A 119,801-nucleotide genomic window follows, 5' to 3' on the forward strand; every position below is an offset into this window, starting at 1 on the left:
GCTTTCCAAACTGTAAATGTTTTCCTCCAATGTACTGTATTTAGAAATGTGCAAGCACTATTGGCACTGGCAAAAAGTAGTGCTCTATATAGGGATGCCATTTGGGACACAGACATAGTTCGACAATATACAATCCATAATGATCACTGAGAGAAGTCCGTTTTGAGTGGATGCCAATGACATATAAGCAAGACAAGAAGTGTAATATGAGAACAATACAAAAAAAGTGTTCTTTCTCATTTAATAATCCAGATAATAATTGTTGTTATTTATCTTTCATATCTGATTGTTCTTCAAATACAGTTACACCGTTTAACACCCTGAATAGACCCTTGTTTTCCGAGGTAAAAAGACACACCCTTGTAGCACTACTAGAACAAAAACATAGATATTATTTCTCAGTTACTACACCACAACTCCCCCTGGCATTGCTTTACAATTTCACGGATTATAATATTCTAAAAACTATTTGTCTAACTTGTGCCACCATTGAAATAAAAAAGAGACAGTGAAAAACCTATTCAATGTCACATATCTTCATCCACACAAAATTACAGTTCAAGTATATAACTACTGTCCCTCCCGATTCAATCATACAGTCCCTTGCACTGTAGGTGTCAAACGTAATAGTATCTGTCAATTTGAGTCAGTGGGTTTCTGTGTTCACAGTATCAATGCAGTTATTCACAAGCCATGTGCCTCAGTGCTGCATATCTGTCTGTCTGTTTGTCTGTCTGTCTAAAACCTGACTCACAGTGACAGCATTCACCACAAAACCAGTCATGGTTATTTGTTTTGTGTAACCCTTTCCTGCCTCCCGTGTGTGTGTGTGTGCGTGTGTGCATGTGAATGTTTTTCTTTAAAGGGCGTGCCATACAGTCCAAGGGGGAAATGTTTTCCAGCCATGATGATACACCTAAACGGACCTGACAAGAGAAATGCTTCATTAGCATTACCACATTAAAGCTGAACACACACACACACATGCACACACACACGCACACACACACACACAGCCAAGCAGGGAGGGCAGAGTATTTTTTTATTTCACCTTTATTTAACCAGGTAAGCCAGTTGACAACAAGTTCTCATTTACAACTGCGACCTGGCCAAGATAAAGCAAAGCAGTGCGATAAAAACAACACAGAGTTACATATGGGGTAAAACAAAACATAAAGTCAAAAAATACAACAGAAAATATATATACAGTGTGTGCAAATGTAGCAAGTTATGGAGGTAAGGGCAATAAATAGGCTATAGTGCAAAAATAATTACAATTAGTATTAACACTGGAATGATAGATGTGCAAGAGATGATGTGCAAATAGAGATACTGGGGGTGCAAATGAGCAAAATAAATAACAATATGGGGATGAGGTAGTTGGGTGGGCTAATTTCAGATGGGCTGTGTACAGGTGCAGTGATCAGTAAGGTGCCCTGACAACTGACGCTTAAAGTTAGTGAGGGAGATAAGAGTCTCCAGCTTCAGAGATTTTTGCAATTTGTTCCAGTCATTGGCAGCAGAGAACTGGAAGGAATGGCGTCAAAGGAGGTGTTGGCTTTGGGGATGACCAGTGAGATATACCTGCTGGAGCGCATACTACGGGTGGGTGTTGCTATGGTGACCAATGAGCTAAGATAAGGCAGGGATTTGCCTAGCAGTGATTTATAGATGGCCTGGAGCCAGTGGGTTTGGCGACGAATATGTAGTGAGGACCAGCCAACAAGAGCGTACAGGTCACAGTGGTGGGTAGTATATGGGGCTTTGGTGACAAAACGGATGGCACTGTGATAGACTACATCCAATTTGCTGAGTAGAGTGTTGGAGGCTATTTTGTAAATGACATCGCCGAAGTCAAGGATCGGTAGGATAGTCAGTTTTACATGCATGTTTGGCAGCATGAGTGAAGGAGGCTTTGTTGCGAAATAGGAAGCTGATTCTAGATTTAACTTTGGATTGGAGATTCTTAATGTGAGTCTGGAAGGAGAGTTTACAGTCTAACCAGACACCTAGGTATTTGTAGTTGTCCACATACTCTAGGTCAGACCCGTCGAGAGTAGTGATTCTAGTCGGGTGGGCGGGTGCCAGCAGCGTTCGATTGAAGAGCATGCATTTAGTTTTACTAGTGTTTAAGAGCATTTGGAGGCTACTGAAGAAGTGTTGTATGGCATTGAAGCTCGTTTGGAGGTTTGTTAACACAGTGTCCAATGAAGGGCCAGATGTATACAAAATGGTGATGTCTGCGTAGAGGTGGATCTGAGAGTCAACAGCAGCAAGAGCGACATCATTGATATACACGGAGAAAAGAGTCGGCCCAAGAATTGAACCCTGTGGCACCCCCGTAGAGACTGCCATAGGTCCAGACAACAGGCCCTCCGATTTTACACATTAAACTCTATCTGAGAAGTAGTTGGTGAACCAGGCGAGGCAGTCATTTGAGAAACCAAGGCTATTTAGTCTGCCAATACAAATGCTGTGGTTGACAGAGTCGAAAGCCTTGGCCAGGTCGATGAAGACGGCTGCACAGTACTGTCTATTATCGATCGCGGTTATAATATCATTTAGGACCGTGAGCGTGGCTGAGGTGCACCCATGACCAGCTCGGAAACCGGATTGCATAGCGGAGAAGGTACGGTGGATTCGAAATGGTCGGTGATCTGTTTGTTAACTTGGCTTTCAAAAACTTTCGAAAGTCAGGGCAGGATGGATATAGGTCTGTAACAGTTTGGATCTAGAGTGTCACCCCCTTTGAAGAGGGGGATGACCGCGGCAGCTTTCCAATCTCTGGGAATCTCAGACGTTACGAAGAGAGGTTGAACAGGCTGGTAATAGGGGTTGCGACAATTTCGGCAGCTAGTTTTAGAAAAGAAAGGGTCCAGATTGTCTAGCCCAGATGATTTGTAGGGGGTCCAGATTTTGCAGCTCTTTCAGAACATCAACTGTCTGAATTTGTGTGAAGGAGAAGCGGGGGGGCATGGGCAAGTTGCAGCGGAGGGTGGCAGAGCTGGTGGCCGGGGTAGTGGTAGCCAGGTGGAAAGCATGGCCAGCCGTAGCAAAATGCTTTGAAATTCTCAATTATTGTAGATTTATCGGTGGTGATAGTGTTTCCTAGCCTCAGTGCAGTGGGAAGCTGGGAGGAGGTGCTCTTATTCTCCATGGACTTTACAGTGTCCCAAAACTTTTTGGAGTTAGTGCACAGGATGCAAATTTCTGTTTGAAAAAGCTAGCCTTTGCTTTCCTAACTGCTTGTGTATATTGGTTCCTAACTTCCCTGAAAGTTGCATATCGTGGGGGCTATTTGATGCTAATGCAGTACGCCACAGGATGTTTTTGTGCTGGTCAAGGGCAGTCAAGTCTGAGGAGAACCAGGGGCTATATCTGTTCTTAGTTCTGTATTTTTTGAATGGGGCATGTTTATTTAAGATTGAGAGGAAATTACTTTTAAAGAACAACCAGGCATCCTCTACTGACGGAATGAGATCTATATCCATCCAGGATACCTGGGCCAGGTCAATTAGGAAGGCCTGCTCGCTAAAGTGTTTTAGGGAGCGTTTGACAGTGAAGGGTGGTCGCTTTGACCGCGGACCCGTTACGAGACGGAGGCAATAAGGCAGTGATCGCTGAGATCCTGGTTGAAGACAGCGGAGGTGTATTTAGAGGGTAGGTTAGTCAGGATGATATCTATGAGGGTACCATGTTTACGGATTTAGGGTTGTACCTGGTAGGTTCGTTTATAATTTGTGTGAGATTGAGGGCATCTAGTTTGGATTGTAGGATGGCCGGGGTGTTAAGCATGTCCCAATTTAGGTCACCAAGCAGTACGAACTCTGAGGAGAAATGGGGGGCAATCAATTCACATATGGTGTCCAGGGTACAGCTGGGGGCTGAGGGGGGTCTGTAGCAAGCGGCAACAGTGAGAGACTTATTTCTGGAAAGGTGGATTTTTAGAAGTAGAAGCTCAAACTGTTTGGGCACAGACCTGAATATTATGATAGAGCTCTGCAGGCTATCTCTACAGTAGATTGCAACTCCACCCCCTTTGGCAGTTCTATCTAGACGGAAAATGTTGTAGTTGGGGATGGACATTTCAGAATTTTTGGTGGCCTTCGTAAGCCAGGATTCAGACACTGCTAGAACATCAGGGTTGGCGGAGTGTGCTAACGCAGTGAATAACTCAAACTTAGGAAGGAGGCTTCTGATGTTAACGTGCAGAAAACCAAGGCTTTTACGGTTACAGAAGTCAACAAATGATAGCTCCTGGGGAGTAGGAGTGATACTGGGGGCTGCAGGGCCTGGGTTAGCCTCTACATCACCAGAGGAACAGAGGAGGACTAGAATAAGGATACGGCTAAAGGCTTTAAGAACTGGTCTTCTAGTGCGTTGGGTACAGAGAATAAAGGGGGCAGATTTCCGGGCGTTGTAGAAAAGATTCAGGGCATTATGTACAGACAAGGATATGGAAGGATATTAGTACAGTGGAGGTAAACCTAAGCATTGGGTAACAATGAAAGAGATAGCATCACTGGAGGCACCGATTGAGCCGGTCTCGGCGTGTATGATAACACTGACTAACTGAAGTTCATTACAGGAACACAAGCACAAAGCCCTAGGCCCTTACGCATCAGAAATCAAATGATGCATCCAGTAATGTTCTAGGTGTGTTCACTAACTAGGCAATTGGTTCCAAAATAAATATAAATACTAGTGTCCCATTTAGAATGACTGAAGCTGTGTATTAGAGAATGTATAATCCAATGACTCTAGGGGGCAGTATTAATACAATTATACTGTAGGTTTGACCATATATCACACCTAGTTATTGATGCAGTCACTATCAATACAATTATTCTGCGTATAGACTGTATATACACTATATCTGTGTTTGTCAGTGCTGGTTCCTCAATACCCTCTTGTTAATGTCCTAATATGAGTACCCCATCCTCAATCCATCACCCCCCTCCTTTCTTCCACTTCCTTAATCCCTCCTCTCCTTTCTTCCACTTCCTTAATCCCCCCTCTCCTTTCCGCCACTTCCTTAATCCCCCTCTCCTTTCCTCCACTTCCTTAATCCCTCCTCTCCTTTCTTCCACTTCCTTAATTTCCCCCTCTCCTTTCCTCCACTTCCTTAATCCCCCCTCTCCTTTCTTCCACTTCCTTAATTTCCCCCCTCTCCTTTCCTCCACTTTCTTAAATCCCCCTCTCCTTTCTTCCACTTCCTTAATTTCCCCTCTCCTTTCCTCCACTTCCTTAATCCCCCCTCTCCTTTCCTCCACTTTCTTAAATCCCCCTCTCCTTTCTTCCACTTCCTTAATTTCCCCTCTCCTTTCTTCCTCTTCCTTAATTCCCCCTCTCCTTTCCTCCACTTCCTTAATTTCCCCTCTCCTTTCCTCCACTTCCTTAATCCCCCCTCTCCTTTCCTCCACTTCCTTAATCCCTCCTCTCCTTTGTTCCACTTCCTTAATCCCTCCTCTCCTTTGTTCCACTTCCTTAATCCCTCCTCTCCTTTCCTCCACTTCCTTAATCCCCCCCTCCTTTCTTCCACTTCTTTAATCCCTCCTCTCCTTTCTTCCACTTCCTTAATCCCCCTCTCCTTTCTGCCATTTCCTTAATCCCCCTGTCTCCTTTCGTCCACTTCCTTAATTCCCCCTCCCCTTTCCTCCACGTCCTTAATCCCCCCTCTCCTTTCCTCCACTTCCTTAATTCCCCTCTCCTTTCCTCCACTTCCTTAATCCCTCCTCTCCTTTCCTCCACTTCCTTAATACCCCCTCTCCTTTGTTCCACTTCCTGAATCACCCCTTTCCTTTCCTCCACTTCCTTAATCCCCCCCTCCTTTCTTCCACTTCTTTAATCCCTCCTCTCCTTTCTTCCACTTCCTTAATCCCCCTTTCCTTTCCCGCCACTTCCTTAATCCCCCCTCTCCTTTCCTCCACTTCTTTAATCCCTCCTCTCCTTTGTTCCACTTCCTTAATCCCCCTCTCCTTTCCTCCACTTCCTTAATCCCCCCTCTCCTTTCCTCTACTTCCTTAATCCCCCCCCCCTCTAATTTTCTCCTCTTCTTCTTCATTCTATCTCTTTCATTCTCCTTCAGCCCCTCTGGCACATAATGGTTCTGCTTCTATCTGTGATGATTTCATAGTTTGGGCCTGATGCACTTTGACCTCTCATCGGCTCATCCTCAGTCTCGGGGAAGGACAGTGGAAAGTGTAGGATGAAGATGCCTATATACAGTTGAAGTCAGAAGTTTACATACACTTAGGTTGGAGTCATTAAAACTCGTTGTTCAACCACTCCACACATTTCTTGTTAACAAACTATAGTTTTGGCAAGTTGGTTAGGATATCTACTTTGTGCATGACACAAGTAATTTTTCCAACAATTGTTTACAGACAGATTATTTCACTTATAATTCACTGTATCACAATTCCAGTGGGTTTGAAGTTTACATACACTAAATTGACTGTGCCTTTAAACAGCTTGGAAAATTCCAGAAAATGATGTCATGGCTTTAGAAGCTTCTGATAGGCTAATTGACATAAATTGAGTCAATTGGAGGTGTACCTGTGGATGTATTTCAAGGCCTACCTTCAAACACAGTGCCTCTTTGCTTGACATCATGGGAAAATCAAAAGAAACCAGCCAAGACCAGACCTCAGAAAAACAATTGTAGACCTCCACAAATCTGGTTCATCCTTGGGAGCAATTTCAAAATGACTGAAGTTACCACGTCCACCTGTACAAACAATAGTATAAACACCATGGGACCACGCAGCCGTCATACCGCTCAGGAAGGACGTGTTCTGTCTCCTAGAGATGAACATACTTTGGTTTGAAAAGTGCAAATCAATCCCAGAACAACAGCAAAGGACCTTGTGAAGATGCTGGAGGAAACAGGTACAAAAGTATCTATAGCCACAGTGGGTCTTCCAAATGGACAATGACCCCAAGCATACTTCCAAAGTTGTGGCAAAATGGCTTAAGGACAACAAAGTCAAGGTATTGGAGTGGCCATCACAAAGCCCTGACCTCAATCCTATAGAAAATGTGTGGGCAGAACGGAAAAAGCTTGTGCAAGCAAGGAGGCCTACAAACCTGACTCAGTTACACCAGCTCTGTCAGGAGGAATGGACCAAAATTCACCCAACTTATTGTGTGAAGCTTGTGGAAGGCTACCCGAAACATTTGACCCAAGTTAAACAATTTAAAGGCAATGCTACCAAATACTAATTGAGTTGATGTAAACTTCTGACCCACTGAGAATGTGATGAAATAAATAAAAGCTTAAATAAATCATTCTCTCTACTATTATTCTGACATTTCACATTCTTCAAATAAAGTGGTGATCCTAACTGACCTAAGACAGGGCATCTTTACTATGATTAAATGTCAGGAATTGTGAAAACTGTATTTGGCTAAGGTGTATGTAAACTTCCGACTTCAACCCTGGGTCAGTTTAGTATTTTCTCCACTAATTGTTAAGGTAAGCTGATACTATATTTTACATTTTAGTCATTTAGCAGACGCTTTTATCCAGAGCGACTTACAGTTAGTGAGTGTATACATTTTTCATACTGGCCCCCCGTGGGAATCGAACCCACAACCCTGGCGATGCAAACGCCATGCTCTACCAACTGAGCTACACGGGACCTGATACTAGATATGTACCTAGGGGAAACTTCACCCTGGAGCACAGTGCTGATGTTTTTCAGTCATCAATCAACACCCCATGTTGGCAGCCTAATACCTAAACTATGGGCTTTAGCTTAGAGGGCTAACACAGTCTTCTGGCGAACACAGGTCACCCAGCTCACCTTGGTAGCCGTGTTCATCACTGGACACTGGTATTTGATAGGCTAATATGGGAGTGCCTATTACCATGGTAAGCAAGTCTATTAGCATGGTGAGCGAGGCTAGGGAAATGACCGGTCATTAGGAATCTCTGATGGATGACTTGGAATCACGGCAGCAGTGGCCATTTTGTTTCACTTGTGGAAGTGGAAAGATACTGTAATGCGTCGTTTGGAGGGTTACTTTGCATCTCAGTCCTCTAAAGGACCACTGCATAGAGGAGAGGCAACCACTGACCGAGACGACACCAGACACACACACCAAGTGGGAGACATCAGTCCTAAGACCAGACCCACTCAACAGGTTCATATCTTTGAATTTGAATTTCATTTTCTGAATCCAAACTGAATTATCAATAAGAATGGGGGGGGTATTGTTATTGAACGTTTTCCTTGAACTTTAATGTTGTTGTTTTTACTGATTTCTATGTGTAAATATAGACCAATGAAAATATACAAAATGTTTTAATAGATTCATAAAATATTTTAACTCTATTTGCAGTGAATGACTTGAACCAAAATGTTACCCCAATCTTATTAATTGTTATGAGTCTTACTCAGTGCTTCAAGTGGACTCAAATCGGTTCCGGAGACAGGAGACAGGTGGTTGAATGAAGCCTCCGACACTAACCATTCACTGGAGCCTATCTCTCTGCTCCTTCATAGGTAAATATCTTCTGAGTAACTTCAGTATGCAGACATACAACACTGTGCATATGAATATTGTCGCTTCATGTATTATTATTATTATTATTATTATTATTATTATGATGCTGATGCATGATTATGATTAAACTGGAATCCTTTTGTATTTGTTGGGGTTCATTATTTTAAACCGGTTCTTCCGTCAAGGAAAATTAACATGCAAATTCCTGTGAGATGGTAAGGCCTAGGAGGGTGCAACTTGGCATGATAGAAAAGGCCTATAGTCCACATGGTCTCATGCAACACCATGCCAATTAGCAACATGGTGGCACTATAACAAGCGATTGAAGATTCAAACTTTGAAAGGTCACGCCCCTCACCCCATTTGAGCTAGAGTCCTGAAACTTGGTGTATAGGTCCCGCTCCTCACAATAAACACATTTTCCTCAAAGACCCATAATGTCCGCCATGATGGATTTAGAATTTTGCTAAAAACACTTAAAACGCTACTCCTTTGGCATCGAATGACCGATCTACACGTTTTGAGTTCTGATATTTGGCAAGTGTGGTAAGGAGTGCAGAAGTAGCTAATCCTAGGAAGGATGTGTCCAATTTGTCCTAATGGTGGCGCTGTGTGGCAATAGCTTGAACCCCAGCATGGCTGCTTGACGTTCACTAGTTTGCAAACCTGAAGTAGCATTCTATCACAGATGCATATGAGAATCTAAAACAAAATATTCCAAAACATGCATCCTGTTTGCAACAAGGCACTAAAGTAATACTGCAAAAAATGTGGCAAAGAAATTAACTTTTTGCCCTGAATACAAAGTGGTATGTTTGGGCATATCCAATACAACACATTACTGTGTACCTCTCTCCATATTTTCAATCATAGTGGTGGCTGTATCATGTTATAGGTATTCTTGTAATCATTAAGGACTGGGGGGGGTTTCAGGAGAAAAAAATAACTAAATGGAGCTAAGCACAGGCAAAATCCTAGAGGAAACCTAGTTTAGTCTGGTTTCCACCAGACACTGGGAGATTAATTCACCTTTCAGCAGGACAGTAACATAAAACAGAAGGCCATATCTACACTTGACTTGCTTACCAAGAAGACAGTGAATGTTCCTGAGTGGCCGAGTTACAGTTTTGACTTAAATCTGCTTGAAAACCTATGGCAAGACCAGAAAATGGTTGTCTAATGATCAACAACCAATTAGAAAGAGTTTGACCAATTTTGAAAAGAATGATGGGCAAATGTTACACAATCTAGGTGTGGAAAGCTCTTAGAGACTTAGCAAGAAAGACTCACAGCTGTAATCACTGCCAGAGGTGATTCTAGCATGTTATGACTCAGGGAGTTGAATACTTATCTAATCAAGATACAGTATGTTAGTGTTTTATTTTCCATAATCTTTTACAAATGTTTAAAAAATGTCATCCACTTTGACATTACAGAGTATTTTGTGTAGATCGTTGACAAAAAAATGACAATTAAATCCATTTTAATCTCACTTTGCAACACAACAAAATGTGGACAAAGTTAATGTAACTTACTGGCAGCCAGTTACCTGTAAATTACTGTAGAAAAGGTACAGTGAATTCCAACTATTGTTTAACAGTACATTACTATAAAAAAAAGGTTTTAACAGTATATTGCTGTCAAATTGTAATGTACTGTTAAACCAAAGTTCCTTTGGAATTTACGGTAACATACTGTACTTTTTTATAGAAACGTACAGGTTGGTAACTTTCTCAATACTCACTTTAGATATAATCTGACATCATGTGAACTGTGTAATTTTAGTTTGTATTAATAATGTGTGTTAAGGCATACCTTTTTGGGGGAGGAGGGGGAATTATTCATTTGAGTTGATTTATTTGACCATTTAAAAACACAATACAACCACTCATGTGGACACAATGCGTTTAAAATCATTGAGGATAACACAAAAAGTTAAAAAATGTATTATTATTATTATTATTATCACTGTGGTCCAAAAAGTATCAAACAAGTCAAATCAAATGTTATTTGTCACATGCGCCGAATACAACAGGTGTAGACCTTACCGTGAAATGCTTACTTACAAGACCTTAACCAACAATGCAGTTTTATGAAAATAGAGTTAAGAAAATATTTACTAAATAAACTAAAGTAAAAAATAAAATAACAATAATGAGGCTATATACAGAGGGTACCGGTACCGAGTCAACGTACAGATTAGTGGAGGTAATTTGTACATGTAGGTAGGGGTAAAGTGTAAAAACAAAGGAGGGAGGGGGGGTCAATGCAAATGGTCTGGGTGGCCATTTGATTAATTGTTCAGCAGTCTTATGGGTTGGGGGTAAAAGCTGTTAAAGAGCCTTTTGGACCTAGACTTGGCGCTCTGGTACTGCTTGCCAATGCGGTAGCAGAGAGAACAGTCTATGACTTGGGTGACTGGAGTCTTTGACAATTTTTTGGGCCTTCCTCTGACACCGCCTAGTATATAGGTCCTGGATGGCAGGAAGCTTGGCTCCAGTGATGTACTGAGCCGTACGCACTACCCTCTGTAGCGCCTTATGGTCGGATGCCGAGCAGTTGTCATACCAGGCGGTGATGCAACTGATTCGAATGCTCTCGATGGTGCAGCTGTATAACTTTTTGAGGATGTGGGGACCCAATGCCACATTTTTTCTGTCTTCTGAGGGGGAAAGGCATTGTCGTGCCCTCTTCACGACTTTCTTGGTGTGTTTGGACCATGATAGTTTGTTGGTGATGTGGACACCAAGGAACTTGAAACTCTCGACCCGCTCCACTACAGCCCGTCGACGTCGACGATCATCTCCTTTGTCTTGCTCACGTTGAGGGAGAGGTTGTTGTCCTGGCACCACACTTCCAGGTCTCTGACCTCCTCCCTATAGGCTGTCTCATCATTGTCAGTGATCAGGCCTACCACCGTTGTGTCTTCAGCAAACTTAATGATGGTGTTGGAGTCTTGCTTGGCCACTCAGTCGTGGGTGAACAGGGAGTACAGGTGGGGACTAAACACGCACCCCTGAGGGGCCTCCGTGTTGAGGATCAGCGTGGCAGATGTGTTGTTGCCTACCCTTACCACCTGGGGGCGGCCCATCAGGAAGTCCAGGATCCAGTTGCAGAGGGTGGTGTTTAGTCCCAGGGTCCTTAGCTTAGTGATGAGCTTTGTGGGCACTATGAATGAACAACATTCTCACATATGTGTTCCTTTTGTCTAGGTGGGAAAGGGCAGAGTGGAGTGCGATTGAGATTGCATCATCTGTGGATCTGTTGGGGCGGTATGCGAATTGGAGTGGGTCTAGGATTTCCGGGATGATGGTGTTGATGTGAGCCAAGACCAGCCTTTCAAAGCACTTCATGTCTTTGAAAGGCTGGCATTTAGCCCATCTGGTAGGCTCACATCACTGGATGGGCTCGCGGCAGGGTTTCCCTTTTTAGTCCGTAATAGTTTGCAAGCCCTGCCACATCCGAAGAGCGTCAGAGCAGGTGTAGTAGGATTCAATCTTAGTCCTGTATTGACGCTTTGCCTGTTTGATGGTTCGGCTGAGGGCATAGTGGGATCTCTTACAAGCATCCTGGTTAGAGTCCCGCTCCTTGAAAGCGGAAGCTCTACCCTGTAATCCATGGCTTCTGGTTGGGGTACGTACAGTCACTGTGGGGACAACGTCGTCGATGCACTTATTGATTAAGCCGGTGACTGAGGTGGCAAACTCCTCAATGCCATTGGATGGATCCCGGAACATATTCCTGTCTGTGCTAGCAAAACAGTCCTGTAGTGTAGCGTCCGCATCATCTGACCACTTCCGTATTGAGCGAGTCACTGGTACTTCTTGCTTTAGTTTTTGCTTGAAGCAGGAATCAGTAGGATAGAATTATGGTCAGATTTGCCAAATGGAGAGCGAGGGACAGCTTTGTATGTGTCTTTTTGTGTGGTAGCACATGCTGGTAGAAATTAGGGAAAACGGATTGAAGTTTTCCTGCATTAAAGTCCCCGGCCACTAGGAGCTCCGCTTCTGGATGAGCATTTTATTGTTTGCTTATGGCCTTATACAGCTCGTTGAGTGCAGTCTTAGTGCCAGTGTCTGTTTGTGGTGGTAAATAGACAGCTATGAAAAATATAGACGAAAACTCTCTTGGTAGATAGTGTGGTCTGCAGCTTATCATGAGGTACTCTACCTCAGGCGAGCAATACCTTGAGACTACCTTAATATTAGACATTGCGCACCAGCTGTTATTGACAAATAGACACACACCCCCGCCCCTCGTCTTACCAGATGTAGCGGTTCTGTCCTGCCGATGCGCGGAAAACCCAGCCAACTGGATATTATCTGTGTCGTCATTCAGCCACGACTCGGTGAAACATAAGATATTACAGTTTTGAATGTCCATTTGGTAGGATAGTCTCGAACGGAGCTCATCCGGTTTATTCTCCAGTGATTGCACGTTGGCCAATGGAACAGATGGAAGAGGTGGGTTACCCACTCGACGACGAATTCTCACAAGGCACCCTGATCTCCGCCCTCTTTATTTCCTTATTTTCTTAATGCGAATGACGGGGATTTGGGCCTTGTCTGGGAGCAACATTATATCCTGGAAACAGGAGACAAATGGCTGTGAGACATAGGTTTAATCCTAGACACATGAAAAGTGGGATGTATACGGAGAGTGCGGGGCAACAGAAGGCGAACAGCAGAGGGGCTACACTACACTACAGGACTGTTTTGCTAGCACAGACAGGAATATGTTCCGGGATTCATCCAATGGCATTGAGGAGTTTGCCACCTCAGTCACCGGCTTAATCAATAAGTGCATCGACGACGTTGTCCCCACAGTGACCGTACGTACCCCAACCAGAAGCCATGGATTACAGGGTAGAGCTTCCGCTTTCAAGGAGCGGGACTCTAACCAGGATGCTTGTAAGAGATCCCACTATGCCCTCAGCCGAACCATCAAACAGGCAAAGCGTCAATACAGGACTAAGATTGAATCCTACTACACCTGCTCTGACGCTCTTCGGATGTGGCAGGGCTTGCAAACTATTACGGACTAAAAAGGGAAACCCTGCCGCGAGCCCATCCAGTGATGTGAGCCTACCAGATGGGCTAAATGCCAGCCTTTCAAAGATATTCCAGGTTCTTAGAGACCTTAGAGATGGGGAAAGGTCTGATAAAATGGGACGAGGCAGCGTCTCCACCAATTATACTGGGGATGAAAACCAGAGGACATGCTGGCCGACGAACCAATGAGGGTGCAGAACGCCTTCCAGAACCAGGACGAGAACTGAGGACCTCGATCGGAGACCATGTCGACCGGCAGTCCATGGATCCGGAAGACGTGCTGCACCTTGAGCTGGGCCGTCTCCTTAGTCAACTTAGGAAGAGGAATAAAATGGGTGGCTTTGGAAAACCTTTCCACCACCGTAAGGATGGTGGTGTTGCCACCTGACAGAGGGAGGCCCGTGACGAAGTCCAAGGATATATGGGACCAAGGGCGGTGAGGGACAGGGAGTGGTTGAAGGAGGCCAGCCAGAGCTTGCCGCAGAGTCTTGTTCTGCGCACACACAGTACAGGCGGCAACGAACGCAGAGACGTCAGGAACCATGGTAGGCCACCAAAAACGTTGTCGGACGAAAGCCAAGGTCCAAGGGGAGCCAGGATGACAGGTGAGTCTCGAGTAATGTGCCCATTCCAGAACAGGAGCACGGGCAGAGTCCGGGACAAACATCCGGGGGGGGACCAGACTCTCGATTTCCCAGATGGTAGCAGCCGCTAGACAGGAAGTAGGGATCGGGGTCCGTGAGCAGGGCTGTACAGACGTGAGAGTGCGTCAGGCTCCACATTCTTGGACCCCGGGCGGTAGGAGATAGTGAAATGGAAACGAGTGAATAACAGGGCCCATCTCGCCTACCTAGAGTTGAGGCACTTGGCGGTGCGGCGATATTCCAGGTTCTTATGGTCCGTCCACTCCAAGAATGGCTATTCCGCCCCTTCTAACCAGTGCCTCCACTCCTCCAACGTCATCTTGACAGCGAGCAATTCTCGATTTCCCTCGATTTCCCATAGTTCCTCTCAGTGGGGTTAAGGCGATGGGAAAGGAAGGTGCAGGGTTGCAGCTTCTGGTCCTGGGCAGAACGCTGGGACAGGACAGCCCCCACTCTGACATCCGAGGCGTCGACCTCCACCACGAACTGACGGGACGGGTCCGGATTGATTAAGATGGGGGCTGTAGTGAATCGCTGTTTGAGGTCTGAGAACGCCCGTTCAGCTGCTGGAGACCATATGAATGGGACCTTGGGAGAGGTGAGTGCAGAGAGGGGGGAAGCAAGGGTGTGGCTCGGGCAGAGTTGAAAACCTCCCGAAAGTCCTGGTACTCCGCGGGAACGGCGGAGAGATCCAAGGTTTTTCCCAAGCCAGCAGGGAGACATCCCGGGGCAGGCTGCGCCGACTTCAGACAATGAGCATGACAACCCATGATGGACCCCGTAGCCCAGTCGATAAGGGGATTGTGCCTCTGGAGCCATGAAAACCCCAAAACCATGTGTACGTGAGGAGACCAGGAGCAGAAACTGCATGGATTCACTGTGGTTGCCTGACACTCGCAAGTGGATAGGAACCATACTGTGGTTGACTCTGCCAATAGAGCGCTCATCCAGAGCTCTGACGTCCATCGGAATGGAAAGGGGTTGAGTGAAGATGCCCAGCTCCGACACCAGGGTAGTGTCCATAAAGCTCTCGTCGGCCCCAGAGTCAATGAGCACCCGGATAGATTTGGACTGGCCTCCCCACAACAGGGTAGCATAGAGGGGGTTACGAGTAGTAAGGGATTGGAAACTCCCCGTATGGCTCACCAATGTGCTCGTACCTACTGATGAGCCTGGTCTTTTTAATGGGCAGGTAGATAAGAAATGTCCCGTAGCTCCACAATACAGACAGCTCTAAGTGTTTCGTCTGCGTAAGCGCTCAGCAGGAGACAATCTAGCCCTGCCCAGTTGCATGGGCTCCGCGAGGAGGCAAGTCGGCAGCCCTCAGTGATTCCCAAAAGAACTCAGGTGACATCGGATTCACTCGGAAATGTAGACTTTGGGGATTGCCGGGATTCCTCGGAGGCGAGGTGGGAATCGAGGACAAGCGAGGGCAACAGGGAACAGATTCCCTCTCCCTCCTACGTTCCCGTAGCCGCCCATCGATCCGGATAGTCAAGCCTACGAGGCAGCTCCTGGGCTGCGGGCTCGTCTTTAATCACCTCCGATAATCCTTGAAGGAACATATCGAACAATGCTTCCGGGTTCCAGGCACTCTCAGCTGCCAACGTGCGAAAATCCACTGCGTAGTCTGCCACACTACGGGAGTCTTGACGTAGCTGGAGCAGCTTACGAGCAGCCTCTCTCCCGGACAACGGGGAACCGAACACCTTACGTACCTCCGCCATGAACTCCTACAGACTGAGGCAAATGGCGGACTGTTGCTCCGACACCGCCGTAGCCCAGGTGAATGCCCTCCCGGACATCAGCATCATGAGGTACACTATCTTTGAGCGTTCCGAGGGGAACGAAGAAGGTTGCAGCTCGAAGATGAGGGAGCACTGGGAGAGAAAGGCCCGGCAGGTTCCAGAATCTCCAGCATAGCGCTCCGGAGGAGGTAAGCGAGGTTCTCGGGACACCGGGGTAGGCTGGGAAGAAGTGCCGCTGGTGGCAAGGTTGCTGAGAGTCTGGGGGATTACTGGTGTGGCTTGCTGCCTAGTAGGGAATCCATGGAATTGCTCCAGCAATGTATCGAACGCATGGTCATGGCATTCTGCCAGGGTATGGAGTCCCTCCATAAGGCATTGCAGTAACTCCTCGTGTCTTCCAATGGTGGCTCCTTGCTGGAAGACAGCATTGTGGAGCCGGTCTGAGTCTGCTGGGTCAGTCATGGCCAGTTTGTACTATCACAGATCAGGCTAAGACCCAGATGCAGACACAGGAGGCAGAAAGTACGAGTCTCAGAGTTTATTATAGTTCAAGGGGTAGGCAAAATGTAGGTCAAGACAGGCATAGGGTCGTAATCCAAATCAGAGTCAGGCAGATACAGGACGGCAGGCAATCGGTAGGTCAAGACAGGCATAGGGTCGTAATCCAAATCAGAGTCAGGCAGATACAGGACGGCGGGAAGGATCAGAGTCAGGACAGGCAGAAAGGTCAGAACTGGGAAGACTAAGAAAAACCAAAACTAGAGCACAGGAAACACGGGAACACGCTGGTAGAACTTGACGGGACAAGACGAATGGCAACAGACAAACAGAAAATGCAGGTATAAATACACAGGGGATAATGAGGGGAGATGGGAGACACCTGGTGGGTGTTGGAGACAAGCACAAAGACAGGTGAAACATCAGGGTGTGACAGTTGATCATTGTAATCTAGAAGCAAATTCTGATAAAGGATGACTACTTCACTTGTGAATGTTTTTATTTCTATATCAACACACATTTTAACTTTAACTCCCATCCAGAACAGTGACGGCAAATGTGGGTGGGGTTTAGAAGGTCACAGTTTCTAATTCTAATAAAGGATGACTATTTCACTTGTGATTGTCGTTTGCTTCTATAGCAATATATACATCAAAGACAGCTCCTACCCACAGCAGTGGTTTAGGTTTATTTGAATATCTTTATACATACAGTGTGCAGAAACATACATAAAATGTGATGTCATACAATATACAAAACACAGGTAAAAAGAGGGCAGATGTGGGCGGGGTTAAGGTGACCGTCTGGTCCCTGATTGGATAGGTGTGGTTGAATATCACCATGTCTCCACCTATAACAGGAAGAGATCACCTGTATCGCAACATACTGAACAGACGTGTTGAGTAGGACCGGACTAAACAAGTTTTTTTCTGCTTACCTGGTTCTGCTTACTCACAGGTGAGTCACATCAATGAAGACTATTGCATAATATAGAATATTATTATTCTATATATTATAGGATAATGACCATTATGTAAATAACTTTAATTATTTAGAATTCATTTTACCATAAAGTCTTGAAGCTTGAAGCTGATAACTTTTAGGCAATTTTACTCATTGCACAATTGTATCACCTCCTTGAACATGATACATTGAATCATATCTTCTTTGTGTAATACAATCCTCTATCTATCTAAAACAGATATGGTATAGAAATATATATATATGCTTTCTTCAAAGAGATTGACTTCTTAAGAAGCATGCTACACTTGCTGAAATTATACAAAACCCATACATTAGACTGTTTGTATTTCCTGCACCGTCATTCCTGCACCTGCTCAGCAGCATTCCATTGTTGGTAATTTGCAAATAAAATAAAAAAAACAAGAATAGAAGAACTGTTGTGCAATTTCACAGGGCGTGATCCAAAAACTGTTGAGTCACTATAGGAGAAAACTAGGGACAAGGACATTCCTGTCATGCGACAATGAGCAACTGGTTTGTTTTGTTTTGTTTTGTTAGAGTTTGTGTGCTGCCAAACCACTTTATGGTTTGACACTAGCCTTGTCGAGGACCAGGCTTCCCTAAACGGGCGTGACAACGACGTGATTTTGGAGGCGACGTGAGACTTTGATGACACAAATGTCAGCTGCAGTTTTTCAGTAAATGTTCCTGTCAGGTTCATTTGGTTGTTGTTTAGTAGTCCCAGAGGAACACATCTTATGCAAATAAAGAAACTGATTCAGGTCCAGGTTTATTTAACATAATTGTACATATGCAAAAAGATGCATAAAAGGTGATATAACAGAGTAAATGTTTTTTTTACTTGATTCCTGATTCCTGTAACTTCCTCCTAAGGCATGGCTTCCCTTTGTATAAAAGCATCTGCTTAGTTTTATAGTACACTCCCTTGACTTCTTCCTCTCTATCCTTTGAATAATCAAACACACTAAATGAAATTCCAAGCCTTTAGGATTCCTGTACTTAAAGGTACACTTCACTACTTTTAAACATTAATTCTCCAGCACCATACCAGTGTCTACCAGTGGTGGCACTTTAAATGGGGAGGACAGGCTCATAGTAATGGCTGGAATGCAATGAATGGAATGGTCTCAAACACATCACCTGGTTTCCATGTGTTTGATACCCTTCCATTCTCTCCATTCCAATCATTATTATGATCCCTCCTCCCTTCACCAGCCTCCTCTGGTGTCGATATATGTGAAAATATGTATGATAAAAAGTGGTAAAGTGCTCCCTTAAAAACAGTCCATTCTGTCTTGTTGAAGGCATGGCTTCCCTCCTGTCCGAGGAGCAGTTCCAGTGCTGCATCTGCCTGGACATCTTCACCAACCCCGTGTCCATCCCGTGCGGCCACAACTTCTGCCTGGCCTGCATCAAATGCTACTGGGACACCCGCGAGCACTTCGAGTGCCCCCTCTGCAAGGAGAGCTTCCGCCGTCGGCCAGAGCTACGCATCAATCGTGCTTTTAAGGACATCACTGAGCACTTCAAGAGGTCCCTAAAGGTGATATATGGCATATATTAAATGTATATATTATATTATTATATTATTATATTTATATTATTATTTATATTATATATATTATGAAGGTCAAAGCCCAGCAGGCGGATGAAGGAGTATTAGCGTCACAGTGTTCACCAGGGCTCAGTCCTGAGCCCAATGCAGTTTCCTGTGATGTCTGTACCGGGATGAACCAGAGAGCTGTTAAGTCCTGTCTGGTGTGTCAGGGGTCGTACTGCAAGAACCACCTGGGGCCTCACCAGAGAGAGCCGGCCCTCCAGAGGCACAGGCTGACTGACCCAGCAACCTTCGCCACGCCAGGCCTGTGCCGGAAGCACGAGAGGCCCCTGGAGCTGTTCTGCAGGAACGACCAGACACCGGTGTGTGTGAGATGCACCGAGACCGACCACAAGGGCCACAACACTATCTCTATGGAGAGAGAGAGCAAGAAGATGAGGGTAAGTTGAACATGTCCTACATAGGGAAAAATAACATTTAATAAGCCTTACATATTATATTTAATCAATAAGGCCCGAAGGGGTGTGTGGTATATGGCCAATATAGCACGGCTACAGACTGTTCATAAGCCTGGATACAGTCCTTAGCCGTGATATATTGGCCATATACCACAAACCCCCGAGGTGCCTTATTGCTATTATAAACTGCTTACCGATGTAATTAGAGCAGTGAAAATACATGTTTTGTCATACCCGTGGTATACGGTCTGATATACCACGGCTGTCAGCCAATCAGCATTCAGGGCTCGAACCACTCAGTTTATAATAAAACATAATGCCTGCAGGCTTTAAATATTGTGTTACCAAATTGTATCTTGTAAAAACATTCTCCAACACATGGGATTTTCAGTATTATCCAATGAATTTGCCAAAGTTTTGCAGACTAGTAATCCCACAGTTTTTTCTTCACAGACTCAGATGAAGAAGACTGAAGGAGATCTGTTGAAAATGGTTCAGGACAGACTGAGGAAGATGGATGAGATCAAACACTCAGTGGAGCTCAGCAGAGTGAGTTCTTAGGATAAGCATCCTGACTGTTGCGGTGTACCCCAGGGCTCAACTCTGGGTCCTCTGAAGTTGTAATATTTCAATCGGGTTTATTAACCTCTTAAGGATCACACCCTTCTTTTCAATTTCCGCCTAAAATGATATACCCAAATCTAACTGCCTGTAGCTGTGATGCGTGATTTGAAGGAGTCAGGCGCAGGAGAGTAAATCACAGTATCCAGAGTTTATTCCGTAATCCAGCGTAACCAGTCCAGTGCGCAAAACAGGTGCACTGGAACAAACATGCACACGGGGAAAATACCCCGGCAATACAAAATACTGAGCTCCACGAGCTACTAATCGTCACAATAAACAATCACCCACAAGGACAAGGGGGCAGAGGGAACACTTAAACACGTACTAATGAGGGGAATATGAACCAGGTGTGTGTAATTGACAAGACAGGACAAATGGAATAATGAGATATGGAGCGGCAGTGGCTAGTAGGCCGGTGATGAGGAACGCCGAAACCTGCCTGAACAAGGAGGGGAGGCAGCTTCGGAGGAAGTCGTGACAGTAGCTCAGGACCTGAAGCAAGGATATGCATATTCTTGATACTATTTGAAAGGAAACACTTTGAAGTTTGTGGAAATGTGAAATTAATGTAGGAGAACATAACACAATAGATCTGGTAAAAGATAAAACAAACAAAAAAACATTCGTTTTCTATTTTTATTTTTGTTGCATCATCTTTGACATAGATTCAGGGACTCAACCACCATGGTCCATGCTATCCTGACTTCTTGGGACGTCGGATAGCACTAACCTCTCCACTGGGTTGCGGGGAAATTGGATGCGGGGGAGGGGGAAGATTTGTTTATATCAAGCTTAAGTGTTGTTGCAATTCACTCTACAAGTAGCACCTTTAAATAATATATATTAAATATATTGTAGGCTCAGTAGAGGGAGTTCTTATAATAAGCATCCTGACTGTTATTGTTTTCATCTATGTGGGGTACCCCAGGGGTCAACTCTGGGTCCTCTGCTGTTGAATTAAAACAATATGTTTTTTTGATGAATATACAGTACATTAGCAAGAAACTTCATTCACAACCATTGCCTTTAATATTCAATTATTCTCTCCTTTGTTTGATCTTGTAGATAAGTGCTGAAAAAGAGATTGAGGGCAGTGTACTAGTCTTTAGAGAACTGGTGTGCTCCATCAAGAGAAGCCAGGCTGAGCTCATCGTGGTGATTGAGGAGAAGCAGAACGCAGCAAAGAGGCGTGCTGAAGGGCTCATCAATGAGCTGGAGCAAGAAATCATTGAGCTACAGAGAAGAAGCGCTGAGCTGGAGCAGCTCTCACACACTGAGGACCACCTACACCTCCTACAGGTCAGTGTTCCTCATCTTAATGCTGATACATTGATATAACATTTACTTTACTTATGCAGACGACTTACAGCAATTACTGCTCAAGGGCACTCGACAGATTTTTCACCTAGTTGCTTGCGACCTTTCTCTTAACCCCGTGATGTTGTACAATGACTTTTCTTATTTCTGCTCTGAGGGGATAAATACATTTGAATCGAAGTGAATTTATTTTAATGGCATGCTATACTCCATCTTAATTGATGTGTTTCTCTTTTGTAGTGTTTTCCGTCTCTCTCCACTCCTCCAACCACCAAGGACTGGTCTGAGATCAGTGTATACTCTGATCTATGTGTGGACACTATGAGGGCTGCTATATCTCAGCTTGTGGACACCTGCAGAGACTTCGAAAAGAGATTGTGTGAAGTTGGTTAGTATTTCTACTGCTGACCTTATATGCTATATTCACTCATGTTGTAACAAGGGCAACAAGGTTTCCATTTTTTTATTGTTAACACTTTTTCATCTCATTCCAGAGCTGAGGAGAACCCAGCAATATGCAGGTGAGTCTATGCTTTTGTGTGTAAATGAATGAATTAATAATTGAATCAGTCAATAAATTAACCAATCAATCAATTAATCAATTGATACATGATTGTGTAAATTAGGTTATGACTCAAGTACATACCATTGAAATATCATATTTCAAAACGTACATATCTTACATATAACTTACACAACTTACCATAACTTTGACCTTCCACAGTGGACGTCACTCTGGATCCAGTCACAGTCGCCTCGTGGCTCGTCCTGTCCTCCGATGGGAAGCAGGTGAGTCTGGGATACCAGCAGAACAGCTCCCTTCCTGCTGACCCTCGGAGGTTTGACTCTTGCGTCTGTGTGCTGGGAAAACAAGGCTTTGCCACCGGGAGGCGCTACTGGGTAGTCCAGGTAGGTAAACGATTTAAAAAGCAAACTAATCTAAACTAACCAACGTGAGCTTTGGTGCAACCAAAAATCCTATGAACATAATATGAGAATAAGCATGACTCTCCCTCTCAACATTTCAGTGCAGGGAGAGGAAACATTTTAAATTGAAGTGCTGTCTGTCTACCCCATCCCTTCAGGTGGGCGACAAGACGGACTGGGATGTGGGCGTGGCTAAAGAGTCTGTCAACAGGAAGGGGAGTGTCACGGTGAGGCCGGACCAAGGCTACTGGGCTGTGTGCCGGAGGAAAGGCAGCCATCTTAGCGCGTGCGCCGGGCCATCTGTCCCCCTTCACCTGAGAAAGAAGCCGCAGAAGGTTGGCGTATTTGTGGATTACGAGGAGGGATTGGTCTCCTTTTACAACGTGGAGGCGAAGGCTCATATTTATAGTTACAGGGGATGTGGCTTCATTGAGACACTGTATCCGTATTTTAACCCCTGTCTCCATGACGATGGGAAGAACACCGCCCCATTGGTTATCTGTTCCGTGGAAGGGGAGGCAGGACCTATACAGGAAGCTGTGAGGTCTAACGTCCCGCCCGCGGCCCTGTCGTTGGCTGGGAGGAGCCGTCAATCATCCGTTGGCTCTGTTTCGCATCACTTCTGAGACTGTTGTCTGACAGGGGATCTTCTCTCAGAGACTTGAGAGATACTTCTGAAAAATACTACCTTCATTGATCGACAGAACCAATAATGCATATCTGAGATCAATCAGAACTTGGCAATGACATGAGCATAAAAGTTAAATAATGATTTTCTATCCACATTTGGTAGAATTGCTTTTTTAATTTTTCAAAGCTTAATGTGCAACAGGTGTAACTAAAAATCCCCTTGAGATTGTTTTCTTACTAGCTTTCTATATATATATATATATATATATCATTTATATGAGAGGACAGAGAGAAAAGGGAGGAAAGGGAGGAGTTTGGAACAGGTAAGCGGTTGCGGGCAAAAGAAAACAGACGTTGTATGATGCTCGTGACACGATTAAACGTCTGTTTGAACACAGGGGTTCCCTGAGAGAGAGAAAGAGGGCAGGGTTAGAGAGCGGGAAATGAAAGAGAGGAAAGGAGGGAGAGAGACAGAGCGAGAGGGTGGGGGTAGAGAGCGAGAGAGTGCGAGAGACAGGGAGGGAAAAGTGAGAGAAAAGAAACAGTGAAAGGAGAATCTGACAGAGTAATTTCCTCGTCGCTACATGAAAATATATATCAGGAAATACAATTATTGCAAAAGGTAAGATTTAAGATTTAGATTTCAACTGCTGTAAAGTTTTAATTCCCAATGTTTTATCTTTAATTTGATCAAAATTGGTAATGTTTTTGAAGACATGTTTGAAATTATTGTTATTATCGTAATAGCATATTTCTGTCACTTTACTGCTCTGTTTGATTAACATCTTTCTGTAATAATCTCACTTTGTGAATAAAGAGACTTTTCCCCAAGGTGAAAGTAGCCTTATCTAAGAATGTAGATAGATTTGTACGTTTTTAAACATATGCTTTTTGACAATGTACTTCTATGGTGGAGTCAGATAAAGTCACCCAGCTATTATCTTTACAATCCATTAAGCTCCAAGGACATTACTTATATAGACCATTGGGTGTAGTTTATAGGTGTTTATAGGTGCAATGTCATATATGTATGAATATATGGAATTGCCTACATGCTTGAATACACACACAATTGTGTGTGCGTTCAAGTGTGTATGCAGCACTACACTGTGTGTGCGTGTGTGTTTGTGTAGGAATGTGAGGGGAGTGTGTATCCTACAGATGGTTGCTCAGTAGTGATGATGCATTCCTCCCCCCTCCTCTCCTCCCCCTCCTCTCCTCCCCTCTCCTCTCCCCTCCTGTCCTCCCCCCTCCTCTCCTCCCCCCTCCTCCTCCCCCTCCTCTCCTCTCCCCTCCTGTCCTCCCTCTCCTCCTCCCCCTCCTCTCCTTCCCCTTCCCTCCTCTCCTCCTGTGTCCAGATGGCTTTGATAGCCTCATTTCTTCTACCTCACCTCCTCCTTCTCTCCTCCTCATCCCTCACTTTTATCTCCATCTATACAACCTGTACAGCTACTCCTTAGAAGCTGCTTTAATATCATTACACAAACCTGACAACAAACTATAAATGACATCAATGCATTTCATTTCGGCCTGCTTCCAGAGTTAGTTTAGGATACCATGATTCTAAGACTAACAACACCCGTGCCAATATACTGTACACTCCAAACACCGGCTTCTAGGGCATTATCACTTTTATACCAGGGGTTACCAATATATTGAAATAATGATTGACATACACTACCGGTCAAAAGTTTTAGAATACCTACTCATTCAAGGGTTTTTCTTTATTTGTACTATTTTCTACATTGAAATAACACATATGGACATATGGAATCGTGTAGTAACCAAAAAAGTGTTAGAAAAATCAAAATATATTTTATATTTGAGAATCTTCAAATTGCCACCCTTTGCCTTGATGACAGCTTTGCACACTCTTGGCATTCTATCAACCAGCTTCAACTGGAATGCTTTTCCAACATCCTTGAAGGAGTTCCCACATATGCTGAGCACTTGTTTGTTGCTTTTCCTTCACTCTGCGGTCCGACTCATCCCAAACCATCTCAATTTGGTTGAGGTCGGGTGATTGTGGAGGCCAGGTCATCTGATGCAGCACTCCATCACTCTCCTCCTTGGTAAAATAGCCCTTACACAGCCTGGAGGTGTGTTGGGTCATTGTCCTGTTGAAAAACAAATGACAGTCCCACTAAGCCCAAACCAGATGGGATGGCGTATCGCTGCAGAATGCTGTGGTAGCCATGCTGGTTAAGTGTGCTTTAAATTCTAAACAAATCACAGACAGTGTCACCAGCAAAGCACCCCCACACCATAATACCTCCTCCTCCATGCTTTACGGTGAGAAATACACATGCGGAGATCATCCGTTCACCCACACCGCGTCTCACAAAGACACGGCGGTTGGAACCAAAAATCTCAAATTTGGACTCCAGACTAAACGACTAATTTCCACTGGTCTAATGTCCATTGCTCGTGTTTCTTTGCCTAAGCAAGTCTCTTCTTATTATTGGTGTCCTTTAGTAGTGGTTTCTTTGCAGAAATTCGACCATGAAGACCTGATTCACACAGTCTTCTCTGAACAGTTGATGTTGAGATGTGTCTGTTACTTGAACTTTATTTGAGCTGCAATTTCTGAGGCTGGTAACTCTAATGAACTTATCCTCTGCAGCAGAGGTAAGTCTGGGTCTTCCATTCCTGTGGCGGTCCTCATGAGAGCCAGTTTCATCATAGCGATTCCCACGGGGGGTCAGTATGAAAAATGTATGCACTCACTAATTGTAAGTCGCTCTGGATAAGAGCGTCTGCTAAATGACTAAAATGTCCAAAAAAAATAGCGCTTGATGGTTTTTGTGACTGCACTTGAAGAAACTGTCAAAGTTCTTAAAGTAATGATGGACTGTCGTTTCTCTTTGCTTATTTGAGCTGTTCTTGCCATAATATGGACTTGGTCTTTTACCAAATAGGGCTATCTTCTGTATACCCCCCTACCTTGTCAGAACACAACTGATTGGCTCAAACGCATTAAGAATGAAAGAAATTCCACAAATTAACTTTTAAGAAGGCACACCTGTTAATTGAAATGCATTCCAGGTGACTAACTCATGAAGCTGGTTGAGATAATACCAGGAGTGTGCAAAGCTGTCATCAAGGCAAAGGGTGGCTATTTGAAGAATCTCAAATATAAAATATATTTTGATTTGTTTAACACCTTTTTGGTTACTATATGATTCCATATGTGTTATTTCATAGTTTTGATGTCTTCAATATTATTCTACAATGTAGAAAATAGTAAAAATAAAGAAAAACCCTTGAATGAGTAGGTGTTCCAAAACTTTTGATCAGTAGTGTATTTTCATTAAAAACATTATTTTGATGAATTTATTCATACTATGTCATCCTTCCACGAGATATAGTCCTGACACAAAGCTAATGTTGTTACCCAAGCCGGCTGGTCGGTCGTTCTATCAGTTCGGTTGCCAGAGATGCGACCCAGTTGTTAAGTATTTTTGTTCTGTATCTATGGACGCGACCCAGTCGTTCGTTCTAAATGTTCCATTGCCATACTGGCTGGCAACGTTCTTATCCCTTGCTTGCTTGCTAGCTAGCCAACTACTGCTAATTTATAGTCACCTCAAACAGTGCCGCCAGAATAACAGCAAACTATCTGCATTTTGTTTCGTTTGACCTGTTTTCTATTTACATTTCTTTGTATATACAGTGCATTCGGAAAGTATTCAGACCCCTTCACTTTTTCCACATTTTGTTACGTTACAGCCTTATTCTAAAATGGATTCAATAAAAAAAATCCTCAGCAATCTACACACAATACCCCATAATGACAAAGCAAAAACAGGTTTTTAGTAACTTTAGGAAATGTATTTTAAAAAATAAAACAGAAAAACCTTATTTACATATGTATTTAGACCCTTTGCTATGAGACTTGAAATTGAGCTCAGGTGCATCCTGTTTCCATTGATCCACCTTTCTACAACTTGATTCGAGTCCACCTGTGGTAAAGTCAATTGATTGGACATGATTTGGAAAAGCACACATCTGTCTACATAAGGTCCCACAGTTCACAGTGCATGTCAGAGCAAAAACCAAGCCATGAGGTCGAAGGAATTGATCCGTAGAGCTCCGAGACAGGATTGTGTTGAGGCACAGACCTGGGGAAGGGTGCAAAAAAAATTCTGTAGCGTTGAAGGTCCCCAAGAACACAATGGCCTCCATCATTCTTAAATGGAAGAAGTTTGGAACCACCAAGAGTCTTCCTAGAGCTGGCCGCGCAGCCAAACTGAGCAATCGGGGGAGAAGGGCCTTGGTCAGGGAGGTGACCAAGAACCCGATGGTCACTCTGACAGAGCTCCAGAGTTCGTCTGTGGAAATGGGAGAAACTTCCAGAAGGACAACAATCTCTGCAGCAGTCCACCAATCAGGCATTTATGATAGAGTGGCCGGACGGAAGCCACTCCTCAGTAAATGGCACATGACAGCCCGCTTGGAGTTTGCCAAAAGGCACCTAAAGGACTCTCAGACCATGAGGAACATGATTCTCTGGTCTGATGAAACCAAGATTGAACTCTTTGGCCTGAATGCCAAGCGTCACATCTGGAGGAAACCAGGCACCTCTCATCACCTGGCCAATACCATTCCTATGGTGAAGCATGGTGGTGGCAGCATCATGCTGTGGGGATGTTTTTCAGCGGCAGGAACTGGGAGACTAGTCACGATCGAGGGAAAGATGAATGGAGCAAAGTACAGAGAGATCCTTGATGAAAACCTGCGCTCAGGACCTCAGACTGGGGTGAAGGATCACCTTCCAAGTCTCTGAATTTCCTTGAGTGGCCCAGCCAGAGCCCGGACTTGAACCCGATCGAACATCTCTGGAGAGACCTGAAAATAGCTGTGCAGCGACGCTTCCCATCCAACCTGACAGAGCTTGAGAGGATCTGCAGAGAAGAATGGAAGAAACTCCCCAAATACAGGTGTGCCAAGCTTGTAGCGTCATACCCAGGAAGACTCAAGGCTGTAATCGCTGCCAAAGGTGCTTCAACAAAGTTCTGAGTAAAGGGTCTGAATACTTATGTAAATTTGATATTTCCGTTTATTTTATTTTTTTGGCAAAAGTTCTAAAAACCTGTTTTTGCTTTGTCATTATGGGGTATTGTGTGTAGATTGATGAGTGGAAAAAACTATTTAACTATTTCATCCATTTTAGAATAAGGCTGTAACGCAACAAAATGTGGAAAAAGTGAAGTTGTCTGAATACTTTACGAATGCACTGTATCCATAAAAATGATGCCAGCTGATTCATGATTTCGACTGGCTGAGAAACACTGCCTGTCAGTCCATCTCGTCCTGACTCCCGACACGTTCATTACTATGGGACAGCTGGAGATCGAATTTTTATATTGAAACAATGTTGCAAATGTTGGAGAGACAGAAAGCAAGGTTTATACAAATCTCTGCTGTTGAAAACCAAATTCTAGTCTAAAAGAAATAGGAGATAATGTCTAGATGCTTTTTATAGTGGAGATCAAATTCATAAATTGCCTGGCTGGGCTGATGAGACAGTGGATTGCGCAGTGAGATGGAACAGAGTAAATAGGCATTTCAACGTCATAGCTTTAGCCGGTGGTAACTTGTGGAATAGACCACGGCTGGAATGTGGTTTAACCAATCAGCATCCACGATTAAACCCACCCGTTGTATAATCTAGGATACTGTTGTTCATAATGTATTAGATGACCACAGCGAATGCATATATTTATCTTCTACAGGGTCAAGGTTGGGGAGGACCACCTGACCACCTGACTCCACTGCTCCCAACTGACAGAGCGACAGAGAGAGATGCACACCTGTTCCTTTGGAACACTCAGACGTGTGTTACTAATCTGGTAACACAGGTTGGGGACCTGGACAAACTTGGCTGCAAGAGGGGTTGGGTCACAGCCACAGCCCAAAGGTGGGTTCCAAGGGATCGGCATCCACTATTCAGATTCAGTGGGTTTGGATCAATTGACCCTCTGAGATTCAACCTTCTCAGAGCAAACTGAAGATTCCGGAAGGATTTAAACTGTGATTTAGCTGATTACTGTGTTGTTGAGACAAGAAGACTGTAAAGACATTGATTTACTGGAATTTGTCATATCTTCACAAATGATATTTTTTTTTACTGAAACCGTGTGTGGAAACTAACATTTTCAACTGTCAAAACAGAAAAACCAACATCCCAAAAACACCCAAGAGTTCACAACCATTTCAGAAAATATGCCCTGCCTTCCGCTTCCTTGTTCATCTTTGCCCCGCCCCATAATGTCCGTAAACCCCACCTTGTTCCTTGGATTAATTCTGTTCCTCCAATGGGGTCCCCCAGGGGCCAGGGCTCAGAATGACACTGAGCCAATCGTGTTAGAGGGGAAGTGCCTGGTGGTTTGTGACTCCAGCCCCTCGTCGGAACCGTCGGGTAACGCTCTGGGGATGTCGGTGCGGTCGGGGACCGGTCGAGTGGCCTTCTCCACTGTCAGGAACACCAACCACGAACCCTCGGAGATGAGCAACCGTACTATGACCATATATTTTGACCAGGTTAGTGAGTGTGACCATAAACCATTACCATCCAGGAGACTGAATACCTATATTAGCCACAATTATAAAATCAACTTTTACCCGAGTGAGTGACGAATTTCACCACCAACTGTACATCAATGAGAGCTTAAGGTAAACTCTCTCTCTTTTTCTCTGCCTCCGCCCGCTCTCTTTCTCTCTCTTTCTCTCTCTTACTTCTTCTCCCCCCACCCCCTCTCCCTCTCTCTCTCTCTCTCTCTCTCTCTCTCTCTCTCTCTCTCTCTCTCTCTCTCTCTCTCGCTCTCTCTCTCTCTCTCTTCCTCCCTCCCCCTCTCTCTCTCCCTCTCTCTCTCTCTCTCCCTCTCTCTCTCAGATCCTTGTGAATGTGGGCAGCCATTTTGATCCAGCACGGAGCATCTTCGTGGCTCCTAGAAAAGGAGTGTATAGTTTCTGTTTCCACGTGGTCAAGGTCTATAACCGACAGACGATTCAGGTGAGACAAACATGAGGACACAAATACAAAGTTGATGCCCAAAACAACGTCAGGGCATAGGAAGGTAAGGTCATGCCAAAAGACCACGATTGATCTTGTTCCTTGTCTCCTGCACCGTCTATCTCTCTCTCTATTCTATATTGCTCTCTCTCCCTCTACCCCTCCACCTCCCTTTCCCCCGCCTCCCCCTCCCTCCATCCATCCCTTTCTTTCAGGTGAGTCTGGTTTTAAATGGACACCCGGTCATCTCAGCCTTTGCCGGGGACCAAGACGTGACCAGGGAAGCAGCCACCAACGCTGGCCTGGTCACCATGGAGAGAGGAGACAAGGCTTATCTCAAACTGGAGAGAGGGAACCTGATGGGGGGATGGAAATACTCCACCTTCTCAGGGTTTCTGGTGTTTCCTTTGTAAGGAGGGAGGGAGGGAGGGAGGGAGGGAGGGACGAGGAGGCATGTGGGGAGATAGGAGTGAGAGAATAAGAGAGGGGTAGGCAAGTGATGGGATAGATAGAGAGGACGTGAGAGAGAGAGAGAGAGAGAAGTGGGGGAGGATAGGAGAAAGATAAATGAAGTGAAAGCGAGAGAGCGCAAGACAGACTGAGGAGGAGTTTGTATCACAAAATCCTGAATGTTACCATTTTGCATTAACACTTTTTTTGTATACACTGCTCCAGCATATGAATGATACTGTATATTGTACAGTACGTTTCATGCTTGTGTAGTTATGTATTGTGTATTGTATTCAACTTCCTTTGAAGCATGAAATGCTAATAATTACATAATAATAATTGTTCTAAAGGTAATAAAAGACAGTGAAATCTTTGTAAGTAAAGTTCAATCGAGTACAGGCTTAACTGAATGAACAACAGAGACAGAATGCAATATTGCATTTTATTGAATAGTTTGGGGGTATGGCCTCGTCTCAGAGGAATGCTGATGACAGGTAGCCCTGATGACAGCTGGGCAGCTGGCATCGAACCCCCCCCACTCTGATATACTTCATGAATGCAGGCCCAGATCCCAAATGTAAACATAAGGGGTGAGTGACCCTGTAACTGTATTATAGAAGTTGACCTTAACCACAGATCTAGGATCAGTTTCTATGATTCTATGCTCCCTATCCTAACCTCAACCGTTAGGGAGATTACATCAAATCTGACCCTGAATCAGTAATTAAGGGAAACCTCTACCTTCTCAAAAGCTGTGCATCTGTTAGTCCTGTAAATAGCGCGGACACCTTCAACGCTTCGAGTGGAGGATTCTGGGTAAGCGCTCCTGCAGCTCGCCCTGGCGGATCCGGTGGCAGATGGTAGTTTTGGCGAGGGGTGTGTGTGTGTGTGTTGCCAGGAACCTATGGGTTTCACACCGTACACTGTCAAAACCAATTTCTCTCGCTGCTTGAATACCGAGTGGAGGCATGTAAGAATATATAGGAGGGGGTGTTTGTTCGTTCTTTAAAGATGTGTGTGTTTATAGAAGTGTTACTATAAGATTATAAGCTTAATACGTGCAGATATATGAACCATACACACTTCATATCAATGTCATTGGAACGCCAAACTATTCATATAAATTCTATTGAAACACAATAAACATTATAAAGGGAAAAATAGACTTGTTCTAGTGGTAAGACAGATGAAAACACTGATGGTCATTCTGTAAAGCTGAGCTTTTTATTGACTTCCCTGAAGCACAACAAATTGAGAACTTGTTTTAGTACAAAGATATAAAAGTGTCAGTACAGACCAGTCCCTCGTGGGCAAATTTAACAGAATGAAAAGGACAAAGATGGATCAATCCATGCTCTCTAGCTGCACAGGATTTCATCATTCAAAATGTTACAAAAAAGTAATAAAAAAAAGGAGAATTATCCTTTAAAATTTCATTTTTTTTAAGGAGAGTGAATCTCAATATTTTGTGTTTTTATTACAGATAGATTAGAAACAGAGGAGGTGACAGGTTAAGATGAGAGACAAAGTGTGAGAGGCGGTCGAGGATTGAACCCCGGTCTCCGGCAGGGATTCGTTCACGGGCATAGAGCTGGGAGTGTTACTGACTTCACCATGGCTCAGGAGCTTTAGGGTTCCTTGGCTGCGCTGCTGGGAAGTTAACTCTAGATGGGGCTGTGGGGTTTCTGTGGCGTTTACTTTGATGTTGCGACCCGATGAACATGCAGTTATTGTCACCCAACTGGAGTCCTGTCACATTGCTCATGTTGATGTAGATTCCATCTGGATGAGAAATGGGTTATGGGTGTATCTTAATAGTCTGTCCTTGATTCCTCACGTCATCCACAACAAGCATTGGAGGAGAAGGTCCCATGTCCCTCCCTTCAGACCTTCTCCTCCAATGCGTGCTTAGGAGGCAAGTAATCAAGGAAATACTTTTAAGATTCACCCAGCTCTATCTCAACAGTTCTCTCATTTCCTCCTTTTCAAAATGTCTTCAAGAAGAGGAAATGCTTCCTTCTGACACTTTGTAAAGGATGCATGGCAGCATGGAAAGACTTGAGAAAAAGCGTAGACATTTTAAACACCTCTTAAAAGGATAGTTCACCCAAATTACAAAATGGCGTATTGGTTTCCTTACCCTGGAAGCAGTTTATGGACAAGGTATGACAGCAATCCATGTTTTGGTTTCGTTTACCTGGCACTGTTTCCACATGCTAACATTTTAGCATTTGTGGCACAAATCCCATTCAAGTCATGGGACCGATATTATAATATCCTGCACATCATGTCCAAATCATACTGAAAGTATCTACAATGTATGGTGAAGCTCAAAACAGTAATTTATTGATGATTTGAACATAATCTGTGGAAAATGCTAATATCGTTCCCATGACTTGAATGGGATTTGTGCAACAAATGCTAAAATGTTACCACACGGAAACAGTGCCAGGGAAACTAAACCAAAGCATGGATTGCTGTCATACCGTGTCCATAGACTGGTTCCAGGGTAAGGAAACCAATATGTAACTTGGGTGGACTATACCTTTAACCAATAGACACATAGAAAGAAAATAGACTGAAAGTAATACCTGTGGAATAATTGGATGGGGTAACTGGAGTGGAATGCTGGCGCTGAAAGGAGAAATTAGAGAGTAAATATTATCATTTTTATTTTATTTATTTTATCAGGGAGTCATACAGAGACCAAGGTCTATTTTACAGATGAGCCCTGAATTACATAAATTATAGAAAATACACACATCAAAATGTAAGCAGAAAGAAAAAAATGATTTAAAAAAACAACACATTCATCAGTATTAAGGTCCTTCTTTAATCAGCTATCTGAATTTCCCTAGAGGCAACGAAAAATCAAATTTAAGAACATTTTGAAGATTGTTCCACTAATAAGGTGCAAGAAAACAAAAAGCTGATTTACTCAGTAGAGTTAGGCATCTCTGAGACCGGGTATGGTATTTCCTATGTCCAAAGTTTATAACTTGGTCACATTGTAGCCTACGACATGAGCTTTAGTCATGACTTTGGTTTCATTGATTCAGCAGAATAAAACATTTTAGTGTTCACTTTACTGTTCAATTATTATACAGTGGCTTGCAAAAGTATTCACCCTCCTTGGCATTTTTCCTATTTTCTTGCCTTACAACCTGGAATTAAAATTCATTTTTGGGGGGTTTGTATCATTTGATTTACACAACATGCCTACCACTTTGAAGATGCAAAATATTTGTTATTGTGAAACAAACAAGAAATAAGACAAAAAAACAGTGCATAACTATTCATCCCCCCAAAGTCAATACTTTGTAGAGCCACCTTTTGCAGCAATTACAGCTGCAAGTCTCTTGGGGTATGTCTCTATATGCTTGGCACATCTAGCCACTGGGAATTTTGCCCATTCTTCAAGGCAAAACTGCTCCAGCTCCTTCAAGTTGGATGGGTTCCGCTGGTGTACAGCAATCTTTAAATAATACCACAAATTCTCAATTGGATTGAGGTCTGGGCTTTGACAAGGCCATTCCAAGATATTTAAATGTTTCCCCTTAAACCACTCGAGTTGTCACACCCTGGCTCTGGGGACTCTATATGTTGAGCCAGGGTGTGTAGATTCTATGTGTTCTAGTTCTGTGTTATAGTTCTATGTGTTATATTTCTATGTTGGCCAGATTGGTTCCCAATCAGAGGCAACGAGTGTCAGCTGTTGCTGGTTGTCTCTGATTGGGAACCATATTTAAACAGTCTGTTTTCCCTTAGTGTTTGTGGGATCTTGTTTCCGTTTGGTTTGTTTCCGTGTTGGTTGTGTAAACCGTAGGACTGCACGTTTCGTTTGTTGTTTTGTTGTTTTTATTATCACTAAAGATAATAAAGTTCAAGTATGTTTGCAACTAACGCTGCACATTGGTCTACTCCGTCTAACGATCGTGACAGAAGATCCCACCATACCAGGACCAAGCAGCGTGTCCAGGAGCAGGCAGCCTGGACGTGGGAGCAGATAATGGACGGGCAGGGGTCCTGGACCTGGGAGGAAATCCAGGCCGGGATGGATCGCCGTCCATGGAGTGAGACGGTAGAGGCGCGACGGAGAGAGGAGCAACGGCGTCAACAGTGTCGTCGTCGGACGGACGAGAGGCAACCCCAAAAAATTTTTTAGGGGGGGGCATACGGCATGGGCGACGGGAAGCAGGAGGCAGCCACAGGGCGTAGTAGGAGGTTAGGTGAGGAGGCCACCAGGTTAAGGGGGGCTATTGGCGCAGGAGTTAGTGGTGCAGAGGGTGGAGCTATTGGAGGCGATAAGGAGAAGGTGAGAATTGAGGCACGGCGAGAGGAACTCGGTAGACAGCTGAGGGAGCGGAGGGTTATGGCGAAACCCCAGTCCCGCTCCTCACACCAAGCAAGTGGTGTGCGTCACCAGTCCGGTCCGGCCCGTTCCTGCTCCCCGCACTAAGTGGATGGTGCGCGTCGCCAGCCCGGCCCGGCCTGTTCCTGCCCCTCGCACCGAGCCTACGGTGTGCGTCGCCAGCCCGGCCCCGGCCTGTTCCTGCCCTCGCACCAAGCCTACGGTGCGCGTCGCCAGCCCAGCCCGGCCTGTTCCTGCTCCCGCACCAGCCTACGGTGCGCGCCGCCCGGCCCGGCCTGTTCCTGCTCCCCGCACCAAGCCTCACGGTGTGCGCCGCCAGCCTGGCCCGGCCTGTTCCTGCTCCTCGCACCAAGCCTACGGTGCGCGTCGCCAGCCCGGCCCGGCCTGTTCCTGCCACTCGCACCAAGCCTACGGTGCGCGTCGCCCCCGGCCCGGCCTGTTCCTGCCACTCGCACCAAGTCTACGGTGCGCGTCGCCAGCCCGGCCCGGCCTGTTCCTGCCGCTCGCTCACAAGTCTACGGTGCGGCGTCGCCAGCCCGGCCCGGCCTGTTCCTGCCACTCGCACCAAGCCTACGGTGCGCGTCGCCAGCCCGGCCCGGCCTGTTCCTGCCACTCGCACAAGCTACGGTGCGCGTCGCCAGCCCGGCCCGGCCTGTTCCTGCCACTCGCACCAAGCCAGGGGTGCGAGTCGTCAGCCCGGTCCAGCCCGTTCCTGCTCCACGCACCAAGCCAGGGGTGCGCATCGTCAGCCCGGTCCGGCCCGTTCCTGCTTCACGCACCAAGCCAGGGGTGCGCATCGTCAGCCCGGTCCGGCCCGTTCCTGCTCCACGCACCAAGCCAGGGGTGCGCATCGTCAGCCTGGTCCAGCCCGTTGCTGCTCCCACGCACCAAGCCAGGGTGCGCATCGTCAGCCCGGTCCGGCCCGTTCCTGCTCCACGCACCAGCCAGGGTGCGCATCGTCAGCCGGTCCGCCCGTTGCTGCTCCACGCACCAAGCCAGGGTGCGCATCGTCAGTCCGGTCCGCCCGTTCCTGCTCCACGCACCAAGCCAGGGTGTGCGTGCGTCAGTCCGGCACAACCCGTGCCTGGGTCACCGGTGCCTGGTCAGGTACTGGTCAGCTGCTCCACACCGGAGCTGAAGCAATCCGCTCCTACGATGTCCAGTCCAGCTCCAGCCAGCGGGGCCAGACCGGACCAGGGGCGCTACGGGGATTATTGGAGGGTGGTGGTCAAGCCCGGAGCCGGAACCGCCTCCGAGGAGGAATGCCCACCCAGCCCTCCCCCGGTTTGTCTATGTTGAGGCGGCGGTCGCAGTCCGCGCCTTTGGGGAGTACTGTCACACCCTGGCTCTGGGGACTCTATATGTTGAGCCAGGGTGTGTAGATTCTATGTGTTCTAGTTCTGTGTTATAGTTCTATGTGTTATATTTCTATGTTGGCTAGATTGGTTCCCAATCAGAGGCAACAAGTGTCAGCTGTTGCTGGTTGTCTCTGATTGGGAACCATATTTAAACAGTCTGTTTTCCCTTAGTGTTTGTGGGATCTTGTTTCCGTTTGGTTTGTTTCCGTGTTGGTTGTGTAAACCGTAGGACTGCACGTTTCGTTTGTTGTTTTGTTGTTTTTATTATCACTAAAGATAATAAAGTTCAAGTATGTTTGCAACTAACGCTGCACATTGGTCTACTCCGTCTAACGATCGTGACACGAGTGTTGCTTTAGCAGTATGCTTAGGTTCATTGTCCTGCTGGAAGGTGAACCTCCGTCCCAGTCTCAAATCTCTGGAAGACTGAAACAGGTTTCCCTCAATAATTTTCCTGTATTTAGCGCCATCCATCAATTCTGACCAGATTCCCAGTCCCTGCCGATGAAAAACATCCCCACAGCATGATGCTGCCACCACTATGCTTCACTGTGGGGATGGTGTTCTCGGGTGATGAGAGGTGTTGGGTTTGCGCCAGACTCAATTTTAGTCTCATCTGACCAGAGTACCTTCTTCCATATGTTTGGGGAGTCTCCCACATGCCTTTTGGCAAACACCAAACATGTTTGCTTATTTTTTTCTTTAAGCAATGGCTTTTCTCTGGCCACTCTTCCGTAAAGCCCAGCTCTGTGGAGTGTACGGCTTAAAGTGGTCCTATGGACAGATACTCCAATCTCCGCTGTGGAGCTTTGCAGCTCCTTCGGGGTTATCCTTGGTCTCTTTGTTGCCTCTCTGATTAATGCCCTCCTTGCCTGGTCCGTGAGTTTTGGTGGGCGGCCCTCTCTTGGCAGGTTTGTTGTGGTGCCATATTCTTTCCATTTTTTTATAATGGATTTAATAGTGCTCCGTGGGATGTTCAAAGTTTCTGATATTTTTTTGTAACCCAACCCTGATCTGTACTTCTCCACAACTTTGTCCCTGACCTGTTTGAGTGCTCCTTGGTCTTCATTGTGCCGCTTGCTTGGTGGTGCCCCTTGCTTAGTGGTGTTGCAGACTCTGGGGCCTTTCAGAACAGGTGTATATATACTGAGATCATGTGACAGATCATGTGACACTTAGATTGCACACAGGTGGACTTTATTTAACTAATTATGTGACTTCTGAAGGTAATTGGTTGCACCAGATGTTATTTAGGGGCTTCATAGCAAAGGGGGTGAATACATATGCACGCACCACTTTTCCGTTATTTATTTTTTAGAATTGTTGGAAACAACTTCTTTTTTTCATTTCACTTCACCAATTTCGACTATTTTGTGTATGTCCATTACGTGAAATCCAAATAAAAATCAATTTAAATTACAGGTTGTAATGCAACAAAATAGGAAAAACACCAAGGGGGCTGAATACTTTTGCAAGGCACTGTATAACGGTTATTTTGGGAACACGTTTCCATACAGAAACATGACTCTGTACCTGAAAATGTCCCGCTGGACTTTGATTAGACGCAGAGGGGAAAGCTGTTGGTTTGCAGTCATGATTGGGTACAGGTTTTGGTTTGAGATTGGTTGAAGAATGGACCGGATCTGCATTTGACCTTCTCACTGGCTGCGATGGGGGTTGAAGGGACGAATACTCTATGAGAGAAAAGAATAAACAAAGAATCTTGTGATGGGATAATACATTTTGTTATCAAACATTCAAACATTAAGGGCCAGAAAGGTTTCCCCTTTCAACCTCATTGATTACTAAGCAACCACCAACGACAACCTGTTCCCAAAATAACCGTTATACAGTGCCTTGCAAAAGTATTCATCCCCCTTGGTGTTTTTCCTATTTTGTTGCATTACAACCTGTACTTTAAATTGATTTTTATTTGGATTTCATGTAATGGACATACACAAAATAGTCCAAATTGGTGAAATGAAGAAAATAACTTGTTTCAAAAACTTCTAAACAATAAATAACAGAAAAGTGGTGCGTGCATATGTATTCATCCCATTTGTTATGAAGCCCCTAAATAAGATCTGGTGTAACCAATTACCTTCAGAAGTCACATAATTAGTTAAATAAAGTCCACCTGTGTGCAATCTAAGTGTCACATGATCTCAGTATATATACACACACCTGTTCTGAAAGGCCCCAGAGTCTGCAACACCACTAAGCAAGGGGCACCACCAAGCAAGCGGCACCATGAAGACCAAGTTATGCACGTTCTGTTTTTTTGTCTTATTTCTTGTTTTTTCACACACAAAATTATTTTGCATCTTCAAAGTGGTAGGCATGTCGTGTAAATTAAATGGTACAAACCCCCCAAAAATCTATTTTAATTCCAGGTTGTAAGGCAACAAAATAGGAAAAATGCTAAGGGGGGTGAATACTTTCGCAAGCCACTGTACCTTTATATTTCTGTTTCGAGGTCAAACCACCAGCCGTTTCCTGTAGCAAAACAAGAACAGGAAGTCAAGTTATATACCTTGGTCGATTATACTCATAACACCACCACTGTTATGTTACACGTTACACAAGTATGCAGACTCATGTTACTGTGTAGGCCCTTCTGTTTTCTCATAAACAAGATGCTTTTCCTTCAATATAGGAATAACAAAATAGGTCCTGTATAATGTTTGTATAATATTTATTTATTTATATTTATCAGAAACCAATTTTCCATTTTCCTATTTGAGCATCTGGTGCAAAATATATACACTTATTAACTTTAGATCCATACCTGGCTCAGGGGGGAAGTTTCCCCTAGGTACAGATCTAGGATCAGCTTCCTCTCCCCCAATCCTAACCTTAACCATTACTGAGGAAAATGCAAAACTGACCAGTGTCAAAGGCCAACTTCACCATACACCGCATACCTGTCTTCGGGGAGGTTCAGTCTTCACACGATCAGAGATTTCCACTTTGTGTTTTTGAATTCCTGTGAAAGATGAATGAATGAATGAATGAACAGATGAATGAATGAATGAATGAATGAATGAATGAATGAATGAATGAATGAATGAATGAATGAATGAATGAATGAATGAATGAGATGAACGAATTAACAAATGAATGAATGATAACTGCAGTGGTAATATAAGATTTTTGAGTTGTTTTAAAGGGTTGTACCTGATGGCTGTGAGATATGAAGGGCAGCGACAGTGGATGTTATACTCTGATCACTCTCTGAGTCCTAGAGGGAGAGAGAAAGAGAGAGACCGACAAACAGAGGTGGGAGTTAGAATGCGAGGTAGACGTAGTTGTTTAATAAAGGTGACTAGTACTGTTATGGTACTGAAAGCTTTGAACGACAGGGTCATCTTTAGTACCAGTTTCTTCTGCACTTCATGAACGGCATCATTTATCCCTTGTTTGTGTTTCTCGTAAATCATCTCTGTCACAGCAAGGCAGTCTGAACACCCAAAAAAATAGAGCCACAGGTCACAAGAAAATATGTGATATACTCCGGGATCATAAACACAACAAATTCATAACATATTGCAATTTTGATTTGTAACATATCCACCCCCCTCCAGGCTCTTGTCTTACCTAGGAATGAGGGTCTCAGGGTGGGCTTCGTATCCCAGCATCTCTTCATGAGGTCCACCAGTTCCACCAGCCCTTCGACCTGGTCCCTGTCCAAAGTGGCCAGAGAGGGTCTATCCCCCTGGGGGATCCGGAACCGCACCAAACTGGACTGGGCATCTAGGGGGGAGGGGAGGAGGAGGAGAGGGAGGGGGGTGAATTAGAGGAAAGAAAAAGTGGGTAGATCTTTGATGGGTAAATTTATTTATGTTTGTGTGTTAGGACTAGTCACTCACTAGGATATGGCTCTTCGCCAGTGATAATGGACCAGAGTAGTATGCCATAGCTGTTAGAAAGAGAACAATAATCATCATGATAGCCATGTACCGTATCTTTCTCCTACTACAGTGCCATCAGAAAGTATTTTCAACATTTTGTTGAGTTACAAAGTGGGATTAAAATTAATTCAAATTGTCATTTCTTGTCAACGATTTACACAAAATACTCTGTAATGTCAAAGTGGAAGAAAAATTCTTAAGATTTGTAAAAAATGTAATAATAATAATAATGATTTTTTTAAACGAATATATCTTGATTAGGTAAGTATTCAACACCCTGAGTCAATACATTTTAGAATCACCTTTGGCAGCGATTACAGCTGTGAGTCTTTCTGGGTAAGTCTCTAAGAGCTTTCCACAACTGGATTGTGTAACATGTACCCATTATTCTTTTCAAAATTCTTCAAGCTCTGTCAAATTGGTTGTTGATCATTGCTAGACAACTATTTTCAGGTCTTGCCATAGATGTTCAAGCAGATTTAAGTCAAAACTGTAACTAGGCCACTCAGGAATATTCCCTGTCTTCTTGGTAAGCAACTCCAGTGTATATTTGGCCTTGTGTTTTAGGTTATTGTCTTGCTGAAAGGTGAATTCATCTCCCAGTGTCGGGTGGAAAGCAGACTGAACCAGGTTTTCCTCTAGGATTATGCCTGTGCTTAGCTCCATTCCGTTTCTTTTTTTGTCCTTAAAAACTACCTAGTCCTTAACTGTAAGGGTTGGTGTGAGGTGTGACCCAGGTGCGGTGCAGGATAGACAGTAGGCAGTAGGCAGAGATGGCGAAACAAGGATCTTTACTGATGGTCCCGAAGCCAGAATACAAAATAACGGACTTTACACGAAAAAGAAAGGCGGAGCCAATAAGACTCCAAAAAACAGGCTGCCAGCCAAAATACGAAATACTAACTGTGACTGAAATAATAAATAAACAGGGAGAACACTTCTCACGTACCTGTCCATACATCCCGTGATCAGACACTGATTAGCACTGCTTGGCATAGTGAAACTAGCAGAGAAAACTGAGCAAGGGAACACAGGGAAGTGAGGGCATAAATACACAGGTGAACAGGTAGACACAGGTGACACCAATAGGACCATGATTAGTCCAGACTGTGAGTGAGGAGGTGCCTAAGGTTGTCGGAGGATTACACCTAGTGGGTCGCTCCGGAACTGCGACCCCCTCCTGTAACACTTAACGATTACAACCATACCCATAACATGATGCAGCCACCACTATGCTTGAAAATATGGAGAGTGGTACTCAGTAATGTGTTGTATTGTATTAGCCCCAAACATAACCCTTTCTATTCAGGACAAAAAGTTAATTGCTTAGCCAAATTTTTGCAGTATTACTTTAGTGCCTTGTTGCAAACAGGATCCATGTTTTGGAATATTGTACAGGCTTCCTTCTTTTCAGTCGGTCAATTAGGTTTGTATTGTGGAGTAACTACAATGTTGTTGATCCATCCTCAGTTTTCTCTTATCAGAGCCATTGAAGAGCGGCAGGTAGCACAGCAGTTAGAACGTTGGGATCGCAACCAAAAGGTTGCTTGTTCAAATCCCAGAGCCGGCAAGGTGGAAAGTTCTGCCCTTGAGCAAGGCAGTTAACTCCCACAACAACTGCTCCCTGGGCACCTATAACATGGATGTCAATTAAGGCAGCCCCCCGCACCTCTCTGATTCAGATGGGTTGGGTTGAATGCTTTCAGTTGTGCAACTGACTAGGTATCCCCATTAAACTCTGTAACTGTTTTATAATCACCATTGGCCTCATGGTGAAATCCCTGAGCAGTTTCCTTCCTCTCCGGCAACTGAGTTAGGAAGGATGCCTGTATCTTTGTAGTGACTGGGTGTATTCATACACCATCCAAAGTGTAATTAATAACTTCACCATGCTCAAAGGAATATTCAATTATTTGCGAGGGATTGGAAATGTACTGCTCGACTGAGGGACATTACATATAATTGTGTGTGGGGTACAGATATGAGGTGGTCATTCAAAAATCATGTTAAACACTATTATTGCATACAGTCCATGCAACTTATTATGTGACTTGTTAAGCACATTTTTACTCCTGCACTTATTTAGGCTTGCCACAACAAAGGGGTTGAATACTTATTGACTCAAGATATTTCAGCTTTTCCTTTTTAATGAATTTGTAAAAATGTCGATAAACATAATTCCACTTTGTATGTAGGCCAGTGACACAAAATGTCAATGTAATCTATTTTAAATTCAGGCTGTAACACAACATAATGTGGAAAACGTCAAGGGGTGTGAAAACTTTATGTATCCATTCAGTTCACAAGCATTTTGCTGCACGTTTTATACCTGCTGTAAACTGTTTTATTATTATTATCCTGAATGATGCCTCGAGAAATATCAATTGATTCAATGGTGTATAAATACCTGTAGATATCCGAGGCATGGGTGGGCTTGTATGTCATGTCAAAAGCCTCTGGTGGCATGTAAGTTAATGTACCGCCGTCCTCTCCCGTGTCCTTCCTGTTCGCTTTGGAAACGCTGTGGTAAACCCTGGCTAGGCCGAAATCTGTCAGCTGGAGAGAGAGAGAGAGAGAGAGAGAGAGAGAGAGAGAGAGAGAGAGAGAGAGAGAGAGAGAGAGAGAGAGAGAGAGAGAGAGAGAGAGAGAGAGAGAGAGAGAGAGAGAGAGAGAGAGAGAGAGAGAGAGAGAGAGAGAGAGAGAGAGAGAGAGAGAGAGAGAGAGAGAGAGAGAGAGAGAGAGAGAGAGAGAGAGAGAGAGAGAGAGAGAGAGAGAGAGAGAGAGAGAGAGAGAGAGAGAGAGAGAGAGAGAGAGAGAGAGAGAGAGAGAGAGAGAGAGAGAGAGAGAGAGAGAGAGAGAGAGAGAGAGAGAGAGAGAGAGAGAGAGAGAGAGAGAGAGAGAGAGAGAGAGAGAGAGAGAGAGAGAGAGAGAGAGAGAGAGAGAGAGAGAGAGAGAGAGAGAGAGAGAGAGATGAATACACATGATATACATGAATACACATTAGACATGGCAAAATGTATAGAATTGCAGAGGGGTGTGAACAGTTTGTGTCATTAACAGTGCTTGTGCCCATAGAAATAGACGTGGCGCTTCACGCAGCGGGAGGCGCGAGATGTTCCCCAATGCTGGAAGGGGGGTCCGGAGTGAAAACGCTTAGGAACCCCTGCTCTATATGATACAATTACAGGTCAATAATAAGATAATAAGTAAGCCTTATCCGAGACAGAATGGCCCATAGGGCAGGAGCCTATCGCCTGTTCCTGTAGCGTGAGGCAGCTTGATGGACAAGTACACACCCTGGACAGGACACTAGGCTGTCGCAAGGCCTTAATAGCCAATAATAGTGAAGATGTATCAAACCCAGGAGCCTGGGACTTGCCTTGGCGTGGAGGCTGTCATCCAGCAGCACGTTACTGGGCTTGAGATCCAGGTGCAGCAGGGGCGGATCGAGGTGGTGGAGGAAGTTCATTCCCAGAGCCACCTGGTGGACCAGGCGGAAGGACAGAGGCCAGGGTGGGGGGGCGGAGAGACGTTCCTGGAGGGCCGCCAGGGATCCCCTCTCCATAAACTGTCGAGTAAAGTATAGATGAAAAGAAGCTATTATTAATTAATTAATTACCAACCGTGTATATTTTGATCCAGAGGATCTGAGTCAGTAAGTCAGACTTATTCACAGTAGGTATTATTTACCTCCATGACCAGGCCCAGGTGGCTGGAGAGGCCGGAGCAGGGGGGACATCCCTGGTACACCCCTAGGATCCTGAGGACATACGAGCTCCCCCCCTGGCGCATGAGGTCTGCCTCTCTGAGCAGAGACGAGCTGGAGCTTGTGTGTATGTATGTGTTTGTGTGTGTGTGGGATGGGTAGGTAGGTAGAGGTGTGTGTGCATGTGTGGAGGGAGAAAATAATTGACAGAGATATAGGCAACATGTTATTGAGGCAAATTAGGGATTTGCCCGGGCCGGGACTCGAACCCGGTTCCAACGACTGTCAACCTAACAGTCGTTACGCCAAGAGATCCGAACCCCTTGACGAGATCAATAGGTGTTGAGTTAACTATGGTCGCTACAATATGAATATGCACTTAACTCAAGAATGTACTTTTTTGCAAAGTTGTGAAATAGGCAATAGTCCTACTTACCCATCATCATAATGCAGCAACTTGATGGCCACGTCCAACCCCCAATCTACATGTCTGGCCTTGTGGATCTGTCCAAACCCTCCTGAGCCAATCACACACCAGTTCTGCAGGCTGTCATCACCAATCAGCAACGGAGCCGGACAACTGGACAGTTCCATCTTTCACCAGGAGGCCAAGGAGATATACTGCAACTAGACCATAAGGGAAACAATGGATTGTTAAAGCATGTGTGATGATGTACAATAGAATGTACAGAACGTATGCTACAATACGCCACAAAGTAACTGATTTACTGTAGCTACTGAGCAAAATGCAAAGGTGAGAAGGACAGACAACCAGAAAGAATACCATTAAGCCAGAAATAGAAACAAAGACAGAGAAAGAAAGAGACAGCGAGAGAGAGAGAGAGAGAGCCCTTAAATTGAATTGAAATTGAGAGAGAGAGAGAGAGAGAGAGAGATAGAGAGAGAGAGAGAGAGAGAGAGAGAGAGAGAGAGAGAGAGAGAGAGAGAGAGAGAGAGAGAAAACAAATCCAATGTTGATAAACTCCCATATCTATTGGGTGAAATACCACAGTGTGCAATCACAGCAGAAAGATGTGTGAAAAGGGCAACCAGTGAAGAATGAAGAACAAACACCATTGTAAATACAACCCATATTTAAGTTCATTTATTTCCCCTTTTGTACTTTAACTATTTGCACATCCTTATAACACTAATATGACATTTGAAATGTCTTTATTCCTTTGAGACTTTTGTGAGTGTAATGTTTACTGTTAGATAGAGAGAGAGATAGAGAGAGATAGAGAGAGAGAGAGAGTAAAGACTCAATCTCTCAACTATAATGATATTTTCCTTCGTACTCTTTAACTTCCTCAATTGTAATCTACCATTCAAGAAAAATAAAACATCTGAACATTCCCTGTTCAGACAGACAACAGAACCTGGCTTACCTTTGTGGTTTTCATGTTCTTTACAACAACAGGTGTTATTAAAAACACTATTTTGCAATGAAATAGTAGCGAAAATGACCAAACCTGTTGTGTCAAAAATATATCAGTTCATTTTCTGCGAGATTTTTTTGTTAATGGCGGTGTGCTTCTCATAAACTTATTTCACTTCCCATCAAGAGTTCACAGACTCAGAGGGATGACGCGCTGATTGCGTGACACCTGATTAGTGGCAGTTGTAAAATGTGCATCTTTTCGTAGCCTTTTCTTGACAAGGACATGTTTTATTATTATTTTGAAAAATGTCCTAATGCAGTGTATTTTGAAAATAACGTTTATTTTCTAGAATAATCGTTTTCAATTCCAATACATAGTCTATTTTATGTATTGTTATGGATTTAGACTAAACTTTAGGGTAGTTTTATGTCGCACGTGACGTAAATGGAAGATCCCTTAATGCTCGGTTTATTCTGGTTTCCACTAGACAGCACAGCTACAAAGTCAAAATTGACTATATCGTAAAAATTCATGAAAACAAAAATCTGCTATTTGGTTTTAATTTAAGGTTTAGCCATACGATTAGCAGTGTGTTTAGAGTTAAGGTAAGGTTTAAAGTACACATTTAAGGAGATAAATTGTAGAAATAGGCGGGGTTCATGACTTTGTGGATGTGCTAACTAGTGACGACCGTTAACGCGCTCTGTTTTTATCGTACAGCTTAGTGTATCTGCGCATTTATGTTTATTTACAATCGCATGTTGTTATTATGTACAAGTGTGTAAAGTCACTTCGTATCTGATATTTATGTAGGCCTACAGTGCCTAATTCGAAAAGCACCAAATATATTTAATACATTATTAAAAGGTAAATTTTTACCGATAATAAGATTTTACCGATAATAACCAATTGAAATCGTGCGTGTTACTCTGGCTACACGATATAGAAGGTGAGTTGACTTTACGTATGTCGCAGATACTCCAGCCTTTATGTTGTTGTGTCTGTTTTAAAGCCCATAAAACTTCAGACATAACTTTCTACAGTAGCCTAACTCTGTCACTCAATTCACAAACTTTCTCGTATACTATTACCAACCGCTACTGTCACGTCGTTTTTTGTGTTCACGGTACTTGTGACTCATTGTTTTATGATCGCAGAAGGTAAAACCAAGTTATTCAAATACTAGAAATCGAAACTGAGAGAAGCGACAGTGAAGCAACTTCGGGAAAAGGATGAATGAGGTTAGTGAATTATTGTGTTGAGTTGGTTCATAATATTATTTAAATGTAGCCTATTGCCTACAATTAACTTTGTAAATGAAAGAAAACTATTATAGCTGTTGTTGTGGACGATATTGTGTTTAGAGAGTGTGTTAGTCAATGTACCTGTTATTATTCTGCGTTTATAACCAAGTGGTGGTAGGCCTAATTACTTAAGTCGTAAATAACAGATGCATTCACATGCTTTGAACTCGTTGAGAAACGGCGATTGGCTAATGGCCAACAACAAACTGCCTCAACCATAAACTAAAAGTACATAATCATGTTTGTAAACAAATTATAGTTTTCATAAACCGTGTTAATAGATTGCTTTTTATAAATAATGTTTTGTTGTTGTATTTAACTCCAGAAAATGCTGTTATCAAGGTATTTTCCTTAGTAGGTGACATCAGAAAAGTGTCCTCTAAGTCCGAGTACAAGTGGAAAACAAAATAGTGTTGTGACGTTTCACCACTGACCTTTGACCTTTTCAACCAAAAGATGACGACAAATCCGTTTTTGAAACTGCAACCTTATCAGTATGGATAATGTAGCTAGACCATATTGTCAATGTTAAGTAGCAACGTTAGCTAGCTTAACAAGCTACCTAAAATCTTATTGGTTGAAGAATTGTTCCGACTTCAAAAGCACTTGAACACAATCATGTTGGACTTCCCAGTTTCCCATTTCCCACATGAATGTGAAACCAGCAGGAGCTCAGGAATGATAGACGACTTTCCCACTTGTAATTACCAGTGGCGATTTTAGCATGTAAATCTTGGTGGGGCAAACACATTAATTTTTTTATTTTTTAGATGCATGCCAGCAAAGCCACTACACAACACAACACTAAACAATACATTATTTTCACTATAAAAGTGACAAACTTTTCACTATAAAAGGTTAGGGCCTACATAAAGCTGTCCCAACAGCAGATTCCCAACAGCAATCCCAACACCTTACCACTGCTACACCTGGCTATCAACAGAGCCTTGTTTGGCAGCGAAACAGTTTATTCAGCCTCATTTACTGCCTTTTAAAAAAACATAGCTGATATGGCTGACTTGTTTAAACAAATGTGGTTTCTACTGACAATTGAGATGTACAAACTATGGCATAAGGGGACGACAAGCAGATAAGAGGCAATCCGTAATTTCGATTAAGCCATTAATGAGCGAGCTAGGACGGACGTAGTCAATATAACCATTTGTTCAGCACTTTTGAAATGTACAGCGACAGAATTCAGAACACGGGCCGTTCTTACAGTGTTCTCCCTGTACACCAAGTCAGAACCGTAGGATAAATAAAGGGGGCATATAAGCAGACAATGAAAGCTCTTACAATATTCGATGATGACATTTCTCTAAAACAGGCTATAGGCTGCAATGCTTGCAGTTAGCCACTGATTCCTTCCAAACCACTCATTGTTGAATTTGCGATTTCCAACTTGTTGTCCAATGGCCGATGAGCACCGATACGTTTTATCTATAATTTCTCTTCATAATTTCTCTTCATATGACAAGGATTGAAAAATATTTGCCAGTAGATTGTCGACTTGATTCATGATGATGACTGCTTGCTTGCTAGCTAAGATTTTGAAAGTATGATGTTGACATGATCAGTCCAATCAAAGCTACTGTAGATATAACGTGATTTGACGTCATTTTATCTGTGGCCAATGACCTTGAGCCTTCTTGGATGGGCACTTCTAATGTAACTCTATGGTAGCACCCAAGGGGCTTGAATTTTCGAGCTCTCCCCGTAGATTTTGCGGTGACGTAGTGTCCCCATGAGTGACAGAATATTGAGCCAATCACGGCGCAACTAGAGAACATTACCAACCCCTACGCTCTGTATATTCTGCTGGCTGCCCCACCACCACAGAAAGCACTGAGCTAGGCTGAAACACCTGCATTTTGGAGCTGCCTTATATTCAAGAAACCAAAAAATAGACCATGTTTGTATGCAGCTTTATTAATTCAATGAATGTTTGTTTTTTTACATTGTTTGCACACTGATATGTGACATGTATTAATGCCAAAATAACATGCAAAACAGGCACAAAAAAATATATATTATTTTTTATTTGTCAAATAAATGACGTGTTGCCACTGGTAATTACCAGTTGGAGGGGCGTTCAAGTGGGGTTTTCCCAGTCATATGTGGTAAATACCACCATCCCACTTGGTTATGAATACAGCTTAATTACCTATAGATGAGTCCCGCGAGGCCATCCTTCCAAATCTCGTCTCGTCGACCTATAGATCTATGCTAATATGATTGTCATTGGGTGACATGGGCAAATCAAAGTTTATTGGTTGGGTACACAGATTTGTAGATGTTTTCACAGCGAAATGCTTGCGTTTCTAGCTCCAGCAATGCAGTTCACACAATCTATTAAATAATAATAAGTACATTTATATTAAGTTATTCATATTTTATTTTAAATAAACAGACATGGATCTTTCTCTCTCTGTCTTCTCTCTCTCAATTTTTAAATTCAATATCAAAATGCTTTATTGGCATGACGGAAATTCCATGTGTATTGTCTCTCTCTCTCTCTCTCACTCTCTCCCTCCCTCCCTCCCCACCGTGTCAGTGAGTTCTAACACCTTCACAGTCCCATGGCCTCTGCCCTAAGCCATCTCTCTCCAATGTCTGTAAGAGCAAGAGATGGATGGAGTGATGAAGGAAGAGGAGAGGAGCAGGTGGAGGATGAGTTTGCGTGTTCCGGGGCGCTACGCGGTGCCCTACAGTCCTTCCATCCCACAGTTGAGAGGATATTTGGGGTGACCTTTACGATCGGCAGAGAGGAGGCTGCTGTGTTACCCCATGATGGACAGATCTGGCTCAAACTAAAAGGCGAGAGGAAGGACGCTGTGGCTGCCAAAGTAAGAAATGTCTCTTATTATTGTTGTTATGTTAACATGTGTTGAGGTTGATATTAACCTTATGTGTTTTGCAGTAATGCAAGGTGGTAATTTCCTATGTGTCACAACTTGGGCCATGGGGTTTTTCTGATCACGTCATCTGACCAGGGAAAACTCCAAAACCTACTGTATGTTGTAACATAATATAGTATTAAATATCTCTCTTTCTCTCTCTTTCTCCCACCTCCCTCCCTCTCTCTCCTCCCCCTCTCCCTACTTCCTCCTCTCCCTCTCGCTCCTCTCTCTCTCTCACTCTCTTTCACTCTCTCTCCTCCAGTTGTTTGTGAAGGGAGTTGTGAACCAGGAGGCCCAGCAGGAGGTTCCGTATCCAGGGGTCCTTCACTGTGTGTTCTGTGGAGCCCGAGGGCTGTTCATGGAGTGCCTGATCAGAAACACCTCTGCTTATATACTGGTAAGAATAGACAAACACACAACACACACACACATACAGGCTGTACACACACAAACACACACACACATAGGCACGCACAAACACACACACAAAGATGATCAGATGGATGATGTGAAGGAAGGAAATGCACATTAGAAGAGAGGAAGGAGGTTGTGGGTTTGAGTCTCTTTAGAGAGATGGCAAGATTAAGACTAAAGTTAATCTTATCTCAATTTCTTCACATTTCCTTCCTCCAGGTGGGTTCACCAGGCTTCCTGCTAATCTCAGGGCTGGCAGAACCAGTGGTCAGGGCCTATTCTCTCATCACAGACCTGGTGGAACACTACAAGGGCACGCAGGGACGACGAACTGAGCCTGGCGACAGAGGATCAGGCGAGACCCTGGATTCCCGTCGGGCCTTCAAATCGCTGGTGGAGAGATGGGAGGACAGGCACACTCTGGATCTCCTGGTGCTACCAGGGGCGGTGAAGGAGACTCTACTGGATCTGATGAGGGAGTCTGGGCTGGGATCCAACCCCGGTCCTGGGGGCTTGAACACAGTTCCTGGGCTGGGCTCGAACCTCAGTCTTGGGGGGTCTAGAGACACAGTGGGTCTAATGGACACTGATAGCCAGAGACGATGGGACAGCCAATCAGACTTGGACAGACTAACACTTAAGGATACCAGAGTATTGAACAGAGCTGGAGAGGCTAGGGACATAGAGGGAATACAGGGGATTTCCACATCAACGACCAAACCTCCCGAACATTCCACCCACAACCAAGACCCTGGTCTACGGAATGTTGGGCAGCTTTCTCAACAAAAGACATTCACTACCTCACCTGTACAAGGAAGAGAGATGGGCAAAGATTGGACACAGGGAGGGATAGATAAAGACGCAGCACCCCGACTTCCCATCTTCCACTCTTTCCTCCAAACCGAGGAGGGGCAAGTACGTTCCCCACAGGAGGTAGAGGATGAGGAACAGGGGGAAGAAGAGGAAGAGATGGAGGTAGAAGAAGGAGAGGGGGAGATGTTGTTGTCAGTAGGGAGTAGGGAGGAGTTTGGGCTCTTGCTGAAGTTCTTCACGGCTATGGGCTATGCGGAAGATGTGGTACTGAGGGTCCTGGCCCGGACCGGACCCAGAGAAGCCTCCCAGATCCTTGACCTGGTCCAGCAAGAACATGACCAGACCGGACTGGCCATGAACCGCCCAGTGGAGATGGAGCACAGAGAGGTGGAGGAGAGGGAAGGTAAAGGAGTGAGAGGAAAGAGAAGAGGTATAGATGGAGGGATGGGAGTGGAGATGGAGGGAGGTGTGGAAGAAGGGGCGAGGAGTAGAGAGGAGGGGAGAAAAGGCAGGGAGAGTGGAGGGTCTACTGCAAACCTGGCTGAGGATTCACTGGAGGAAGGCAGGGAGAGGGGCGAGGGCGGCATGGAGGGAGGCAGGGAGAGGGGCGAGGGCGGCATGGAGGGAGGTGAGGGAGGGAACAAGGAGGATTTTGTCCTGGGAGTTCTGAAGAGGGCTGCAGCCAGTTGTGGATACACAGAGGAGAAGGTAGCAGAAGTGTACAGTATGTTACCTGAACTGTCCACACGCCAGCTACTCCTAGAGCTACAGAGGGAGGGCGCAAGAGAGACAGAAGCTGATTCCCAGAACCGGGTACGAGACGAACCAAGAGAGGTGGATGAGGTTGTCTCAGAGGTACAGAGAAAGGACAGAGCAGGAGGAAGGGAGGAGGAGAGCGGTAGAGAGATGGAGTCCACTGCTACTGAAAAGAGAGGAGGAGAAAGAAAGAGTGAAAGGAAGAGTGATGAGGTAGGAGGAGTGAAAGCGCCGAACAGAACCGTCAATGGTTCAGTTAGGGTTGAACCAGATCTGGCTCAATGGAATACCATGATGAACCAGGTTCCGTTTCCGACCCACAGTCACCAGAAGAACCCCACACAGACACACACCGCCCATCCAGCCAGCCCCCCTTTAGTCAGAGGGCCTCCTCAGCCCACCTACCCCAACACACTACCCCCACAACCCACCAACCCTCCCTTGTTTCCCCATCAACTCGTTTACCCTCCCACCCAGACAACCCAGACCACCTTACCCCCCACCCTTACTGTGATTAACTCCTCAGCAACCAGAGCGAAGGAGAAACGGGGTCTCTTTCCCCTAGCAGCACAGGGAAGGGATCTCCCAGCCCTAACAACAGTGGCTGTTGATAGACGGGGTCTCCCGACCATGGCAGCAGGGGCTGTGGTGACAGGGCAACAGCGCTTCCTGGAAGGCCTCCAGACGCCCTTTGACCTCAAGCTGACCGACCAAACAGGAGACCCGGGACTCAGGATGGTCATCATCGACGGGAGCAACATCGCCATGAGGTAAGTACGAGGGAATGAGAGAACGAGAGAGGTGAGGGGATGAAGGGATCCCCCCCAAAAAGTGGAAAATGTAACCACAGACAAGAACAGCAGGCAAAATGTGGAGGTTATTCATGCAATCATTAATTTAGTTATTTAGTGAACGCTTTCATTGAAAGCAGTGTAGAAACAACAGCGGCATAGATACCTACTTGAATCCACAACTGGATAAGTGGTAATGCTATGCTCTAACTGACAGTGCTATAGTTTACATGATTCAAAGCACATACAGTGCATTCAGAAAGTATTCAGACCCCTTGACTTTTTCCACATTTTGTTACGTTACAGCCTTGTTCTAAAATTGATTAAATTGTTTTTTCCCCCCCTCATCAATCTACACACAATACCCCATAATGACAAAGCAAAAACAGGTTTTTAGAAATGTTTGCAAATGTATTTAAAATAAAAACTTAAATATCACAGTTACATAAGTATTCAGACCCTTCACTCAGTACTTTCTTGAAGCACCTTTGGCAATGATAACAGCCTCAAGTCTTCTTGGGTATGAGGCTACAAGCTTGGCACACCTGTATTTGGGGAATTTCTCCCATTCTTCTCTGCAGATCCTCTCAAGCTCTGTCAGGTTGGATGTGGAGCATCGCTGCACAGCTATTTTCAAGTCTCTCCAGAGATGTACGATCGGGTTCAAGTCCGGGCTCTGGCTGGGCCATTCAAGGACATTCAGAAACTTGTCCCAAAGCCACTCCTGTGTTGTCTTGGCTGTGTGCTTAGGGTTGTTGTCCTGTTGGAAGGTGAACCTTCGTCCCAGTCTGAGGTCCTGAGCGCTCTGGAGCAGGTTTTCATCAGGGATCTCTCTGTACTTTGCTTCATTCATCTTTCCCTCAATCCTGACTAGTCTCCCAGTCCCTGCCGCTGAATAACATCCCCACAGCATGATGCTGCCACCACCATGCTTCACCGTAGGGATGGTGCCAGGTTTCCTCCAGACCTGACGCTTGGCATTCATGCCAAAGAGTTCAGTCTTGGTTTCATCAGACCAGAGAATCTTGTTTCTCATGGTCTGAGCGTCCTTCTGGCAAACTCCAAGCAGGCTGTCATGTGCCTTTTACTGAGGAGTGGCTTCCGTCTGGCCACTCTACCATAAAGGCCTGATTGGGGGAGTGCTGCAGAGATGGTTGTTCTTCTGGAAGTTTCTCCCATCCCCACAGAGGCACTCTGGAGCTCTGTCAGAATTACCATGGGGTTCTTGGTCACCTCCCTGACCAAGGCCCTTCTCCCCCGATTGTTCAGTTTGGCCGGGCGGCCAGCTCTAGGAAGAGTCTTGGTGGTTTCAAACTTCTTCTATTGAAGAATGATGGAGGCCACTGTGTTCAAGGGGACCTTCAATGTTGCAGACATTTTCTGGTACCCTTCCCCAGATCTGTGCCTCGACCCAATCCTGTCTCGGAGCTCTACGGACAATTCCTTCGACCTCATGGCTTGGTTTTTGCTCTGACATGCACTGTCAACTGTGGGACCTTATATAGACAGGTGTGTGCCTTTCCAAATCATGTCCAATCAATTGAATATACCACAGGTGGACTCCAATCAAGTTGTAGAAACATCCCAAGGATGATCAATGGAAACAGGATGCACCTGAGCTCAATTTCGAGTCTCATAGCAAAGGTTTTGAATTCTTATGTAATTAAGGTATTTCCGTTTTGTATTTTTTATAAATTTGCTAAAATTTCGAAAAACCTGTTTTCGCTTTGTCATTATGGGGTATTGTGTGTAGTTTGGTGAGCGGGGAAAAAACAATTTAATCCATTTTCAAATAAAATTAAAGGCCTGAATACTTTCCTAATGCACTGTACTATACAAACTATTAAACATTTATACAGTATTTAATTAGGTTTTCTCCCACTCCTTCTCTATAGTCACGGGCTGGGTCATTTCTTCTCGTGTCGAGGCATCGCCCTGGCCGTGCAACACTTCTGGAACCGCGGGCATCGCAGAATCAGTACCTTCCTGCCCCAGTGGAGGCAGAAGAGAGACCACCGGGGCAAAGGTAACACTATCTATCTGTCTGGAAGCCCAGACTTCACATCTATCCAGCTCTTTCATATCATCAGTTGTAACAATTCGGTTTTCCATTCAGTTACTTCAAAAAAACTGAATAGCCCCCCAACCCTGTTTAGCCCCCTAAGGCATTGATTAATGATGGTAAATGTGTGTGACTGTGTGTACTAGGTTTATAAAGGAGAGGTTGGTGTGTCTGTTGTTTTCAGAGCAGCACTACCTTAGTGAGCTCCAGAACCTGGGCCTGCTCTCCTACACCCCCTCCAGAGAAGTCCAGGGGAAGAGGATCAACTCATACGACGACAGGTTGTTCTAGTTGCTCTCCTCTGTCAAAACAATAGATCAGCTTGTAAACTGCTCTTAAACTATATATGTTGCTTATAAACTTTATCTGAATATCTGCTTATAAACTACTTATAAACTTTATCTGAATATCTGCTTATAAACCGCTTATAAACTTTATCTGAATATCTGCTTATAAACCGCTTATAAACTTTATCTGAATATCTGCTTATAAACCGCTTATAAACTTTATCTGAATATCTGCTTATAAACCGCTTATAAACTTTATCTGAATATCTGCTTATAAACCGCTTATAAACTTTATCTGAATATCTGCTTATAAACCGCTTATCAACTTTATCTGAATATCTGCTTATAAACCGCTTATAAACTTTATCTGAATATCTGCTTATAAACTGCTTATAAACTTTACATGACGATCTGCATATAAACTGCTTATAAACAGCTTATAAAAAAGTATTCTTATATTTTGTTTTTTTATTGTCACGTTCACCGGATAGCTGCAGTAAGTGACTTATAATAATTATTACAGTTTGTTACAGTTAGACATTTACAGTAGAAGGCTTGTGAATATTCTCTAAACGGATGAAGTCACCTCCCCTTTACACTCCTCCTTCATACCTCTTTTCCTTCATACCTCTCTTCTCTGTAGGTTCATGCTGCAGCTGGCCCAGAAGACGGATGGAGTGATCGTGACAAACGACAACCTCAGAGACCTGCTGGATGAGTCTCATGTATGGAGAGACATCATCAAGAAAAGGTGAAAGAAAGAAAGAAAGAAAGAAAGAAAGAAAGAAAGAAAGAAAGAAAGAAAGAAAGAAAGAAAGAAAGAAAGAAAGAAAGAAAGAGAGGATACAATGGAATATTTTTTGTCATTTAGTATGTTAGAAATTGTCTAAAGAAATCAGAAATATTTTCATAAATAGATTTTGGATAGATTTGTGCCTCGCGTAAGACTGCAACAATATCATTGTCATTCCCTTAGTGGGTTTGACCACTAAGGTAAACCTTGTGTATGAATCAAAACCCCTTTTGATTTGAAACTGATACAGCCAAATTGAGCTCATATCCATCCATAATCTCAGTTTCTGTTTATTACCCAGACTCCTCCAGTACACGTTTGTGGGGGATCACTTTATGGTACCGGATGATCCGCTGGGCCGAGGAGGACCCCACCTAGATGACTTCCTACGCTCCCAGCACAGGTAACAAACACACACATAGCCATACACACGCACACACACACATACACACACACACACACACACACACACATACAGCCATACACACACACACACACAAACACATACACACACACACAGCCATAAACACACACAGCCACACACACACACAGGCACACACACACACACCCTTCATTATACTGTACTCTCTTCATTTCTCCCACATTAAAGAGCGACTGCCCCTAAAAAGAAACTTCTCATTTTGAAATGTGCCTATTAGGCATCGATATGAGTCAGAAACATTCTAGTGTTAAAATGTCCTACAAAGTGTAAATAGGATCATTTTGGTCATAAAGCCAGTCTCGTCCAAAATTTTGATTTGCGAGATGATAGGAAAAAATAGTATGTCACGGAATGAAGGGTACCGGAACAGTTTTTCATGGGTTAGGTTTATTTCAATCCTGCCCACAGCTGGCACCACCCAAGTAATCATCAATTCGGAGCACAGCTGCATGCTACTCGATCGTAATGCCCGTGGTCAATTTGGTTTGACATTCGATATCCCTACCACTTTTGAGAAAATGGCCCGTGAATGTTTTGGTATGCTTACTGGAGAGTTCTTCTTTGTGTACACCCATTCAGCATCGTTCACACCCTCTTAAGCCCCACCCATCTCTTTAAGGATTCACGTGTGAGGCCATGTGCTAAACAGAGTGAGCAAGGTAGTGTAGTAAACAACCAAAGATTTCAAGACTAAAAGTTGTGAAAGTAGTAGTAAAAATACACTTTATCTAGTCCTTGGCCTATATACTAATCTTACTTTGGTGCATGTCATGATGTTCTTCACATTACCGTCTCTGGTAAACACACACTATATCAAATAAAATCTAAGTTTATTTGTCAAATGCACAGGATACAGAAGGTGGAAACGGTACAGTGAAATGGTTACTTGCATAGTGGAGTTTTTTGTTTAGACATGTAGATGGATAAACAATTAACCATAATCCAAACTCATACTACCATGCACTATGCATGAATCTGCAGACAACTAAACCTAACCAACTAAAAATAAAAAATAATAATTGAAAATAGCTAACCAACTATGTTCGATGTTAGCTAGCTAGCTAACATCAGGCTATAACTAGCAATGCAAATGGCTTTCTGAGATACAAATAATATTACCTCACAGATCACTGGCGCCAACGAAGATGGCGGCCTCGCGACAAGCTCTTAGGAAACTTTGCAGTATTTTGTTTTTTTATGTATACTTTTTTACATTATTAGCTCAGAAAGGGTTTTGTATCATTACATACAGCCGGGAAAAACTATTGGATATCAGCGCAGCGGTAACTCACCAGAGCTACCAGCATTACGACCAGGAATACGACTTTCCCGAAACAGATCCTTTGTTTGCTCTCCCCAGGGCAATTGAACTGATTCCAGCGGCTGACCCAAAACATTGCCGCCAGAGGAGAGGCACTCAGAGCAGCCTGCTGGTTCAACTTAGGAGGTGCGCACACCACCCACCGCTTCCAAGTATATTACTCGCTAATGTTCAGTCTTTGGATAACAAAGTCTACGAGCTCAAGGCAAGGATTTCTTTCCAGAGAGACATCAGGGCTTGTAACATACATTGTTTCATGAAAACATGACTCTTGGGATATTCTGTCGAAATCGGTCCAGCCAGATGGGTTCTCAGTTCATCGCACAAACAGAAATAAATATCTCTCCGGGAAGCAGAAGGGCGGAGGTGTGTGTTTCATGATTAACGACTCATGGTGTAATTGTAGTAACATACAGGAACTCAAGTCCTTTTGTTCACCCGACCTAGAATACCTCACAATCAAATGCCGACCGTAATATCTCCCAAGATAATTTTCTTCGGTTATAGTCACGGCCTTGTATATCTCCCCTCAAAGAACTTCACTGGACTTCATGCAAACTGGAAACCACATATCCTGAGGCTGCATTTATTGTAGCTGGGGATTTTAACAAAGCAAATTTGAGGACTAGGCTGCCGAAGTTATATCAACATATCGACTGTTGTACTCAGGCTGCTAAAATTCTCGACCATTGCTATTCAAACTTCCGGGGTGCATATAAGGCCCTCCCCTGCTCTCCTTTCAGCAAATCTGACCACGACTCCATTTTGCTCCTCCCTTCCAATAGGCAGAAACTCAAATAGGAAGTACCCGTGCTAAGGACTATTCAACGCTGGTCTGACCAATCGGAATCCACGCTACAAGATTGTTTTGATCACGCGGACTGGGATATGTTCTGGGTAGCTTGCGAAAATAATTTAGACGAATACACTGAAACGGTGACTGAGTTTATCAGGAAGTGTATAGGAGATGTTGTGCCCACTGTGACTATTAAAACCTACCCTAAACAGAAACCGTGGCTAGATTGCAGCATTCGAGCAAAACTGAAAGCGCGAACCACCGCATTTAACCATGGCAAGGTGACTGGGAATATGGCAGAATACAAACAGTGTAGCTATTCACTCCGCAAGGCAATTAAACAGGCAAAACATCAGTATAGAGACAAAGTGGAATCGCAAATCAACAGCTCAGACACGAGACGTATATGGCAGGGTCTACAGACAATCACGGACTACAAAAGGAAAACCAGCCACGTCGCCGACACCGATGTCTTGCTTCCGGACAAGCTAAACACCTTCTTCGCCCGCTTTGAGGATAACACAGTGCCACCGACGCGGCCCACTACCAAGGACTGTGGGCTCTCCTTCTCCGTGTCCGACGTGAGTAAGACATTTTAAGCATGTTAAACCTCGCAAGGCTGCCGGCCCAGACGGCATCCCTAGCCGCGTCCTCAGATCATGCGCAGACCAGCTGGCTGGTGTGTTTACGGACATATTCAATCTCTCCCTAGCCCAGTCTGCTGTCCCCACATTCTTCAAGATGGCCACCATTCTTCCTGTACCCAAGAAAGCAAAGTTAACTGAACTAAATGACTATCGCCCCTTAGCACTCACCTCTGTCATCATGAAGTGCTTTGAGAGACTAGTCAAGTATCATATCACCTCTACCTTACCTGTCACCCTAGACCCACTTCAATTTGCTTACTGCCCCAATAGATCCACAGACGATGCAATCGTCATCACACTGCACACTGCCCTATCCCATCTGGACAAGAGGAATACCTATGTAAGAATGCTGTTCATTGACTATAGCTCAGCATTCAACACCATAGTACTCTCGAAACTCATCATTAAGCTCGAGGCCCTGGGTCTGACCCCCGCCCTGTGCAACTGGGTTCTGGTCTTCCTGACGGGCCACCCCCAGGTGGTGAACCTCTCACTCAACGTCAACAAAGCAAAGGAGATGATCGTGGACTTCAGGAAACGGCAGAGGGTGCAGCCCCTATCCACATCGACGGGACCACGGTGGAGAAGGTGGAAAGCTTCAAGTTCCTTGGCTTACACATCACTGACAAACTGAAATGGTCCACCTACGCAGACAATGTGGTGAAGAAGGTGCAACAGAGCCTCTTCAACGTCAGGAGACTGAAGAAATTTGGCTTGGCACCTAAAACCCTCACAAACCTTTACAGATGCACAATTGAGAGCATCCTGTCGGGCTGTATGACCGCCTGGTACGGTAACTCTAATGAACTTATCCTCTGCAGCAGAGGTAACTCTGGGTCTTCCGTTCCTGTCGCGGTACTCATGAGAGCCAGTTTCATCATAGCACTTGATTGGTTTTGTGACTGCACTTGAGGAAAATAAACTTTCGAAGTTCTTGAAATGTTCCGTATTGACTGATCTTCATGTCTTAAAGTAATGAGAAATGACAATCCATCTTTGCTTATTTGAGCTGTTCTTGCCATAATATGGTCTTGGTCTTTTACCAAATAGGGATATCTTCTGTATACCCCCCCACCCTACCTTGTCACAACACAACTGATTGGCTCATATTCCTCAAATTAACTTTTAAGAAGGCACACCTGTTCAATGAAATGCAGGTGACTACCTCATGAAGCTGTTGAGAGAATGCCAAGAGTGTGCAAAGCTGTCATCAAGGCAAAAGGTGGCTATTTGAAGAATCGGGACGGGACAACTTTTGCAGAAAATATGTACAAACGCAGGCACCAAACACGCTTAAATCATGATTTTATGATATTTGTGGTAATAAATATCCCAGATTCCAAGGTCAATTAGCTACAGGACAATATTTCTACCTAATTAATTACACAAAAACAAATACACCCCCTCCAACACCCCTGTAGTAACAACACTTCACAATTTTACACACATGTACACACCAGCATACAATCCTTTCCCCAACTAAATATTCACAATGTTTGCAAGTTACATTACGCGGTACTAGGATGTTAGTCCATCCATAAAGTTGAGAAATTAAACAAAATGAAACTGTAGGCACAAACCTGTCTATGACTTGTCTACCTGTCTATGTCTTTCCCAAGCATGTTAGTATGTACAGTGCCTTCGGAAAGTATTCAGACCCCTTGACTTTTCCACATTTTGTTAGGTTACAGCCTTATTCTAAAATGTATTAAGTTGTTTCCCCCCCTCATCAATCTACAAACAATACCCCATAATGACAAAGCAAAACCAGGTTTTTAGAAATGTTTGCAAATGTATTAAAAATAATACACATTTACATAAGTATTCAGACCCTTTACTCAGTACTTTGTTGAAGCACCTTTGTCAGCGATTACAGCCTCAAGTCTTCTTGGTTATGACGCTACAAGCTTGGCACACCTGCATTTGGGGAGTTTCTCCCATTCTTCTCTGCAGAACCTCTTAAGCTCTGTCAGGTTGTATAGGGAGCGTTGCTGAACAGCTATTTTCAGGTCTCTCCAGAGATGTTCGATCGGGTTCAAGTCCGGGCTCTGGCTGGGCCACTCAAGGACATTCAGAGACTTGTCCCGAAGCCACTCCTGCGTTGTCTTGGCTGTGTGCTTAGGGTCGTTGTCCTGTTGGAAGGTGAACCTTTGCCCCAGTCTGAGCTCCTGAGCGCTCTGGAGCAGGTTTTCAGCAAGGATCTCTCTGTACTTTGCTCCATTCATCTTTGCCTCGATCCTGACTAGTCTCCCAGTCCCTGCCGCTGAAAAACATCCACACAGCATGATGCTGTTCCCACCATGCTTCACCGTAGGGATAGTGCCAGGTTTCCTCCAGAAGTGATGCTTGTCATTCAGGCCAAAGTGTTCAATCTTGGTTTCATCAGACCAGAGAATCTTGTTTCTTATGGTCTGAGAGTCTTTAGGTGCCTTTTGGCAAGCAGGCTTCCGTCTGGCCTCTCTATCATAAAGACCTGATTGGTGGAGTGCTGGAGAGATGGTTGTCCTTCTGGAAGGTTCTCTCATCTCCACAGAGGAACCTGAGCTCTGTCAGAGTGACCATCGGGTTCTTGGTCACCTCCCTGACCATGTCCCTTCTCCCCAGATTGCACAGTTTGGCCAGGTGGCCAGCTCTAGGAAGAGTCTTGGTGGTTCCATACTTCTTCTATTTAAGAATGATGGAGGCCACTGTGTTCTTGGGGACCTTCAATGCTGCAGAAATGTTTTGGTACCCTTCCCCAGATCTGTGCCTCGACACAATCCTGTCTCGGCACTCTACGGACAATTCGTTCCACATTTCCAAATCATGTCTAATCAATTGAATTTAACACAGGTGGACTCTAATCAAATTGTAGAAACATCTCAAGGATGATCAATGGTAACCGGATACACCTGACCTCAATGTTGTGTCTCGCAGCAAAAGGTCTGAATACTTATGTAAATAAAGTATTTATGTTTATTTTATTTTAATAAATGTGCAAAAATTTCGAATAACCTTTTTTCGCTTTGTCATTATGTGGTATTATGTGTAGTTTACAGAGGATTATTATTTTTTAAATCCATTTTAGAATTAGGTTGTAACATAGCAAAATGTGGAAAAAGTCAAGGGGTCTGAATACTTTCCGAAGGCACTGTATATCTTTGTCAATTGTCAAAATGCATTCTATCTTGGGTCATTGGGCTCCTAAATCAGGTATGTAGTCGTCTTAATGCACTAGTGGAAAGCTCTCTCACTGCTGCTGACTGGGATGGTCAGTGCTGCCTGTATGATTGCCTTTAGTGATTAGGAACATATCAGGGCCTAACAGTTTATATACGCACAGGACATGTCAGAAGTGGCATCTTTCTTTTCTTGAGAGGTAATGTTTAGCAAGAACTACTTCGTCTGGCTTGAGAGGAATATGCGATGTTTGTCTTGTGTGGGCCTCCCCTCTATGTTCTCCTGTATTCTCTCTCTGTTCTGTCTGCTCCCCTCTCTTCCTTGCTGTGTGAAGTTCTGCTTTCTTGGATCTCCTATATTATTACAGAGACTGCATAGTATCAGTGCCGTAGCAATATGGAGTATTCTGAACAGACAAACACACACAGAAGCAATATACGCACACACACACACACACACACACACACACACACACACACACACACACACACAGACACACACAATATAAACAACAGGCAAATAATGTTTACCTGAATTGAGCTAAAGGTCAAATCTGAGATAATTCTGTTCCTTAATGATATTAGCAGTTCACGCAATCTTAAACCTGATTTAACATTCAACTGTCATACCCTTCACTAACCACAATACCTGTCGCTTTAGCAACAAAATCGAAATGTGTGCAACCCTAGGGCAAAACAAATAAGGTTGGCTTAGATTGTTGACATGTAAGCTATATTTCGTCTCCAATGTTTATTGAAAACAAATACATTTGCACAATGACCACTTGTTGTTTCAAATACATCGTTACAGTTGTTGGTTAGCTAGCTAGCGAATTTTTGCCATATTTGCATTGACATGAAATCAGTCAAAACACCTCAAAACAAGACATGGTATCAAGAACATGATGAAATATGCTGAAGTAAGCCACTTACGATTCCCCACATGGCAGTGTCATTCTTGCTAGCAATCTGGCCATCCAGAATCACAACAGGCTGATTTATGCCCCATGGAAGCGCGCACATCGTTTTCATGACGTTGTCAGCTAACCCATCTATGTAGCTAGATGCTAAAGAATTGTATTGTAAACACACACATACACAGAATCTATTCACTTACTCCTGCAAATACAACAACCGTCTCTGTGTTTGCTGAGCTGCGTGTCTCGCCCTCTTTCTCAAGAAGAAATTCCGTATTTCCATCTTCTATAAATTGGAAAACATGTTAACTCAGCTATACAGCTTTTTTTTTCAACAGATAGCTAGCTAATTGCACTGCTGTTACCAAAAGTAGCTAACATCATGTTAGCCTTAAGTTAGCTAGCTATCTTTATTAGTCATTTTTAGCATATTTGGACAGTACCTGATTAGACTAATTGGTGAGTTAGTGATACTTTGTCAGGTGATGAACAGAGTTCCAGCAGTTGGATTAAGTGTCCAGATAGCTAATCAATAACTGTACTGTCAAAACCCTGCTCATAACATTTGCTAGGTTGCTAATGAAGCAGCACTGCTAGCTAGACTGGGTAGTCCCTCACGTTAATTAGTTAGCTTAATGTTATCTGTCAGTGCCGCTTTTGAGTCAACATGTTGAAATCTAAGTTACTCAAATCTGGCTTAGTGTCAGGTCAATAACTCTGAATAACATCATCATGGGCTAACAAAATGTGCATTAGTAATAGCAATCTAACAAAGTTTACCTCCGGTTCTCTTTCTCATCTTTGCCTCTCTCCCTCCTAGAATTTCTTTGGACGAATCAAAAATGGCTTTGGAAAATGACTTTGACTCCTCCTTCTAAAGTGTACACTGAAATGCTGGTTTTAGGCAGCACTAAAAAGGCTGGGCAGGCCGGGGCTCATGTTTGGAGTGTAGCCTAGCTAGTTTTACACCATCCCAGCAGGGCAAAAGACTCGGGCTAAAGCCCCGAATGCCCGGGTCTGGTGACGTCAATGGTTAGAAGATGTAATCCGGAGACAGGTGTTTTATACAACAGCCTCCTGTGTTCTTTTTTCGACTTTTTTCGACTCCACTGATTTCAAAACTCGGTCAACTTCTTCCGTGAAAAAAACACTGTTGATCGCCGTTTCTTCTGATGACAGCGATTGGGGAAGACTACAATGTCTGGTTCAATAAAGAATGTCTTAACTAAATCAGGGATTTCCTCATCGTCTGATTCATTTTCAGAGTCAGAGAGTGTCAGCATGGCACGATTGTCCTACAGAAAGTAGTCCATCACAACTTTTTCCCACTGATCTTTGTCGATAGCGCTATTAACTTCAGGGCGATAGCGCTGAATAGCGATAGCGCTATTAACTATCCCCACATACTGAGCAACTCATATTATAGACAGAAGCATGCTACAAGGCAGACCAATCCGAACTCATCTCTTGGCATGTCCAGCCCATCCATTATCTCAGCCAATCATGGCTAGCTGGAAGGTTCCTGTATTCTTCCGTGGCTAAACCAACTCGGCAACAATTGTATTTGTATTTACAGATGGCATACAAGTTTGTTATTAGGGCACATTAAAGTTCACTTGTTCCAGAAGGCATTTCTGCCAGAAAACACATTTTGATAAAAAATGTAAATATAACGTTCAAATGCCTCTCCTGTGTAGTAGTGACGTGCGACATATGCCTAGCTTCTTGAACCGGTCACAATTGTAGAAATTCATATACAAATGTTGAAGGCATTTAATGAGACAACTAAAAGATGTGCAACATGAAAATATTGGTCCATTTACATTGTGTTATTTGACGGTCAAACCGACTTTTCCACAGTAGCACACCAGCCGGCTGAATTGGCAAAATAATTTTGCAAACTCTTCCCACCTGCAAATACACACGAGACACCCACATCAAAGCACACCCCAAAACCAACTCACGTTTGAATTCAGTCATGGCCGCTAGCATTTCTTAATAAACCACATCTAAAACGAGGCCAAATCAGGATGTGCAGTTGCCCTTTAATAGGTAAACATCTCTCTCTCTCTCTTCTCTTCTCTTCTCTTCTCTTCTCTTCTCTTCTCTTCTCTTCTCTCAGGCCTCCTGTCCCGGGCATTCACTCGTTTTCAGGCGTGGCATCCTCCTTCCACTCTCCTCGAGCTCCCAGGGCCCAGACAGAGGTCCTTCAGTTCTGTGACTGGACACCAGGGGTTGTTGTGGAGCCAGATCCCATTCAGGCCAGGGGCAATGGGGAGGCTAGGGCTGGATGCGGTGGCCCAGGGATGGGCCTTGGTCTGGGGCCGGGGCAGGGGCTGGGGCTGGGGGTGGAGAGGAGCGCAGCAGAGACCTCCAGGCTTAGGGAGAGCCTATCCCAGGTGTTCCCAGGACAGGATAGCATGGTTACTCTGGTGCTGCAGTGTAATCCTACAGTGACTGACATCAATTCACTGTCACACTTTATACTGGAGGGCCAGACAGAGAGTGAGCAGGGGGGTGTAGACTGAGAGTAGTGTGTGTGTGTGTGTGTGTGTGTGTGTGTGTGTGTGTGTGTGTGTGTGTGTGTGTGTGTGTGTGTGTGTGTGTGTGTGTGTGTGTGTGTGTGTGTGTGTGTGTGTGTGTGTGTGTGTGTGTGTGTGTGTGTGTGTGTGTGTGTGTGTGTGTGTGTGTGTGTGTGTGTGTGTGTGTGTGTTCCAGAGAAAGAAGATGTATTAATGTATTTTATTTACATGTTTGATTGATACGTCTCAGTTCAAAGACCGATGGGTCTTAAAATTATGTTTCTTAATCTATTTTTATCGAATTTTGTAAACAGGACCAAAAATCAAAACAACTTAATCTTAAGGACAGGGGCACAACTTTAACTCGGGACAGGGGGGACATGACCCCCCCCACATTCTGAAATTGCATATTTGTTCCCCCTCCAGTTATGTCATTGCACTGTAACACAAAGCGGTTGGGTAGGCTGTTTTCCGGTTTCAGCCAGCTGGATTTAGGGCTGCACAGACCACCACAGAGCATGCAGACAGCATGTGTGAAGGGAAAGCTTCTGAAAGGCTGGCATATAGGACCAGCACGGGAGAGATGAACAGAGGCAGTTGCTGTCTGTGTTGCGCTTTTTCTCAGAGTTGTAAAAACAAGGAGAGCAGAAACTGGCTGTTCTTTAGTTGACTGATCTAGCTGGCAAGGTAACTTCTTTTTGACAGAAAATAATAATAATATTCCCAGTGCTGCTAGTAATATAACTGACATGTTACGTTAGCTAATGTTTCATCCCCTCTCAACTGAAGTGAATTAACTTCTAGCAGCTAGTTAGCTAGCTAGTAGCTACCACAGCCAATTCAGCTCTAGCTAGCCTCTAACAGTTGTTGGTGTATGGAAATGTTTTGTAGCCTTTGTTATGTCCCGTTTCAACAGAAGGACATTTGATGATGTACCATTAGCTAGCAGAGCTAGCTAAAAGTAGGCTAACGTTAGTGAGCTAGCTCACTAACTTTAGCTATTAGTTTTGCCTCAATCACACTAGACCTGAATCAAACAATGAAACCAGCTGCCAAACGATTGAAGACCGATATTCTGACGTTTTTTCAGCGCAATGTAAGTTTTTATTAGTCTGTATAGCAATGTAATGTTATTGATCTGTCAGTTTCCCTAGCTAATTCCCTACTTTTCACACTGACACAGTATAAACAGCTCTACAGGCTACACTGTCATGGTGCACAGTCAGTACACAACACTTTGCTCATCATGTCTTAGCAGGATAAGATGGTGACAGGTGTCCCTGCAGGGTCAGACAGCCAGGGAAGATTAGTCTACAGAGCTCAGGTAAATGTTGCAGTATATTATAACAATCAGTGAATAAATACAAAGTTCCATCTAGAGATGATGGGTAGGCTACAGTCTGCGATCTGGGAATAATGGTCATTTCAATTGTTTAACCATTGATTCTATTCATGGTAAATATAATGTATAAATGTACACCAATGTAATTATTTGTCAAGCCTCATCTGAGCACGATCAGATGGTGACAGGGGTTTCATCTGGGTCAGGTAGCCAGGGAAGACCAGTCTGTGATTTCCAAACTGTATCAAGGGTTGATCGAGGATTTTCCCAATGACACAAAACATGTAAAACAAAAATGTGAGGAAGTCTTGGGAGACGCTATTGAAGATGATGAAGAATGAATACAGATATGTTAGAATGCCCAGTCATGTTAATTTAATTTCAGACATAAATTACTGCAGTTTAAGACCATCCATAAAACGTGCTATATGCCAGTGAAACTGAATATCATACACTCAGTTATGTAATTATTCTGCTGGAGATGTAAAAAACAAAAGGGGACATGTTTGCATATGTTATGGTCTTGTGGAGGCTGGCTGAAATCTGGCAAAGAGTATGTTCTTTTATCTCAGCACATCTACATATTCTCCCTTCTCCCTGTTTTTGTTTGCTTGGAAATGTTGATACTAGCAACTGTTGTCAGAAGAAAATGTGTAACCTAGCATTTATAGTGGCTAATAAATGCATTGCCATTAATTGGAAGGTTGGTTATCCTCCCACAATGGATGGAAGAAATGTCAAGTTATGTATCGCTAGATTTGATTTATTACAAGATTAAGGGTATACTGTGCAACTTTCATAAGGTCTGGATGCCTTGTATGGAATACAGTACGACAAAAGGCGTCTATTGAAAACATGCCCATGTCAGGGGAGATACCTATTTAAGCAATCCCTAGCTGCTGGGCTGCTCAGTCCTGGCCCTGGGGGTCTGCCGTACTGTTGGTTGTCACTCCGGCCTTGGACTAACACACCTGAAATCAATAATGAATGTTTCATTGAGATCCTAAAGCTGAGTGGAGTGTGTTGGGTTGGGGCGCTGCAGGGTGGTGGACCCCTAGGGGCAGGACGGGGTGACCCAGCTATATTGTGTGCAAGTAAAAAGAGCTCTACAGTACTATTAGACCTATGAGATTAATTATATGGAGGATGTACTGTTTCTGTGTGTTAATGTGTAGGTGTATGTGTGTTTTCATAAAACTTTTGTTTTCCCAAACCTTTCCTTGAGAGATAAAAAAAAAAAAAAGATGGGAAGGAAGTTGTGTTGGGGAGAGAGTTGAGATATTGACTAGACTGGTGGGGGTCGGGCATGCAGGCAGCTCGGGTTAGTGTAGAGGATGTCTTAATAAAGACAATCAAAAGTCTGTAATTTATTTGTAAGAGTTGTTCATTTGTTAGGCTATTGGTTAAATGTGCAACACAATATTGATTATTTAATTATCATTGATCTAGTTCAATCTTATCAATCACTTAAACATATATTTAATAATGATCCTCTTACCTAGCTCGATGACTGGGCATTTTTGCTTACTTGATGTTGTTCTAAATAGAGACAGCTAGAAGGGCCATGGGTCATATTAGATTGTGTAGAAATGCAGGAAATGAGCTTTAGATGCCCCAGAAATGGGTGGACCCCCAGACCCCCCACCAAGTTATGTCCCCCTCCCCCCACTTCTAAAAACCAAAGTTGTGCCCCTGCCAAAGGATATTACTACAAAAATATTTTTAAAACATATTTCATACCCTGTTATTTTAACGCTTCTGGCACTGTTGTATTTTGTGGTTGTGATGACTAGTGTTGCTGAATTCAGTGTACTTTGTTTTTATTTATTAAACATGACATTACAGTATGGTATGATAAAGTTGCTGATGCTCAACTTCTAATCAACCATTTCAGACTGAAAATTGAAGTTCTCTCAACTTTCTAGAGTTTTCCCCATTAGTTAACACTATCAACGTTTCCCTTTACTGTGGGAATTGTGATCAAATCAACGCAATATTAGCAATTTTCAGTGCAACATAACGAAACTGTCAGCTTCCTGCTTCCCCTGTTTGTCTCCTGGCCTCTAGAGGTCAGCTGTGTTCCCCTTTTGCCTTAGTTTTTCCTCATGTGTCCTAATTAGCTTATCTATGTCACCTGTGCCTTGTTTCCCCTTGAGTATTTTAGCTGTGTGTTTTCCCCTTGTTTCTCACTTGGTTATTGCGTCCTGACTGTGTGTCTCCTGCTTTGTCTCACCGTGTCTGTCCTAGTAAGTTGTTGAAGTTATCTTTAGTTTGTTTTTCTCCCCTCGTGGAGTTGTTTTGTTTTGCCTCCTGTTTTGGAATATTAAATCTACTTGCCTGGAGTATTGCCTTGGGTGTTTCATTTGGGTCCTACAACATTTCCTCTGTGGCTAAGGGGTAGTACCCCCAGCTCTACACATCTGAGACCGGAGTTCTACCCGGCTTGTGACAGAATAACCAAGTCAATCATGGACCCAGAAACACTCAGTTCCCAGGACCTGTTGGCGGTGATCATTCGACATGAGGCTTCTTTCCAGCGCCATGAAGCCGTTCTCAGCCGACAAGAGGAGCTGATGGCTAGACATTCTCAACTCCTGGCCGAAATGATGAGTTCCCTTCACCAGCTCTTTGAACGCCTCCTTGGTTCTTCCCCTTCCCCCCGGTCACCTCCCAGTGACGACAGGCCTTCTCGGTTGGCGGAGCCCCGACTACCACCTCCCAAGCCCTTTTCTGGGGATCCAAGCTCTTGTCAGGGTTTCCTCACCCAATGCTCCCTCACCTTCGAGCTCCAACCCTCAAGTTTTCCCACAGACCGTTCCAAGATTGCCTACCTCATTACCCTTCTCTCAGACAAGGCGCTCGCCTGGGCCTCTGCGGTGTGGCAGTCCCAGGAGGCCTGTTGTGACTCCCACGCTGCATTTGTAGAAGAATTCAAGCGGGTGTTCGATCATCCTGTCAGTGGGCGGGAGGCTTCCAAGCGCCTACTGTCTCTCCGTCAGGGCCCCGAAGCACGGCAGATTTTGCCATTGAGTTCGAACCATAGCAGCAAGGAGCGGATGGAATGATGAAGCGCTGAGGGTCTGCTTTCAGGGAGGGTTATCTGAGCCCCTTCAAGATGAGTTAGCCACCCGTGAACCAGCTGAAGATCTCGAGTCCCTCATAGCCTTGGCCATCCGCCTGGACAATCGTCTAAGAGAGCGGAGAACGGCTCGCCGTCAGGTGTCTCAGTCCCAAGTTCCTCTGAGCAGCTCTGGTTCTCCTGTTTGGACTCCGTCATTCAGAGCTGCCCCGGCTCCTGAACTGCCCCAAGATTCCCCGGGAGAGCATGCAGTTAGGCCGTTCCAGGCTTTCTTCCAACGAAAGGGAACGTCGCATGAGGGAGCGTCGGTGCCTCTACTGCGGGGTTGCCGGCCACTTCCGCTCCACTTGCCCCGAGCTTTCGGGAAACGCCTGTCCCCGCCCAGCTACAGGAGGGTTGTGATGGGGAAAATTAGAGCTCCTCCTACTAACGCGGTCCCTAGCTATTCCAGCCACTCTGTCCTGGGAGGGCCACCAGCATCGGGTCCAGGCTATGATCGATTCCGGTGCCGCAGGTGATTTTATGGATGTAACCTTGGCTAAGGAACTTAAGATCCCTACCCAACTACTTCCTCAACCCCCAGGCAGTTACAGCCTTAGATGGCCGACCTCTGGAACCAGGAAAAGTTACTGAGGCGACTCAGTCCCTGCGACTTACCATCTCTCAACACCAGCAGGAGGAGACCTTCTATCTCATTGACTCTCCCGAGTATCCTATTATCCTGGGTCACCCTTGGCTATGCAGACATAATCCCCAGATCGACTGGCCTACTGGCACCATTCTTAGCTGGGGTCCCACTTGCCAACTCACCTGCATGCTTCAGAGTTCCTCAGCCCCTAGTACCCAGTTTCAAGAGTCTGTTGACGTCTCCCGAGTCCCCAGTGTTTACCATCGGTTCAAAACAGTGTTCAGCAAGGCCCGGGCCACTGCCTTACCGCCTCATCGCACTTATGACTGTGCCATTGATCTACTCCCTGGGTGCTGCCCTCCTAGAGGTCGGATCTTTTCCTTGTCCTCCCCCGAGCACGCAGCTATGGACACTTACATTAAGGAGTCCTTGGCAGCCGGCCTCATCTATGCCTCTACTTCCCCGGCTGGGGCGGGCTTCTTTTTTGTTGAAAAGAAAGACGGGGGTCTGAGGCCTTGTATTGATTACCGGGACTCAACAAGATCACGGTTCGGAATCGATACCCTCTTCCTCTCATGGCCACTGCTTTTGAGCTGCTTCAAGGGGCTTCCATTTTTACTAAGCTGGATCTCCGCAATGCTTACCATCTCGTGCGGATCCGGCCAGGAGACGAATGGAAGACGGCGTTCAACACGCCCACGGGACACTATGAATATCGGGTGATGCCGTTCGGGCTCACCAATGCCCCCGCAGTATTCCAAGCCCTGATTAATGATGTTCTCCGGGATATGCTTAATCTGTTCGTCTTCGTGTACCTGGACGATATCCTCATCTTCTCGAGGTCACTGAAGGAGCATGAGGGGCATGTTAGCCGGGTTCTCCAGAGGCTCCTTGACAATCACCTCTACGTTAAGCCTGAGAAGTGTGAATTTCATGTTTCTCAGACTCAGTTTCTCGGGTTTATTGTCACTCCCGGGCACCTAGAGATGGATCCCAAGAAGGTCAAGGCGGTCCACGATTGGCCCACACCTGCCACGGTCAAGGAGGTTCAACGGTTATTGGCTTTTCTAACTTCTATCGGAAGTTCATCAAGAATTTCAGCTCGGTGGTAGCCCCCTTGACGACGCTTACCAAGGAGGAGGGACCAAGATTCACTGGGGTCCGGAAGCAGCAGGGGCCTTCGAGGATCTCAAGCGCCGCTTCACTTCTGCTCCGATTCTGGTGACCCCTGACCCAGAGAGACCTTTCGTGGTGGAGGTGGACGCCTCAGAGGTGGGGGGTGGGAGCCGTCCTGTCACAGAGGGGTGCGGATGGGAGATTACACCCTTGTGCCTTCATGTCTCGCCGCCTGTCTGAGGCCGAGCGCAACTACCACGTGGGGGATCTAGAGTTGCTTGCGGTTAAACTGGCCTTGGAAGAGTGGCGCCATTGGCTTGAGGGGGCTCAGCACCCTTTCCAGGTTCTCACAGACCACAAGAACCTGGAATATCTCCAACAGGCTAAGCGGATGAACCCTCGGCAAGCACGATGGTCCCTTTTCTTTAATCGATTCCAGTTCATCCTGACTTACCGACCTGGCACCAAGAACGTCAAGCCGGATGCTCTGTCTCGAGTCTATTCTCCCGAGGTACAAGAGAAGCCCTTGGCATCGATTATTCCGAGGTCTAGGATCGTCGCACCTCTTCAGTGGGAACTAGAAAGAGGGGTACGAGAAGCTCTTGCCCATGAGCCCGATCCAGGCGGTGGTCCTGCCGGTCGCCTGTACGTTCCTCTCTCGGTTCGGGCCGCGTCTTGCAGTGGGGTCATGAGTCGCCCTTGACATGCCATCCTGGCAGTGCTCGCACACTGGAGTTCCTCCGACGGCGGTTTTGGTGGCCGTCCATCAAGAAGGACGTGCAGGTCTACGTTGAGGCCTGCCCTGTGTGCAACCAGGGAAAAGTCGACACGCCAGCGACCCCCAGGGACTGCTCCATCCCTTACCTGTTCCTCGAAGGCCATGGTCACACCTTTCGCTGGACTTTGTTACGGGACTTCCTCTATCCCAGGGCAACACCGTCATCCTTGTGGTGGTAGACCGTTTCTCTAAGGCTGCCCGGTTTATTCCCCTGCCCAAGCTGCCCTCGGCTAAGGAGACTGCTGAGCTCCTCATGAACCATGTCTTCCGGATATTTGGCATTCCCCTGGACGTGGTCTCTGACCGAGGTCCCCAATTCTCGTCCCGGTTTTGGGGGGCCTTCTGCAGGCTTATTGGGGCCACAGCCAGCCTATCGTCAGGATTCCATCCAGAGTCTAATGGCCAGACGGAACGGATTAATCAGGATCTGGAGACCACCCTGCGGTGTATGGCGGCCAATAATCCCACGTCTTGGGCCACCTATATCATTTGGGCTGAATATGCCCACAACACCCTCCAGTCCTCAGCCACCGGATTGTCCCCCTTCGAATGCCAGTTCGGTTACAACCCTCCTTTGTTTCCAGAGGAAGAGGCGCAAGTTGGTGTTCCCTCGGCCCAGCGCTTTGTCCAACGCTGTAGGCGGACCTGGAAGAAGGCCAGGTGTACCCTCCTTCGGACCTCCCAGAGATACCAAAGTCAGGCTAATCGCCACCGCCGGACGGCCCCTAGTTTCCGAGCTGGTCAGAGAGTTTGGTTGGCCACTAAGAACTTGCCCCTCCGGGTCGAATCCAAGAAGCTTTCCCAGAGATACATCGGCCCTTTCCGCATTTCTAGAAAGGTTAACCCTGTGTCGTATCGTTTAGTTCTGCCTCGCTCCCTTAGAGTTAACCCCACTTTCCATGTGTCACTCCTTAAACCTGTCTTGTCTTCTCCTTTTGCCCCCCCCACAGACCCCCGCCACCTCCCAGGATCATAGACGGCCAGCCAGCCTACACAGTCCGCCGGATACTGGACTCCCGGAGGGTCCAGAACTCTCTGCAGTATCTGGTGGACTGGGAGGGCTACGGGCCAGAGGAGCGCTCCTGGGTTCCAGCCAGGGACATCCTGGACCCAGGGTTGATCCGAGATTTTCGCACCCTGGGGCCAGGGTGTTCTGGAAGGAACGTCAGGAGTCGTTCCTAGAGGAGGGGGTCCTGTCAGCTTCCTGCTTCCCCTGTTTGTCTCCTGGCCTCTAGAGGTCAGCTGTGTTCCCCTTTTGCCTTAGTTTTTCCTCATGTGTCCTAATTAGCTTATCTATGTCACCTGTGCCTTGTTTCCCCTTGAGTATTTTAGCTGTGTGTTTTCCCCTTGTTTCTCACTTGGTTATTGCGTCCTGACTGTGTGTCTCCTGCTTTGTCTCACCGTGTCTGTCCTAGTAAGTTGTTGAAGTTATCTTTAGTTTGTTTTTCTCCCCTCGTGGAGTTGTTTTGTTTTGCCTCCTGTTTTGGAATATTAAATCTACTTGCCTGGAGTATTGCCTTGGGTGTTTCATTTGGGTCCTACAACATTTCCTCTGTGGCTAAGGGGTAGTACCCCCAGCTCTACACATCTGAGACCGGAGTTCTACCCGGCTTGTGACAGAAACAAAACAAACTATGCAAGAGATTTTGTTGTAGGCAGAACGCATCGGAGTAGGATTCTATTGCATTGACAGGCACGACTCAGGCCCGTACTCTACACAGACAGGTTCAACATAACCAATCAGAGCTGCAGTAGGCCTATATGCAAATAGGCCATTGCCATATATGGATCTGTGCCATTCACTTTGAACTGGACTGTTTTTACAGCATTAGCGGTCGTGAGTAGGTGCACTTGTTTTGAGGTCAAAGCGAGAGCTACACGTTGCGAAGTGTGCACATTTGTACATTTGTTCATATTCTTTGCTAGTTAGTGAGTTATTAGCCCAGTTATAGATCATTTGTATTCAGCAATAGGGAAGTGATTGCTTCATACAAGAGCACGAATCGTGTGCAGTTCTAGACATCTTTGAAAAGCGAGTCAGGTAAAGAGCTTTTTTTTGTCTTAAAGGGGCAGTGTTGTATTTTGAGACAAGCTTGAATAAGTAGCCAATAGGCAGAGGGTAGCATAATTTGTCTGATTCTCTGTAGTAATGGTGTGGGAATAATAATGTATTTTATTTTGTAAAGTGGTTTCTTGTATCAAACAACACAACAACATTTTCAGTCACCTCCTTGTCTGAAGGACAAGTGGATTAACTGGTTAATGTCAAGCCATGCATGTTTTCTTCCAAAGTCTCATGGAATGTAGGCCTACAATGAACACCACACATTGGCTGCTACTGTAGGCTGAATGATAGAACAGCTATTTCCATGTTAAAATGTTATTGGATTATTTTTCTCCATTGTTTTTGATGGTAGGCCACTCTGGTAGGCCTACATTATGATCAAATCGCCAGAGTAGCCTACTTGACCACTGTTAAAACTAACTTAAAGCGGGTACAGCCTCAGTGTTCACAGTAAACGTGTGCCGGAAGTTGCACTGAATTTTTGAGGGAACATTGATGAACATTAGTTTAAAGAGTAAGACAATTACACTATATATATATATATATATATATACACAGTGGGGAGAACAAGTATTTGATACACTGCCGATTTTGCAGGTTTTCCTACTTACAAAGCATGTAGAGGTCTGTAATTTTTATCATAGGTACACTTCAACTGTGAGAGACGGAATCTAAAACAAAAATCCAGAAAATCACATTGTATGATTTTTAAGTAATTAATTTGCATTTTATTGCATGACATAAGTATTTGATACATCAGAAAAGCAGAACTTAATATTTGGTACAGAAACCTTTGTTTGCAATTACAGAGATCATACGTTTCCTGTAGGTCTTGACCAGGTTTGCACACACTGCAGCAGGGATTTTGGCCCACTCCTCCATACAGACCTTCCCCAGATCCTTCAGGTTTCGGGGGCTGTCGCTGGGCAATACGGACTTTCAGCTCCCTCCAAAGATGTTCTATTGGGTTCAGGTCTGGAGACTGGCTAGGCCACTCCAGGACCTTGAGATGCTTCTTACGGAGCCACTCCTTAGTTGCCCTGGCTGTGTGTTTCGGGTCGTTGTCATGCTGGAAGACCCAGCCACGACCCATCTTCAATGCTCTTACTGAGGGAAGGAGGTTGTTGGCCAAGATCTCGCGATACATGGCCCCATCCATCCCTCCCCTCAATACGGTGCAGTCGTCCTGTCCCCTTTGCAGAAAAGCATCCCCAAAGAATGATGTTTCCACCTCCATGCTTCACGGTTGGGATGGTGTTCTTGGGGTTGTACTCATCCTTCTTCTTCCTCCAAACACGGCGAGTGGAGTTTAGACCAAAAAGCTCTATTTTTGTCTCATCAGACCACATGACCTTCTCCCATTCCTCCTCTGGATCATCCAGATGGTCATTGGCAAACTTCAGACGGGCCTGGACAAGCGCTAGGTTGAGCAGGGGGACCTTGCGTGCGCTGCAGTATTTTAATCCATGACGGCGTAGTGTGTTACTAATGGTTTTCTTTGAGACTGTGGTCCCAGCTCTCTTCAGGTCATTGACCAGGTCCTGCCGTGTAGTTCTGGGCTGATCCCTCACCTTCCTCATGATCATTGATGCCCCACGAGGTGAGATCTTGCATGGAGCCCCAGACCGAGGGTGATTGACCGTCATCTTGAACTTCTTCCATTTTCTAATAATTGCGCCAACAGTTGTTGCCTTCTCACCAAGCTGCTTGCCTATTGTCCTGTAGCCCATCCCAGCCTTGTGCAGGTCTACAATTTTATCCCTGATGTCCTTACACAGCTCTCTGGTCTTGGCCATTGTGGAGAGGTTGGAGTCTGTTTGATTGAGTGTGTTCACAGGTGTCTTTTATACAGGTAACGAGTTCAAACAGGTGCAGTTAATACAGATAATGAGTGGAGAACAGGAGGGCTTCTTAAAGAAAAACTAACAGGGCTGTGAGAGCCAGAATTCTTACTGGTTGGTAGGTGATCAAATACTTATGTCATGCAATAAAATGCAAATTAATTACTTAAAAATCATACAATGTGATTTTCTGGATTTTTGTTTTAGATTCCGTCTCTCACAGTTGAAGTGTACCTATGATAAAAATTACAGACCTCTACATGCTTTGTAAGTAGGAAACCCTGCAAAATTGGCAGTGTATCAAATACTTGTTCTCCCCACTGTATATATACACAAAGGTATGTGGACACCCCTTCAAATTAGTGGATTTGGCTATTTCAGCCATACCCGTTGCTGACAGGTGTATAAAATCGAGCACACAGTATTGCAATCTCCTTAGACAAACATTGGCAGTAGAATGGCCTTATTGAAGAGCTCAGTGACTTTCAACGTCGCACCATCATAGGATGCCACCTTTCCAACAAGTCAGTTTGTCAGATTTCTGCCCTGCTAGAGCTGCCCCAGTCAACTGTAAGTGCTGTTATTGTGAAGTGGAAACGTCTAGGAGCAACAGCGGCTCAGCCGTGAAGTGATAGGCCACACAAGCGGACAAATCTGGGTCTGGCGGATGTCAGGAGAACACTACCTGCCCTAATGCATAGTGCCAACTGTAAAGTTTGGTGGAGGAGGAATAATAGTCTGGGGCTGATTTTCGTGGTCTGGGCTAGGCCCCTTAGTTCCAGTGAAGGGAAATCTTAATGCTACAGCATACAATTACATTCTAGACGATTCTGTGTTTCCAACTTTGTGGCAACAGTTTGGGGAAGGCCTTTAACCTGTTTCAGAATGACAATACCCCCGTGCACAAAGCAAGGTCCTTAAAGAAATGGTTTGTTGAGATCGGTGTGGAGAACTTGACTGGCCTGCACAGAGCCCTGACCTCCACCCAATCGAACACCTTTGGGATGAATTGGAATGCCGACTGCGAGCCAGGCCTAATCGCCCAACATCAGTGCCCGACCTCACTAATGCTCTTGTGGCTGAATGGAAGCAAGTCGCCGCAGCAATGTTCCAACATCTAGTGGAAAGCCTTCCCAGAAGAGTGGAGGCTGTTATAGCAGCAAATGGGGGATCAACTCCATATTAATGCCCATGATTTTGGAATGAGGTGTTCAACGAGAAGGTGTCCACATTCTGTTGCTCATGTAGTATACATACATACGCACACACATTATTTGTTAGCATGTTTATATACTGTATATCCATAGTAAAACTGTTTTAAATCATATAACTTTAATAATAATAGTACTGTAAGAAGAGTTAGAAAATACATTACAAGCTATATTTTAAAAGTGTAGATAACCATAATAAAAAAATTACAATGAACAAATTGAACAATCATTAATTGTAAATGCTGAAAATAATATTACAATCAATCAACCAATCAATCAATTATATAATTAATCGATTACATATAAATCAATAACTTACACATGTTCTCCCTGTGGCGACTGTGCCCATTGAACCTACTTGAATAAACACAGAGATACATCTATTTCCCCTTTAACCCACATAATGTAAATACAAACACACACTTTTCATGTTAAGATAGTTGTTTACACTTAGAAACTGAGAAATCACAAGAAAAATAAATACATTGAATCAATAACAAGAAAGCTGAAACATTTAGACGTTTCTTGGAATTATAGTTTGAACAATTCATTGCAGCAATAAGTGCCAAAACAATCCAAATGCAATTTGACATTATAATGTGTCAGTAAAAATATTAAAATATTGTTGGCTGTTGAGAATAAAGAACAGGATACAATTTTTTAAATTTGTTTTATGTAGTAGTAGGGAAAAACTAAAGGGACTTGACTAACGTGCAAGCCATTATTTAGTTTCGAAATTGGTTAAAATTAGGGGAAGTTAAGGTTGGGTTAGGGTTAAGGGGTTGGTTAAGGTTAGGGTTACGGTAAGGGTTAGTTTTAGGGTTTTGGCTAGTCTGACTGTCAATGGGATGTTGGTCAGAAAAGTCCCCTTAGTCTCTCCTGTAATAGTATTTACAGTTCCAGCTTGATACTCGATTCAGTTTCTCCTCCTAACTTCTTCTCCTTTTCTTCCTTGTGGAAGATCTTTCCATCGGGCTGCTCCTTCCATCTCAGTTTGATGTCATCAGACATCCCCTTCTCCCTCAGCTCCTTCTTTATCTGAGGAACACAAACAGCATTTTGTTTACTGACTAGTGTAGCGAATATGCAGCCAGTACTGGCTAACACTTTACTGTATTCCTCATTCAGAAAGCCTTTATAACAGCTGCATAAGACATTATAGCATCAGTGATATGTAGTCATATACATTATGAATAAGTACATAAGATGTAGTTGTAATGGTCGTTATAGATGACAGGTAAATCTGTAGTCAATGGTATATATTCTGGCCAGATAATGCAGTAACCCTTTATCACTTGTACTAAAGTGGCTCTAATCTCTCTAAGACAGGACTGCCCAACCCTGTTCCTGGAGAGCTCCTAATCTAGCACACCTGATTCTAATAATTAGCAGGTTGATAAGATGAATCAGGTTAGTAACACCTGGGGTTGGAGCGAAAACCTACAGGAGGGTAGCTCTCCAGGAACAGGGTTTGGTAACCCTGCTCTAAGAGGAAGAGAATGTGAGACTCACCTGCTGCAAGATGGCCTCCTGTACGGCAGGATCAGTCAGGTCCATGTTCTGGTCCTTTGGGGTCAGCTTCACTCTCACAACCTGCTGTGTCTTCTTCACTAAGACTAACAGAGACAGATAGATGTAGGATCTTAATTTGAGCCAGTTTGCTACAGCAGGAAAATAATCCTGCAGCAACAGGAAATGTGAATTATTATCTGGATTTTAATTAATGGACATTTTTGTAGGGGGTTGAGACATTTTTGGTAAAGTCAAAGGGTAAATTACAGTAGCTATAGATAGGCTAGTAGGCTAGACTGCATTGTCTGCATAATGAAACAATCCCTAGTAAGCTATTGTTTTGATGGTGGACTGATTGTATTATTTGGCATTCATAGACTGGTTTTATGCAGCACAACCTTTCTATCCAAGCTGCGAGCGAGCGAGAGGGCAGCTAAGATAGGCTATAGGCCTACAGGACAGTGGTATATTCTAAAGAAAATCTATTGGTTACTGATTAGTATGCTGTTTCATTGAAAATTAATTTTACAATCTGCAATGCTTGATTTTCCCACTTTAAATACTGAATAAGTAAATACATTATTGACGCCAACCAACATTCTAAATAGCAATATTGCGACACCGTACAGCTATAGCTTAGTGAAACATAAACGTTAGGCTTAACATGAGACAATTACAACCAAATAATAATAAATGTAACCATTAAAGGAATGCTATAGGCTACGACCAACCTGGACTCAGGGGTAAACGTAACATAGTAAATGTAAATCTGGTACACTCCAATTAGTATGATATGTGACGTTTCGTATGGTATGTATTAATTTGTGTATGATATGTTACGAATTACAATTTGTACACTGTTAAGAATTGCAATTCGTACAATACATGAATAATTAAAAAAACGTATGATATTTTTTATTTTATTTTTTCACCTTTATTTAACCAGGTAAGCCAGTTGAGAACAAGTTCTCATTTACAACTGCGACCTGGCCAAGATAAAGCAAAGCAGTGCGATAAAAACAACAACACAGAGTTACATATGCGGTAAAACAAAACATAAAGTCAAAAATACAACAGAAAATATATATACAGTGTGTGCAAATGTAGCAAGTTATGGAGGTAAGGCAATAAATAGGATATAGTGCAAAATAATTACAATTAGTATTAACACTGGAATGATAGATGTGCAAGAGATGATGTGCAAATAGAGATACTGGGGTGCAAATGAGCAAAATAAATAACAATATAGGAATGAGGTAGTTGGGTGGGCTAATTTCAGATGGGCTGTGTACAGGTGCAGTGATCGGTAAGGTGATCTGACAACTGATGCTTAAAGTTAGTGAGGGAGAGAAGAGTCTCCAGCTTCAGAGATTTTTGCAATTCGTTCCAGTCATTGGCAGCAGAGAACTGGAAGGAATGGCGGCCAAAGGAGGTGTTGGCTTTGGGGATGACCAGTGAGATATACCTGCTGGAGCGCATACTACGGGTGGGTGTTGCTATGGTGACCAATGAGCTAAGATAAGGCAGGGATTTGCCTAGCAGTGATTTATAGATGGCCTGGAGCCAGTGGGTTTGGCGACGAATATGTAGTGAGGACCAGCCAACAAGAGCGTACAGGTCACAGTGGTGGGTAGTGTATGGGGCTTTGGAGACGAATATGTTACAAATAACATTTTGTTGGGCCTAATGTTAGCAAGGTGGCTAACTCTAACGTTAGCTAGGCTAAGGGTTAAGGTTAGGAGTTAGGTTAAAATGTTATGGGAAGGTTTAGCTAAGTAGTTGCAAAAATAGCTAAAAAGTAGTATGTTTCTAATGAGCTAATATGCTAAAGTTGTCCGTGATGAGATTCGAACACGCAATCTTAGTTCCTAGTCATTTGCATTATACGCCCACCCATCCACACCAACTACAAGCACTAGCACCACATAATTTAATAGCCTATTGATAGGCAGCCGTGTGGACGTTGCAATTTCAGAACCATGGACAGCGATTGGTAGCCTATACTTTGTGAGTGGCTGACGCATTAGAGTTTTTTTGGGGGGGATGTTCAGAGAAACAGCGCTATGCCAGTGACACACACAGAAACACACCAACACACACACACACTATATCATATAACTCACCACTGTAGCAACAGAAGGGAAGTTTTGTCTCACATGTGTAGTCTGTCCATTCGCCTGATTTACCGAACACCGACACACAGTTCCCGTAGCGATTATTGGGTGTTCCTGTATGCCAGTATCTGAATAAAGAGTTACTCTGGTCCGACCAGCTCCAGTCTCTGAACAGGCCGATCCACGCCCAGCTTTCCTTCGGTAACATGTTCCCTATCTTCTGGCTCTCAGCCAGGTTCCTCACACTGGCCATGTCTGTGTAGTGCTGTCTGCAGTAGCTCTGCCCTTCCTCCCATGTCATACTTTCCTTTGACAAGATGAACCTCTCAGAAATGTTGGTTGTGTTTCCTGCAATTGTTGAATGCATCTTGATGTCCAGGTAAATATTTCACAAGAAATCTATACTTGTTTTCAGTAATGTTTACATAGTGTCACTGCATATGCATGTTAGAGTAATGTGAAGTTATGATAATGTTATAATTATTTCCTATTTTTAAATGTTCTGATAGTACAAACACAGAGCTGTAAATAGAACAAAGAGTAACATGTTCTCACCGTTGTAGCAGACCGAGTAGTATTTTATGTTACAACTGTCATCCCACCATGTCCCACGATCTCCTGTCACTACACAGTGCTGTTCAGTGTATTTACCATCTGACCTGTCCCAGTTCCTAAACTCAGCCTCTCCGTCTCCATAGAAACCACTATCTTCCAGAGACCACCTCCAACTGTTAACATGATTATACAGCCCTATCCAGGCTGATCCATTATAACCACTTTCTACAGTGTTGACCAGCCTCTTCATATCCTCCATGTTGTCTATGGTGGCCAGGTCAGTGTACTTCTCTCTGCAGTATCTCTGTGCTTCAGTCCAGTTCTTATTCATTTTCACAAAGTGATACTCATGAGCAACGCATGAGGAGAGAGTGTAGAGCCCTGTGGAGAAGTCCATTATCTCATTAATACTTTCACTGTAGTGTCTATGTGAGGAACTACATGTACATGTTGGTGCAACCAATGAGGACAATGAAACCTGCAGTAGCAGTGGTTTAACAGTTATCCTTGGGACTGACCCGGTTTGTTCTTTCTCTCACTTTTTTAACGTTGAGCAAAGGTCTGTGCACGGCCCTGTCCCCGATGCGAATTCGATAAATACTAGAATTCTACGCTTCACATCTTGGAACTTTGCTATCGAACTCACTTGACTGTCTTACAATGTTAGAATAAAATTAAGCTTGCAATTGTGCTTTCTGCCACTGTGTGCTCTCCATGCATTGTGACGCAAACAACAAAAAAACTAACTTTTCGACCAGCGTACCTGTACATAGAAATGTTCTTACCAAACAAATGATGATATTTTCTAAAACTACTGTAGCCTATAGAGAGCCATTCCAGCTCAATATGTGAAAATACTTATAAATGGAAAATTCTGCCAGATAAATGTTGTCAACTTCAAATGTAAAATATGGATTTAAAAACAAAACCTTAATAAAGACACTGACCAGAGAGAAACAGGACCAGCGCCTTCTTGTCCATGACTTAATAAGACAGACCTCTTGTACCTACAGACCAAAGGTGAACACATTTAGACATGATTGTTGTCATCCTCATCATCATCACCCTTAAAATAAACATTTTATAAATTAGGTTGTTATCCCTTTTGTCAAGAAAACCAGCTAGCTTTCCTCTGTATTGGTGAAATGTCCTTACCTGATGTAGTACTGTGGAGTCTCTGTTCATCTGAACCTCTCTCTGAAGGCATCACTGTCTATAATCTCTGTCAGAATAAAGTTGCTGACAGTACACCTATTCATCTCTGTGTTTATCATATTTTATAGTGTGTTAAAAAGAACGTCACCATTCTCTGTACCACCAGTTTACAACAGAGACAGTCAAATGAGTAGTGAATATGACATACCTCTTGTACAGTGGGGGAAAAAAGTATTTAGTCAGCCACCAATTGTGCATGTTCTCCCACTTAAAAAGATGAGAGAGGCCTGTAATTTTCATCATAGGTACACGTCAACTATGACAGACAAAATGAGGGGAAAAAATCCAGAAAATCAAATTGTAGGATTTTTTATGAATTTATTTGCAAATTATGGTGGAAAATAAGTATTTGGTCACCTACAAACAAGCAAGATTTCTGGCTCTCACAGACCTGTAACTTCTTCTTTAAGAGGCTCCTATGTCCTCCACTCGTTACCTGTATTAATGGCACCTGTTTGAACTTGTTATCAGTATAAAAGACACCTGTCCACAACCTCAAACAGTCACACACTATGGCCAAGACCAAAGAGCTGTCAAAGGACACCAGAAACAAAATTGTAGACCTGCACCAGGCTGGGAAGACTGAATCTGCAATAGGTAAGCGGCTTGTTTTGAAGAAATCAACTGTGGGAGCAATTATTAGGAAATGGAAGACATACAAGACCACTGATAATCTCCCTCGATCTGGGGCTCCATGCAAGATCTTACCCCGTGGGGTTAAAATGATCACAAGAACGGTGAGCAAAAATCCCAGAACCACACGGGGACACCTAGTGAATGACCTGCAGAGAGCTGGGACCAAAGTAACAAAGCCTACCATCAGTAACACACTACGCCGCCAGGGACTCAAATCCTGCAGTGCCAGACGTGTCCCCCTGCTTAAGCCAGTACATGTCCAGGCCCGTCTGAAGTTTGCTAGAGTGCATTTGGATGATCCAGAAGAGGATTGGGAGAATGTCATATGGTCAGATGAAACCAAAATATAACTTTCTGGTAAAAACTCAACTCGTCGTGTTTGGAGGACAAAGAATGCTGAGTTGCATCCAAAGAACACCATACCTACTGTGAAGCATGGGGGTGGAAACATCATGCTTTGGGGCTGTTTTTCTGCAAAGGGACCAGGACGACTGATCCGTGTAAAGGAAAGAATGAATGGGGCCATGTATCGTGAGATTTTGAGTGAAAACCTCCTTCCATCAGCAAGGGCATTGAAGATGAAACGTGGCTGGGTCTTTCAGCATGACAATGATCCCAAACACACCGCCCGGGCAACGAAGGAGTGGCTTCGTAAGAAGCATTTCAAGGTCCTGGAGTGGCCTAGCCAGTCTCCAGATCTCAACCCCATAGAAAATCTTTGGAGGGAGTTGAAAGTCCGTGTTGCCCAGCGACAGCCCCAAAACATCACTGCTCTAGAGGAGATCGGAATGGAGGAATGGGCCAAAATACCAGCAACAGTGTGTGAAAACCTTGTGAAGACTTACAGAAAACGTTTGACCTGTGTCATTGCCAACAAAGGGTATATAACAAAGTATTGAGAAACTTTTGTTATTGACCAAATACTTATTTTCCACCATAATTTGCAAATAAATTCATAAAAAATCCTACAATGTGATTTTCTGGATTTGTTTTTCTCATTTTGTCTGTCATAGTTGACGTGTACCTATGATGAAAATTACAGGCCTCTCTCATCTTTTAAAGTTGGAACTTGCACAATTGTTGGCTGACTAAATACTTTTTTCCCCCACTGTACCTACAGACCAAGGTGAATACATTTAGACATGATACTAGAATTGTCATCATTGTTGTCATCCTCATCATCCTCATCATCCTGATCATCACCATCATCCTCATCATCCTCATCATCCTCATCATCCTCATCATCACCATCATCATCATTATCACTAGTGGTGAGCACCAATATCGAAAATCCGATTTGAAATTGATATCGTTTGATATCGATATGAGAGGCATATTCTGATATCGGTTTATCCCAGCTGTTAAGCTACATTATTATGTACAGTGGGGAAAACAAGTATTTAGTCAGCCACGAATTGTGCAAGTTCTCCCACTTAAAAAGATGAGAGAGGCCTGTAATTTTCATCATAGGTACACGTCAACTATGACAGACAAAATGAGGAAAGAAAATCAAGAAAATCACATTGTAGGATTTTTTATTTATTTATTTGCAAATTATGGTGGAAAATAAGTATTTGGTCAGTAACAAAAGTTTCTCAATACTTTGTTATATACCCTTTGTTGGCAATGACACAGGTCAAATGTCTTCTGTAAGTCTTCACATGATTGTTGTCATCCTCATCATCATCACCCTTAAAATAAACATTTTATAAATTGTAGCTCAGTTGGTAGAGCATGGCGCTTGCAACACCAGGGTTGTGGGTTCGATTCCCACGGGGGGCCAGTATGAAAAAATAACGTATGCCCTCATAAACTGTAAGTCGCTCTGGATAAGAGTGTCTGCTAAATGACTAAAATGTTAATGTTGTTATCCCTTTTGTCAAGAAAACCAGCTAGCTTTCCTCTGTATTGGTGAAATGTCCTTACCTGATGTAGTACTGTGGAGTCTCTGTTCATCTGAACCTCTCTCTGAAGGCATCACTGTCTATAATCTCTGTCAGAATAAAGTTGCTGACAGTACACCTATTCATCTCTGTGTTTATCATTTACATTTTAGCAGACGCTCTTATCCAGAGCGACTTACAGTTAGTGCATACATTATTTTATTTTTTGGGGGAATCGAACCCACAACCCTGGCGTTGCAAACAGAGCCTGGATTCGAACCAGGATCTCTAGTGGCACAGCTAGCACTGCCTTAGACCACTGTGCCACTCGGGAGTTCATATTTTATAGTGTGTTAAAGAGAACATCACCATTCTCTTTACCACCAGTTTACAGTCAAATGAGTAGTGAATATGACATACCTCTTGTATCTACAGACCAAGGTGAATCTTTTTAAAAAAAAATTTAGTCATTTAGCAGACGCTCTTATCCAGAGCGACTTACATGAGCAATTAGGTTTAAGTGCCTTGCTTAAGGGCACATTGACAGATTTTTCACCTAGTCTGCTCGGGGATTAGAACCAGCGACCTTTTGGTTACTGGCACAACGCGCTTACCCACTATGCTACCTGCCACCCCTCATTTAGACATAATACTAGAATTGTCATCATTGTTGTCATCCTCATGATCCTCATCATCACCATCACCATCATCCCCATCATAATCATCATCCTGATCATCCTCATCATCCTCATCATCATCCTCATCACCATTATCATCATCATTATCACTAGTGGTGAGCACCAATATCAATAACCCGATTTGAGATTGATATCGTTTGATATCGATATGAGAAAGGCTTATTCTGATATCGGTTTATCCCTGCTGTTAAGCTACATTATTATGCAAAATAGCACACATGACTGTTCCTGCAGGCACAAAACCCTCTCACAGGCGTTCAACTTAGCATAGTTAACTGCCTGCTGGTGGGCCATCAACTGGCTTCCCATTGTATTCTAACTGGTTGGGTAGGTTAGAATGTTCAGCCCTGGTCCAACGGGCAATGAGCAAGCAGTTGTCTGAATTTCACAAAGCCGTCAAAGTGAAATCCACACAGTTGCAATGTAATTCATTCAAATCTATAGATATCAGTTTGAAAAAAATACAACTGACATTGATATAGATTTTCCATATCCGTAATTTGCAACTAAGTCGGCCTCATGTAGCTCAGTTGGTCAAATGTATGCACTCACTAACTGTAAGTTGCTCTGGATAAGAGCGTCTGCTAAATGACGTAAATGTAAGTCGCTTTGGATAAAAGGGTCTGCTAAATGGCATGAATTATATTATGAATACGTCCTAAATGTTACCCTTTTCCCTATATAGTGCACTACTTTTGACCAGCGCCCATAGGGAATAGGGTGCCATTTGGGACGTAACATCCAGGATGTATGGAGACCCATTCCACCGAAATGCCAAAATGAAACTATTACATGAATGAACCAATTAAATTCATATAAAAAAAAATTAAAAAATTGAAAACACATATACATAGGGCAGCATCCCAAATGGCTCCATATTCCCTATGTAGTGCACTACTTTTGACCAGGGTCAATAGAGCTCTAATATGGAAAAGTTTTAAATGTCTCATTAGTTGGAAGAACCTGAAAATGTATGTTTGGCAATTTAACTTGTTAAATCAAATCAAATCAAATGTATTGGTCACTTACACATTGTTAGCAGACGTTATTGCGAGTGTTGCGAAATGCTTGTAAATTGAATGAGATGACGATATCCAATCAGTTGAGATTGGCTGGATATCATAAGTGTAACCAGTTTTCACAAATGATATTAGACCTTGGCCCTCACATTGAATTGTTTAAAACATTTTTTTTACTGCCGATTCCTCACCACCAGAGGTCGCTGATCACAGAAAGCTGAAATCAAATGGGAGTCCCGAGGGGGCGGAACTTCCGTCGCCCAAGGGTCATTCATCCCAGAAACTGAACTCAAACGGGATTCCAGCACGGCGCGGGATTTCACTTTGAACAAAGGGAAAAACAGAAATGGCTGCTCTCCTATTGTTAACTTAGCATCTAGTGCAAAGCTACCCTACTTGTACAGGGAATATCACTTCCCATTACAAAGGGGTCCCCTTTAACAAGGGAATGGTTTACTAGTGACGTCTCACGTTCACCCTTTCTGTAATTCTTTGCTAGCAATGTTTTACCGGAACACGCGGAAACATAAAATAAATACCTTTATCTACCTACGCTACTAGAACGAGCGAGATGGAGAGATAATCATCCCGTTTCGGTCAAACGAATATCTACTCAAATATCTATAATTGACGGGCCCATATGTCCTCGCACCAGCATTTTTGGGGGCGGGCCCGGCCCCCTATGGCCCGCCCATAGCGACGGGTGTGGTCCTAGCTCGTAGCATTCAGTAAATCCCCTACACACTGACTCCTTTGTCAGATATACAACACCGGAGGCAATCTCTAGTATCTTATTTAAATGGAAACACTAAACAACAAATCCTACCTACGGCTCTACTGGTGTATAACGTAACATTTACATTACATTTACATTTACATTTTAGTCATTTAGCAGACGCTCTTATCCAGAGCGACTTACAGGAGCAATTAGGGTTAAGTGCCTTGCTCAAGGGCACATTAACGTCATTTAGCAGACGCTCTTAGCCAGAGCGACTCACAAATTGGTGTGTTCACCCTATAGCCAGTGGGATAACCACTTTACAATTTGGGGGGGTGTATAACGTAATGTGCTGCACATATAGACTGAATTCAACAGTAAGGCCTCATTCTATCTTAGATTCCTCACAGGGGGTACCAATGTGTCGTGACGTGACTTCCTTTAATGTATGACTGTTATTTATAAAATCAACTAACTATGTTTAATTGTCACTCCATGAAATTAATCATGTAACAATTAACTCATTAGGAATTTGGGGCACCACGGAGTAAGTTGTTTAACGAGTTACCATCTCCTGAATTAAACTCTTAGAAGATATATATGTTATATATTGATAACACTTCACTTATTAAATAATTACCTCTTATCAGTCTCATTCTGAACGTCGCATAATCCTTGACCCTGCAAGAACCCTAACCTTATTGATGAATCAGCAATGCACAAATTGGCTTAATTATTTATTTACTAACTAACTAAATAATAACACAGAATACAAACACACACACACACACACATAGGTTATTGATTACTAACGTAATACAATGAAAACAGGTCCCTAGTGGACTGGACTAACAATAGCATGAATGCTTGGTTAGAATGAGGGGTTCGAGTGGAAGGGAGAGACAGAGATTCAAACTATTGTTGTTACTTTGAAAACTACGCTCACGGAAATATAAATACTTAGAACCCTAATAACCGCTCATTCGGATTAGAAATGCAACATGTATTTACGTGTAGCTGTCCTCGATAGTTGAGTTGATGATGTAGGACTCTGGTTTGCCCACCAGAGATCCCAATGACCTTGGTAGAGTTTCTGGTCATAGTGGTGTTTAGAATGGATACTTCAGCATACCATGTAGTTCGTAGAGTTGATCTGTTAGATAGATACTTCAGATGTACCAACGGTTGTCTGAGATGGGATTGTCGTTCCCAACTCGTATCTTTAGTGAAAGTTCTCTAGACGACTATACATGCCAGCTGCAGACTGAGGCGCTAAGGTCTAGTGTGTTGTCTTCTTCTTTACCTCGTATAGAGGTTAAGAGTTTCACCATTTCAAACGTATAGTCGCCACTCTCACGTTTTCTGGTCTGACTGGTCTAACCATCTTAAGACGTGTAGCTTCAGCTTCACACTTCCTGGTCTGGTAGAAATTCAACCATTTGCAACATCCGGCTTGTACCATAGTCTGCTTGGTCTTTTCCTTCGGTAATGGAGTTGTAGTTTTAAACCATTTTGCCATACTCAGCTCACGCTGTACTTCGGCTGGTCTGTAGAGTTTAAACCATTTTGCCATATTCAGCTCGCACCGCATGCTGGCTGGGTTCCTGGTCTAACCATTTTGTAACGTTTAGCTCACGCTTCACGTCTACTGGTCTAATGCTAATTCGTTTTTCAAGGCATTTTATGCCCTCGGGGTAAAAGGGGCGTTCCATCACGCCGACCCAATGTCTGATGGCACTTGGAGTGTGGCTAGTCACTGTGCATAGTTGATATGAAAAACTATTATCTCATTAGAAGACTAAAATCACATTCCTATCTTCACCAAAATACTCTCATACTTAATCATATATTTAATACAACATTTAGATGTAAACTTGATAGATAGAATATCTACACTTTCCGAGATACAGTTATTTAGTAATACCATCCTTAATGACATCACAACATAGTAACGAATGTGACATGATTGTTCTTTAAGTCCCCACCGACTGTTACCCACATTCTTTGAAGTAGGGATATTGTTTCATTATTCACTTTTGGATGTTGGAGTCTTGGTGGGAAGACTTCCTATGTTCCACAGGAAAATACTACATTTACATTTACATCATTTAGCAGACGCTCTTATCCAGAGAGTGGGGGGGGGGGGGGGTAAGGGGGGATAGAAGGATTACTTTATCCTATCCCAGGTATTCCTTAAAGAGGTGGGGTTTCAAGTGTCTCCGGAAGGTGGTGAGTGACTCCGCTATCTTGGCGTCGTGAGGGAGCTTGTTCCACCATTGGGGTGCCAGAGCAGCGAACAGTTTCGACTGGGCTGAGCGGGAACTGTGCTTCCGCAGAGGTAGGGGGGCCAGCAGGCCAGAGGTGGATGAACGCAATGCCCTCGTTTGGGTGTAGGGACTGCTCAGAGCCTGAAGGTACGGAGGTGCCATTCCCCTCACAGCTCCGTAGGCAAGCACCATGGTCTTGAAGCAGATGCGAGCTTCAACTGGAAGCCAGTGGAGTGTGCGGAGGAGCGGGATGACGTGAGAGAACTTGGGAAGGTTGAACACCAGGCGGGCTGCAGCATTCTGGATGAGTTGTAGGGGTTTAATGGCACAGGCAGGGAGCCCAGCCAACAGCGAGTTGCAGTAATCCAGACGGGAGATGACAAGTGCCTGGATTAGGACCTGTGCCGCTTCCTGTGTAAGGCAGGGTCGTACTCTCCGAATGTTGTAGAGCATGAACCTACAGGATCGGGTCACCGCCTTGATGTTAGCGGAGAACAACAGGGTGTTGTCCAGGGTCACGCCAAGGCTCTTCGCACTCTGGGAGGAGGACACAATGGAGTTGTCAACCGTGATGGCGAGATCATGGAACGGGCAGTCCTTCCCCGGGAGGAAGAGCAGCTCCGTCTTGCCGAGGTTCAGCTTGAGGTGGTGATCCGTCATCCACACTGATATGTCTGCCAGACATGCAGAGATACGATTCGCCACCTGGTTATCAGAAGGGGGAAAGGAGAAGATTAGTTGTGTGTCGTCTGCGTAGCAAGGATAGGAGAGGCCATGTGAGGATATGACAGAGCCAAGTGACTTGGTGTATAGCGAGAATAGGAGAGGGCCTAGAACTGAGCCCTGGGGGACACCAGTGGTGAGAGCACGTGGTGCGGAGACAGATTCTCGCCACGCCACTTGGTAGGAGCGACCGGTCAGGTAGGACGCAATCCAAGAGTGAGCCGCGCCGGAGATGCCCAGCTCGGAGAGGGTGGAGAGGAGGATCTGATGGTTCACAGTATCAAAGGCAGCAGACAGGTCTAGAAGGACAAGAGCAGAGGAGAGAGAGTTAGCTTTAGCAGTGTGGAGAGCCTCCGTGACACAGAGAAGAGCAGTCTCAGTTGAATGACCAGTCTTGAAACCTGACTGGTTTGGATCAAGAAGGTCATTCTGAGAGAGATAGCAAGAGAGTTGGCTAAAGATGGCACGCTCAAGAGTTTTGGAGAGTACTGCATGGCACGGAAGAGAAAGTTTCTTCCAGGAATTTACGACCAGTCATAAAACTGGCGAGGGGTGTTCAAACCTTTGACTAGCCGGCATCTTTGATCCACAGCCCATGAGGGCAAGTCATGACACCTCCCACAATGGATGGAAGAAATGTCAAGTTATGTATCGCTAGATTTTATTTATTTCAAGATTAAGGGTATGCTGTGCAACTTTCATAAGGTCTGGATGCCTTATATGGAATACTGTACGACAAAAGGTGTCTATTGAAAACATGCCCACGTCAGGAGAGATACCTATTTAAGCTATCCCTAGCTGCTGGGCTGCTCAGTCCTGGCCCTGTGGGTCTGCCGTACTGTTGGTTGTCACTCCGGCCTTGGACTAACACACCTGAAATCAATAATGAATGTTTCACTAAGATCCTAAAGCTGAGTGGAGTGTGTTGGGTTGGGGCGCTGCAGGGTGGTGGACCCCTAGGGGCAGGTCGGGGCGACCCAGCTATATTGTGTGCAAGTAAAAAGAGCTCTACAGTACTATTAGACCTATGAGATTAATTATATGGAGGATGTACTGTTTCTGTGTGTTAATGTGTAGGTTTATGTGTGTTTAAAGATAAACAAAAAAAAAGATGGGATGGAAGTTGTGTTGGGGAGAGAGTTGAGATATTGACTAGACTGGTGGGGGTCGGGCATGCAGGCAGCTCGGGTTGGCTGGGCGGTCTGGCTGAAATTTGATGTAGAGGATGTCTTAATAAAGACAATCAAAAGTCTTTGTACTTTATTTATAAGAGTTGTTCATTTGTTAGGCTATTGGTTAAATGTGCAACACAATATTGATTATTTAATTATCATTGATCTAGTTCAATCTTATCAATCACTTAAACATATATTTAATAATGATCCTCTTACCTAGCTCGATGACTGGGCGTTTTTGCTTACTTGATGTTGTTCTAAATAGAGAAGCTAGAAGGGCCATGGGTCATATTAGATTGTGTAGAAATGCAGGAAATGAGCTTTAGATGCCCCAGAAATGGGTGGACCCCCAGACCCCCCACCAAGTTATGTCCCCCTCCCCCCACTTCTAAAAACCAAAGTTGTGCCCCTGCCAAAGGATATTACTACAAAAATATTTTTAAAACATATTTCATACCCTATTATTTTAACGCTTCTGGCACTGTTGTATTTTGTGGTTGTGATGACTAGTGTTGCTGAATTCAGTGTACTTTGTTTTTATTTATTAAACATGACATTACAGTATGGTATTATAAAGTTGCTGATGCTCAACTTCTAATCAACCATTTCAGACTGAAAATTGAAGTTCTCTCAACTTTCTAGAGTTTTCCCCATTAGTTAACACTATCAACGTTTCCCTTTACTGTGGGAATTGTGATCAAATCAACGCAATATTAGCAATTTTCAGTGCAACATACCGAAACAAAACAAACTATGTTAAGAGATTGTGTTGTAGGCAGAACGCATCGGAGTAGGATTCTATTGCATTGACAGGCACGACTCAGGCCCGTACTCTACACAGACAGGTTCAACATAACCAATCAGAGTTGCAGTAGGCCTATAAGCAAGTAGACCATTGCCATATATGGATCTGTGCCATTCACTTTGAACTGGACTGTTTTTACAGCATTAGCGGTCGTGAGTAGGTGCACTTGTTTTGAGGTCAAAGCGAGAGCTACACGTTGCGAAGTGTGCACATTTGTACATTTGTTCATATTCTTTGCTAGTTAGTGAGTTATTAGCCCAGTTATAGATCATTTGTATTCAGCAATAGGGAAGTGATTGCTTCATACAAGAGCACGAATCGTGTGCATTTCTAGACATCTTTGAAAAGCGAGTCAGGTAAAGAGTTTTTTTTTGTCTTAAAGGGGCAGTGTTGTATTTTGAGACAAGCTTGAATAAGTAGCCAATAGGCAGAGGGTAGAATAATTTGTCTGATTCTCTGTAATAATGGTGTGGGAATAATAATGTATTTTATTTTGTAAAGTGGTTTCTTGTATCAAACAACACAACAACATTTTCAGTCACCTCCTTGTCTGAAGGACAAGTGGATTAACTGGTTAATGTCAAGCCCTGCATGTTTTCTTTCAAAGTCTCATGGAATGTAGGCCTACAATGAACACCACACATTGGCTGCTACTGTAGGCTGAATGATAGAACAGCTATTTCCATGTTTAAATGTTTTTGGATGATTTTTCTCCATTGTTTTTGATGGTAGGCCACTCTGGTAGGCCTACATTATGATCAAATCGCCAGAGTAGCCTACTTGACCACTGTTAAAACTAACTTAAAGCGGGTACAGCCTCAGTGTTCACAGTAAACGTGTGCCGGAAGTTGCACAGAATTTTTGAGGGAACATTGATGAACATTAGTTTAAAGAGTAAGACAATTACTATATATATATATATATATATATATATATATATATATATATATATATAATCACACAAAAGTATGTGGACACCCCTTCAAATTAGTGGATTTGGCTATTTCAGCCATACCCGTTGCTGACAGGTGTATAAAATCGAGCACACAGTATTGCAATCTCCTTAGACAAACATTGGCAGTAGAATGGCCTTATTGAAGAGCTCAGTGACTTTCAACGTCGCACCATCATAGGATGCCACCTTTCCAACAAGTCAGTTTGTCAGATTTCTGCCCTGCTAGAGCTGCCCCAGTCAACTGTAAGTGCTGTTATTGTGAAGTGGAAACGTCTAGGAGCAACAGCGGCTCAGCCGTGAAGTGATAGGCCACACAAGCGGACAAATCTGGGTCTGGCGGATGTCAGGAGAACACTACCTGCCCTAATGCATAGTGCCAACTGTAAAGTTTGGTGGAGGAGGAATAATAGTCTGGGGCTGATTTTCATGGTCTGGGCTAGGCCCCTTAGTTCCAGTGAAGGGAAATCTTAATGCTACAGCATACAATTACATTCTAGACGATTCTGTGTTTCCAACTTTGTGGCAACAGTTTGGGGAAGGCCTTTAACCTGTTTCAGAATGACAATACCCCCGTGCACAAAGCAAGGTCCTTAAAGAAATGGTTTGTTGAGATCGGTGTGGAGAACTTGACTGGCCTGCACAGAGCCCTGACCTCCACCCAATCGAACACCTTTGGGATGAATTGGAATGCCGACTGCGAGTCAGGCCTAATCGCCCAACATCAGTGCCCGACCTCACTAATGCTCTTGTGGCTGAATGGAAGCAAGTCCCCGCAGCAATGTTCCAACATCTAGTGGAAAGCCTTCCCAGAAGAGTGGAGGCTGTTATAGCAGCAAATGGGGGATCAACTCCATATTAATGCCCATGATTTTGGAATGAGGTGTTCAACGAGAAGGTGTCCACATTCTGTTGCTCATGTAGTATACATACATACGCACACACACATTATTTGTTAGCATGTTTATATACTGTATATCCATAGTAAAACTGTTTTAAATCATATAACTTTAATAATAATAGTACTGTAAGAAGAGTTAGAAAATACATTACAAGCTATATTTTAAAAGTGTAGATAACCATAATAAAAAAATTATAATGAACAAATTGAACAATCATTAATTGTAAATGCTGCAAATAATATTACAATCAATCAACCAATCAATGAATTATATAATTAATCGATTACATAAAAATCTATAACTTACACATGTTCTCCCAGTGGCGACTGTGCCCATTGAACCTACTTGAATAAACACAGAGACATCTATTTCCCCTTTAACCCACATAATGTAAATACAAACACACACTTTTCATGTTAAGATAGTTGTTTACACTTAGAAACTGAGAAATCACAAGAAAAATAAATACATTGAATCAATAACAAGAAAGCTGAAACATTTAGACGTTTCTTGGAATTATAGTTTGAACAATTCATTGCAGCAATAAGTGCCAAAACAATCCAAATGCAATTTGACATTATAATGTGTCAGTAAAAATATTAAAATATTGTTGGCTGTTGAGAATAAAGAACAGGATACAATTTTTTAAATTTGTTTTATGTAGTAGTAGGGAAAAACTAAAGGGACTTGACTAACGTGCAAGCCATTATTTAGTTTCGAAATTGGTTAAAATTAGGGGAAGTTAAGGTTGGGTTAGGGTTAAGGGGTTGGTTAAGGTTAGGGTTACGGTAAGGGTTAGTTTTAGGGGTTTGGCTAGTCTGACTGTCAATGGGATGTTGGTCAGAAAAGTCCCCTTAGTCTCTCCTGTAATAGTATTTACAGTTCCAGCTTGATACTCGGTTCAGTTTCTCCTCCTAACTTCTTCTCCTTTTCTTCCTTGTGGAAGATCTTTCCATCGGGCTGCTCCTTCCATCTCAGTTTGATGTCATCAGACATCCCCTTCTCCCTCAGCTCCTTCTTTATCTGAGGAACACAAACAGCATTTTGTTTACTGACTAGTGTAGCGAATATGCAGCCAGTACTGGCTAACACTTTACTGTATTCCTCATTCAGAAAGCCTTTATAACAGCTGCATAAGACATTATAGCATCAGTGATATGTAGTCATATACATTATGAATAAGTACATAAGATGTAGTTGTAATGGTCGTTATAGATGACAGGTAAATCTGTAGTCAATGGTATATATTCTGGCCAGATAATGCAGTAACCCTTTATCACTTGTACTAAAGTGGCTCTAATCTCTCTAAGACAGGACTGCCCAACCCTGTTCCTGGAGAGCTCCTAATCTAGCACACCTGATTCTAATAATTAGCAGGTTGATAAGATGAATCAGGTTAGTAACACCTGGGGTTGGAGCGAAAACCTACAGGAGGGTAGCTCTCCAGGAACAGGGTTTGGTAACCCTGCTCTAAGAGGAAGAGAATGTGAGACTCACCTGCTGCAAGATGGCCTCCTGTACGGCAGGATCAGTCAGGTCCATGTTCTGGTCCTTTGGGGTCAGCTTCACTCTCACAACCTGCTGTGTCTTCTTCACTAAGACTAACAGAGACAGATAGATGTAGGATCTTAATTTGAGCCAGTTTGCTACAGCAGGAAAATAATCCTGCAGCAACAGGAAATGTGAATTATTATCTGGATTTTAATTAATGGACATTTTTGTAGGGGTTGAGACATTTTTGGTAAAGTCAAAGGGTAAATTACAGTAGCTATAGATAGGCTAGTAGGCTAGACTGCATTGTCTGCATAATGAAACAATCCCTAGTAAGCTATTGTTTTGATGGTGGACTGATTGTATTATTTGGCATTCATAGACTGGTTTTATGCAGCACAAACTTTCTATCCAAGCTGCGAGCGAGCGAGAGGGCAGCTAAGATAGGCTATAGGCCTACAGGACAGTGGTATATTCTAAAGAAAATCTATTGGTTACTGATTAGTATGCTGTTTCATTGAAAATTAATTTTACAATCTGCAATGCTTGATTTTCCCACTTTAAATACTGAATAAGTAAATACATTATTGACGCCAACCAACATTCTAAATAGCAATATTGCGACACCGTACGGCTATAGCTTAGTGAAACATAAACGTTAGGCTTAACATGAGACAATTACAACCAAATAATAATAAATGTAACCATTAAAGGAATGCTATAGGCTACGACCAACCTGGACTCAGGGGTAAACGTAACATAGTAAATGTAAATCTGGTACACTCCAATTAGTATGATATGTGACGTTTCGTATGGTATGTATTAATTTGTGTATGATATGTTACGAATTACAATTTGTACACTGTTAAGAATTGCAATTCGTACAATACATGAATAATTAGAAAAACGTATGATATTTTTTATTTTATTTTTTCACCTTTATTTAACCAGGTAAGCCAGTTGAGAACAAGTTCTCATTTACAACTGCGACCTGGCCAAGATAAAGCAAAGCAGTGCGATAAAAACAACAACACAGAGTTACATATGCGGTAAATCAAAACATAAAGTCAAAAATACAACAGAAAATATATATACAGTGTGTGCAAATGTAGCAAGTTATGGAGGTAAGGCAATAAATAGGCTATAGTGCAAAATAATTACAATTAGTATTAACACTGGAATGATAGATGTGCAAGAGATGATGTGCAAATAGAGATACTGGGGTGCAAAAGGGCAAAATAAATAACAATATAGGGATGAGGTAGTTGGGTGGGCTAATTTCAGATGGGCTGTGTACAGGTGCAGTGATCGGTAAGGTGATCTGACAACTGATGCTTAAAGTTAGTGAGGGAGATAAGAGTCTCCAGCTTCAGAGATTTTTGCAATTCGTTCCAGTCATTGGCAGCAGAGAACTGGAAGGAATGGCGGCCAAAGGAGGTGTTGGCTTTGGGGATGACCAGTGAGATATACCTGCTGGAGCGCATACTACGGGTGGGTGTTGCTATGGTGACCAATGAGCTAAGATAAGGCAGGGATTTGCCTAGCAGTGATTTATAGATGGCCTGGAGCAGGTGGGTTTGGCGACGAATATGTAGTGAGGACCAGCCAACAAGAGCGTACAGGTCACAGTGGTGGGTAGTGTATGGGGCTTTGGAGACGAATATGTTACAAATTACATTTTGTTGGGCCTAATGTTAGCAAGGTGGCTAACTCTAACGTTAGCTAGGCTAAGGGTTAAGGTTAGGAGTTAGGTTAAAATGTTATGGGAAGGTTTAGCTATGTAGTTGCAAAAATAGCTAAAAAGTAGTATGTTTCTAATGAGCTAATATGCTAAAGTTGTCCGTGATGAGATTCGAACACGCAATCTTAGTTCTTAGTCATTTGCATTATACGCCCACCCATCCACACCAACTACAAGCACTAGCACCACATAATCTAATAGCCTATCGATAGGCAGCCGTGTGGACGTTGCAATTTCAGAACCATGGCCAGCGATCGGTAGCCTATACTTTGTGAGTGGCTGACGCATTAGAGTTTTTTTGGGGGGGATGTTCAGAGAAACAGCGCTATGCCAGTGACACACACAGAAACACACCAACACACACACACACTATTTCATATAACTCACCACTGTAGCAACAGAAGGGAAGTTCCCTCTCACATGTGTAGTCTGCCGATTCGCCTGATTTACCGAACACCGACACACAGTTCCCGTAGCGATTATTGGGTGTTCCTGAACGCCAGTATCTGAAGAAAGAGTTACTCTGGTCCGACCAGCTCCAGTCTCTGAACAGGCCGATCCACGCCCAGTTTCCCTTCGGTACCATGTTCCCTATCTTCTGGCTCTCAGCCAGGTTCCTCACACTGGCCATGTCTGTGTAGTGCTGTCTGCAGTAGCTCTGCCCTTCCTCCCATGTCATACTTTCCTTTGACAAGATGAACCTCTCAGAAATGTTGGTTGTGTTTCCTGCAATTGTTGAATGCATCTTGATGTCCAGGTAAATATTTCACAAGAAATCTATACTTGTTTTCAGTAATGTTTACATAGTGTCACTGCATATGCATGTTAGATTAATGTGAAGTTATGATAATGTTATAATTATTTCCTATTTTTACATGTTCTGATAGTACAAACACAGAGCTGTTAATAAAACAAAGAGTAACATGTTCTCACCGTTGTAGCAGACCGAGTAGTATTTTATGTTACAACTGTCATCCCACCATGTCCCCTGATCTCCTGTCACTACACAGTGCCGATCAGTGTTTTTACCATCTGAACTGTCCCAGTTCCTAAACTCAGCCTCTCCATCTCCATAGAAACCACTATCTTCCAGAGACCACCTCCAGCTGTTAACATGATTATACAGCCCTATCCAGGCTAATCCATCATAACCACGGTCTACAGTGTTGACCAGCCTCTTCATATCCTCCATGTTGTCTATGGTGGCCAGGTCAGTGTACTTCTCTCTGCAGTATCTCTGTGCTTCAGTCCAGTTCTTATTCATTTTCACAAAGTGATACTCATGAGCAAGGCATGAGGAGAGAGTGTAGAGCCCTGTGGAGAAGTCCATTATCTCATTAATATTTTCACTGTAGTGTCTATGTGAGGAACATTATCTACATTTTGGTGCAACCAATGAGGACAATGAAACCTGCAGTAGCAGTGGTTTAACAGTTATCCTTGGGACTGACCCGGTTTGTTCTTTCTCTCACTTTGTTAACGTTGGTCTGTGCACGGCCCTGTCCCCGATGCGAATTCGATAAATACTAGAATTCTACGCTTCACATCTTGGAACTTTGCTATTGAACTCACTTGACTGTCTTACAATGTTAGAATGAAATTAAGCTTGCAATTGTGCTTTCTGCCACTGTGTGCTCTCCATGCAGTTTGATGCAAGAAAAAAAGCTGGTAACTTTTTTTAACCAGCGTACCTGTACATAGAAATGTTCTTACCAAACAAATGATGATATTTTCTAAAACTACTGTAGCCTATAGAGAGCCATTCCAGCTCAATATGTGAAAATACTTGTAAATGGAAAATTCTGCCAGATAAATGTTGTCAACTTCAAATGTAAAATATGGATTTAAAAACAAAACCTTAATAAAGACACTGACCAGAGAGAAACAGGACCAGCGCCTTCTTGTCCATGACTTAATAAGACAGACCTCTTGTACCTACAGACCAAAGGTGAACACATTTAGACATGATTGTTGTCATCCTCCTCATCATCACCATTAAAATATACATTTTATAAATTGTAGCCCAGTTGGTAGAGCATGGCGCTTGCAACACCAGGGTTGTGGGTTCAATTCCAACGGGGGGCCAGTATGAAAAAATAATAAAAATGTATGCGCTCACTGTAAGTCTCTCTTATCCAGAGCAACTTACAGGAGCAATTCAGGTTAAGTGCCTTGCTCAAGAGCACATTGACAGATTTTTCACCTAGTCAGCTCAGGGATTAGAACCAGCGACCTTTCGGTTACTGGCACAACGCTCTTAACCACTAAGCTACCTGCCGCCCCAAGTTTTCTTTTGTCAAGAAAACCAGCTAGCTTTCCTCTGTATTGGTTAAATGTCCTTACCTGATGTAGTACTGTGGAGTCTCTGTTCATCTGAACCTCTCTCTGAAGGCATCACTGTCTATAATCTCTGTCAGAATAAAGTTGCTGACAGTACACCTATTGATCTCTGTGTTTTTCATATTTTATAGTGTGTTAAAGAGAACGTCACTGTTCTCTTTACCACCAGTTTACAACAGAGACAGTGAGTAGTGAATATGACATACCTCTTGTACCTACAGACCAAGGTGAATACATTTAGACATAATACTAGAATTGTCATCATTGTTGTCATCCTCATCATCCTGATCATCCTCATCATCCTCATCATCCTCATCATCCTCATCATCCTCATCATCACCATCATCATCATTATCACTAGTCGTGAGCACCAATATCGATAATCCGAGTGGCATATTCTGATATCGGTTTATCCCAGCTGTTAAACTACACTATTATGTAAAATAGCATACATGACTGTTCCTGCAGGCACAAAACCCTCTCACAGGCGTTCAACTTAGCATAGTTAACTGCCTGCTGGTGGGCCATCAACTGGCTTCCCATTGTATTCTAATTGGTTGGGTAGGTTAGAATGTTCAGCCCTGGTCCAACGGGCAATGAGCAAGCAGTTGTCTGAATTTCACAAAGCCGTCAAAGTGAAGTCCACACAGTTGCAATGTAATTTATTCAAACCTATAGATATCAGTTCAAAAACATACAGCTGAAATTGATATAGATTTTCCATATCAGTGCCCATCACTAATCATCACCATCACCACCAGCAGTGGAATCATCGCCATCACCAACAGCAGTGGAATCATCACCACCAGCAGTGGAATCATCACCACCAGCAGTGGAATCATCATCACCACCAGCAGTGGAATCATCGCCATCACCAACAGCAGTGGAATCATCACCACCAGCAGTAGAATCATCATCACCACCAGCAGTAGAATCATCAGCACCAGCAGTAGAATCATCACCATCATTTATCATAAGCATTTGCAACATAATAATTTATCGTAATTTGCAACTGTAAGTCGCTTTGGTTAAAAAGGTCTGCTAAATGGCATGAATTATATTATGAATACGTCCTAAATGTTACCCTTTTCCCTATATAGTGCACTACTTTTGACCAGCGCCCATAGGGAATAGGGTGCCATTTGGACGTAACCTATGACTTTAGTGAAGACACATCCAGGATGTATGGAGACCCATTCCACCGAAATGCCAAAATGAAACAATTACACGAATGAACCAATTCAATTCATATAAACAAATACATGAATACAACATTTAAAAAAAATGTGAAAACACATATACATAGGGCAGCATCCCAAATGGCACCATATTCCCTATGTAGTGCACTACTTTTGACCAGGGTCCATAGAGCTCTGGTCAAAAGTAGTGCACTATACAGGGAATAGGGAGCTATTTGGGAATCAAACGCAGCCATAGTTATATGCACTGTGTCAGTGTGCATCTTATTTTCCTGAACCAACAAATCTTACCTTTGTACAAAGAGGACAGACAATTCTTGTAGTTGGGATTTATGTTCTTATTGTATTACTGTGTTGTTGTGTCTTCTGTCTTCTACCAACACCTCATCTCTCTCTTCTCTCTTCTAGCAACACCTCATCTCTCTCTTCTCTCTTCTACCAACACCTCATCTCTCTCTTCTCTCTTCTACCAACACCTCATCTCTCTCTTCTCTCTTCTACCAACACCTCATCTCTCTCTTCTCCTCTTGAACCCCAGATCTGTTTATTATGTTCATGCTATCCATGCAAAACTGTCTGTATGAAAAGCATTGGTGTGGGTATTTTTTTTCAACAATAGTGTTGTTCTATTGCGAGAGGTCAAAACATTACTAGGTATTTCTCTTATAAGCTTCTCTGACATCATAATTCTCTGTAGTTTTTTTTAACTTTCCATGTTTAATGAAAAGTAAGGTCAACCATAGAGATCCTATCATTCAATGAACTCTATGGGGTCAAGTCCATTGAAATTAAGGGGTTCAGAGGGAATTAGAGTATTAACACAGAGCAAGGATGGACTGGGACCAGAAATCGTCCCAGGCATTTCTGACACAACAGCCCATTGTTCTGTCCCCCCAATTTAAACAGGCCCACTGGGCTAAAGATGGACCGGCCCATCTGGCATTGATCCGAACTGCCCTATGGCCAGTCTGTTCTTAACACAGAGCATAAAAACTCATCAGAAAAGCTGTATTGTGCAAGGTTGGAAAGACGGCCTGATTTAAAGTAAGTCGCTCTGGATAAGAGCGTCTGCTAAATGACTAAAATTTAAATTTAGAAGATGCTTTCATCCAAAGCAAATTTAACTACAGTGAGTGCATAGATTTTATTTTCAGTGTAACAGAAACCTAGTAGGAATCGAACCCACAACCTTGAAGTTGCTAGTGCCAGGCTCTTACCAACTGTGCCACATGTCCTAATGCTATAAACGCGGTCCTATTAAAAGTTAGAAACAGTGGTGTGGTCTGGAGGTCCAAGCTGCTGCTTCTGCAGCACGTACTACGTGTCGCTGCCAGCATGAGTTCCACTGCTCTTTCAGCACTCTCTCTCCTTTCACCTCTATCTCTCTCTATACAATAAACATACAACATACTTTTAAAAAAGAGGGGGAAAAGACAAACAATAAACAGAATCTCTTAGTTAGGAGATGCCTGCATTTGAAAAGTAGGCAATACACACAACAATACACACATTAAAAACAATCAAGGATAAAACAAAAAACGATAGTCAGTAGACTTATTTTCATCGTTGTCCACACACCCAATGGTTGAAGTGAGAGCAGACAATTTGACTATGGTACGCTCATTTGTTGACCACGGCTGCCATGTTTTACATAGGCCTGCTGCAGCCAGAATCAGAATGATTAGGGGTGAAGTTGCCCCTAGACGCTAATCTTGGGTCAGTTTGGCATTTTCCCCACTTTAATGGTTAAGGTTAGGATTGGGGAGGGGAAGCTGATCGTAGATCTGTACCTAGGGGAAACGTCACCCTGGACCTACACAGAAAAAGGGTGCGTTTATTTTGCACAGCCAAACTACGTAAGCAGATAAAAGGTGTAGTTTGCCGTCGTAATCGAGAACAGGTTCCACTCAGAACAGGCCTCTCCTTGGTCGACCAAAAAAGTTGAGTGAACGTGCTCAGCGTCATATCCAGAGGTTGTCTTTGGGAAATAGACGTATGAGTGCTGCCAGCATTGCTGCAGCGGTTGAAGGGGTGGGGGGTCAGCCTGTCAGTGCTCAGACCATACACCGCACATTGCATCAAATTGGTCTGCATGGCTGTCGTCCCAGAAGGAAGCCTCTTCTAAAGATGATGCACAAGAAAGCTCGCAAACAGTTTGCTGAAGACAAGCAGACTAAGGACATGGATTACTGGAACCATGTCCTGTGGTCTGATGAGACCAAGATAAACTTATTTGGTTCAGATGGTGTCAAGCGTGTATGGCGGCAACCAGGTGAGGAGTACAAAGACAAGTGTGTCTTGCCTACAGTCAAACATGGTGGTGGGAGTGTCATGGTCTGGGGCTGCATGAGTGCTGCCGGCACTGGGGAGCTACAGTTCATTGAGGGAACCATGAATGCCAACATGTACTGTGACAAGGACACATTTTTGTTTGCAGGGCATCATGTCAATATGTGAATACACATGTGAAAGGTTACAGTTGAAGTCGGAAGTTTACATACACCTTAGCCAAATACATTTAAACTCAGTTTTTCACAATTCCTGACATTTAATCTTAGTAAAAATTCCCTGTCTTAGGTCAGTTAGGATCACCATTTTATTTTAAGAATGTGAAATGTCAGAATAATAGTAGAGAGAATGATTTATTTCAGCTTTTATTTATTTCATCACATTCCCAGTGGGTCAGAAGTTTACATACACTCAATTAGTATTTGGTAGCATTGCCTTAAAATTGTTTAACTTGGGTCAAACATTTCAGGTAGCCTTCCACAAGCTTCCCACAATAAGTTGGGTGAATTTTGGCCCATTCCTCCTGACAGAGCTGGTGTAACTGAGTCAGGTTTGTAGGCCTCCTTGCTCGCACACACTTTTTCAGTTATGCCCACACATTTTCTATAGGATTGAGGTCAGGGCTTTGTGATGGCCACTCCAATACCTTGATTTTGTTGTCCTCAAGCCATTTTGGCACAACTTTGGAAGTATGCTTGGGGTCATTGTCCATTTGGAAGACCCATTTGGGCTCTTGAGTGGCGCAGTGGTCTAAGGCATTGCATTTCAGTGCTTGAGGCGTCACTACAGAACCCCTGGTTCGATTCCAGGCTGTATCACAACCGGCCGTGATTGGGAGTCCCATAGGGCGGCGCACAATTGGCCCAGCATCGTCCGGGTTTGGCCGGTGTAGGCCGTCATTGTAAATAAGAATTTGTTCTTAACTGACTTGCCTAGTTAAATAAAAATAAATAAAACATTTGCGACCAAGCTTTAACTTCCTGACTGATGACTTGAGATGTTGCTTCAATATATCCACATAATTTTCCTTCCTCATGATGCCATCTATTTTGTGATGTGCACCAGTCCCTCCTGCAGCAAGGCACCCCCACAGCATGATGCTGCCACCCCCGTGCTTCACGGTTGGGATGGTGTTCTTCGGCTTGCAAGCAACCCCCTTTTCCCTCCAGACATAACGATGGTCATTATGGGCAAACAGTTCTATTTTTGTTTCATCAGAACAGAGGACATTTCTCCAAAAAGTACGATCTTTGTCCCCATGTGCAGTTACAAACCGTAGTCTGGCTTTTTTATGGCGGTTTTGGAGCAGTAGCTTCTTCCTTGTTGAGTGGCCTTTCAGGTTATGTCAATATAGGACTCGTTTTACTATGGATATAGATACTTTTGTACCTGTTTCCTCCAGCATCTTCACAAGGTCCTTTGCTGTTGTTCTGGGATTGGTTTGCACTTTTCACACCAAAGTACGTTCATCTCTAGGAGACAGAACGCGTCTCCTTCCTGAGCGGTATGACGGCTGCGTGGTCCCATGGTGTTTATACTTGCGTACTATCGTTTGTACAGATGAACGTGGTACCTTGTCACGCCCTGACTCTGAGGACTTGTATTTGTTGAGTCAGGGTGTGTATTTTCCGTGTTGTGTGTTGCTATGTTTGATTTCTATGTTTTAGATCTAGCGTGTGCAGATCTATGTTGGCCGGGGTGGTTCCCAATCAGAGGCAGCTGTAGCTCGTTGTCTCTGATTGGGGACCATACTTAGGCAGCCTTTTGGCACCTGTTAGTTGTGGGATCTTGTTCCGAGTAAGGTATGTTGTTTGTATGCTACCTTGGACTTCACTTTTCGTTTGTTGTTTTGTCGTGTGTTTAGCCGTAAATAAATATGAATGCATATCACGCTGCGCCTTGGTCCTTCTCGTTCGTAAACGATCGTGACAGAAGATCCCACCAATCCTGGATCAAGCAGCGTGACGAGGAGAGAGGATGGACTTGGGAGGAGATGAGCGAGAGTCTGGCAAGGGGGATGGAGGCCATGATCACGGGGGAGAGACAATCCCAAACACTTTTTAGGGGGGGGGCTCACGCCGTGGACGACGAGGCAGCGGGAAGCCGCGATAGAGCGGTTCCGCTGTTTAGCAGAGGAGGCCAACAGATTAGGGGGGTCATTGGTTCAGAGGGAGCAGAAGGAAAGTGTAGAGGCACGGCGAGAGGAGCTGGTTAGGCAGCAGAAGGATCAAGTGGTGCGTGTCGCCAGTCCGGTCCGGCCCGTTCCTGCTTCCCGCACTAAGCCAGTGGTGCGTGTTCCCAGTACGGTTTCGGCCTGCCCTGCTCCTCGCATCAAGCCAGTGGTGCGCGTCGCCAGCCCGGTCCGGCCTGTTCCTGTCCCTCGCACCAAGTCAGTGGTGCGCGTCGCCAGCCCGGCCCGGCCTGTTCCTGCCCCTCGCACCAAGACAGTGGTGCGCGTCGCCAGCCCGGTCCGACCTGTTCCTGTCCCTCGCACCAAGCCAGTGGTGCGTGTCGCCGGCCCGGCCTGTTCCTGCTCCCCGCACCAGGCCAGTGGTGCGCGTCGCCAGTCCGGGTACGGCCTCGTTCCTGCTCCCCGCACCAAGCCAGTGGTGCGCGCGCCAGCCCAGTCCGGCCCGTCTCCTGCTCCCCGCACCAAGCCAGGGGTGCGCGTCATCAGCCAGGTCCGGCCCGTTCCTGCTCCCGCGCACCAAGCCAGTGGTGCGTATGTCCAGTCCGGCACGGCCCGTGCCTGTTCCACCGGTGCCTGGTCCGCACCGGTCAGCTGCTCCACTCGAGCCAGAGCAATCCGCTCCACCGGGGTCCAGTCCAGCTCGGTCAGCGGCTCCACCGAGCCAGAGCAGTCCGCTCCACCGGTGCCTGATCCAGCTCCGGTCAGCGGCTCCACTCCGGAGCCAGAGCAGTTCGATCCACCGTCGTCGGATCCAGCTCCAGTCAGCAGTTCCAGTCCAGACCCAGACGTCAGCCCCTCTCCAGGTTTGGGGTCTCCCACACCAGGGTCCAGACAGGGCTTGGTACTTCGTGGGAGGAAGGAGAGGGGAAGCAGCGCGCCGAGGTCCAGACCAGACCAGGGGCGCAACGGGGAGGTGGAGAGTATGTGGTGGTCACACCCGGAGCCGGATCTACCCGGTTATGTTTATGTGGCGCGGTCGGAGTCCGCACCTTTGGGGGGGGTTACTGTAACGCCCTGACTCTGAGGACTTGTATTTGTTGAGTCAGGGTGTGTATTTTCCGTGTTGTGTGTTGCTATGTTTGATTTTTATGTTTTAGATCTAGCGTGTGCAGATCTATGTTGGCCGGGGTGGTTCCCAATCAGAGGCAGCTGTAGCTCGTTGTCTCTGATTGGGGACCATACTTAGGCAGCCTTTTGACACCTGTTAGTTGTGCGATCTTGTTCCGTGTAAGGTATGTTGTTTGTATGCTACCTTGGACTTCACTTTTCGTTTGTTGTTTTGTCGTGTGTTTAGCCGTAAATAAATATGAATGCATATCACGCTGCGCCTTGGTCCTTCTCGTTCGTAAACAATCGTGACATACCTTCAGGCGTTTGGAAATTACTCCCAAGGATGAACCAGACTAATGGAAGTGAAATAATCTGTCTGTAAACAATTGATGGAAAAATTACTTGTGTAGATGTCCTAACCGAAAGTAGATGTCCTAACCGACTTGCCAAAACTATAGTTTGTTAACAATACATTTGTGGAGTGGTTGAAAAACGAGTTTTAATGACTCCAACCTAAGTGTATGTAAACTTCCGATTTCATCTGTGTGTGATCACTTGTGAAGTATCATCACATGTGAAGTGTTCTAAAACCACATGGCTTCACATGATTTCACACATTAAATTTCACATACAAAATAAAATTCCACATGTGGTTTTTCCGTAAGGGAACTTCTTGTTTCCGTTTCTAACCAAGGAGGTTACTTGACTTGGTCAACTCATTTGTTTTACAAAGGCATTCTGTAGATAAATATACAGAGAAAGAGGAAGTTCTATACCAGGGATAGGCAACAGGCGGTATGCGGGCCAACTTTGTCCCGTAAGCAATTTTATTTTGGCCATTTGTTTACCATGGCTGCCAGACAACTACTACTGCAGGTTTCTATGTTTTGTAGTCAGAAAGATAGAAGAAGATCGAAGATAGAAGACATCGTCTGGAACTAGCAACCTTCTGTATTTTACGCCTGTAGGGCCATAAACAGTCAGAAAATACAACAGGCTAACATTCACTACTCATTTGACTGTCTCTGTTGTAAACTGGTGGTACAGAGAACGGTGACGTTCTCTTTAACACACTATAAAATATGATAAACACAGAGATAAATAGGTGTACTGTCAGCAACTTTATTCTGACAGAGATTATAGACAGTGATGCCTTCAGAGAGAGGTTCAGATGAACAGAGACTCCACAGTACTCCATCAGGTAAGGACATTTCACCAATACAGAGGAAAGCTAGCTGGTTTTCTTGACAAAAGGGATAACAACCTAATTTATAAAATGTTTATTTTAAGGGTGATGATGATGAGGATGACAACAATCATGTCTAAATGTGTTCACCTTTGGTCTGTAGGTACAAGAGGTCTGTCTTATTAAGTCATGGACAAGAAGGCGCTGGTCCTGTTTCTCTCTGGTCAGTGTCTTTATTAAGGTTTTGTTTTTAAATCCATATTTTACATTTGAAGTTGACAACATTTATCTGGCAGAATTTTCCATTTACAAGTATTTTCACATATTGAGCTGGAATGGCTCTCTATAGGCTACAGTAGTTTTAGAAAATATCATAATTTGTTTGGTAAGAACATTTCTATGTACAGGTACGCTGGTCGAAAAGTTAGTTTTTTTGTTGTTTGCGTCGCAATGCAAGGAGAGCACACAGTGGCAGAAAGCACAATTGCAAGCTTAATTTTCTTGTAACATTGTAAGACAGTCAAGTGAGTTCGATAGCAAAGTTCCAAGATGCAAAGCGTAGAATTCTAGTATTTATCGAATTCGCATCGGGGACAGGGCCGTGCACAGACCAACGTTAACAAAAAGTGAGAGTAAGAACAAACCGGGTCAGTCCCAAGGATAACTGTTAAACCACTGCTACTGCAGGTTTCATTGTCCTCATTGGTTGCACCAAAATGTAGATAATGTTCCTCACATAGACACTACAGTGAAAATATTAATGAGATAATGGACTTCTCCACAGGGCTCTACACTCTCTCCTCATGCCTTGCTCATGAGTATCACTTTGTGAAAATGAATAAGAACTGGACTGAAGCACAGAGATACTGCAGAGAGAAGTACACTGACCTGGCCACCATAGACAACATGGAGGATATGAAGAGGCTGGTCAACACTGTAGACCGTGGTTATAATGGATCAGCCTGGATAGGGTTGTATAATCATGTTAACAGCTGGAGGTGGTCTCTGGAAGATAGTGGTTTCTATGGAGATGGAGAGGCTGAGTTTAGGAACAGTTCAGATGGTAAATACACTAATCAGCACTGTGTAGTGACAGGAGAGTATGGGACATGTTGGGATCTCCATTGCGACCAAAAATACTACTCGGTCTGCTACAACGGTGAGAAATGTTACTCTTTGGTGTATTTACAGCTCTATGATTATACTATCAGAACATGTAAAAATAGGAAATAAGTATAACATTATCATAACTTCACATTACTCTAACATGCATATGCAGTGACTGTCACGACTTCCTCCAAAGCTGCCTCCTCTCCTTGTTCGGGCAGGTTTCGGCGTTCGTCGTCACCGGTCTTCCCGCCACTGCCGCTCCTCATCTCATCATTCCATTTGATTTGTCTTTATTACACACACCTGGTTTCAATTCCCCTCATCAGTACCTGTATAAGTGTTCCCTCTGCCCCCTTGTCTTTGTGTGTGATTGTTTATTGTGGAGGTTAGTTTAGCTCAGTGGAGCGCTTGTCTTTTGTATCGCCGGGATATTCAACCGTGTACCTTGTTGTTTCCAGTGCGCTGTATATTTCCTCACTGGAGTGTTTGACGCATTGCTGTGTACCGCTGTGTCAACGGAATGAACCTGTTATTCTATGATTTACCCTCCTGCGCCTGACTCCTTCATGGAGTCAGCAGGAGAAGAGCCCATGCCTGGAGTCGTGGCACGGGTCAAGAGCATTCCAGGATGCTAGCCAGCTTGGGAGAAGCGATGGATCGGGATCTCCAGGTCATCCAACGTCTGGAGAGGAGAGGACCCGACCCGTCGGAACCAGCTGAGCGACCGGATCCAGCCATCAACACTCCAGCACCCCAAGGGATTCATCTATCCCGACCGAGGGAGTTTGACGGGACGGCTGCCCCCTGCCAGGGATTCCTCCTGCAGCTGGACCTCTATTTCGTGAACATCAGCCCGGCTCCATCGGAGCGGGAGAAGGTGTCCGCCCTTGTCTCCTGCCTCTTGGGGAAAGCCCTGGAGTGGGCCAACGCGGTCTGGAGAGAAGGAGGAACCGCGTTGGACAACTACGGGGAGTTCGCTTGCCTCTTCCGGGCAGTCTTCGACCACCCGCCCGAAGGACGAGAGGCGGGCGAGCATCTGGTCCAACTGAGGCAGGGGACGAGGACCGCGCAGGACTTCGCCCTGGAGTTCCGGACCCTAGCGGCTGGGTCCGGGTGGAACGAGCAGGCCCTGATCGACGGATTCCGGTGCAGCCTGCGAGAGGACGTCCGAAGGGAGCTCGCCATGTTAACCTTCGACCAGCTGGTGGACATGGCCATCCGGTTGGACAACCTGCTGGCTGCTAGAGGACGTCCTGGGAGTGGCCTGCCCGGTTCACCTCCCCCCCCCCCCCCAACTCGGATCGGGAAGAACGGAGGAGGACAGCTTCAGTGTCACTCATGTGGCAGAAGAGGGCATTATAATGCACGCTGTCGTCAGGGTTCTTCCGGGTCTGGAGGCGGCAGGCAGGGCACTCTCGCATCACCCCAGGTAGCGCAAACCCACACTCGGTCAGAGCCCTCTGCTGCACACTGCACCATACACGTCACCTTCCCTGACTACCCCGTAGTTTCCCAGTGTAAGGCTCTGGTCGATTCAGGCCCAGCTGTGAACTTTATGGACAGGTCGTTAGCTCTAAGTCTAGCTATTCCATTGGTTCCCCTATCCACTCCACTGCCCATCATAGCACTTGACAGTCGACCATTAGGGTCAGGGTTCCTTAGGGAAGTTACAGCACCAGTCACGATGGTTACCCAAAGGACCCATAGAGAGCACGTCACATTCTTTATTATTTTGTCCCCCGATTTCCCTGTTGTGTTGGGTCTACCCTGGTTAGCACTACACAACCCCACCTTTTCATGGTCGCAGAAGGTTCTCACGGGGTGGTCGCGAGAGTGTCAGTGTAGGTGCATAGCTGGAAAGTACAGACACTTCCTCCACCGTGAGCATCCCCCCCGAATACCTCGATTTGGAGCACGCGTTTTCCAAAACGCAGTCGACCAAATTACCACCTCATCGGGGCAGGGGGGGATTGCGCGATAAACCTTCGAGTAGACGCTGTGCCTCCAAGGAGTCATGTATATCCCCTGTCGCAGGCTGAAACGGAGGCGATGGAGATATACGTCTCCGAGTCCCTGCGCCAGGGATTCATACGACCCTCCACTTCGCCCGCCTCCTCAAGTTTCTTTTTTGTGAAGAAGAAAGACGGAGGTCTGTGCCCGTGCATTGATTACCGAGCATTGAACAAGGGGTCAATACGTTAATCCTCTGCCCCTCATCCCATCTGTGATCGAGTCAATGCATGGTGCGCGCTTTTTCACAAAATTAGATCTCCGGAGTGCGTATAACATGGTGCGTGTCCGAGAGGGGGACGAATGGAAGACAGCATTCAGCACAACCACGGGGCATTATGAATACCTGGTGATGCCATACGGTTTGATGAGTGCTCCATCCGTTTTCCAGTCCTTTGTGAACGAGGTGTTTCGGGACATGCTTGGTCACGGTGTAGTGGTCTACATCGATGACATTCTGGTGTATTCCGCTACGCGCGCCGAGCATGTGTCCCTGGATCGCAAAGTGCTGGGCCGACTGTTGGAAAATGACCTTTATGCCAAGGCAGAGAAGTGTCTGTTTTTCCAGCAGTCCGTCTCCTACCTCGGACACTGCATTACCACCTCAGGTGTGGAGATGGAGGGAGATCGCATTTCAGCCGTGCATAATTGGCCGACTCCAACCACGGTAAAGGAGGTGCAGCACTTTATTGGCTTTGCCAACTACTATCGGAGGTTTATCCGGGGCTTTGGCAAGGTCGCAGCTCCCATCACATCTCTGTTGAAGGGTGGGTCGTCCCGGCTCCGCTGGTCTGCTGAGGCTGACCGGGCCTTCAGTAACCTGAGGGTTCTGTTCACCTCAGCCCCGGTACTGGCCCATCCCGATCCATCACTACTGTTCGTAGTGGAGGTGGATGCGTCCGAGGAAGGGATAGGCGCTATCCTGTCTCAACGCTCGGGCATGCCACCCAAGCTCCGCCCCGTGCCTTCTTCTCCAAGAAGCTCAGCCCGGTAGAGCAGAACTACGATGTTGGTGATCGGGAGCTGTTGGCTGTGGTCAGAGCCCTGACCATGTGGAGGCACTGGCTCGAGGGGGCAAAACGCCCTTTCCTCGTCTGCACGGACCCCCGTAACCTGGAGTACATCCGGGCAGCGAGGAGGCTGAACCCTCGCCAGGCCAGGTGGGCCCTATTCTTCACCCGGTTTGAGTTTACTCTGTCATACATTCCGGGTACGAAGAACGTGAAGGCAGACGCGCTGTCATGACTGTGCGACACAGAGGAGAGGCCCATAGACAACACCCCCATACTCCCGGCCTCCTGCATTGTGGCGCCGGTAGTATGGGCGATGGATGCGGACATATAGCGGGCGGTACACACAGAGCCATCTCCACCTCAGTGTCCAGCTGGGCTGCAGTACGTGCCGTCTCTTGTCCGTGACCATCTGATCTATTGGGCCCACACGTCTCCCTCCTCTGGTCACCCAGGTATCGGTCGTACAGTGCGCTGCCTGACCGGAAAGTACTGGTGGCCTACCTTGGCTAAGGACGTGAGGGTGTATGTCTCCTCCTGCTCGGTGTGCACCCAGACTAAGGCACCTAGGCACCTCCCAGCGGGTAAGTTACAGCCCTTACCAGTTCCACAACGGCCATGGTCCCACCTGTGTATTGACTTTCTAACTGATCTTCCCCTCTCTCAGGGTAACACCACAATCCTGGTTGTTGTGGACCACTTTTCAAAAACCTGCCTCCTCTGCCCGGTCTCCCAACGGCCCTGCAGATGGCGGAGGCCCTGTTTACTCACGTCTTCCGGCACTAAGGGGTGCCAGAGGACATAGTGTCTGACCAGGATCCCCAGTTCACATCCAGGGTCTAGAAGGCGTTCATGGAACGTCTGGGGCTCTCGGTCAGCCTGACCTCTGGGTTTCACACAGAGTCTAATGAGCAGGTGGGACGGGTGAATCAAGATGTGTGTGTCAAGAAGCAGTGCGCTCAGGCAGGGTCGTGTTTCGGAGGACACATGGCTCTCGACCTTCGCCTCTTCCGAGTCCGTACGGGAGTTGCAGCGATGGGACTAGACTGTAACTACGAATTGGATATCACAAACAAGGGGTAAAAATATATATACAGTATCTCACAAAAGTGAGTACACCCCTCACATTTTTGTAAATATTTGAGTATTTCTTTTCATGTGACAACATTGAAGAAATGACACTTTGCTACAATGTAGAGTAGTGAATGTACAGCTTGTATAACAGTGTACATTTGCTGTCCCCTCAAAATAAGTCAACACACAGCCATTAATGTATAAACCGCTGGCAACAAAAGTGAGTACACCCCTAAGTGAAAATGTCAAAATTGAGCCCAAAGTGTCAATATTTTGTGTGGCCACCATCATTTTCCAGCACTGCCTTAACCCTCTTGGGCATGGAGTTCACCAGAGCTTCACAGGTTGCCATGGAGTCCTCTTCCACTCCTCCATGACGACATCACGGAGCTGGTGGATGTTAGAGACCTTGCACTCCTCCACCTTCCGTTTGAGGATGCCCCACAGATACTCAATAGGGTTTAGGTCTGGAGACATGCTTGGCCAGTCCATCACCTTTACCCTCAGCTTCTTTAGCAAGGCAGTGGTCGTCTTGGAGGTGTGTTTTGGGTCGTTATCATGTTGGAATACTGCCCTGCGGCCCAATCTCCGAAGGGAGGGGATCATGCTCTGCTTCAGTATGTCACAGTACATGTTGGCATTCATGGTTCCCTCAATGAACTGTAGCTCCCCAGTGCCGGCAGCACTCATGCAGCCCCAGACCATGACACTCCCACCACCATGTTTGACTGTATGCAAGACACACTTGTCTTTGTACTCCTCACCTGGTTGCCGCCATACACGCTTGACACCATCTGAACCAAATAAGTTTATCTTGGTCTCATCAGACCACAGGACATGGTTCCAGTAATCCATGTCCTTAGTCTGCTTGTCTTCAGCAAACTGTTTGCGGGCTTTCTTGTGCATCATCTTTAGAAGAGGCTTCCTTCTGGGACGACAGCCATGCATACCAATTTGATGCAATGTGCGGTGTATGGTCTGAGCACTGACAGGCTGACCCCCCACCCCTTCAACCGCTGCAGCAATGCTGGCAGCACTCATACGTCTATTTCCCAAAGACAACCTCTGGATATGACGCTGAGCACGTTCACTCAACTTTTTTGGTCAACCAAGGAGAGGCCTGTTCTGAGTGGAACCTTTTCTTGATTACGACGGCAAACTACACCTTTTATCTGCTTACGTAGTTTGGCTGTGCAAAATAAACGCACCCTTTTTCTGTGTAGGTCCAGGGTGACGTTTCCCCTAGGTACAGATCTACGATCAGCTTCCCCTCCCCAATCCTAACCTTAACCATTAAAGTGGGGAAAATGCCAAACTGACCCAAGATTAGCGTCTAGGGGCAACTTCACCCCTAATCATTCTGATTCTGGCTGCAGCAGGCCTATGTAAAACATGGCAGCCGTGGTCAACAAATGAGCGTACCATAGTCAAATTGTCTGCTCTCACTTCAACCATTGGGTGTGTGGACAACGATGAAAATAAGTCTACTGACTGTCGTTTTTTGTTTTATCCTTGATTGTTTTTAATGTGTGTATTGTTGTGTGTATTGCCTACTTTTCAAATGCAGGCATCTCCTAACTAAGAGATTCTGTTTATTGTTTGACTTTTCCCCCTCTTTTTTAAAAGTATGTTGTATGTTTATTGTATAGAGAGAGATAGAGGTGAAAGGAGAGAGAGTGCTGAAAGAGCAGTCGAACTCATGCTGGCAGCGACACGTAGTACGTGCTCCAGAAGCAGCAGCTTGGACCTCCAGACCACACCACTGTTTCTAACTTTTAATAGGACCGCGTTTATAGCATTAGGACATGTGGCACAGTTGGTAAGAGCCTGGCACTAGCAACTTCAAGGTTGTGGGTTCGATTCCTACTAGGTTTCTGTCACACTGAAAATAAAATCTATGCACTCGTTAAAGTTGCTTGGGATGAAAGCATCTGCTAAATGGCATCAACTATGTTATGACTGGTGAACTCTCCCTTTAAATCAGGCCGTCTTTCCAACCTTGCACAATACAGCTTTTCTGATGAGTTTTTATGCTCTGTGTTAAGAACAGACTGGCCATAGGGCAGTTCGGATCAATGCCAGATGGGCCGGTCCATCTTTAGCCCAGTGGGCCTGTTTAAATTGGGGGGACAAAACAATGGGCTGTTGTGTCAGAAATGCCTGGGACGATTTCTGGTCTCCATAGAGTTCATTGAATGATAAGATCTCTATGGTTGACCTTATTTTTCATTAAACATGGAAAGTAAAAATATGAATTTTGTATACCTACATAGAATTAAGATGTCAGAGAAGCTTATAAGAGAAATACCTAGTAACGTTTTGACCTCTCACAATAGAACAACACTATTGTTGAAAAAAAATACCCACACCAATGATTTTCATACGCCTGTATGAAACACTGTCATATGCAAATTATACAGGTAAGAGAAGGGGTGTAGACAACGGCACTGTGAACTATTTGTGACAGACAGTTTTGCATGGATAGCATGAACATAATAAACAGATCTGGGGTTCAAGAGGAGAAGAGAGAGATGAGGTGTTGGTAGAAGAGAGAAGAGAGAGATGAGGTGTTGGTAGAAGAGAGAAGAGAGAGATGAGGTGTTGGTAGAAGAGAGAAGAGAGAGATGAGGTGTTGGTAGAAGAGAGAAGAGAGAGATGAAGTGTTGGTAGAAGAGAGAAGACACAACAACACAGTAATACAATAAGAACATAAATCCCAACTACAAGAATTGTCTGTCCTCTTTGTACACAGGAAATATTTGTTGGTTCAGGAAAATAAGATGCACACTGACACAGTGCATATAACTATGGCTGCGTTCGATTCCCAAATAGCTCCCTATTCCCTGTATAGTGCACTACTTTTGACCAGAGCTCTATGGACCCTGGTCAAAAGTAGTGCACTACATAGGGAATATGGTGCCATTTGGGATGCTGCCCTATGTATATGTGTTTTCACATTTTTTTAAATGTTGTATTCATGTATTTGTTTTTATGAATTGAATTGGTTCATTCATGTAATTGTTTCATTTTGGCATTTCGGTGGAATGGGTCTCCATACATCCTGGATGTGTCTTCACTAAAGTCATAGGATCCGTCCCAAATGGCACCCTATTCCCTATGGGCGCTGGTCAAAAGTAGTGCACTATATAGGGAAAAGGGTGCCATTTGGGACGTATTCATAATATAATTCATGCCATTTAGCAGACCCTTTTAACCAAAGCGACTTACAGTTGCAAATTACGATAAATTATTATGTTGCAAATGCTTATGATAAATGATGGTGATGATTCTACTGCTGGTGCTGATGATTCTACTGCTGGTGGTGATGATGATTCTACTGCTGGTGGTGATGATTCTACTGCTGGTGGTGATGATTCTACAGCTGGTGGTGATGATTCCACTGCTGGTGGTGATGGTGATGATTCCACTGCTGGTGGTGATGATTCCACTGCTGGTGGTGATTATTCTACTGCTGGTGGTGATGATTCTACTGCTGATGGTGATGATTCTACTGCTGGTGGTGATGATTCTACTGCTGGTGTTGATGATTCTACTGCTGGTGGTGATGGTGATGATTCCACTGCTGGTGGTGATGATTCCACTGCTGGTGGTGATGATTCTACTGCTGGTGTTGATGATTCCACTGCTGGTGGTGATGGTGATGATTCCACTGCTGGTGGTGATGATTCCACTTTTTATTTTTATTTTATTTTATTTCACCTTTATTTAACCAGGTAAACCAGTTGAGAACAAGTTCTCATTTACAACTGCGACCTGGCCAAGATAAAGCAAAGCAGTGCGATAAAAACAACAACACAGAGTTACATATGGGGTAAAACAAAACAAAGTCAAAAATACAACAGAAATACATATAATATACAGTGTGTGCAAATTTAGCAAGTTATGGAGGTAAGGCAATAAAATAGGCTATAGTGCAAAATAATTACAATTAGTATTAACACTGGAATGATAGATGTGCAAGAGATGATGTGCAAATAGAGATACTGGGGTACAAATGAGCAAAATAAATAACAATATAGGGATGAGGTAGTTGGGCGGGCTAATTTCAGATGGGCTGTGTACAGGTGCACTGCTGGTGGTGATGATTCTACTGCTGGTGGTGATGATTCTACTGCTGATGGTGATGATTCCACTGCTGGTGGTGATGGTGATGATTAGTGATGGGCACTGATATGGAAAATCTATATCAATTTCAGCTGTTTTTTGAACTGATATCTATAGGTTTGAATGAATTACATTGCAACTGTGTGGACTTCACTTTGACGGCGTTGTGAAATTCAGACAACTGCTTGCTCATTGCCCGTTGGACCAGGTCTGAACGTTCTAAGCTACCCAACCAGTTAGAATACAATGGGAAGCCAGTTGATGGCCCACCAGCAGGCAGTTAACTATGCTAAGTTGAACGCCTGTGAGAGGGTTTTGTGCCTGCAGGAACAGTCATGTATGCTATTTTACATAATAGTGTAGTTTAACAGCTGGGATAAACCGATATCAGAATATGCCACTCGGATTATCGATATTGGTGCTCACCACTAGCGATAATGATGATGATGGTGATGATGAGGATGATAAGGATGATGAGGATGATGGTGATGATCAGGATGATGAGGATGACAACAATGATGACAATTCTAGTATTATGTCTAAATGTATTCACCTTGGTCTGTAGGTACAAGAGGTCTGTCTTATTAAGTCATGGACAAGAAGGCGCTGGTCCTGTTTCTCTCTGGTCAGTGTCTTTATTAAGGTTTTGTTTTTAAATCCATATTTTACATTTTAAGTTGACAACATTTATCTGGCAGAATTGTCCATTTACAAGTATTTTCACATATTGAGCTTTTTTTGTTCACGTCACACCGCATGGAGAGCACACAGTGGCAGAAAGCACAATTGCAAGCTTAATTTTCTTGTAACATTGTAAGACAGTCAAGTGAGTTCGATAGCAAAGTTCCAAGATGCAAAGCGTAGAATTCTAGTATTTATCGAATTCGCATCGGGGACAGGGCCGTGCACAGACCAACGTTATCGAAGTGAGAGTAAGAACAAACCGGGTCAGTCCCAAGGATAACTGTTAAACCACTGCTACTGCAGGTTTCATTGTCCTCATTGGTTGCACCAAAATGTAGATAATGTTCCTCACATAGACACTACAGTGAAAATATTAATGAGATAATGGACTTCTCCACAGGGCTCTACACTCTCTCCTCATGCCTTGCTCATGAGTATCACTTTGTGAAAATGAATAAGAACTGGACTGAAGCACAGAGATACTGCAGAGAGAAGTACACTGACCTGGCCACCATAGACAACATGGAGGATATGAAGAGGCTGGTCAACACTGTAGAAAGTGGTTATAATGGATCAGCCTGGATAGGGCTGTATAATCATGTTAACAGCTGGAGGTGGTCTCTGGAAGATAGTGGTTTCTATGGAGATGGAGAGGCTGAGTTTAGGAATTGGGACAGTTCAGATGGTAAATACACTAATCAGCACTATGTAGTGACAGGAGAGTATGGGACATGTTGGGATCTCCATTGCGACCAAAAATACTACTCGGTCTGCTACAACGGTGAGAAATGTTACTCTTTGGTGTATTTACAGCTCTATGATTATACTATCAGAACATGTAAAAATAGGAAATAAGTATAACATTATCATAACTTCACATTACTCTAACATGCATATGCAGTGACTGTCACGACTTCCTCCGAAGCTGCCTCCTCTCCTTGTTCGGGCAGGTTTCGGCGTTCGTCGTCACCGGTCTTCCCGCCACTGCCGCTCCTCATCTCATCATTCCATTTGTTTTGTCTTGTTTATTACACACACCTGGTTTCAATTCCCCTCATCAGTACCTGTATAAGTGTTCCCTCTGCCCCCTTGTCTTTGTGTGTGATTATTTATTGTGGAAGTTAGTTTAGCTCAGTGGAGCGCTTGTCTTTTGTATCGCCGGGATATTCAACCGTGTACCTTGTTGTTTCCAGTGCGCTGTATATTTCCGCACTGGAGTGTTTGACGCATTGCTGTGTACCGCTGTGTCAACGGAATAAACCTGTTATTCTATGATTTACCCTCCTGCGCCTGACTCCTTCATGGAGTCAGCAGGAGAAGAGCCCATGCCTGGAGTCGTGGCACGGGTCAAGAGCATTCCAGGATGCTAGCCAGCTTGGGAAAAGCGATGGATCGGGTTCTCCAGGTCATCAGACGCCTGGAGAGGAGAGGACCCGACCCGTCGGAACCAGCTGAGCGACCGGATCCAGCCATCAACACTCCAGCACCCCAAGGGATTCATCTATCCCGACCGAGGGAGTTTGACGGGACGGCTGCCCCCTGCCAGGGATTCCTCCTGCAGCTGGACCTCTATTTCGTGAACATCAGCCCGGCTCCATCGGAGCGGGAGAAGGTGTCCGCCCTCGTCTCCTGCCTCTTGGGGAAAGCCCTGGAGTGGGCCAACGCGGTCTGGAGAGAAGGAGGAACCGCGTTGGACAACTACGGGGAGTTCGCTCGCCTCTTCCGTGCAGTCTTCGACCACCCGCCCGAAGGACGAGAGGCGGGCGAGCGTCTGGTCCAACTGAGGCAGGGGACGAGGACCGTGCAGGACTTCGCCCTGGAGTTCCGGACCCTAGCGGCTGGGTCCGGGTGGAACGAGCGGGCCTTGATCGACGGATTCCGGTGCAGCCTGCGAGAGGACGTCCGAAGGGAGCTAGCCATGTTAACCTTCGACCAGCTGGTGGACATGGCCATCCGGTTGGACAACCTGCTGGCTGCTAGAGGACGTCCTGGGAGTGGCC

At 44.4% G+C, this 119,801-nt stretch overlaps 5 protein-coding genes across 8 annotated transcripts; 3 read left to right on the forward strand and 2 right to left on the reverse strand.

Moving 5' to 3' along the window:
• Positions 1–17,344: 17,344 nt before the first annotated feature.
• LOC121554545 (zinc finger protein RFP-like) lies at positions 17,345–23,420 on the forward strand. Its single transcript, XM_041868155.2, has 9 exons — positions 17,345–17,409; positions 18,741–18,979; positions 19,066–19,434; positions 19,906–20,001; positions 21,142–21,375; positions 21,634–21,781; positions 21,888–21,914; positions 22,118–22,302; positions 22,479–23,420. The coding sequence occupies exons 2-9, from the start codon at positions 18,743–18,745 to the stop codon at positions 22,944–22,946; spliced, it is 1,764 nt and encodes a 587-aa protein (XP_041724089.2). The 5' UTR covers positions 17,345–17,409; positions 18,741–18,742; the 3' UTR covers positions 22,947–23,420.
• Positions 23,421–23,462: 42 nt separating this feature from the next.
• On the forward strand, positions 23,463–30,394 carry LOC121554608 (cerebellin-1-like). Of its 2 annotated transcripts, XM_041868248.2 has the most exons (4): positions 23,463–23,572; positions 28,686–29,493; positions 29,846–29,965; positions 30,181–30,394. In XM_041868248.2, exons 2-4 carry the CDS (start codon positions 29,176–29,178, stop codon positions 30,376–30,378), a joined length of 636 nt encoding a protein of 211 aa, XP_041724182.1. In that variant the 5' UTR covers positions 23,463–23,572; positions 28,686–29,175; the 3' UTR covers positions 30,379–30,394. The 2 variants fall into 2 exon arrangements, with proteins under 2 accessions (XP_041724182.1, XP_041724183.1); XM_041868249.2 differs by lacking the exon at positions 23,463–23,572 and having other exon boundaries at positions 28,556–29,493.
• A 1,222-nt stretch (positions 30,395–31,616) lies between these two features.
• Positions 31,617–45,323, reverse strand: ripk3 (receptor-interacting serine-threonine kinase 3). Of its 3 annotated transcripts, none has more exons than XM_041868246.2 (14): positions 45,235–45,323; positions 44,199–44,389; positions 43,747–43,882; positions 43,436–43,624; positions 42,464–42,612; positions 40,015–40,064; positions 39,743–39,898; positions 39,523–39,605; positions 39,323–39,386; positions 39,070–39,131; positions 38,602–38,641; positions 37,679–37,839; positions 33,007–33,049; positions 31,617–32,197 (listed from the first exon to the last, which is right to left on the reverse strand). In XM_041868246.2, exons 2-14 carry the CDS (start codon positions 44,354–44,356, stop codon positions 32,025–32,027), a joined length of 1,464 nt encoding a protein of 487 aa, XP_041724180.1. In that variant the 5' UTR covers positions 44,357–44,389; positions 45,235–45,323; the 3' UTR covers positions 31,617–32,024. The 3 variants fall into 3 exon arrangements, with proteins under 3 accessions (XP_041724180.1, XP_041724179.1, XP_045067776.1); XM_041868245.2 differs by having other exon boundaries at positions 45,151–45,284; XM_045211841.1 differs by lacking the exon at positions 45,235–45,323 and having other exon boundaries at positions 44,199–44,585.
• An 838-nt stretch (positions 45,324–46,161) lies between these two features.
• khnyn (KH and NYN domain containing) lies at positions 46,162–65,138 on the forward strand. The gene is made up of 10 exons (XM_041868220.2): positions 46,162–46,385; positions 49,003–49,294; positions 49,611–49,745; positions 49,982–50,978; positions 51,858–52,101; positions 54,018–54,148; positions 54,369–54,465; positions 55,115–55,222; positions 55,566–55,667; positions 64,668–65,138. Exons 2-10 carry the CDS (start codon positions 49,028–49,030, stop codon positions 65,071–65,073), a joined length of 2,487 nt encoding a protein of 828 aa, XP_041724154.1. The 5' UTR covers positions 46,162–46,385; positions 49,003–49,027; the 3' UTR covers positions 65,074–65,138.
• Positions 65,139–77,414: 12,276 nt separating this feature from the next.
• Positions 77,415–99,292, reverse strand: LOC121554497 (lithostathine-like). Its single transcript, XM_041868100.2, has 4 exons — positions 99,225–99,292; positions 80,763–82,071; positions 78,640–78,743; positions 77,415–78,165 (listed from the first exon to the last, which is right to left on the reverse strand). Exons 2-4 carry the CDS (start codon positions 81,118–81,120, stop codon positions 78,019–78,021), a joined length of 609 nt encoding a protein of 202 aa, XP_041724034.1. The 5' UTR covers positions 81,121–82,071; positions 99,225–99,292; the 3' UTR covers positions 77,415–78,018.
• Between the last annotated feature and the right edge of the window lie 20,509 nt (positions 99,293–119,801).

This window comes from Coregonus clupeaformis, chromosome 39 (assembly GCF_020615455.1).
Source record: "Coregonus clupeaformis isolate EN_2021a chromosome 39, ASM2061545v1, whole genome shotgun sequence".
Lineage (NCBI taxonomy): Eukaryota > Metazoa > Chordata > Actinopteri > Salmoniformes > Salmonidae > Coregonus > Coregonus clupeaformis.

Bases quoted from the DNA above. Each gene is read 5' to 3' on its own strand.
- LOC121554608 (XM_041868248.2), top strand. From the start codon at position 29,176: ATGCCCTGCCTTCCGCTTCCTTGTTCATCTTTGCCCCGCCCCATAATG. The intron at 29,494-29,845 runs GTTAGTGAGTGT...TCTCTCTCTCAG, and splicing joins TGACCATATATTTTGACCAG to ATCCTTGTGAATGTGGGCAG. The intron at 29,966-30,180 runs GTGAGACAAACA...CCTTTCTTTCAG, and splicing joins ATAACCGACAGACGATTCAG to GTGAGTCTGGTTTTAAATGG.
- khnyn (XM_041868220.2), top strand. From the start codon at position 49,028: ATGGCCTCTGCCCTAAGCCATCTCTCTCCAATGTCTGTAAGAGCAAGA. The intron at 49,295-49,610 runs GTAAGAAATGTC...TCTCTCCTCCAG, and splicing joins AGGACGCTGTGGCTGCCAAA to TTGTTTGTGAAGGGAGTTGT. The intron at 55,668-64,667 runs GTAACAAACACA...CTCTTCTCTCAG, and splicing joins TTCCTACGCTCCCAGCACAG to GCCTCCTGTCCCGGGCATTC.
- LOC121554497 (XM_041868100.2), bottom strand. From the start codon at position 81,120: ATGCATTCAACAATTGCAGGAAACACAACCAACATTTCTGAGAGGTTC. The intron at 78,744-80,762 runs GTGAGTTATATG...TGTCTCTGTTAG, and splicing joins TCCCTTCTGTTGCTACAGTG to TCTTAGTGAAGAAGACACAG. The intron at 78,166-78,639 runs GTGAGTCTCACA...TGTGTTCCTCAG, and splicing joins AGGAGGCCATCTTGCAGCAG to ATAAAGAAGGAGCTGAGGGA.
- ripk3 (XM_041868246.2), bottom strand. From the start codon at position 44,356: ATGGAACTGTCCAGTTGTCCGGCTCCGTTGCTGATTGGTGATGACAGC. The intron at 39,387-39,522 runs GTACTAAAGATG...CTCTCCCTCTAG, and splicing joins ATGAAGTGCAGAAGAAACTG to GACTCAGAGAGTGATCAGAG. The intron at 37,840-38,601 runs GTACAGTGGCTT...TTTCTCTCATAG, and splicing joins CTCGAAACAGAAATATAAAG to AGTATTCGTCCCTTCAACCC.
- LOC121554545 (XM_041868155.2), top strand. From the start codon at position 18,743: ATGGCTTCCCTCCTGTCCGAGGAGCAGTTCCAGTGCTGCATCTGCCTG. The intron at 21,376-21,633 runs GTCAGTGTTCCT...TCTCTTTTGTAG, and splicing joins ACCACCTACACCTCCTACAG to TGTTTTCCGTCTCTCTCCAC. The intron at 21,915-22,117 runs GTGAGTCTATGC...GACCTTCCACAG, and splicing joins GAGAACCCAGCAATATGCAG to TGGACGTCACTCTGGATCCA.